This window comes from Tachysurus fulvidraco, chromosome 18, assembly GCF_022655615.1.
Source record: "Tachysurus fulvidraco isolate hzauxx_2018 chromosome 18, HZAU_PFXX_2.0, whole genome shotgun sequence".
NCBI lineage: Eukaryota > Metazoa > Chordata > Actinopteri > Siluriformes > Bagridae > Tachysurus > Tachysurus fulvidraco.
Genome location: NC_062535.1, coordinates 3,858,053 through 4,002,231, shown reverse-complemented (window position 1 = coordinate 4,002,231; position 144,179 = coordinate 3,858,053). Strand labels below are relative to the sequence as shown.

At 37.6% G+C, this 144,179-nt stretch overlaps 9 protein-coding genes and 1 long non-coding RNA gene across 22 annotated transcripts in view; 6 read left to right on the top strand and 4 right to left on the bottom strand.

Moving 5' to 3' along the window:
• The window catches only part of LOC113649064 (interferon-induced GTP-binding protein Mx1-like), a 6,295-nt gene extending 6,046 nt beyond the window's left edge, over positions 1 to 249 (top strand). The window contains exon 12 of the mRNA XM_047803672.1: positions 16 to 249. Coding sequence (XP_047659628.1) covers positions 16 to 249 — 234 coding nt within the window. The remainder of the gene's footprint in view (positions 1 to 15) is intronic.
• A 2,966-nt stretch (positions 250 to 3,215) lies between these two features.
• On the top strand, positions 3,216 to 10,403 carry LOC113649065 (interferon-induced GTP-binding protein Mx1-like). The gene is made up of 12 exons (XM_047802925.1): positions 3,216 to 3,514; positions 5,916 to 6,053; positions 6,214 to 6,365; positions 6,490 to 6,628; positions 6,751 to 6,949; positions 7,145 to 7,223; positions 7,380 to 7,502; positions 8,041 to 8,182; positions 8,447 to 8,605; positions 8,812 to 8,888; positions 9,045 to 9,302; positions 9,818 to 10,403. The coding sequence occupies exons 1-12, from the start codon at positions 3,325 to 3,327 to the stop codon at positions 10,061 to 10,063; spliced, it is 1,902 nt and encodes a 633-aa protein (XP_047658881.1). The 5' UTR covers positions 3,216 to 3,324; the 3' UTR covers positions 10,064 to 10,403.
• Positions 10,404 to 16,681: 6,278 nt separating this feature from the next.
• On the top strand, positions 16,682 to 22,880 carry LOC113648972 (interferon-induced GTP-binding protein Mx2-like). The gene is made up of 12 exons (XM_027156524.2): positions 16,682 to 16,975; positions 17,612 to 17,749; positions 18,003 to 18,157; positions 18,266 to 18,404; positions 18,512 to 18,710; positions 18,919 to 18,997; positions 19,087 to 19,209; positions 20,891 to 21,032; positions 21,434 to 21,592; positions 21,778 to 21,854; positions 22,006 to 22,263; positions 22,470 to 22,880. Exons 1-12 carry the CDS (start codon positions 16,786 to 16,788, stop codon positions 22,692 to 22,694), a joined length of 1,884 nt encoding a protein of 627 aa, XP_027012325.2. The 5' UTR covers positions 16,682 to 16,785; the 3' UTR covers positions 22,695 to 22,880.
• Positions 22,881 to 36,889: 14,009 nt separating this feature from the next.
• LOC113648971 (interferon-induced GTP-binding protein Mx1-like) lies at positions 36,890 to 42,014 on the top strand. The gene is made up of 12 exons (XM_027156522.2): positions 36,890 to 37,188; positions 38,328 to 38,480; positions 38,671 to 38,825; positions 39,077 to 39,215; positions 39,314 to 39,512; positions 39,772 to 39,850; positions 39,937 to 40,059; positions 40,319 to 40,460; positions 40,652 to 40,810; positions 40,962 to 41,038; positions 41,153 to 41,434; positions 41,660 to 42,014. The coding sequence occupies exons 1-12, from the start codon at positions 36,999 to 37,001 to the stop codon at positions 41,882 to 41,884; spliced, it is 1,923 nt and encodes a 640-aa protein (XP_027012323.2). The 5' UTR covers positions 36,890 to 36,998; the 3' UTR covers positions 41,885 to 42,014.
• A 10,289-nt stretch (positions 42,015 to 52,303) lies between these two features.
• On the top strand, positions 52,304 to 57,281 carry mxa (myxovirus (influenza) resistance A). Its single transcript, XM_027156197.2, has 12 exons — positions 52,304 to 52,653; positions 53,622 to 53,774; positions 53,965 to 54,119; positions 54,365 to 54,503; positions 54,602 to 54,800; positions 55,041 to 55,119; positions 55,207 to 55,329; positions 55,590 to 55,731; positions 55,930 to 56,088; positions 56,240 to 56,316; positions 56,431 to 56,712; positions 56,938 to 57,281. Exons 1-12 carry the CDS (start codon positions 52,464 to 52,466, stop codon positions 57,160 to 57,162), a joined length of 1,923 nt encoding a protein of 640 aa, XP_027011998.2. The 5' UTR covers positions 52,304 to 52,463; the 3' UTR covers positions 57,163 to 57,281.
• Positions 57,282 to 57,283: 2 nt separating this feature from the next.
• LOC113648813 (PEST proteolytic signal containing nuclear protein) lies at positions 57,284 to 61,302 on the bottom strand. Of its 3 annotated transcripts, none has more exons than XR_003442022.2 (5): positions 61,179 to 61,278; positions 60,121 to 60,394; positions 59,058 to 59,123; positions 58,913 to 58,968; positions 57,284 to 57,818 (listed from the first exon to the last, which is right to left on the bottom strand). XR_003442022.2 is itself a non-coding variant. In XM_027156199.2 (5 exons), the coding sequence occupies exons 1-5, from the start codon at positions 61,219 to 61,221 to the stop codon at positions 57,710 to 57,712; spliced, it is 477 nt and encodes a 158-aa protein (XP_027012000.1). In that variant the 5' UTR covers positions 61,222 to 61,302; the 3' UTR covers positions 57,284 to 57,709. The 3 variants fall into 3 exon arrangements, 2 of the variants coding, with proteins under 2 accessions (XP_027012000.1, XP_027011999.1); XM_027156199.2 differs by having other exon boundaries at positions 60,121 to 60,323; positions 61,179 to 61,302; XM_027156198.2 differs by having other exon boundaries at positions 60,121 to 60,326; positions 61,179 to 61,301.
• Positions 61,303 to 62,353: 1,051 nt separating this feature from the next.
• On the bottom strand, positions 62,354 to 66,170 carry mylz3 (myosin, light polypeptide 3, skeletal muscle). The gene is made up of 6 exons (XM_027156200.2): positions 66,041 to 66,170; positions 65,693 to 65,720; positions 64,057 to 64,200; positions 63,277 to 63,447; positions 62,958 to 63,035; positions 62,354 to 62,808 (listed from the first exon to the last, which is right to left on the bottom strand). Exons 1-6 carry the CDS (start codon positions 66,041 to 66,043, stop codon positions 62,780 to 62,782), a joined length of 453 nt encoding a protein of 150 aa, XP_027012001.1. The 5' UTR covers positions 66,044 to 66,170; the 3' UTR covers positions 62,354 to 62,779.
• Positions 66,171 to 69,634: 3,464 nt separating this feature from the next.
• On the bottom strand, positions 69,635 to 75,015 carry lancl1 (LanC antibiotic synthetase component C-like 1 (bacterial)). 4 transcript variants are annotated; one of them, XM_027156585.2, is made up of 11 exons: positions 74,888 to 75,015; positions 73,903 to 74,000; positions 73,704 to 73,821; positions 73,039 to 73,246; positions 72,806 to 72,953; positions 71,889 to 72,035; positions 71,582 to 71,764; positions 71,292 to 71,468; positions 70,989 to 71,061; positions 70,637 to 70,715; positions 69,635 to 70,282 (listed from the first exon to the last, which is right to left on the bottom strand). In XM_027156585.2, exons 2-10 carry the CDS (start codon positions 73,987 to 73,989, stop codon positions 70,639 to 70,641), a joined length of 1,218 nt encoding a protein of 405 aa, XP_027012386.1. In that variant the 5' UTR covers positions 73,990 to 74,000; positions 74,888 to 75,015; the 3' UTR covers positions 69,635 to 70,282; positions 70,637 to 70,638. The 4 variants fall into 4 exon arrangements, with proteins under 4 accessions (XP_027012386.1, XP_027012388.1, XP_047659401.1 ...); XM_027156587.2 differs by lacking the exon at positions 74,888 to 75,015 and adding an exon at positions 74,763 to 74,881; XM_047803445.1 differs by lacking the exon at positions 74,888 to 75,015 and adding an exon at positions 74,763 to 74,868 and having other exon boundaries at positions 73,903 to 73,995.
• Positions 75,016 to 76,342: 1,327 nt separating this feature from the next.
• Positions 76,343 to 97,001, top strand: LOC113649027 (gastrula zinc finger protein XlCGF26.1-like). Of its 8 annotated transcripts, none has more exons than XM_027156591.2 (11): positions 76,343 to 76,460; positions 76,939 to 77,234; positions 77,327 to 77,594; positions 77,709 to 78,672; positions 81,195 to 81,249; positions 81,553 to 81,673; positions 81,775 to 81,891; positions 82,995 to 83,266; positions 83,367 to 83,434; positions 83,613 to 83,803; positions 94,498 to 96,998. In XM_027156591.2, exons 2-11 carry the CDS (start codon positions 76,944 to 76,946, stop codon positions 96,039 to 96,041), a joined length of 3,891 nt encoding a protein of 1,296 aa, XP_027012392.2. In that variant the 5' UTR covers positions 76,343 to 76,460; positions 76,939 to 76,943; the 3' UTR covers positions 96,042 to 96,998. The 8 variants fall into 8 exon arrangements, with proteins under 8 accessions (XP_027012392.2, XP_027012391.2, XP_027012397.2 ...); XM_027156596.2 differs by lacking the exon at positions 76,343 to 76,460 and adding an exon at positions 89,520 to 90,865 and having other exon boundaries at positions 76,700 to 77,234; positions 94,746 to 96,995; XM_027156590.2 differs by lacking the exon at positions 76,343 to 76,460 and having other exon boundaries at positions 76,693 to 77,234.
• A 45,083-nt stretch (positions 97,002 to 142,084) lies between these two features.
• LOC113648673 overlaps positions 142,085 to 144,179 on the bottom strand; it is an 8,280-nt gene continuing 6,185 nt past the window's right edge. Inside the window, exon 3 of the long non-coding RNA XR_003441981.2 lies at positions 142,085 to 142,239. This is a non-coding gene — a long non-coding RNA (uncharacterized LOC113648673). The remainder of the gene's footprint in view (positions 142,240 to 144,179) is intronic.

Here is a 144,179-nt window from a genome sequence, read left to right as displayed (position 1 = left end):
TAAACATGTGTCTAGATTTCGACTAAGCGTCTGGCTGACCAGGTTCCGCTGGTGATCAGGTACATGATGGTTCAGGAGTCAGCAGTACAACTGGAGAGAGAAATGATACAGCTTATACAGGGCGAAGTCAACATTGATGAGCTACTGAAAGAAGATCATGACATTATCACCAAACGTAACAACCTGAAAAGCCGCCAGAAACAGCTGACAGATGCTCTCAGTTTCCTGACCACCTTTCAGAGTCAATAATAAATAAAATTATAGAGTCTGTTTTAGTAAATTATGATTTGCAGGTTTTAGGAATGACATTACTGTCAGTTATTTATTTAACTATGAAAATGATATAAAAATATGAGATTAGCTCATAAGGTTGTTACTAATTTTCTGTTAAAACAATTTCTTTCTGTACTGTGTTGAGTTTGTCACAAAATAATTTTGGATTTTATTTTAAGGCATTGTACTGTTTTCTACTCCTTATAGATGCTGGGAGAATTTTATTATTATTATTATTATTATTATTATTATTATTATTATTATTATTATTATTATTATTATTATTATTATTATTTTGTTCTGGATTAATAATGACTAACTAGAAAAAAAATCATAATTTCTGTGTTTATGTTCTGAAAAGCTGCGTTAAGACAATGTCAATTGTAAAAAGCACTACACAAATAAATTTTAAGTGAATTGAAATAAATTGAAATTTGTATGCTTTTTTTTTTTAGCTCTTAATAAAGTAAGCCCTACTTGTTCCTTACTCTTCATTACATATACAATATGCTTTATACAGGCGGGTGTTGTTCTTTTTTAGGGTGGCAGTGTGGGGAAATTTTTTAAATACTTTTCTGCCCAATACTTAAGTAATTTAATGAAATCACATCTATTAAACTCTATTTATGTGAGCCAAATATAAATCGCTGCTTTGTTTTTTCATCCCTGTGAACCTTAAAATACAATGAAAAGAAGAATAATTACATCTTTGCACTATCTAGAAACATTTTTTATCTTCTCATTATAGTGTATTGACCACCACTATATGCACATTCATTGTTTATTTATATAATTCTTAGTATATGCTTAATGAGTTTATAGAATATTATTTAATTTGAGATTTATCTCTAAATGTGAAACATTATTACATCCTCTCATGCAGAAATGACCAGACTATAAGGACAAGTACATTGCTGTGAGCAGCTAAACCGATAGAACAGGACTTAAGTAGTGTCACATGAGCGACACCAAACCAGTCTCGTGTATATGCGTGTGTGTGTGTGTGTGTGTGTGTGTGTGTGTGTGTGTGTGTGTGTGTGTGTGTGTGTGTGTGTGTGTGTGTGTGTGTGTGTGTGTGTGTGTGTGTGTGTGTGTGTGTGTGTGTGTGTGTGTGTGTGTATGTATGTATGTGTATGTATATGTACTGTATATGAATATATAATTTTGGAGTGCGCTGATAGATATTTGTGATCATCAGCCACAAGACTGTTACGAAAGGCAGGCACTGATGTAGGTGAGGTAGGGTGGAGTCAGCGTTCACATTCATCCCAAAGGTGTTCGGTAGGGATGAGATCAGAAAACAACCACATATAGCAGGAAAGGTCAGGTGACTCAATACTTTTTGAAATATAATGTATACCAAATGTATCCACCAAGGCCATATACCAAACTGTAGGGAGATTCCAGCTCTGTCCTTGAAAACAACTCAAAATTATTGTGATGTTTTACAAATGACAAAATTAATGTTAATTAAATTAAGCACTTCGTGTTTTTTGGGTTGACACCAGGGGCGGTTCTAGGATTTCATCTTTAGGGGGGCTTAGCCCTCAGTGAGAATTTAAAACAAGAAGAGTTCTATATTATATATTATATGACAACTTTGGTAATAAGAATAGTGACATTTCACTGCTTTTGGTTGCCGTCTTTGCGTCTTTCCGCCGATTAACGTTATAGATAAACGCCTCCAGCTCTGACTGCGCGTGCACGCTGCGCGTGCCTGTGCTTTTCCGTTCAAATAAAGCAGACAGCTGAAGACGCACTGTTGAAAGACTACAACACACGCGTGTAAAAGTATGGAATAAAAGCAAAGTAAAAAAATCGCTCTTGGATCAAACTGATAAATAATTTTCTTTCCCATCGACGACATGTCCTGCATTTTATCGTAATTTTTATTATTTATTTATGAAAGTAAAAATTATACTTATAGTTTTAGGGTGGCTGAGATTACAGACAGGGGGCTGAAGCCACCTTAAAAAAGTCTAGAACCGCCCCTGGGTGACACAATTCGCAACGCATTCGCCAGGAATCCTTTTCGACGCCGATTATTTCAAACATCTCCCTCATAATGGCCATGTGTGTTCAGGAATGTCCTCGTTGTTAGTTATTTTAACATCGGTGACTCCCTCTGTATTAACATTAGCCATTCCTTTTGTAGGCGTGCTGCTCATTGTTAGCTCCGCTGTCCTTAGTCTATGTCTGATAGCCAGTAAATAATACAGTACACCAGTCACAATGATAGGATGATAGGCTGGAAACAGCGCTCAACGAGAAGAAATAATACTAAAAGTAACGAGTCCGTTTTGAAAATGTAAGAAGTCAAAAGTACAGATATTTGTGTAAAAAAGTGATGAGTAAAAGTAAAAAGTTGTCCGAAAAATAAATAGTGGAGTAAAGTACTGATACCAGAAGAATTTACTTAAGTACAGTAACGAAGTATTTTTACTCCGTTACTTCCCACCTCTGATTTAAAATCAGTTATTTTCACTCTCAAGCACTAATTATTAGCTTCAGCATTCGAGTCGCTGAGTCGATTCTTCAGTTGAACTCCTTTAACTTTTATTTGAATAGTCAAAACGTCAGTCTAAAGTAAATATTACTTCGCCCTCTTTCCCACTGTGGAAGCGTTAAAAGTAAAATAAGATAGTTTACTTTGGGTTCATCTGTAGGATTCGATTCATTGAATCAATTCAGCAAATCCAGATAGAACCGAACGTTATTTGAATGATTATAGTTAATTTAGTTGACTAATTATAGTAAAAACACCTACAGAAACCAATATTGTATAGACCAAAACCATATATATGTTTCGCCTTTCACCCGATTGCTTGAGAATCGATTCATGTAAAAGAATCGTGAAAAAAAAAAAACGATTCGAAGGTACTTTGCATGACAGGTAAAGCATCCTGGAGCATCACTTTTCTACAAGTACCAGGTTGCACAGATAGGAAACAGCGCTGCGTAAAAGCACACACTACAAACAAAATAAGATTACTTGTTGATTACTCGTCTATTAATTATTTATCTATTTGCTGAGTTTATCCGCAATCAGAGATGAGCGCGATCCTGAATGAACCGTATGAATTAAAGGTGCGTCCGTGCATCGACCTGATCGACTCTCTGCGCGCGCTCGGTTTGGAGAAGGACCTCGAGCTGCCCGCCATCGTCGTGATCGGAGACCAGAGCTCGGGGAAGAGCTCGGTGCTGGAGGCGCTGTCCGGAGTCGCGCTGCCCCGCGGGAGTGGTGAGACATCATGGGGTCAAATTAATCATGTAACTTTAAAAAAAAATCTGATTATATTAATTACTTTTGTTTCTTAACTTAAATGTTTAAAATCTAAAAATTAACGAAGTTAACATTAATATAACTTTCACTGAAGACAATAATAAGTAAAAGCAGTTACAATCCACTTTTTGTCTTAGATTTGTTGTTTTTAAAATTAAAGTGTTATAATTAGGCCAAACTTTAATGACTTTAATTAAAATACAAAATATAACAACAACAACAACAACAACAACAACAATAATAATAATAATAATAATAATAATAATAATAATAATAATAATAATAATAATTATTATTATTATTATTATTATTATTATTATTATTATTATTGAAAATTGTCATTTGGTAACGAAAGTTGAATTTATAATAAACTTTTATTGTTTTTTAAAATTAGGTGAAGTATGTATGACATTTCAAAGTGAATGCAGGAAGTGAATGCAGCGATATCAATGTGTGTGTCAGACCTGAATGACTTCAGAATTTAAGATGAATGAAAAAAGTGATAGTTTGTTGGTGTGCAGTTCATTTAATTTCTTTATGTAATTGAAAATAATACAAAACATATACTGCAAGCATATATGCTGTTTATGCCCGGTGTTTAAGTGTCACATGTGCTGTAGAAGATCTCTGCTGATCTCTGTAGATTTGTACTTCAAACTGTGATAGGAAACTGCAGGTATGTGGGAATTAACAACCTAGATACTGTATCTGTGAATCAGGGTGTGAATGAGGAACTAAAGGTACATCAGACCACATGCACCAGAGGAACCAAATTAGCCAATCACTTGGATTTGTTGCTTTTCCACATCATACCTAATTTTCATAGAATTAACAAAAAACATCTTGCTGTAGAGCCCTGGTGTGTGTGCATGTAAAGAAATTAGGATTAAGTGGACAGGCTAACTTGCCTTAGACATTCAGGTTTCCTTTATTGTCCTGCCCACACTTTTTATAAAATCAGTTAAAATCATCAACAAAAATTCTGTTCAATACTTGGTGGCATTTACCTCCTTCTTGCTGAAATGAATACATGCTAATTTCAGATCTATCTGGTTTGGGTATTAGTGTGGTGTTGACTCTAGTTCTCTGTCTCTCTGGAACACTGACTTACTGCATGACAAACAAAACACATTATTTACTTCACAGTGATCCTCACAGGCGAGAATCATCATGCTTTACCTGTCGGGTTAGGTAACAAACAAAACTTTGGAAGAGAATTAAAGAGGTCCTCAGGAAAAAGGCTTTTACCTGTCTGTTTTTACCAGTCTGTTTATTAGACTGGATCTGGAGCTTTTTAGTGACAACCCAGTCTAGGGTTGGGCTGCACAGAGTTATAGCTCGAGATTCAGTGATTTGATACCTTTAAAAATTGCCAAACAAAAGGACACAATATATAATTTAAGTGTATTGGTATATTTTCATAGATAAATATATACAACAAACAGTACAATGGTGTCTCTTCAGAGTGTACCCAGGCCAAAATAATAAACAAAAAATTCTTAGGTAACGATTCTTACCTGAAATCAAAGAAATAAAAAATACAGTGGGACTTCCCTAACTCCCTACCAAAAACACACAGGGGAAAAAGGAACCCACTCTCAAAGAAAAAAGGGCAGCCACACCCCTACTGCCAGTGAAACAGTGTACAACTTTACAGTGATATATATGTATAAACACAAAATGTAAACCACAGCAATACATACAAGAGTAAACCAGGCTCAGAGTCAGAAACAGGCAGAAGTCAAAACCCGGAATAAGAACTATCGCAACACTACAATAATCAATTTCTCATAACACCACAATAATCAATCTCTCGCAACGGTGCATGCTTAGAAGGGTTTACTGATATGGGTGTTGTTTAATGATCACCCACATCAATGTCATGTTCAACAACTGTAGTATGGGATGGCATATCAGCAAACAATTCAGGCACCGATAATAGTGCCAGCACTAGGTCACCAACATAAAACGAGTGAGAAACAGCCTTACAGTCATACCGCTCTTTCATACTGTAGGTATGGAGGTATTCCTCAGGAAAAACGCTTTTACCTGGCGCACGTCTGTTTATTAGACTGGATCTGGAGCTCTCTTTTTTGGGAATCTAAGTCAGTTCCTTACAGTTCTTTAGTATTAGTAACTGGATTGTCTGGCATCATATCCTTCATTTAACTTTTTTTAATATTAATGTCTGAAAAATAAGTGTGCCTGGGCACCACACAGAACCAGCAAACCTACAGTACTGTGAATACCTTGTGATATCTCAGACAAAACTTGTTGGACATGTCATGGGTTACTGTTAAAAACAAGATGGATTTTTGTGATCTACAAAAAATGCTTAAGAAAACCCTTTATCATGCAGGCATGGTGACACGATGTCCACTTGAGCTCAAGATGACAAAGAACAGAAACAAAAACTGCTGGCATGGAAAGATCCGGTATCTGAATTATGTGGAAAACTTTAATAATCCAGCAGATGTTGAGAAGATTATTAAAGAAGGTAGTGACTCAATATCACAATCACAATCATTTTTTTAAGCATTAGCTATATAATTTGCTTACTGTTTTTGTCTAATGTTAGCTAGCTAGATTTGATTAGTTATATGAGTGTATATACCTAGCTATTTATTGTCTCAATTATTGTTTCATGACAATTTAAGCTCAGGAAAATATAGCTGGGCCTGTGGGCATCAGTGATGAGCTCATCAGCCTGGAAGTGATATCAGCTGATGTTCCTGACCTCACACTCATTGATCTGCCTGGAATTGTTCGAGTGCCAAAGGAAGATCAACCAAAGGACATCTGTGAACAGGTAAATTATTGTTAGACATTATTTAATGTTAAATATATGCTGATTAAATATGTTAAATCTGGATAAAATATACAAATAAACCACTATGAAATGTAACATCAACACATTACTGAAATTCTTTCAGAGTAAGAGGTTGACCCAAAAGTTCATAGAAAAGCAAGGTACCATCATCCTGGTGGTTGTGCAGAGTAATGTGGACATTGGTACTTCAGAAGCACTTAAAATGGCTAAGGAAGTTGATCCAAATGGCGAGAGAACCCTTGGTCTGTATTGTCTTTTCATCCCTGTATAATTTTAATACATTACAATGCAAACTTTTGATGCTTCTTCTTATTGTCTAAGTAGGTAGATGTCTTCCATGACTTTTTGTGTGTGATTATAACAGGGATTCTTACAAAGCCTGACCTGGTGGTTAAAGGCACAGAAGATGCAGTGGTGTCCATCATCAATAATGAGATCATTTACCTCACTAAAAGCTACATGATTGTCAAGTGCAGAGAACAGCAGGAGATCCAGGACCGTGTCATCCTGAATAAAGCTATTGAGACAGAGAAGATCTTCTTTGAAAATCACCCTCAATTCAGGTGTACATTTTTATCTCTAAGTAGATATGTCTTTAGGTAAATTATTTAGAAATGACCATGGAGTTTATTATTTTAGGAGTTTAAAGGTGCACAATATTATCTTGTACAAATGGTCATAATGCTCATAAATCCAGGAAAATGTATTCTCATACAAAAACTTAAAATTTGTGCAAAATGTAATTAATATTTTCATAGCACACTGTATGATGAAGGCAAAGCCACCATTCCCAACCTGGCTGAGAAACTCACGCTCCAACTTGTCTCTCAATTTGAGGTAAATACTTTCTAGAAGCGTGCCGGTTGTGTGGTACTCAAATGACCTTGCTGGTAATACAATTTATGTCAATCCTTGCCAAATGTGTGTGTGTGTGTGTGTGTGTGTGTGTGTGTGTGTGTGTGTGTGTGTGTGTGTGTGTGTGTGTGTGTTTAGCGTTATCTGCCACGTTTGGAGGAGCAAATTCAGAAGGATTTGCATGAAACTCTGACTGAACTACATGCCTATGGCCCAGGGCTTCCTACAGAACCAAACCAAAGAATTAACTTCCTGACTGATGTGAGTTGTACACAAAACCTAAATTAAATGCAGGTCTAACAGGTCTAATTTAAATAAATGGAGTTAACTAAAAGAAAGAAGAGCAAGAGTCAGGGAAAGACTGCAACATCAGCCTCATCACCAAACACAATGGTGGAGGCCACACAATCTCGTCATGGAGCAGACCTCAGATCTCAGTGTTACAGGTTGCCTTGATGGCCTCTGGAGGCAGATCTGCACTGGGTTCTGCTTGTCAGCATTTGAAAGTGCAAGTGTTAAAATAGGATTAATATTAATACTGACAATAATCATAATAATAAGCCTCATCATAGCACAAAATAACACCATAAAAGAGAAGGAAGTTTTAAATTGATATCCTTGACACTATAAAACACTAAATGTATTATAATTTTTGCCTTTTCATCTGAAATTTGGCAAAATATTCTATGGTACCATTTTAATACAGCTTTTTCTTTTTTTTGTTATGTAACTATAATGATACTAGAAAGCATGTGGTTGAGTTTCTAAATCTGACCACAGATTTTTGTTTGTTTATTAGAAAATCACAGCATTTACTAAGGATGTCATCAACCTATCAGTTGGAGAAGACCGGAGGAATATGCCACATGTTAACATCTTCTCAAGTCTGAGGAAACACTTTGATGACTGGATGAATTATCTAGACCAATCAGTTCAGAACTGTGAGTCTAAATCTATCTGTGTGGCTGTACATCAAGGGCATCGCAGATATGCATGTATACACATAAAATGTCATCAAATACACTAATTTCATTGGCGTAGGATGCTGATGATTTTGCCCGTTTGAAAACCATTTATTTCAGCATAATTTTTAATTAATTTAAATGGAAATTTATGGCAAGCAAAATGTGTGAAAGAAATTGTAAGCATGTCTTTGACCATACCAAAGTTAGTCATTTACCTTTAACATTGGAAAAAATTTCTAGTTAATAAGAGCATTGAGAAGGAACTGCAGGAGTATGAGAAGAAATACAGAGGAAGAGAACTTCCAAGCTTCATCAACTACAAAACCTTTGAGATAATATTGAAGGACCAGCTCGAAAAACTGGAGGAACCTGCCATCAGGAAACTGAATGAAATCTCAGGTACATGGCATTAACTAGTACATTCATGTGCATGGAGCATTTTGTCAGGTTTTATGTTTTTTTTATACAAGGTGTTTTGTGCATGTAAAAGGTAAAACATAAGTGGAATACACCATGGTTTGCTACTACATTATAATTACTGATTTAAAATGTCTGCTACCTTTTGTGTCCATGTAAACACTGTGTTGATAGAAATTTGTCTTTAGGTCTCACAAGGAAGGATTTTATCCAACTGGCTCAATTGAGCTTTCCAGCTTTTCCCAATCTCTTCAAAACGGCAAAGGTAAATCATCATATTTACACACACACACACAGACAAACTCTGCCTATATTTGTAGGGCTATGAACACTAAATGAAAATATACAACAAACATAAGGCACATGTTTAAGACACTAATATATAAGCATGTCATGGTGTGAATGTTTTTTGTTTATCCAGACCAAAATCGAGATCATAAAGCAGGCAAAGGAGTCAGAGGCTGAATCATTGCTGAGGACTCAGTTTAAGATGGAGCTCATGATCTGTACCCAAGACAGCATATATAAGGATACCCTGCGCATGCTGAAGTCCCAGGAGGAAGAAGAAGAGAGAATCACACATGGTGTGGCTCCACCTGCTACTCATAGTTTGTATAATCTCTCAAATAGTGAAGGCACTCGTGAAGAACTGATGCGCCACCTGAAAACCTACTACATGGTACGTGGTTATTATATAAGTAGCAGATGAAGTGGTTTATCTGCAATGTTAGAATGTATGAAAACAGCACAATCGGCAGAAATATTTGTCATTGAGGATAGTAATGTCTCAAAACATTTTCTGCATTAATTGAATTTTTTTACTGCCATTTGTATTTAGACTTTCTGGTCTTGGAAAATATAGAAATAATTTTCCTGTTATTGTTACTTTTCTAAAAAAAACTAAAAAAACATTCTAAAAAAACATTCTAAATGCAGAAATGAAGTGAGTTGACATAATGGCTTGATCTCTAAAAAGATATGATGGTGTTTAGTCTTGAACTTGAATGGTGTGGCTTTCCTGTGGAGTTGATCTTTATTTTTCCTCAACTCCCATGTGTCAGAATTGACATGATCTCAACTAGCCCTGGTCTTGGATATAACTCATTGACAGTCCTCACAGTTTTCTATTTCTTGCTGCCTATTTGATTACATTTGAGGTGAATGGTAATTTTTCTTAATTAAAAATGTGTCTAGATTTCGACTAAGCGTCTGGCTGACCAGGTTCTGCTGGTGATCAGGTACATGATGGTTCAGGAGTCAGCAGTACAACTGGAGAGAGAAATGATACAGCTTATACAGGGCAAAGTCAACATTGAGGAGCTGCTGAAAGAAGATCCTGACATTATCAGCAAACGGAACAACTTGAAAAGCCGCCAGAAACAACTGAGATATGCTCTCAATCTGTGTGCAATTATACAACGTTTGAATTATGATTTATGATTATTTTGCTCTGGATGAATAATGATTAACTACAAAAAATATCTTAAAATCCAATGCCTCTCAGTAAATTAAGCCCTGTTTGTTCTTCTCTTAATTAAATATACTGTATGTACTGTTTTATACAGGTGGGGGGAGTGTTAGTTTTTGTAGTGGTGGTGGTGTGGTGATGGTGATGTTGAGCTGTACTCCCAAAATTCCCCTTGGTTCTATAAAGACTTTTTCATACTCAATAATGTAACAAAATCACTTTTCTCAAAATCATTGTGAGCCTAATATGTTTTACTGCTTTACTTTATTCAGTTCAATGATTCTGAAAATATAATAAAATATTACCTTTTTTTTACTATCCATTCCCCACAGTACATTTTCTGTCTCTGTAAAACACACACACATTCAATTCAATTCAAATTTTATTTAAATGTATGTTTTAACAATGTATGTTTTAACAAAGCATATTTCAGGAATTCAGACAAAAATGATTTCATTTACCATTTATTCCTAAATGTCAAGCTTGAGATGACAAAAAAACAATCTTGTATTCTATGTTATTTTAGACATTTTCAGGGTAACTGTTACAAAAGTCACTTTTGGCAAACATGTAAAAAATTGTCATGGGTAGAATTCAACAGCAGGCCCTCACAAAAAACTGCTTTTACATAGTGAATAACTATCTTGCATATGTCTATTTATTGGACCAGATATGGCACTCCCTTTTTAGTCAGGTCAGTTTCCAAGTTTGGTACCAAAAACTGGGTCATCTTTTCCATAGTCTCCATAGTGTCTTGCATCACTCAATATATTCTATTAACAATGAAATAAAAAATATGGGTCAGATGCTATGTGTTATGGTAGACAGATGGTGATGACAATGGCATATAAAACAAGATGTATTATAACATAAAAGAATCAACTCCCAAATAGAACAAACGATAGCAGGGATGATCAGAGTGATGATGATGAGAAATGCAACTCCAAACACGAACACGACTGAAAGTCACAGTTAACAAAAGACACTTTCCTTAGCATCACAGACGACAGTGGACAATGACGACTATTATAAAGACAACTGGAGAGATGCATGTATTAACGAGACCGGACGGGGAATGAATGAAGGTGGCAGTCTTTTATACTGTGAGCATGTGACGGTGATTAGTAATCAGGCAAAGCGGAACGTTGCGGGAGAGTGAGTGCTGAGACTGGTGAATCCGTAACAGCTATGAGCTGTTTTTCTTTCAGCTATATTTCTTTATATTTTTTTTGTGCATACTTTAAAGTAATTTATAACCTGGAATAATTATAGGTACATATTTATGTAGTATATTGCACCTGAGTTAGACAGTTTGAATATTAAGTAGATTAAAAATAATACCAAAAACCTTTTTTTTAGATAAGTGGCAACAGTTTGAGAAAATAATAAAATGCCAATAATGCCTTCTAGTGTTTTAATAAACAACTAAAAGTATAATCTAAAGTAATTCTACTGACCTGTGTGTCCGCTAGTGACAAATGTTCCTGGCCTGCCTAAACAAAGCTTCGACAGACCCACTAAGGAGTGCATCCTATGTTTTGAACGAGTAAGCTGCTATCACAGCAGACAGTATAAATCAAGACTGGTCTTACCTTGGAGTGGGTTGTCCTTCAAAGCCTCAATGTCTTCTAACAAAGAATCCTCATCAAGTTCTACCTAGTCTATTGTTTGAACTTTGGATGAAGGAGTCAGACTTAGACCTTGTCTTTTCAGGGTCCTCACAATGGGATGTCTTGTTTTTATTTAAAGCAATGTAATACAAATAAGTGTATGTAATATATGTAAATAAAATAAAATAAAATTACAAATAAAATCTCCTTCAAATAATTCTAGCATAAGTAAAAGTAATAAAAATGGTAAAAAAAGAGATAATAACAAAAAAAACATAATAACAAACCAAGAAATACTCTCCAAGTATTAGCCTGCGTTTGTTTTTCTAATGCACAATACTTAAGCAATGCAAATGTAGTACAGTAACTAAGCATAAGCTGGCCTATAGTAGAATGCACACCTTTCCTACAATCAGGAAAGCTTATATACTCTTTTTCTAACAATTTCCAAGGTACACGTGATATTGTGGTTGACCTTTTTCCAACCTTTCAAGGCCTCTGTGATTTATGCCAGGAAATCATATCCTAATAGTTTCAAAACATTGTGCATCAAGGAGTGTTAAATGAGTCATTTCTAAATTGCCCTTTAAATATATAGGGTGACATAACCGGGGCTATGCCTGTCTGAGGATCGCTGATCTCCTGTGGGCCCACCACCTGCAGGAGGAACCGTACGGGGCTGATGCAATGTGGATTGGGTGGCTGTCGAAGGCGGGGGCCTCGGCGACCCAATCCCCGGACACGGAATCTGGCTCTAGGGACATGGAATGTCACCTCGCTGGGGGGGAAGGAGCCTGAGCTGGTGCGGGAGGGTGAGAGATACCGACTAGAGATAGTTGGTCTAGCCTCCACGCACAGCCTGGGCTCTGGAACCCAACTCCTTGAGAGAGGCTGGACTCTCTACTACTCTGGAGTTGCCCGTGGTGAGAGGCGGCAGGCTGGTGTGGGCTTGCTCATAGCCCCCCAGCTCAGCAACCATGTGTTGGAGTTCACTCCGGTGAACAAGAGGGTCGTTTCCCTGCGACTTCGGGTCGGGGATAGGTCTCTCACTATTTGTGCTTACGGGACAAATGGCAGTGTAGAGTACCTGACCTTCTTGGCATCTCTGGAAGGGGTGCTGGAAAGTGCTCCGACCGGGGACTCCGTCGTTCTAGTTGGGGAATTCAACATTCACGTGGGCAGCGACAGTGACACCTGGAGGGGCGTGATTGGGAGGAACAGCCCCCCCGACCTGAACCCAAGTGGTGTTCTGTTATTGGACTTCTGTGCTAGTCACAATTTGTCCATAACGAACACCATGTTCAAGCATAAGGGTGTCCATCAGTACACATGGCATCAGGACACCCTAGGTCGGAGGTCGATAATCGACTTTGTGGTTGTTTCATCTGACCTACGGCCGTATTTCTTGGACACTCGGGTAAAGAGAGGGGCGGAGCTGTCAACTGATCACCACCTGGTGGTGAATTGGATCCGATGGCGGGGGAGCTAGTTGAAGAGCTTCAGCCCGGGTGGTTGCGGAGTCAAAAACTCGGGTCTGGGAGGAGTTCGGTGAGGCCATGGAGAAGGACTATCAGTTGGCCTCGAAGAAATTCTGGCAAACCGTCCGGCGCCTCGGGAGGGGGAAGCAGTGCCCTGCCCACACTGTTTACAGTGGGAGTGGGAATCTGCTGACTTCGACTGGGTATTCCTCGGATGGTGGAAGGAGTACTTCAAGGTTCTCCTCAACCCCACCGACATGTCTTCCATTGAGGAAGCAGAGGCCGAGGGCTTAGTTGTGGACTCGTCGATCCCCTAAGCTGAGGTCACTGAGGTAGTTCCTCAGTGGCAAGGCACTGTGGTGGATGAGATCCACCCTGAGTACCTCAAGTCTCTGGACGTTGTGGGGCTGTCTTGGTTAACATGCCTCTGGAACATCGCGTGGAGTACAGTGCCTCTGGACTGGCAGACTGGAGTGGTGGTCCCTCTGTTTAAAAAGGAAGACCGGAGGGTGTGTTCAAACTACAGGGGGATCATACTCCTCAGCCTCCCCAGAAAAGTCTATGCCAGGGTAATAGAGAGGAGAATTCGGCCGATAGTCGAACCTCAGATTCAGGAGGAACAATGCGGTTTTCGTCCCGGTCGTGGAACACTGGACCATCTCTATACCCTCGCCAGGTTGCTGGAGGGTTCATGGGAGTTTGTCCAACCAGTTCACATGTGCTTTGTGGATCTGGAGAAGGCATTCGCCTGTGTCCCTCGTGGTGACCTGTGGGGGGTGCTCTGGGAGTATGGGGTCCGGGGCCCTCTGCTAAGGGCTATCCGGTTCCTATATGACCGGAGCAGGAGTTTGGTTCGCATTGCCGGCAGTAAGTCAGACTTGTTCCCGGTGCATGTTGGACTCCGGCAGGGATGCCCTTTGTCACCGGTCCTGTTCATTATTTATATGGACAGGATTTCTAGGCGCAGTCGGGGGCCGGAGGGAGTCCGGTTTGGGGAACACAGGATTGCGGCCGAAATGAGTTTCCACCGCAGGGTGGCTGGGCGCTCCCTTAGAGATAGGGTGAGGAGCTCGCCCACTTGGGAGGAGCTCAGAGTAGAGCCACTGCTTCTCCACATCGAGAGGAGTCAGCTGAGGTGGCTCAGGCATCTGTTCCGGATGCCTCCTGGACGCCTCCCTGGGGAGGTGTTCCGGGCATATCCAACTGGGAGGAGGCCCCGGGGAAGACCAAGGACACGCTGGAGGGACTATGTCTCTCGGCTTGCCTGGGAACACCTCGGTATTCCCCTGGAAGAGCTGGAGGAAGTGTCTGGGGAGAGGGAAGTCTGGGCGTCCCTGCTTAGACTGCTGCCCCCACGACCTGGCCCTGGATAAGCGGTAGAAGATGGATGGATGGATGGATGGATGGACATAACTATGTCAAAGATAATAACATTCTTACTTCTAAAAATACATTTCATTATAGTAAAAAGATACATATAAATCAAAATAAAGGCGATTAGAGTTCTCTTGAACATCTGGTAAATAAAACTTCTTAGTCAGTTGGAGTCTTCTTCCAGCTGTCTACAGCATCTGATCCTCTGCAGTAGCATTTTGCGTTTAGCTTCTCTACGCCTCTTTCTCTTTTCTTTACTTAACTGTTTTTGTTCACTTTGTTTTTTTCTCTTAGGAATTTCTCCTAGAGGATATATAGGCTGTATCTAAGTCGAGGCTGATCCATGAATCCTTCAATCACATATATGTTATCTAGTATTACACTAACAGAGATTAACCTTTCAAAAAAAATATCTTCAGAATTTTGTTTTAAATATTTTTACATTTTGCACATTACAGTCCACAGGGCAGGTTTAAAAGGAGGAGTATAATTTCCGCACTCTTACCATTACGCCAGTTGAAATTATACTCCTTTCCACAAACTAACTTGGTCACAGGCATATGATATTCTGCTCAAACTTCCTGTCATGGAGGATGTGCTTCAAAGCATTTCCCTGTAGCATTAATAGAGTAGGTTTAAATCAGTGTATAATTTCCACAGTCTTACCATTACGCCTGTTGAAATTATACTCCTCTCCACCAACACTAGTTAACATGATCACAGGCACACCATATTTATTCCGCGTAAACATCCACTTATGGAGGTTGTATGTTTCAAAACATTACCCTGTACAGAATCATCAGGATGAGTTCAAAAACATTCAAATAAAGAAATATGATTATCTATTTGTTCTCGTGTCACTTTTATTGATGGCATGACAATTGTAGCATGCCTAGATAGCAGAGTGAGCAATGGCTGATAAAAAGTACTGAATCTAATGTTTGAAAATGTTAGATCCTGTTGCTTTACAAGTGTAGGTGTAGAGGAGCATAATTTCAACATGCGTAATGGTAAGACTGGAAATTCTACTCCTCCGGGAAATCCGATCCTATGGGACCTAATGTGTTTGAAAAATAATAATAATTCACTATTTACAGGTTAGTCTTCACTAATGTGACTAATAATTCGATCTTTTGCTGTTTTTCAAGCTGTAACTTGCAGTATGGTGGCATATATACTCTCTCTCTCTCTCTCTCTCTCTCTCTCTCTCTCTCTCTCTCTCTCTCTCTCTCTCTCTCTCTCTCTCTCTCTCTCTCTCTCTCTCTGTCCATATTTGTGTGTGTGAGTGTGTGTGTGTGTGTGTGTGTGTGTGTGTGTGTGTGTGTGTGTGTGTGTGTGTGTGTGTGTGTGTGTGTGTGTGTACGTAAACCTGCACTAATAAGAATTCTCTACAGCACAAATGTCCTGCATGTTCATGATGCAGGAATTATTAATTTCAAATTAGCGTGGTTGCTTTGCCAAATTGGTAGCATTATTCCTAAAGCTGTTGAATCCCCAGGGGCTTCCAAGTTGAATGGATTTGCCGTGTGTTATCTAAATCCATTATCCAAACTACTAAAAGTTTCTGCTTATATATTTAAGTTTATATAACACCTCCATGTACGGATTTGGCATTAGCTGTCAGACACAAGTGGTAGTATTTAACAGCTGGCTATTTAAATACCCAACACATGAAATGCTATATCACACATTCAGCTAATGTAACGGATACACGGGGTTGATAATGAAACATTATCACCCTCTTATTGCTGAGCCAGAAAAACAAGGAACAAGGTGCGTAAATGTTACGCAAAGATCCTCTCAAGAGGCAACATGATCCCAGATTATCCTAATAATTATACAAATCCGAATGCAGACTTACAAAATATTTTTTAATTTTTTAAATCTTTTATAGATTTAGACGATTTAGGTTTTTAGACAATTATAGATTAAGAAATTTTTCATTATGTCTATGAGGTGGCAGATGTAGAAATTGTTCATGCAAACTAGTTCAAGTCATGAAGCTAAATACATGATTCGTGTGTATACACGCCGTATTAAATTTCAACATCTTAAGCCCTTCCTTCTTTCAGTAGAGTCGAGATGCGTTTCGCTTCTTCTAAACTCCTTTATGTTTTATTTTCTTTCGTGCCACAGAACGAACGGTGCTGCGTAAAAGCGCAATCTGGAAACGACGTAATATTATTTGTTAATAATTCTTTGTCTATTTGCCCAGTGTGTTAGCTGTGAGAGATGAGCGCGAGTCTAAGTGAACAGTATGAGAAGAAGGTGCGTCCGTGCATCGACCTGATCGACTCTCTGCGCGCGCTCGGTGTGGAGAAGGACCTCGCGCTGCCCGCCATCGCCGTGATCGGAGACCAGAGCTCGGGGAAGAGCTCGGTGCTGGAGGCGCTGTCCGGAGTCGCGCTGCCCCGCGGGAGTGGTGAGACACCATGGGGTCAACAAACTAAAAAATAGTTTAAAAATACATAATTAAATCAGAATTCAATGGTTAATTGCAATATCAAAATGAAGCTTTGTAGTTCGTGCATTCGTGTACATTCGTGTGATATATTTTTGCCTAAGTCTAAAATATATAATCTAAATTATTTATTTTTTTAAATTAAAAATGAAGCAATGAAGTAATGTAATGTAATGAAATGTATTGTATACAATATTTAATAATGATATTGAGTTAATAAGATGATACAGGTTAGATCGTGTACTAGGTATTATTTTTGTGACCAATCATATAAGAGATAACATAGCCTATATATAAAACCCTTTTAAACTTTTTCATTGTAACTTTGAATAATGTTTTCAACTCATGGTATCTTAAGTATGTAACCTACTGAACCAGCGTTAATGTATTCAAATGATAGAGATTTAAGCACTTATGTACGTCGCTCTGGATAATGGCGCCTGCCAAATGCTGTAAATGTAAATGTAAATTATATATATATATATATATATATATATATATATATATATATATATATATATATATATATATATATATATATATATATATATATATATATGTACTGCCACTTTGGCAATCCTGCCAATAAACACACAGGTATTGTGACAAGATGTCCGCTCGAGCTCAAGATGAAGAAGAGTAAGAAGGAAAACTTCTGGCATGGGAAGATCAAGTACATGGACAATGAGGAAGAGACTGAAGATCCAGCAAATGTAGATCAAATGATTAGAAAAGGTAGTGAACAGAGTCAAGCAAATCGAAATTTTACTTCTTGTCTAAATTCAAATATTATACTGCCCTTCTTCAATTTTCTCATATCTTCTTGATGTGTTAGAAGCTAAAAGTTAAACAGATAATAGCAAAATTATTAACTGTATAAAGTGTATTCATTAGCTATCTAAGTTGGTTGACAATTTTCTCAAATGGCTATTATCTTCATCTTTCTCAATAATTATTATTATCTTATGTATATATCTTTTTTTTTTAGCCCAGAATGAAATTGCTGGCAATGGCATGGGCATCAGTGACAAGCTCATAAGCCTGGAGGTGACATCGACCAATGTTCCTGATCTCACACTCATCGACCTGCCTGGTATTACCCGTATAGCAGTTAAAGACCAACCAGAGAACATTGCCGAACAAGTAAATTTGGATTCAATCTAAGTCATCAGAAAAAATATTTTAAAAAATCAAAACAAATAGAACATGTAAATGTAATATTAACGTACTGTATGTCTGACTTTCATTCAGATTAAGAAACTAATCAAAAAGTTCATCACAAAGCAAGAAACCATTATCCTTGTGGTGGTGCCATGTAACGTGGACATAGCTACTACTGAAGCATTGAAGATGGCTCAGGATGTTGATCCAAATGGCGTGAGAACACTTGGTCTGCATAGCCTTTTCATTAATACATGAATCATTGCAAAATATGTAATGCTTTTCATAACATAAAATATCTTTAGTGAGCTTCAGTATTTGTGCTGATTATATCAGGCATCCTAACAAAGCCTGACCTGGTGGATAAAGGCATGGAGGAGATGGTGGTGTCAATCATCAATAATGAGATCATATACCTTAATAAGGGCTACATGATCGTCAGGTGCCGAGGACAGCAGGAGATTAAGGACAGCTTCTCTCTGTCTGAAGCCATCAGGAAGGAAAAAGACTTCTTTGAAGATCACACACATTTCAGGTTCATAATTTATTCATATAATGAGGGAATTTAAGAATTTAAATTTTTTTATTTTGAATTAGATTTTTAGAGACCATTAAAGTTGCAGTATGTAGATTTATGTTTAAATTTTTTTTATTCAAGAATATTAACTAAATTAGCTAGTACAAGGGATCATAATGATCAACGTTTAAAAAAATTGTGTGAGACTCTATTTTTTTCCCCAAAGCACACTGTATAATGAAGGAAAAGCTACCATTCCCAACTTGGCTGAGAAACTCACACTTGAACTTGTACTTCACATTGAGGTAAAGATACTTTTTTGTTTCAGAAGCCTGCAGAATGTGTGGTAAAAAAATCCCTGCTTGTAGTTAACTATATCTGAATGTATATTAAGCAATATCTGCCAGAATTGGAGGATCAGATCCTGATGAAGTTGGCTCAAACTCAGGCTGAACTGGATTGTTTTGTCTTGGGGCCTCCTACAGAACAAGAACAACGAATCGGCTTTCTGACTGATGTAAGTGATACAATAAAGCTTTAGTGAGTTTAATGAAATTAAATATATGTCATTTAAATGGAAATCTCCCTTAATTTAGCATTTTTATTGATTACCACCTTGAAGGACATAGAACTAGATGTTTAAATCCATTTGTTAAGCTGTTTCCTTCTTCCTACCAGACCAAATACCAATAGGACTCCCAAATAACAATGGTGCTTCCATTCACAGGAGACATTATGTTGTTATACAGTTTGACTGTCAACAATTGCTGCCAGGCATCTCAGCACCTGATGTCTGTCCATATGTATATATTTGTAAACTGGGTGCAATTTATTTTGTAGGACGAGAGGATTCGTTAAAGGTTTGCTGATTTTCCACAGAGTGGACAACTTGGGTTTTCACCAAACAAATGAATAAATTTTTCAGAAGTTGTCCAATGTTTTGCACATTCTATAGAATGAACTGTAATCTTTATTTTGCCAAAATTTAGTAGATTCTAAACAGTTTACTCTTCTGATCCAAAACTATGTATTTAATTTTATTAATTTGTTATCCAATATAATGATTCCTGCATATTGCTCCAAATTAAGTTGTACAATATTATTCAACATTGCTAAAATATACTATACTTCTCAAATTGAGAAGTTTTAGTGAATTATTGGTGCATTTTTAATCACTTATGATTTTTTAAAATTGGTGGATCCTGTGCTCAAATAAGAACTAGAAACCAGTCTCAGAAGCAAACATTGACCAAAGAGCTGGCACTGGGGCTCCGCATTGCTACTGAAGATTGAAGATCACTGCCAACTGTAGGACTATTTCCTATGGTCAGGCATTAAAGCCAAGGTCTGGTGTTTCTGCCAACAGGTAACAATGTACAGTACCTGAGAAGCCTGCACCTCTTCCCACTCATTCCACTCCCCATCATTGGTGGACAATTTAAAAGCGTAGACAGGGACCTCGTTGAGTTGCCACCAAAGTCTAGTAATCATCACCCTTTGGAAAGCTACCTCTCATTACGTTGTAACTTATGTTTGCCTGGGATCCACAAGGACCCTTTTAGAGACTAATGTACGGCCTTCATATCCCGTTTAACATTTGATCTTGAAAGTCCCCTGAAAAGAAGAATGCCACAGTAAAGAGAGAGAGCTCTGCCTCTGATATTACCTGGCAGGCTGCCACTTCACACTCATCACTGACCATGCTCCCTTGCAGTATATGGCCAAAGTGAAAGATATCAATGGCAGGTGACTTGATGGTTCCACTTGTTACAGGACTTCTCTTGTCAGGTTCAGCACTTAGTGGAGGTCCAGCAATGCAGTGATGATGGCCTTTCCTGATGCTACTGCCTATGTAATTCACTGATATTAAAAATTTAGCAGTTATTTAGCATTATTTATGAAAAATTCAATTAAGAAAATGAAGGTAACAAATCAATTGGGCAAATTAGGTTTAGAATTAGTCTACAATATGTCTAAAATATCCGCACAATATGTTCAAATTAAGGTACTTGCCAAAGGTAACTTGCCTTGACTCCTGAATGCACTTGCCCATTTAGAATTTATTTTTAATCCAATATATACCCTAGTTTTCCCTAGAACTAAAACCTCTTCAAATTTTATTATGACAGTTTGTTTATCTTGTTTATTTTCTGACTTTTCCAAGTGTGGATATTAAAAATCTGAATATTTGTTATTAGAAAATCACAGCATTCACTCAGGATGCCATCAAGATGACAACTGGAGAGGAGATGAAAAGTTTGCCTCAAATAAACATCTTTACAGCTATGAGAAAGCAGTTTGCTCTCTGGAAGAATGATCTAGACAATTTTGGAGAGACCTGTGAGTAGCGGTGTGGCAATATATCAATGTAGCTATATAACAAGGGCACTGCAGATGTTTGGTAAAAATTTCTTGAAAAGAATTCATGCCAAACAAATGAAATAATCTTTTTGTATCTAAGCTAATAAGCTAGAGATTGTTTGAAGAAATGGTTCATGAAAAGTGTTATAATCATGAAAAATAACCAATCTGAATCAGATGAATCAGTGAGATCCTTTTAAAAACTGTTTTAAGATACACAAGTACAAGTGTCCAGTCCTTTTTTGAAAAACAAAAAACAAAAAACAAACAAAAAAAAAAACATAGACATTGTGGGAGTGTAGGATTGCCCACATTGAAGTTCGTGTCATTTACTTTTACCTTCATTTAATTTCACTTTTATACTTTGGTGAATCTACTAGTTATCAAAAAGATTGAGAAGGAACTGCAGGATTATGAGGAAATATACAGAGGCAGAGAGTTTTCAGGCTTCCTCAGCTCCAGGGCCTTTGAAATGTTAATGAAGGTCCAGATCAAGCAACTGGAGGAACCTGCTATCAGAAGACTTAAGGACATCTCAGGTATATGACATAAACATGTTTAAGTTACATTTATGGAGTATTTTCATTTCATTGGAATAACAAACAGTTATTGCTGTGTTTTATTCAAAGTGGTTTGTGCTTGTAAATGGTAATACATTTACTATTACTATGTTATAATCCCACACTCAATTATGTTGTTTGTAAATTTATATAAATCTGTCAAGATCTCATTAAGAAACAATTCATCCAACTGGCTCAATCAAGCTTTCCAGGTTTTCGTAATCTCCTCATAATGGCAAAGGTAGGTGATCATATTTACACTCACACTCAACTCTGCCTACACTTGCTGGGCCATTACACTATACAATAAACATGAAGCAAAGGCCAAAACCTTGTTCAGGAAAATAATTGTTTTGCATGTCATGGTAAAGGTTTTTATTTTATTTTTCCAGACCAAAATCGAGAACATAAAGCAGGTAAAGGAATCAGAGGCTGAATCAATGCTGAGGACCCAGTTTAAGATGGAGCTGATGATCTATACCCAAGACAGCATATATAAGGATACCCTGTACATGATGAAGGTCAGGGAGGAAGAAGAAGAGAGAAAAACACTTGGCGTGGCTCTACCTGCTTCTCATAGTTTGTACGATTACTCTGACAAAGAAGCCGTTCTTGAGGAACTGATGCGTCACTTGAAGTCCTACTACAGTGTAAGTGGTTATTAGTGACAGTTCATTTCTTCTTGATTCATCTGCAATGTTAGCATGTTTGACCACAGTCAATGAGCTCATACTACTTTGAAAGCTAAATGTAAAGGCTTTGTACATATTTCTATTAATTGTTTCTTACATTAACTGTATGGTTCTAGTGTAAAAATAAGTGGGATTTAATTGTTACTAATTGAACATGTGTTTAGATTGTGAGTAAGCGTCTGGCTGACCAGGTTCCGCTGGTGATAAGATACATGGTGGTTCAGGAGTCCGCAGAACAACTGCAGAGAGAAATGATACAGCTCATAAAGGATAAAGTCAATGTTGATGAGCTGCTGAAAGAAGATCATGACATCACAAGCAAAAGGAACAACTTGAAAAGCCGCCAGAAGCGGCTGAGAGATGCTCTCAATTACCTGGCTGACTTTTAAAGCCAATCATAAATGCAATTATACAATGTCTTTGTGAATTATGATTTACAGGTTTTATAAATTATTTAACTGTCAATCACTTATTCAGCTATAAAAAGTATATAAATATGAGATTAGTTCATATAGATACTTAAAATCTCTGCTTTTTTGTTACTAAATTTCCATGGATACACAAAGCAATTTCTTTCTATACTGTGTTGAGTCTGTCACAAAATGATCTTGGATTTTCTTTTAAGGTATTGTTCTGTTTTCTGCTGCTTATACAGTATTTGCTGGTGAATTCATTATTACTATTATTTTGTTCTGGATTAATAATGATTAACTAGAAAAAAAATCTTAAAATCCAATGTCTCTCAGTATTAAAATTAGTAAATTAAGCCCAGTTTGGTATTCTCTTATAATTAAATATACTTAAATATACTGTATGTACTGTTTTATGAAGGTGTGTGTGTGTGTGTGGGGGGGGGGGGGGGGTGTTAGTTTTTGTAGTGGTGGTGGTGTGGTGATGATGTTGTTGAGCTATGCTCCCAAAAATACCCCTTGGTCCTATAAAGACTTTTACCTACTTTTTTATACTCAATAATGTAACAAAATCACTTTTCTCAAAATCATCGTGAGCCTAATATGTTTTACTGCTTTACTTTATTCAGTTCAATGATTCTGAAAATATAATAAAACATTACTTTTTTCACTATCCTTTCCCCACAGAACATTGTCTGCCTCTGTAAAGCATGCAAACATTCAATTCAAATTTTATTTAAATTGTGTTTTAACAATGTATGTTTTAACAAAGCATAAATCAGAAATTGAGACAAAAATTATTTCATTTACCATTTATTCCTAAATGTCAAGCTAGAGATGACAATGGCAAGGAAAAATAAACATACTTGTATTCTATGTTATTTTAGTCATTTTCAGGGTAACTGCTACAAAAGTCACGTTTGGCAAACATATCAACATGTGAGGGTAGATGGGAGATGACCCAAAACTCCTTTATCTACAGGATGCATATAGCTCATATACAGCCCAGGGCACTCCTCCCTACCACTACCTGGGACAAAATGACTCTTAGCTTTCTATTCAACACATATATCAGTTTGTATAAGAAAAAAATTGTCATGGGTAAAATTCAACAGCAGGCGGTCACAAAAAATGCTTTTACATTTATTACATCTATTTTAGTGAATAGCTGTCATGAACGCAGGATAAAAACGGATCCAAACGCAGGATAGCAAAATAAACAGGGTTTAATAACAAATGAAACACTAAACATCACACGGACTAAAGACAGGACAAGACAACAGTAGATTCTGCGATGCACAAGGCAACGTGGCACAGTTAAATACACAGGGTAATCACAATAGGAAACAGGTGTATAGACAGGGAGGAGCAGATGAAGGCGGGGCAGACACGTGACGAGAAACGTAAACCGATGCACATGGCCAAAGTCCGGGCTAAGTCCTGACAATAGCTAGCTTGCATATGTCTACTTACTGGACCAGATAGAGCACTCACTATTGGTACCAAAAACTTGTCATCTTTCCAATAGTCCCCATAGTGTCTTGCATCACTCAATATACACTCCCTGACAAAAGTCTTGTTGCCTATCCAAGTTGTAGGAACAACAAATAATAACTTGACTTCTAGTTGATCATTTGGAATCAGAAGTGGCTTATATGAAAGGCAAAGGCCTCTAGATTACGCTTATTTTAGCAAAATTAAATCTTACCATGCCTTGATTTTTAATTATTTAATTAGGACAGAAAGGTCAGACTTTGCTTAGACAAATGTCTTGTCACATCTTTAAAGGATTTGTAGCGATTTTGGCTCGCAAAGCAAGGTAAATATTTATAAGTCACTATAACGTGTTATAGTGACTTCTAAATATTTTAACCTAAGTTGAAATTAACGGTACTGGAATTAAGGTTACGCTTATTTGGTCTGTTCGTCCGGCGAACAGGCCGTGTACCTTTATTAATTCTATGAAGGCGGTATCTTCCCGGCCAAGAAACATTCGCTTTCCTTTTACTGTATACCGTAATTTAAATTAAATTAACTCAATAGAGCATGTAGTTCAGTCCCGATGTTGCAGGTACCTTAATTTGTGAGCGAGACTCAGAGACAAATCACCTGTGGCTCAAAATTATGACATTTAATGAATGAGACAAACACAACATAAAACTAACTAGATAAACAAACAAAAGAAATAGGGAAAATGAAGATGAAAATAAAATAAAACAAAAGAAATTAAAATTGGGGAAAGGGAGGAAGAGACTGGAAAGAAAAACTAGAGAAAGGAAGGAAAGGAATGGCAAGCTTAGACTCAAAAATTAAGCACACCCTAACTGGGAAATCGTCACAGAAACTTAAATTCACCTAAAGATTCAATGAAAGATTCCTACTTAAAATTACGCATCTAAATTGGTAAAGGAAACGGTTACTTGCATTGGCTTACTGAACAAGAGTCCGGATGCAACAGAGAAATCTCTGAAAAGTCAGTTAGGGTGGGGTCAGACGTTCTTCCAAGTTCTCCTGAAGATCAGAGCAGTTGTCGTTCTTGGAAGTGAAGCTTGCTGGAACTTCTTTGAAGGAAGATGGAGTCATCTCCAAGCTCTTCCGAAAGTCTGACCACGGATTAGTGGTGTTTCTGACAATTTAAAGGTTGCGAACTCCACCCATCTTTGGGAGGATGACCAATACTTCGGTCAGGATTTTGAAGGGAAAAACTCCCTTTGTTTCAGGTGTCTGTGGGCGTGGTTTAGCTATCAAACTTTTAGATGACTTTAAAGTTTGATCCAGGGTGTATTAAGATGGTATGGCGCCTTTCGTGCTCAAATAAAATACACCAGTGCTTGAAAAATGAGTAACCGATAATTTTGTGGTCATTTGGATACTAAACATGAAGGGTAATGACGGTATGAAGGCAGCGGTACATTACATACATAGATCATTAATCAAGGCAAAGATAAAGGCAAAGAAACAAAAATGAAACATAGACAAGATGCACTTTCATTAGGGAAGTAAAAAGAAAACGATAGCTTCGTATAGATTCTGACATCAGACCTTAAAGGGGCATACGGCATTAGAACAGGTATACATTAACATGCCATGATCAGTAAGATATGATGATAGAGTATAACGGATTTTAAAATACAATGTTGTTTTCTGACACATGAATAAAATACACCCTTGTCAGGAAATTAAGGAGCAAATAATTTTAAGTCAGGCAAGCCTTAAAAGAAGAAACACATTACAAAAGTGTACCTTATCTTGGGTTTTATTAGTAAACGGAATGTCTCATTGTGTTTTGTGTGTGTGTGTGTGTGTGTGTGTGTGTGTGTGTGTGTGTGTGTGTGTGTGTGTGTGTGTGTGTGTGTGTGTGTGAGAGAGAGAGTTCTGTTTGCAGGCCCCAATGAGCCGCATGGGGTTATCTGGTCTTTGTGGAGACTCCAGACATTCGGGAGCCAGGTGTGGGTGTAAAACTGGGTTGCTCATCGGTTAATTGAGGAGTAGATGTTGAAATTTAGGGTGCCTGGGACATGAAATCAAAAATGACTGGTACAAGACGCTACAGATTCAACCAATTACAGATTAGAGAGTCACCTGTGAGAAATATTGTAATTAACACATTCCCAGGTGTGTAGAAGAAGAACCCCAGCACACCCAAACTTCATTTGAAATGCATCCTGACCTCTGACAGCATGCCAAAGATTCAACCACCAAGTTTCCTGCATGGATAGGCAAAAAGACTTTTGTCAGGGAGTGTATTCTATCAACAATGAATAAAAAATATGGGTCTGATGCTATGAAACTGTGCTGAATTTTCTGACTCATTTAGACTTACATTGTCAGAAGCAATATTCATGGTTTTGGTCTGGCACAAGTGGAGACTTGTGTACATCCTTATGCACACAACTCACCTTCACCAATCAAGCATTACCCAGTGCCCCACAATGAATCAGGCTTTTGAGAACTGTCTGGATAAAACCTTAATGCACCAAAGCTAATTGCACACACCCTTGTATGTTCATGGGTATGTCTGGTAGATTAGGGAGGATTGCAGCATGCCATGAATCCACTGATCTTGGAAATGCCTGGGCTCCTGCTCTGGCTTGTTTTCTTGTCTGGGTGGATGGATTCACCTGTATGAATAGGAAGACCTGAGGAAGGAAGCTAAAAATCAGGGGAGGAAAAAATGGGTCTGGGATGTTGATATTAGGGCCCTGGCACCTCAGTCCCAGAGAACTTGAACTATAAGAAAAGAGAGAGAGGGGGGAGAGAGAGAGAGAGAAGGAGAGAGAGAGAGAGAGAGAGAGAGAGAGAGAGAGAGAGAGAGAGAGAGAGAGAGAGAGAGAGAGAGAGAGAGAGAGAGAGAGAGAGAGCTATGCATCTTCATGAGCATGATGGTTGATTTGACTAGTGTTGTTTTGGACAACAACCCCAGGTCTTCCTATTCATGCACAGTGGTGAGATTAACGAAAAACAGATATCTGAAAACACTATCACAGTTTAGTAGTGAGGACTTCATGAGAATCTTTATTTATAAAACTAAAAGAACCTTTTACAGCAATTCATGATCAAGTCTCACCTAAAGCTCTACACTAACCACTACAGTGCTTAACAAGGACAGGAAAAGCTAGATAAACTTGTTACTAGAGCTAAATCAACATGTTTGTTAGATCCCTTTCCATCTAAATTACTGAAAGAAGTGTTACATACAGCTGATGAGCCTCTTCTTAATATTATTATTTAAGGTCTCTTATGTCAGATACTTTATATTAATAAAGATACAACAGTCCCAAAAGGACCAGTTTTATGACCTATACTCAATATACATGCTTCCCTTGGGAAACATTATTATAAGGCATAGGACTAGTTTCCATTGTTATACTGATGATACCCAGTTAAATACTTCATCAAAACAAGATGAAATATCTAAACTTTCTTTGTTAACCAAGTGTGTTAAAGATATAAAAGATTGCCATGTAATTTTCTATTGTTACATTCTGATAAGACAGAAATAATATTAATCGGTCCAAAAACCAGTACATAGAAGCTCTCTCAATTCAAATTACATTTAGAGGGATGTACTTTTACTACTAGCTCATCAGTGAAAGACCTGTTTTTTCATTAGACAGCAAATTGTCTTTTGAAACTCATATCGCCCATAATTACAAAAACAGCCTTCTTCCTCTTTAGAAATATTGTCAGGGTAAGAAACATCCTGTGTCTGTTGCTGAGAAGCTAGTTTATGCATTTATGACCTTTAACTGGACTAGTGCATTATTAGGTGGTTGTTCTGAATCTTCAGTAAATAGGCTACAGTTAATCCAAAATGCAGCTGCCAGAGTTCTTCCCAGGAAAGGAAAATATGATCAATTACTGGCTACCTGTAAAGTTAAGAATTGGTTACAAACAGCTGCTACTTAGGCACAAGACTCTAAATGGTTTAGCTCCCATGTATCTGACCAGTCTTCTAACACGTTACAATCTGTCATGGTCTATGAGATCACAAAAATCAAGACTTCTGGTAGATCCCAGAATATCAAAATCTACTAAAGGCAGAAGAGCGTGTTTGTTTACATGTAAATTAAAGTCACTTTAATCAGCCATACACATAATATTTCCCATAATACTGTTCTCTAATACATACACATTCAATTCAATTCAATTAAAGTTTATTTGTATAGCACTTTTTACAATTGGCATTGTGTCAAAGTAGCTTTACAGAACAAAAACATAGAACAAAAGGTACATTATAAAGAATAATATAAAAATTAATAGAAAACAAAATTCAAGTTTAATATTCGATATATTTAAAATTTGTTTGTATTTATCCCCAAAGAGCAAGTCTGAGGTGACTCAGGTGTCAGTGGCAAGGAAACTCCCTTGAATAGTAAAGGAAAAAACCTTAAGAGAAAACAGACTCAAAGGGGCACCCATTATCATATGGGTATACTGGAGGGTGAGATTATAAATATACCATCCGAAAAATGTTGTAATGATGAGGAGATTGTTGTCTTCAAAGACCACATTGAGTTATCTCTTCTTTAGTATAGCAAAGACTAACTGGAGGTGGTAAATCTCTAGATGCCTCAGGATCCTCACAGAGTCGGCCTCATCTCAGTGGAGGTCCAAAATATTCATGGCATGGAAGACAATCAGAGCTGGTACAATTTCTGGATACCTCAGGATGGGTAGAAAGAGAGAAGCAGTGGAGAGGGATTAACGTAGCTGCTGTTCATAATATTAGCAAGCCTTAGAGCATAATGTGCATTTGGTCATTAGAGACCAAGGTTATGGTATGTATTATGTGTACGCCTGACTAAAGAGATAAGTTTTTAATCTACATTTAAACAGGGAAAGTGTGTCTGAGCCCCGAACACTATCAGGAAGATTATTCCAAAGTTTGGGAGTTAAAAACCAAAATGCTCTTCTGCTTTTAATAGACTTAGATATTCTGGGAACCACCAGAAGTCCTGTGTTTTGTGATCTCAGAGAGCGTGAAGGACTGTAACGTGTTAGAAGACTAGTTAGATACATGGGTGCTAAACCATTAATAGCCTTGTACGTAAGTAGCAGCAGTTTGTAATCAATTCTAAACATAAAAGGTAGCCAGTGTAAAAATGATAGATTTGGGGTTATACGATGAAGTAATTTATACTGATGTATATGTCCCTTCGAAGTCCTTTGGTCTTCTAACAAATGATCCTCTTCAAGTACTTCTACCTAATCTATTGTTTGAATTTTTAAAAGAAGCAGCCCTACTTAGACCTTTTTGCCTTTTCAGGGTCCTCACAATGGGAGGCCTTGTTTTTTATTAAAAGCAATGTAATACAGATAAAATCTCCTTCAAATAATCAAACAGTATTAGAATAAGTAAAAGTAATTAAAATTAAAAGATTATAACAAACCATGAAACACTCTCCAAGTGTAAGCTTGTGTTTGTTCTCTGATGCACACACAGTACTGTATAGCATGCACTGAGCCTGCCTACACTAGGATGCACACACAATGTAATTCAAGACAAGCTTTTATACACTTTCAAGCCTTTCACCAATACGCCATTCTTATTGACTTTAAAACCAACATTCCTTTTCATTCCTCTCTCACAAAACTAAAATCCTCCACCATTTCTCTCAAAGCTCTCACCATTTTCTCTCTTAAGAGAGCCTTCATATAGCATACTTAGAGTTGGGATGGACATCTTGAATGAAGCTGTGCAAATGTCATAATGTTTAGCTTTTTAATATTCTTTAAGATATCAGTTAACCTTTATAAAACATGTTTCTATTTAGATATTTGCATGTGCAAATGTCATATCATAAACAGCAGAAAAACCAGCTGCTAGACTTAATGGTTGATGACTAACTCTGTGTTGTGTGTGATAGACAGTAGCCTAAAACATCGTCTAAATCTTAAGGTGCCCATTGATCATATATCATAAAATCTACTTGAGTGTGAGTGCATGAGTGAATGAGAGTGTGTGTGTGCCATGCGATGGGCTGGCACTCCATCCAGGGTGTATCCTGCCTTGGTGTCCTGATGACGCCTGAGATAGGCACAGGCTCCCGAGCAATTTCGGATAAGCGGTAGAAAATGAATGAATGAGAGAATCCACAGGTTGTAATGTTGATTGAAAAACAGCACCATCTAGAGGTTAATTTTTCTGACAATGACCTTGTGCTCGTTGTACTCCTTACAAAATTTTAAATTGTTTTTAATGCAGAATTATTCAAGAAACATTTTTAAAATTATGACATAAAAAAAATAAATGTGCTACAGAAACTACACAAGAAACTTTGAAAATTGATCATAATAAAAATGGTCACAGGTGCGGCCACTGTACTTTTTTTCTGCACCACATGATCTCATAAGCACTAAAAAGCAGTAAACTTGTTTACATTTTACATTGCAGGTTACAAGAAAATACGTGAAATTGGAAATGTGGAAATGTGAAGAGGGGGCAGCTTTTAAAGCATTACAGGTTTTAACATGGGAGTTGTACAAGAAGCCATCCTTTTCCATGTCTGCATCATTAGTGCCTGTGTACTTTTAAATACAGTTATCATGTTTGCATACAGTAACAGCAACAATCTGTGAGACAAGTTAAGTTTTGCTGCCAGCTTTGTGATATTTTTGAACCATGTCAGGATGCTGAATATTTTGGTCACCATCAGTGTAGACATCTCAAAGATCACCAAAGCGTTCAATGTCCATTTCAAGGCTGTAGCTTTGAAAGCAGTGTTTCAGTGTTTCAATACTTTTCAAATTCCCACAAATCTAAGCATCACAGAAATCACAATGAGACCATGTTTAAGCCAGAGTTTATAAAAAGAATAGGGAATAATGAATATGAAAATGATTACACCATTATTGACACTCAGGAGTGTCCTCAGCAGGAGAAGAATTAGACCAGGATGATTATAATGTCAGGACTCAACCCGGACTTTGGCCACGTGCTTTTGTTGATGTTCTCTGTTCATGTGTCTGCCCCGCCCTCGTCTCTTCCTCCCTGACTCTGCACACCTGTTCCTCATGTTAATTGTCTTGTCTATTTAGCCATGCCATGTTGCCTAGGGCAGCGTGGAATCCTTGTCATCCCTGGTTGCATCCTGTGTCATGTCTTGGTTCCTTTTTTTTTTTTAATAAATCCTGTTTTCTTTTACACTGTCCTGCATTTGGGTCTGTTTTATCCCCGCACCCCTGACATATAGTGCAGATAAGGGTCAAGATGTAGCAGAACCATTGGAGCATAATTTAGCAGCTCATTTTTTTTAAAATGCAAGCAATCTTTCATATGACAGTGAACTCTGTTCATGAGGTAATTCAACAATTCAACTTTGCCAAATAGTTCAGTCGTACAAGCCACTTTAACACAAGAATGTAAAGACTGTTCTTCAAAAACACATATAGGAAATACAAGTGAGTCTGTTGTGAAAAAGGGTTGTTGAGGCAGTGGCAGAAAACCAGCAACCTGCAAAAGGAGAGCATCATATTTTATGTGCAACTTCCCTTTTGTAATGCCCATAGAGTATGTAGTTAAGAAAAGAATGAAAACTGTAGCATATGTCCCTCTATCACAGATGCTACAAAAACTGTTCAAGAACAAATAAATTTTGGATAAGGCCAAATCACAGCAAGAACAAAATCCACACGAATATAGGACTTGTAGAGATGGCTCAAGCTTTAGAGAAAATGTTATTCTTAATTGTAATGAATTCAAAATTGCTTTGGGCCTATACATTGATGATATTGAAGTGGCTAACCCTCTAGGGACATCTTAAAAGAAACATAAGATGAGTGAAGTTTAGTGGGTTGTTTTAAACTTGTCTAGAAAGTACAGGTCAAGACTAAACACTATTCAGCTTGCTCTACTGTTAAAGAGTGTGGGTATGATAAAGTATTGTACCCACTTCTTTGGAAATTAGCCTCTCTTGAACAGCATGAGGTCAACACTAAGCGACATCGCTTCCCCAGGGTGTTTTGTCTTTGTCTCTGATTGTCTCTGCTTTGTGATTGGTCGCTGTTTACTATATATACACACTGTTTGTTCATTCCCCTTTTGTGAGTCGTTGTTGGTGTTTGCTCTTGTCTATTCCTGTTCCCTGTCCTGTTCAGTGTTATGACCTGTTTTGCCTGCCTGTTTCTGTTTTGTTTATTAAATTAGTAGAACTGCATTTGGATCCTTACTTGCCTTTGTTTCACCATGTCACATCATGACAGAACGACTCACAAAAGGGGAATGAACAAACAGTGTATATATATAGTAAACAGGGACCAATCACAAAGCAGAGACAATCAGAGACAAAGACAAAACACCTGGGGAAGAGATGGAATGCAATTAGTGTCCATGGTAAGGAATGAGTGGACGGAGCAAACAATTAACATCAGGGAAAGACGGCAGACAGAAACAAGGGGAAACACAGACAGACTCGTTACACTATCCCCCTGACATATTGCATTATGTTTTTGAGGTAATAGTCCCAGTAGAGTTGTCTGCATCAAAGACCTGGTGGCAATAAAATATACCACTTTAGATGTGTAAAGTCAAGCTATCAAATCATTTCCTTACACATTCTCTGATAAAACTGATAAGCCTCAGATGATTTCAAAGAGCTGCTTCTCCAAGGGCACACTTGGGGGAAATGGCCATGAGAAATGGTGTCTAATTAGGCTTCTGCCTCTGCTTATTGGCCATTACATTCCAAGTGGTGATGACATGGGAAATACTTATGCTCCTCGAGGATATTGTTGCTTTAGTTGTTTTAAATTTACTGCTGAGTAATTATACATTCTTGACTACAAGGTGGCAGAGCATAGGGAACTTTTGCAATCAGTATTTTAACTGCGACCAAAACACCACTACATTGAACACTACTCTGAGGTAATAAGGGTACATGGTCCACTTACTGAAGTCTGGACAATATGGTTTGAAGGAAATAGGTTAGAAATAGGTTTTTCAAGAAGGCTACATATGTGGTTCCCAAAAGTTGCTATGACACTTGTAATGAAACACCAGAAGGCTCTTCTTATGAACACAATCCGTCCTCTGCAAATGATCCAAAATGCAGCTGCATCAACCTTCCAAAGTTCTCGCATACCACTCCGCTGCTGCGATCCCTCCACTGGCTTCCGGTAGCTGCACACATCAGATTCAAAACACTGATGCTGGCCTACAAAGCCAAAAATGGACCAGCTCCCTTTTACCTCATCACTCCTCGCACTGCGCCCCGCACCCTCCGATCTACCAGCACTGCTCGACTGGTTCCACCATCTCTCAGGGTAAGAGGCAAGTATACTACAAGACTCTTCTCTGTTCTAGCACAAAGGTGGTGGAATGAACTTCCCCTAGAGGTCCGGACAGCTGAGTCACTGGATATTTTCTAGCGGCGGTTGAAGACCTACTTATTCAGGAAACACTTCAACTAGCACTTATTTCCTTATCTTTTGCATTTAAAAAAAAAAAAAACACAACCTTTGACACTTTCATTCTAACTTTTAACAAATTTTTTAAACTTTTTAAAAAAATTTTTTTTATCTTAAGTATGTAACCTAGTGAGCCAGCATTAATGTATTCAATGTTAGAGATTTAAGCACTTATGTACGTCGCTCTGGATAAGAGTGTCTGCCAAATGCTGTAAATGTAAATGTGAATGTAAATCTTAGCCATCAAGAGTGCAGTCCTTTTTTTACGCCATAGAAATGACTATTGTTGCTTCAGTGTTAGTTAGACTGGTCAAAAAATTCCTCAAACAAAAGCCCTGCTTGTTGCACCTTCTGTGCGTATTAATGGAATTGATAATAAGACAGATATGAAGCTCTCAGCTGGATCATGTTCGGGGCTGCCTGATTTTAAACAGAACACTCACATTGTTGCTGTAAACACAAAAGTACTATTTGTGTGCAAAGTCATGACATCCTGGTATTCTGAACACCTTCGGTCAGATGAGCTGTGCTACCCAGATACACCAGCTTTTTGTGTGCTTCAGCTTGAAGATCTGAATGATATCCTTCTACTATCAGCATATAGTGTACAAAGAAAATGGATGGTAACATTAAAACTTTGTATATTTTGCTAAATCTACTCTCTTGTTCTTTCCCCTCATATGGATTTTTATGATTTTCAGAGCTATACTTTTATATTTTATATAGTTTATATTTTTAGAAAGTCAGATACCAGGTGGGTGGGAAGAACCTTAAACAGGAGTTTTATGGCTCTCTTGATCGTCACAGCCCACAGTTGATTCAGAACTTCAGGTCAAAGAGAGGTCTCACAGGGCAGATTTTGAGTTATCTCAAGCTAATATCAGAATCATACTGAAGTTGCTTCAGGACAGTTAAGCAAAACAGAGAGAAATAATTGATAGAAACCTCCTTCTTTTGATGGCAACAACTGAAAAAGCATTGTCTCTGCAACCACTTCAGACCTCAGACGTTGCTCACATGAGATGTGCTGTTATAAGGGGGCTTCCAGTAATACTTGGTGATGACCCAACTGAGTTTTTTGAGGCACGATTGTTTCTGACAGGGCAGCTTTAAAACTTAAATGTACTATTGAATCATTTTATATCTGTGCATGTCATTCTGAATATTTTTTTAATAATAAAATGCAATAGGTGGCACGGTGGCTTAGTGGTTAACACGATCGCCTCACACCTCCAGGGTTGGGGGTTCGATTCCTGCCTCTGCCTTGTGTGTGTGGAGTTTGCATGTTCTCCCCGTGCCTCGGGGGTTTCCTCCGGGTACTCCGGTTACCTCCCCTGGTCCAAAGACATGCATGGTAGGTTGATTGGTATCTCTGTATGGGTATCTCTGCCCAATGATGCCTGAGATAGGCACAGGCTCCCCGTGACCCGAGAAGTTCGGATAAGCGGTAGAGAATGAATGAATGAATGAATGAATGAATGAATGAATGAATGAATGAATGAATGAATAAAATGCAATTATAAGATTAAAATTTCATTATATTAAAAAGATACATATACATCAAAATAAAAGTGATCAGAGTTCTCTTGGACATCTGATAAATAAAACTTCGCATAAATCTTCTTAGTCAGTTGGAGTCTTCTTCCAGCTGTCTGGGTTGCATTTATGGCAATTGCATTTATGACAATTAATTAATTAATTGCATTTATGGCAATTGAAATTATAATTGTATTTAATTCATATTCAATTGTTTTATTTCAGTAACCAAATTTCCTATTTTCAAAAGTTTATTGGCAAACAGAAGCTGCTTTGGTTCCTCTTTATTTTCATGTTTAGCTCCTCCTCACCTCACCCTCTTTTCCTTTCTTAACCGTGTATATAGACTGTATCTTAGTTTTAAGTCGAGGTCGAGGGGGATCCATGAATCCAACAACTCCATTTTCTCCTATCCTCATCCTATTACCTTTTAGGGATAATCTCACAACAACTTATGCCCTCCATCTTGGCTATCCCAAGTGCATGACAAAGACATTCCATTTTATTTAGCAGGTGATGTTATGTTTGGGTAAGAAGGAGCTGAAAGGCAAAGTTTTAGTCTCAATTTTATGTACACTGTACATGCTAAGAGTCTAACAAGTGTTTACATACAATACCAAAATACATATTATGCCTGTTCAGAGTTTTGGAAATGTTTATACATTCTATTAAAACAATATAAGACAACATATTGTGCCTGTTCAGAGTTAGGCAAATGTTTATGGAGTGTATAAGAATATATACTGGGACTTTTCAGAGTCTGTCAAGTATGTAATAATGCAATGTGGAAGAAAAGACTTCTAGTTTTGTTTTTGTTACTCTTGTTTGTGTAAATTCAAATAAATCATATAGTTGCATTTTTGTTGTTTATTGTATAGTCTAGAGTAAATCCTACAACAAATATCCAACTACTTTTGTCTACTAAAGCAAGTAAGTTACCTAAAATGATAAATTTGAATTTTTGTAACACTAAATTGATAAATTTGACTTTTTGTAACTTCCTAAATGTTAAGTACATTTAATGTACTTAATATTCAGGAATAATTGTATAGAAAAGTGTGAGTTATTTGCACTAACATAATGAATCATTTTCAGGGCAATGATTCCATATTTTTTTTAAGTTGAATCAAAATGTATGGGCTTAGAGTGTATGTGCATCTTTATTCACTAGCCTTTAATTAAAAATTGTCCTCTTCTTGATAGATCATAGCATCTGCTAAATGAATACATTTATTATATTAGCATTTTAGCAGATAGCCAATTAAACGTAAACATACAGTATATTACAGCCGTCAATTGGACTATTAACATATGACTGATACCATAAAAATCTACATTTTTATTTTATAATACTTCTTTTTCTTAGTATTTTCTGTATACTTTCTGTCAATGTGTACTTTGTAGCTGTAATTCTGTAGCCCTACACACTCAACACCTTCACAAAATATTACCCAAATATAATCTGTGATAAAAACAAACATTAAATCAGGATAAACAGGATAAACATAACTATGAAACATTATAGAAACTTAACAACAGACAAAAGCCGGCGCTTTCTTTCGTTTCAGAAAATGACTCGATCCACAAGAGAACATGCAAAGAGAACATGCAAAGAGAACATGCAAAGTAAGAATGCATTTTTGTCTTTGGCCAAACTTCGCCAGAGGAATCAATTTGAATGAACCGATTCGTGGTTTTGGCATCATTTATAAAGCATCCCGACGTACAAGTTTTCATTTTACAGGAAATAGTGGAAATAGAGCTGTGTATGGTGTAAACAAAGTAAGATTATTTGTTAATAATTCTTTGTCTATTTGCCCAGTGTGTTAGCTGTGAGAGATGAGCGCGAGTCTAAGTGAACAGTATGAGGAGAAGGTGCGTCCGTGCATCGACCTGATCGACTCTCTGCGCGCGCTCGGTGTGGAGAAGAACCTCGCGCTGCCCGCCATCGCCGTGATCGGAGACCAGAGCTCGGGGAAGAGCTCGGTGCTGGAGGCGCTGTCCGGAGTCGCGCTGCCCCGCGGGAGTGGTGAGACTATATGGATCTATACTAGATCTATACTATACTAGATCATTAAAAAATATATTTATGTATAATATATTCATTCATAACTTTATATGAACCTTATTAAAAACTTAAGGACAAATTAATTAATTCATTCATTCATTCATTCATTAATCCATCCATTGCTAACCAGAAGGGAAAAACAAAGCTTTTAGTTAAAGATTTTTTTTACATTCTTTGAATTGTGAACTCATTGGATATTTATGGAAAGATAGAGGGATGAAAGAAAGGATGGGAAAGTTAGACAGCTACTACTAGAAAATACAATTACATTTCATAATTAAAATAGCAAAATAAACAGATTGCACATGAATCCTGGCAGGATGAATGTGTCCATAAGTTTGGAATACGATTTATACGGTACATTAAAGGGCTTAAATATGTTTACTGTATGTATCTGTGTACCCAATATAGAATGTCTATAAGGTACCCCTTTAAAATTCATTCTAGTCGTTCACTGAAACTAAGGTGCCCAAACCTGTTACCACACAATAACACAACTGTAAACATATTCATAAACAAAAATTGAATGAATACTTCTTTCCTTATCTTTTGCATTTAAAAAATAAAAAAAATAAAATAAACCCACAACCTTTGACACTTTTACATAGTAACTTTGAACTAATGTTTTAAACTCATGGTATCTTAAGTATATGTGACCTAGTGAACCAGCATTAATGAAGTCAATGTTAGAGATTTAAGCACTCGTACATCGCTCTGAATAAGGGCGTCTGCCAAATGCTGTAAATGTAAATGTAAATGTAAATATAAACAGAATCCTGACGCCACCCACAGTGAACACTTACTTCCTGGGAATCCAAATGGAGGCACAACCATCCATCTTGTGATGTAGCATGACTAAGAGTTTGTAATGATGTTTTGGCTTCATGTATCTCAGAGAAAGCCTATTATATTCACCTGCATGAGATGAGAGAGTTGTTTGGGATTTCTAAAACACACTATGATTCCACCATTATATCACCAGTCTTCATATTTATAGCTACATTAACAAGCTAATTTAACAGTTGCCTAGCTACAAATTATCCACCAGGAACTGCCCACCTGAGTTTTGACAAATATTTTGATATGATCCATACATACAGGTATTGTGACAAGATGTCCACTCGAGCTGAAGATGAAGAGGAGCCAAGAGAAAGACTTCTGGCATGGAAAAATCAAGTACAAGAAAGATAATGATCGGGATTATGAGGAAGATATCGAAGATCCAGCAGATGTGGAGAAAAGGATTAGGGAAGGTAGGGCTACACTAGCTCACAAGCTCGATAACAATAGGGAATATTCCCTATTGTATTTTCTAACCTATTTACAGGTTTGATTGGTGTAAGCTGGTATTAGCAGTTTGAGGGTTATATAGATACTTTTGCTTAGTGGCAATGTATTTAATATATGGTTAATTATTTTTGGTTTATCTGCATGCCTTTTTAGCACAGGACCATATGGCTGGGGTCGGTGTGGGCATTAGTGATGATCTCATCAGCCTGGAAGTGACGTCAGCTAATGTTCCTGACCTTACACTCATTGATCTTCCTGGTATTGCCCGTGTAGCAGTTAAAGGCCAACCGGAGAACATTGGAGAACAGGTACAGCACATATTCCCATATATATTACTTGGTGATATGTTCATTGTGTTGATAAGCATACAACACTATATTAGTGTGATTTGATGTATTTCACTTAAGCTTATTTTTTAAAAGAAAATATTCAAAAAAAAAGTTCAAATATAAAAACATCTTAAGCATAAAAGTTTGAATCAAACCTACTAACAATACCACAACCAGTCATGGCACCTAGCAATGCTAATGCTAATACACACTAATGAACTGATGAATAGATTAAGAGGCTGATCCAAAAGTTCATCGTGAAACAAGAAACCATCAACCTGGTGGTGGTGCCGTGTAACGTGGACATTGCCACTACTGAAGCGCTGAAGATGGCACAGGAAGTTGATCCAAATGGCGAAAGAACCCTTGGTATGTGCAGCCTTTACATCAACACTGTATATTGTTTTTACTTCTTCTCTCACTTTACCACATTTGTCGTATTGACTTTGTGTGTGTGATTCTAACAGGCATCCTAACAAAGCCTGACCTGGTGGATAAAGGCACAGAGGATACGGTGGTGTCCATCATCAATAACGAAATCATTTACCTTACTAAAGGCTACATGATTGTCAGGTGTCGAGGGCAGAAAGAGATCATGGATCGCGTCTCTCTGCTTGAAGCCACTGAGAAGGAGAAGGACTTCTTTAAAGAGCACCCACATTTCAGGTGTAGTGTTTTACTTTAGAATTTTTTAAATTTGAATTATTTGAACTAGCATTATTTGGAATTGTTTACGAATACGTAGCTTAATGGTGCTCTTAATAAATCTTATCGTATATTTATTTATTATAGTATTTATCTGATTTTTGATTAATAATATTTATTTGGCATTAATATTGTTAATTATTCATATTTGATTAACAATGACATTCATTATATCAATGAAGAATATATAAAATGGATGACATGAGAATTTTCTTCACAGTGAGCTGTATGAAGAAGGCAAGGCCACCATTCCCAACCTGGCTGAAAAACTCACGCTTGAACTCGTCCATCACATTGAGGTAATGATAGCTTTGTTTCACTATCCCTCAGGTTATGCATTAAAAATCCACCCAGGAAGAAGTAAAACATGTAGGTTTGTGTTTAGCTATCTCTCCCACGACTGGAGGAGCAGATTGAGATCAAGGTGGCTGAAACCCAAGCTGAAATGGATCATTGTGGCTCAGGGCCTCCTATAGAACCAGAAGAGAGGATATTCTTTCTGATTGATGTGAGTGACACAGTCAACAGTGAGGTTTACGTACAATGAAATAATCTTCACAAATCAACTTACAAAGACCCGCTAGTGCAGCAGCTAAATTAGCAAGCTAGTCAAAAAAACACAAAAAGCTTAATTATATCAACAAATTGTTGCTCAAGAAAACTAACTATTTAGTATTGTATTTCTTTAAGACTCAACTAATTTTCTATCGCGTATTTACATTTAAATTAAAAATTTCACGTATACCTGTTTTTATGCTGCGTATTAGAAAGTCACAGCGTTCACTCAGGATGCTATTAACCTCACGACCGGAGAAGAACTGAAGAACGTCCAACATCTCAACATCTTCTCGAGCCTGCGGATGCAGTTTGCTCACTGGAAGGCTCATCTGGACAAATCAGGCGAGGCGTGTGAGTAACGGTGTGATGATACTATATTGAAAGTGTTAGCAACACAGTGCTTGGCCCCTGTTTTCACACAACTGCAATTCTGTTCCCCAGTTTTTTTGAGTGAAGCATGTATAACGTGAAATGGATACTTTTGTAAACTGTTTTGAAAAGGTTGTACAAGTTTGGGGACAATTCTTTGTGTAATTTGCTAGTTAACAGTAGGATTGAAACGGAAGTGAATGAATATGAAGAAAAATACAGAGGCAGAGAACTCCCAGGATTCATCAATTACAAGATGTTTGAGGTGATGGTGAAGGACCAGATCAAACAGCTGGAGGAACCTGCCATCAGGAGACTGAAAGAAATCTCAGGTATAATGATATGAACTTAAATGCTCCCACACATGAGTAGAAAAGACTCATATTTCCACAGATCTTAAACACATTCTGGTTTCCTTTGGTGGGCATATCAATGTTTATTACAGAAATATATATTTACAGAGATTTCCCTATATGTCTGTAGATCTTATTAGGAAAAACTTTATTCAACTGGCTCAACAGAGCTTCACGGGGTTCCCTAATCTCCTCAAAATGACAAAGGCAAGTCCTCATATTTAAGTTCGCAGCACCAAGAGCACCAGATGACTGTATATGATAAACATGAAGCTCTGAAAAAACATCATATTCAAGCATAGTGCTTTGTTGTTCCTCCAGGCTAAGATCGAGTCCATAAAGCAGGCAAAGGAGTCGGAGGCCGACTCAATGCTTAGGACTCAGTTTAAGATGGAGCTGATTGTCTACACTCAAGACAGCATGTACAGCAACACCCTGAGAATGCTGAAGCAAGAAGAAGAAGGAGAGAGAGAGAAGACTTACTCAGATGATGACATTATCTTAAATAACCCAGTTTCTAGTTACTCACGTAGTTCATTCAGTCATTTGGACAACAGAGCCACTCTTGATGAACTCACGTTTCACCTCAAGTCTTATTACAATGTAAGTGGTTGTTAGCTATAATTCACTTTTTCTTGTGATTATCAACTGCTGCACATTAACATTTTAGCTAGGATAAAATATTCAGGCAAATATATCCTAGCTCTGGTTTGGTATTAGTATTTATTCTAGCTTGAGGATAGCATTCCTTCAGCTGTGTTTGCTTCTTTGGTTTTTCACTGCAGCTACAAGATATATTAATTATTTCTGAATTGAATGTGTGCTTAGATCGCATGTAAGCGTCTGGCTGACCAGTTGCCGCTGGTGATCAGGTACCTGTTGCTGCAGGAGTTGGCAGCACAGCTGCAGAGGGAAATGCTACAGCTCCTGCAGGAAAAAAGCAACACAGATCAGCTGTTGAAAGAAGATCATGACATCGGTAGGAAACGCAACAACCTGCAGGGCCGCCTTAAGCGTCTGATGGAAGCCCGCGACTACCTGGTCAAGTTTTAAAGTTATATATAGTGTCTAGTTTGGAAATAGATAATAATGTTGATCATTTTAAGGCAAATGAAGAAAATATACATAAAATCTAGCTTAAGTGAATGCTGTAATGAACTAATAAAGTGACAAACAAAACATAGCCATGTCTCATCATATAGATTTAATCATCTTTCCATCACACAGCACAGAGAACACATTCTTACTCCGATACATTTTTATCAGCATCAGGAACTCTACAGCTTATCTAATATAATCTACTTCCTTATTGCTAATAATGTCTGTCTAAACAGTATTTGGTACTACAGCAGATCAAATAACTGTGGTACATTTGGAGGAAAATATGAATCACTGTCAACGCCATCCATAGAAATGAATGAAAGGCTATGATTTTGTGGCAAAAAAACAAAAACAACTATTACATCCAATAAAAAGTGGCGTTGGTGTGGTAGTTTCATCACGTATGTACACGTATATTTTACAAAAGTCTTTCAGGAAAAAACAAACAAATAATAATAATAATAAAAAAAAAGAAACAAGGGATTTAAGGGATTGAAGGCAGTTATAATGGCAGGAGTTATTGATCAATCTGAGATTTGAGCTTCCTCTCCCAAAGCTTCTGGTGGTCAGAGAAACCTTGCTTGCCTTTGTTGAACGAGTTTGGGCCTGCTGAAGTTGGGGTGTCCCTGTAATAACACAGCAAATAATTAGTTCTGAGTTAGTAATATAGAGATAGAAAAAAAATAACTAACAAATAATGAACAAATAAATAAGGTTACACAGTCAAAAAATAAAAATAAATAAATAAAAACCTGTAATGCACTTAGTTTAATGTTAGAATGACTCTTCAGAGTGAAGATTTCAGCATCACCTTTTGAGTTTATTAAATGCAACAATCTATTAACCAAGCAGTGAATAAGAGGGCCAAGCACTTTCTATCTGCAGCCTTAGCAACTGACGAAGACTAAAGCTGCACAAAGACTTCTCAAGCTGCAAATGAAGTTAAGTCTTGACACTTAACTTTGAGAGATATATTTAGCACATGCTAGGCAATCTTGATAATTATATGCAAAAAGTTGTTGTTGCTTTGCTGTCAAAATGCTTTACAGGTTATGGCAGAAAAGTCCAACATTTAAAAAAAAAACTGATGGACTGATATGATGCTGTGATCCAACTTTTGGGAAAAAAAAAATAAAAATAAAATATATATAAACCACCACAGAAAAAGCATCAACAACCTTGATCACAATCAAGAACCTTGAATTGATCATGAGTGCTTCAAAAGATATGAGCATGGGTATAAATCTGAACTATAGTGCCACGTAATGGTAAATTTAAACAAAACTTTTTGCACTCTCTTATGACGAGGTCCTTCAGTTATCTACTAATGTTTGTTCAGCATACACCACATCTGTTTGTATGTTATGGTCAAACTGTACCTTATATCAAACATTCAAGAAACTTTGATGATAGTGATGATTGGACATAATTTGTAGGAGCAGAAAATATGAAATTATGGTAATTCAATGCAAAATAGTATGACTATTGCACTGAAGAGTTATTATTGTAAAAGTATGTTCAGATTTGTCCTACTGGTGGCACCAGCCAGCTTAAGTAGCGTTACTCAAAATGGCTAATTAAGGAGCTGAGACCGTCCTCTACAAATCTTCAAAACTTCATATAAATATTATAAAGCATTCTACAAGTTGAGATAGACAAATTCTGTGAAGTAGAATAATAATAAACAGAGAAGACACCTATGGGATCAAAATTGTTTCGTTATTCTGAATAAATATACTCATCTCACTCACTCTCACTCATTTTCTACCGCTTTATCCGAACTACCTCGGGTCACCGGGAGCCTGTGCCTATCTCAGGCGTCATCGGGCATCGAGGCAGGATACACCCTGGACGGAGTGCCAACCCATCACAGGGCACACACACACACTCATTCACTCACGCAATCACACACTACGGACAATTTTCCAGAGATGCCAATCAACCTACCATGCATGTCTTTGGACCGGGGGAGGAAACCGGAGTACCCGGAGGAAACCCCCGAGGCACGGGGAGAACATACAAACTCCGCACACACAAGGCGGAGGCGGGAATCGAACCCCGACCCTGGAGGTGAATAAATATACTATGATCCACAAATAAATATAAAGAGTTTCACAAATATTTTTTAAAACAACAAATGCACAATAATCAAACCGTAAATATATGTTACAAATTTCACAAAAATAAATGAAATTCACAAATATATAAAATGGGATTTGCAAATAAAAAAAAAAAAAATATATATATATATATATATATATATATATATATATATATATATATATATATATATATATATATATATATTTAATTGTATTTATTTGTGAATGGCTTCCTGCTCATTTGTGAATCGCGTTCTGTGCAATTGAAACATTTCCAAAGTCAAGACGTGCACAAGAATCCACAAATAGGTGGACTCCGCCCACCGTCTACTCCAGCCAATCGGACAACGGTCTCGTGGCGCTTACCAATCGTGGCACGGTCTACCTCCAACCAATCACGTTCTGATTTACTTGCTCTTCACACTCCATCACAGTAGGTGGCTGTATGCACCTATCAAGTTGGATCGCACCTCAGAGGTGTTTGTACCAATTGTATATATGTACATAAATAGTACATTCATTCATTCATTCATTCATTCATTCATTCATTCATCTACCGCTTATCCGAACTTCTCGGGTCACGGGGAGCCTGTGCTTATCTCAGGCGTCATCGGGCATCGAGGCAGGATACACCCTGGACGGAGTGCCAACCCATCACAGGCATAAATAGTACAATTGTAGATTATTATTATTATTATTATTATTATTATTATTATTATTATTATTATTATTATTATTATTAAAGAGTACCACCACCCCAGTGACAGCTTTTGTAACATTTTTTTCTGACAGTGCTCCTAGCACAAATTATATAAGACACATTTACTCTGCCCGACCGTTGTCCGATTGGCTGGAGTAGACGGTGGGCGGAGTCCACCTATTTGTGGATTCTTGTGCACGTCTTGACGTTAGAAATGTTTCAAATCCACAAATGCACAGAACGCAATCCACAAATGCGTGCAGTGATTCACAATTGCACAGAACGCGATTCACAAATGAACAGGAAGCCATTCACAAATATTAAATATCTATTTATAAATATATATATTTTTGCAAATCCCATTTCTTTTTGTGAAATCTGTAACATATGTTTACGGTTTGCTTATTGTGCATTTGTTGATTTAAAAAATATTTGTGAACCTCTTTATTTGTGGATCATAGTATATTTATTCAGAATAATGAAACAATTCTGATCCCATAGACACCATTCCAACAGGGTGTTTCAGCACCTTCAGTGCTTGGTCCCCTAATAAACAAACAAAGCTAAATTAATAAAACAGACAAACCTCCCAATGTTCTTCATCCTCATCTTTCCTTCTGGAGGCATCTCCCCTGGTTCACTCTGTAAAGACAGACAGAGTAAAAGTTGAATCTAATCTAATCTAATCTAATCTAATGTGAAATACGTATTTTTATATCTTGTTAAAAAATATTTGTGAACACATCAGAATTTCCTGTTGTTAGCAAATGTTTTGGGGTACTGTCTTAGGTGTACCAAGAATTCAGCCATGTGGTTGGGAAAAACCTTAAACAGGAGTTTTATGGCTCTCTTGATCGTCACAGCCCACAGTTGATTTTGATCTTCAGGTCAAAGAGAGGTCTCACAGAGCAGATTTTGAGTTATCTTAAGTTAATATCAGAATTATATTGAAGATACTTCAGGACTGTTAAGCAAAACAGAGAGGAAAAATTGATAGAAATCTTCTTCCTTTGATGGTAACAACTGAAACAGCATTGTCTCTGCAACCACTTCAGACCTCAGACGTTGCTGAAATAAGATGTGCTGTTATAAGGGGGCTTCCAGTAATACTTGGTGATGACCCAACTGAGTTCTTTGAAGCACGATTGTTTCTGACAGGGCAGCTTTTAAAACTTAAATGTACTATTGAATCATTGTATATCTGTGCATGTCATTTTGAATATTTTTTAATAATAAAATGCAATTATGAGATTAAAAAACAGAAAAACATTAATTTAATATGTCATATACAGATTATTTGTGGACATAACTGACAAAACATCACAAATCATACATGCAAATAACTAAATGGAAACATGTTTTATTTTAACTGATATCTTGAAGAATATTAGAGAGCCAAAATGTTGTGTTTTAACAAACTCTATTTTCATGTCCAGGCTTCTGCTGATGAGGATTCATACCAACATGTTCCAGTTGTAATTCTAACCAAAGAAAGTGAAGATAAGGCACAGCATCCCCTGTCCTTTCACCTCCATCCATCCTCTGTAGGAATCATGTTGGAGGGAAATGTTGTGATGGACAATTTGGAAAACCTGCCTCAGTCCATGTGTCTGGTGCTTCGGTTGACTTTAAAGTAATTGCACTGACCTGAGTGTCCGCTAGTGACAAATGTTCCTGGCCTGCCTGAACAAAGCTTTGACATACCCACTTGGAGTGCGTCCTATCTTTTGCATGAGTAAGCTGCTATCACGTCAGACAGTATAAATCAAGACTGGTCTTACCTTGGAGTGGGTTGTCCTTCAAAGCCTCTGTGTCTTCTAACAAAGGATCCTCTTAAAGTTCTTCTACCTAGTCTGTTGTTTGAACTTTAGATGAAGGAGTCAGACTTAGACCTTCTTGTCTTTTCAGGGTCCTCACAATGGGAGGCCTTGTTTTTATTTAAAGCAATGTAATACAAATAAGTTTATGTAATATGTGTAAAGAAAAGAAAAGAAAATTACAAATAAAATCTCCTCCAAACAATTCTAATGTAAGTAAAAGTAATTAAAATGCAAAGAATAACAAACAAAGAAATACTCTCCAAGAATTTGTTTTCTGATTCACAATACTTAAGCAATGCAAATGTAGTACAGTAACTAAGCATAAGCTTGCCTATAGTAGAATGCACACCTTTTCTACAATCAGGAAAGCTTACTGTATATACTCTTCTTCCAACAATTTCCAAGGCACGGCACAATACACACAATATCGTGCTTGACCTTTTTCCAACCTTCAAGGCCACTGTGATTTGTGCTAGGAAGTCATATCCTAATAGTTTCAAAACATTGTGCATTAAAGAGCGTTAAAGGAGTCATTTCTAAATTGCCCTTTAAACATAACTATTTCAAAGATAATAAAATTCTTACTTCTAAAAATACATTTCATTATAGTAAAAAGATACATATACATCAAAATAAAAGCGATCAGCGTTCTCTTGGACATCTGATAAATAAAACTTATCTTCGCATAAATCTTCTTAGTCAGTTGGAGTCTTCTCCCAGCTGTCTAGGTTGCATTTATGGCAATTGCATTTATGGCAATTAATTAATTAATTGCATTCATGGCAATTGTAATTATAATTGTATTTATTTCATATTCAATTGTTTTATTTCTGTAACCAAATTTCCTATATTCAAAAGTTTATTGGCAAACAGAAGCTGCTTCGGTTCCTTTCTTTTCACGTTTAGCTCCTCCTCACCTCATCCTCTTTTCCTTTCTTAACCGTTTTTGTTCTCTTTGAATAGGAATTTCTCCTAGAGTGTATATAGGCTGTATCTTAGTTTTAAGTCGAGGTCGAGGGGGATCCATGAATCTAACAACTCCATTTTCTCCTATCCTCATCCTATTACCTTTTGGGGATAATCTCACAACAATTTATGCCCTGCATCTTGACTATCCCAAGTGCATGACAAAGACATTCCATTTTATTCAGCAGGTGATGTTACTGTATGTTTGAAGGAGTAAGAAGGAGCTGAAAGGCAAAGTTTTAGTCTCAATTTTATGTACACTGTACATGCTAAGAGTCTAACAAGTGTTTACATCTGTCATAGTAATACAATACCAAAATACATATTATGCCTGTTCAGAGTTTTGGAAATGTTTATGCATTCTATTAAAACAATATAAGACAACATATTGTGCCTGTTCAGAGTTAGGCAAATGTTTATGGAGTATACAGTATAAGAATATATACTGGGCCTTTTCAGAGTCTTGTCAAGTACGTAATAATGCAATGTGGAAGAAAAGACTTCTAGTTTTGTTTTTGTTACTCTTGTTTGTGTAAATTCAAATAAATCCCATAGTTGCATTTTTGTTGTTTATTGTATAGTCTAGAGTAAATTCTACAACAAATATCCAACTACTTTTGTCTACTAAAGCAAGTAAGTTACCTAAACTGATCAATTTGAATTTTTGTAACACTAAACTGATAAATTTGACTTTTTGTAACTTCCTAAATGTTAAGTACATTTAATGTACTTAACATTTAAGAATAATTGTATAGAAAAGTGCGAGTTATTTGCACTAACATAATGAATCATTTTCAGGGCAATGATTCCATATTTTTTTAAGTTGAATCAACCTGTATGGGTTTAGAGTGTATGTGCATCTTTATTCACTAGCCTTTAATTAAAAATTGTCCTCTTCTTCATAGATCATATTTCCCCATTTGTAAATAGCTTTGGATGGAAGCATCTGCTAAATGAATACATTTATTATATTATCATTTTAGCAGATAGCCAATTAAACCTAAACATACAGTATATTACAGCCGTCAATTGGACTATTAACATATGACTGATACCTTGCTCCTCTGTTTTTTCATGTTTGTTTTTGCTACTGTCTCGTCATTAACTGTGTATGATCGCACCATGCCGATGGAACTGCGTTGTACAACTAATCGACTCTTAAATACCCAGTCCTTTAAACCACCACCACCACCGCCACTGTTGACATTAATTCCTCCTTTCCTGAGACGCCCTGTCTGTCTGCTACCAGGCAGGAAGCGCCGCAGAAGACGCGGTCGGAGAGGTGGGTTACATGTCAGGCTGAGGACTCACCTGGATTCTTCGTCTTCGAGTGGTCAAGATCTTCCAGGATGTGACAATGCTAGAAGATCGCGGGAATGCTAGTAATGGCTTCGGCTGGTTGGCTCCGACACTGGCGTTCCGTTTCCGTGTCCCCGCCGCGCTGAAACATCCACCCGGGTTTGTGTCCAAGGAAACCTCTGTCCAATTCCTCATGTGACATCGTCCCCTGTCAAGTTGTCCACGTTCCGCATGGCATTTTGTAACACCAGATCGCTCAATAAAAAAAACATTTGTCCTCAATGATATCATCTCCTCTCACAATCTGGATCTGTTTTTCCTCACCGAAACTTGGATTCCCCCAGGTGACGTCAGCGCCTTTTCGGAAATCCTCCCCTCTGGTTACCTTTACCTGAACACGCCACGGCAAACGGGTAGGAGCGGGGGGTAGCCACCATACATAGACATTCCCTGAAGTGCCGCCAGTTGTCCACTAGAGGGTATTCTAGCTTTGAGTTACAAGTAATTGCAGTAATCTACCGGCCGCCCAAGTTAAATAAGGATTTTTTAATTGAGTTCTCAGAGTTTCTGACAGAGTTTCTAGCAAAGTTTGACAACATTCTAATCTGTGGTGACTTTAACATTCATGTTTGCTGCCCCTCTGATAATCCTGCTAATGAATTTAAGGCACTTTTAGACTCATTAGATCTGGCTCAGTCCATTTCCTGTCCCTCCCATAGGTTAGGTCACACTCTTGACCTTATTATCTCCCGTGGTGTCATTGTGTCAACCTGTGAGGTCATGGATTTTCCCATCTCTGACCATTCTCTCATACAGTTTGATATTTGTGCTGTTCCACCTGCACCAACGTGTACTGCCCCCATCACCGTCGCATTATTACCTCATCTACAGTTGATGATTTTGTTGCTGCCTTCTCTGTTTCTGATCTCGCCTCTACTGCTGAATTGGCATCGCCTATTTGCCCGGACCGTTTCCTCGCCTCCTTCCATACCATCTGCTCCCAGATTATGGACTCTGTTGCGCCCTACAATTTAAAGTCAACCAATGGTGCATCGGACCCCTTGCTTAATGATACAACTCGGGCCCTCAGGCGCCGGTGTAGACAGGCTGAGCGAAAATGGAAGAAGGATAGGCTGCAGGTGTCATTGGAGATGTTTAGAGACAGTCTTGCCACCTGTCAGAGTGAACTGAAGGAAGCTAAAGGACAGTACCTTTCTGCTCTCATCGATAGTAATAGCCACCACCCTGGAATTTTATTCAGCACTATCAATTCTTTTATAAATCCGGTGTCGGTCACCTTGAATGACGTATCTGTAGACGTATGCAACGCATTCAAGCAACATTTTTTGGACAAGGTTTTGTCAAGTCATTCAAGGTGACCGACACCTTGATAGTTAGGCAAACTATTACACAAGTCCCTGCTGTTGCCATGTCTACTCGTGCGGCGCAGTGTGTGCTGGAGAATTTTGATGTAGTTACTCTGGTGGACCTAAAAAAAGCTGTCCACGAGTTGAAGCTTTCCACCTGCCCCCTAGACGCTGTTCCTGTCAGGATTTTGAAGGAGGCTGTTGACATCATAGGTCCCATCCTTGTCCTCTTCATAAACAGCTGTTTTAGGGTGGGGACTGTTCCCGCTGCTCTCAAACACGCTATTGTTAGTCCACTGCTCAAGAAACCCAACCTTGATCCCTCCATACTCTCCAACTTTCGTCCAATATCTAACCTGTCATTTCTGTCTAAGTTGATGGAGAAGCTTGTTTTCGACCAGCTTCAGTCTCATCTTCAACTGCACGGCATTGGTGATACATTTCAGTCCAGTTTTAGGTCAAGACATAGCACTGAATCAGCGCTATTGAGGGTCCATAATGACATTCTTGGAGCCCTGGATGGTAAAAGCTCTGTGGTTTTGGTGTTACTGGACCTAACCGCTGCATTTGACACCGTGGATCATGCCATCCTCATCTCTCGTCTCCAACATGTTGTTGGTCTGCAGGGTGCGATGCTAAATTGGTTCTCATCATACCTCACTAACAGAACCTTTTCAGTAATGCTTAATGACTATTCTTCCTCAGTTGCTCCTCTGTCATCTGGTGTGCCTCAAGGATCTATTCTTGGTCCTACTCTGTTCTCACTCTATATGCTGCCACTTGGTCAACTCATCTCCAATCACAATGTTCAATTTCATTTCTATGCTGACGACCTCCAGATCTATCTTCCTGTGATTCTGAGTAATTGTTCTGCATTAGACCCGCTCCATAATTGCCTTCAGGATATCAAACAGTGGCTTTCCCAGAACTTCCTTCATCTGAATGAAGAAAAGACTGAGTACATCCTGTTTAGCCCAGATTCAGTTCTCTTAGTTTTGGTCCTCGAACACCTCAGTTTGCTCCTACCGTGTGTAACTTTGTGTTATCTTTGACAAGAGTATGCACTTCAATAAGCAGATCAGTGCAGTAGTGAAAGCAAGATTTTACCAGTTAAGACTACTCAGCAAGGTAAAATCATTTTTGTCCCAAACTGACCTTGAAAAAGTTATACATGCCTTCATCAGCTCAAGGATTGACTACTGTAATGCTCTCTACACTGGACTTAAACAATCACTTCTCAATCGGCTTCAAATGGTTCAAAATGTGGCAGCACGTCTTCTCTCCAACACCTCCAAACGCTCACACATCACCCCTGTCCTCCACTCGCTTCACTGGCTTCCGGTGTGGTTTGGGGTGGAGTATAAGATCCTTCTTTTTGTGTTTAAGGCCATCATTGGTCTGGCCCCAGCCTACCTCACAGAATTAATAATGGTCAACCAACCGGCCAGATCTCTTCGCTCCTCTGGACATACCTCTCTGGTCACACCCAAATACAAATATGAGAAGTTTGGAGGCCGGTCATTTGCCATCAAGGGACCAAAGCTGTGGAACGCACTTCCAGCATACTGTACTTACGATCCATCACTGTGCTGAATGTTTTTAAATCACAGTTGAAAACTCATTTATTCATACAAGCTTTTAACACATAGACCCTGTTTCAACTGCTATTTTATGTTCATTGTGTTCTTATTGATTTTATTTTTTATTGTTGTTTTACTGGAAAGCACCTTGTGATCTTTTTGGCTGTTGTAAGGTGCTCTATAAATAAAATTTGATTGATTGATAAAAATCTACATTTTTATTTTATAATACTTCTTATTCCTAGTATTTTCTGTATGCTTTCTGTCAATGTGTACTTTGAAGCTGTAATTCTGTAGCCCTACACACTCAACACCTTCACAAAATATTACCCAAATATAATCTGTGAAAAAAAAAAACATTAAATCAGGATAAACATAACTATGAAACATTATCGAAACCTAACAACAGACAAAAGCCGGGGCTTACTTTCGTTTCAGAAAATGACTCGATCCACAAGAATCGATTCTTTAAAGAACATGCAAAGTAAGAATGCATTTTTGTCTTTGGCCAAACTTCGCCAGAGGAATCAATTTGAATGAACCGATTCGTGGTTTTGGCATCATTTATAAAGCATCCCGACGTACAAGTTTCCATTTTACAGGAAATAGTGGAAATAGAGCTGTGTATGGTGTAAACAAAGTAAGATTATTTGTTAATAATTATTTGTCTATTTGCCGAGTGCATTAGCTGTGAGAGATGAGCGCGAGTCTAAGTGAACAGTATGAGGAGAAGGTGCGTCCGTGCATCGACCTGATCGACTCTCTGCGCGCGCTCGGTGTGGAGAAGGACCTCGCGCTGCCCGCCATCGCCGTGATCGGAGACCAGAGCTCGGGGAAGAGCTCGGTGCTGGAGGCGCTGTCCGGAGTCGCGCTGCCCCGCGGGAGTGGTGAGACTATATGGATCTAATATCATTAAAAAATATATTTATGTATAATACAGTCATTCATAACTTTATATGAACCTTATTAAAAACTTATTTAATTAATTAATCCATCCATTGCTAACCAGCAAATGTTTTTCCAGGGGAAAAACAAAGCTTTCAGTTAAAGAATTTTTTACAGACATTCTTTGAATTGTGAACTCATTGGATATTTATGGAAAGATAGAGGGATGAAAGAAAGGATGGGAAAGTTAGACAGCTACTAATAGAAAATACAATTACATTTTATAATTAAAATGGCAAAATAAACAGATTGCACTAGAATCCTGGCAGGATGAATGTGTCCATAAGGGTAGAGGTTTGGAATACGTTTTATACATTTAAAGGGCTTAAATATGTAAAAAAAAAAATTTTAAATTTTTTAAATTTAAAAAAAAAAAAAAAAAAACTACAACATTTGACACTTTTTCATTGTAACTTTGAACAAATGTTTTAAATCTTAAGTATGTAACCTAGTGAACATTAATGAAGTCAATGTTAGAGATTTAAGCACTTATGTATGTCGCTCTGGATAAGGGCATTTGCCAAATGCTGTAAATGTAAATGTAAATGTAAACAGAATCTTGACGCCACCCACGGTGAACACTTTTGCTAACAGGAAAAAGTGATCAACTTACTTCCTGGGAATCCAAATGGAGGCATAACCATCCATCTTGTGATGTAGCACGACTAAGAGTTTGTAATGATGTTTTGGCTTCATGTATCTCAGAGAAAGCCTATTATATTCACCTGCATGAGATGAGAGAGTTGTTTGGGATTTCTAAAACACACTATGATTCCACCATTATATCACCAGTTTTCATATTTATAGCTACATTAACAAGCTAATTTAACAGTTGCCTAGTTACAAATTATCCACCAGGAACTGCCCACCTGAGTTTTGACAAATATTTTGATATGATCCATACATACAGGTATTGTGACAAGATGTCCACTCGAGCTGAAGATGAAGAGGAGCCAAGAGAAAGACTTCTGGCATGGAAAGATCAAGTACAAGAAAGATAATGATCAGGATTATGAGGAAGATATTGAAGATCCAGCAGATGTGGAGAAAAGGATTAGGGAAGGTAGGGCTACACTAGCTCACAAGCTGGAAAACAATAGGGAATATTCCCTATTGTATTTTCTAACCTATTTACTAGTTTGATTGGTGTAAGCTGGTATTAGCAGTTTGAGGGTTATATAGATACTTTTGCTTAGTGGCAATGTATTTAATATATGGTTAATTATTATTGGTTTATCTGCATGCCTTTTTAGCACAGGACCATATGGCTGGGGTTGGTGTGGGCATTAGTGATGATCTCATCAGCCTGGAAGTGACGTCAGCTGATGTTCCTGACCTTACACTCATTGATCTGCCTGGTATTGCCCGTGTAGCAGTTAAAGGCCAACCGGAGAACATTGGAGAACAGGTACAGCACATATTCCCATATATATTACTTGGTGATATGTTCATTGTGTTGATAAGCATACAACACTATATTAGTGTGATTTTATGTATTTCACTTAAGCTTATTTTTTAAAAGAAAATATTCAAATAAAAAGTTCAAATATAAAAACATCTTTAGCATAAAAGTTTGAATCAAACCTACTAACAAGTACCACAACCAGTCATGGCACCTAGCAATGCTAATACACACTAATGAACTGATAATAGATTAAGAGGCTGATCCGAAAGTTCATCGTGAAACAAGAAACCATCAACCTGGTGGTGGTGCCGTGTAACGTGGACATTGCCACTACTGAAGCGCTGAAGATGGCACAGGAAGTTGATCCAAATGGCGAAAGAACCCTTGGTGTGTGAAGCCTTTACATCAATACTGTATATTGTTTTTACTTCTTCTCGCACTTTACCACATTTGTCGTATTGACTTTGTGTGTGTGGTTCTAACAGGCATCCTAACAAAGCCTGACCTGGTGGATAAAGGCACAGAGGATACGGTGGTGTCCATCATCAATAACGAAATCATTTACCTTACTAAGGGCTACATGATTGTCAGGTGTCGAGGGCAGAAAGAGATCATGGATCGCGTCTCTCTGCTTGAAGCCACTGAGAAGGAGAAGGACTTCTTTAAAGAGCACCCACATTTCAGGTGTAGTGTTTTTCTTTAGGATATTTGAAATTTGAATTATTTGAACTAGCACTATTTGGAATTGTTTACGAATACGTAGCTTAATGGTGCTCTTAATAAATCTTATCATATATTTACTTATTTTTGATTAATAATATTTATTTGGCATTAATATTGTTAATTATTCATATCTAATTAACAATGACACATTATTTCAATGAAGAATATATAAAATGGATGACATGAGAATTTTCTTCACAGTGAGCTGTATGAAGAAGGCAAGGCCACCATTCCCAACCTTGCTGAAAAACTCACGCTTGAACTCGTCCATCACATTGAGGTAATGATAGCTTTGTTTCACTATCCCTCAGGTTATGCAGTAATAAATCCACCCAGGAAGAAGTAAAACATGTAGGTTTGTGTTTAGCTATCTCTCCCACGACTGGAGGAGCAGATTGAGATCAAGCTGGCTGAAACTCAGGTTGAAATGGATCGTTATGGCTCAGGGCCTCCTATAGAACCAGAAGAGAGGATCTTCTTTCTGATTGATGTGAGTGACACAGTTAACAGTGAGGTTTACGTACAATGAAATAACCTTCAAAAATCAACATACAAAGACCCGCTAGTGCAGCAACTAAATTAGCAAGCTAGTCAAAAAAAACACAAAAAGCTTAATTATATCAACAAATTGTTGCTCAAGAAAACTAACTATGTAGTATTGTATATCTTTAAGACTTAACTAATTTTCTATCGAGTATTTACATTTAAATTAAAAATTTCACGTGTTCCTGTTTTTATGCTGCGTATTAGAAAGTCACAGCGTTTACTCAGGATGCTATTAACCTCACGACCGGAGAAGAACTGAAGAACGTCCAACATCTCAACATCTTCTCGAGCCTGCGGATGCAGTTTGCTCACTGGAAGGCTCATCTGGACAAATCAGGCGGGGCGTGTGAGTAACGGTGTGATGATACTATATTGAAAGTGTTAGCAACACAGTGCTTGGCCCTTGTTTTCACACAACTGCAATTCTGTTCCCCAGTTTTTTTGAGTGAAGCATATATAACATGAAATCAATACTGGCATACTTTTGTAAACTGTTTTGAAAAGGTGTAAAAGTTTGGGATTAATTCTTTGTGTAATTTGCTAGTTAACAGGAGGATTGAAAAGGAAGTGAATGAATATGAAGAAAAATACAGAGGCAGAGAACTCCCAGGATTCATCAATTACAAGACGTTTGAGGTGATGGTGAAGGACCAGATCAAACAGCTGGAGGAACCTGCCATCAGGACTCTGAAAGAAATCTCAGGTATAATGATATGAACTTAAATGCTCCCACACATGAGTAGAAAAGACTCATATTTCCACACATCTTAAACAAATTCTGGTTTCCCTTGGTGGGCATATCAATGTTTATTACAGAAATATATATTTACAGAGATTTCCCTATATGTCTGTAGATCTTATTAGGAAAAACTTTATTCAACTGGCTCAACAGAGCTTCACGGGCTTCCCTAATCTTCTCAAAATGACAAAGGCAAGTCCTCATATTTAAGTTCGCAGCACCAAGAGCACCAGATGACTGTATATGATAAACATGAAGCTCTGAAAGAACATCATATTCAAGCATAGTGCTTTGTTGTTCCTCCAGGCTAAGATCGAGTCCATAAAGCAGGCAAAGGAGTCGGAGGCCGACTCAATGCTTAGGACTCAGTTTAAGATGGAGCTGATTGTCTACACTCAAGACAGCATGTACAGCAACACCCTGAGAATGCTGAAGCAAGAAGAAGAAAGAGAGAGAGAGAAGACTTGCTCAGATGATGGCATTATCTTAAGTAGCCCAGGTCCTAGTTACTTACGTAGTTCATTCAGTCATTTGGACAACAGAGCCACTCTTGAGGAACTCACGTTTCACCTCAAGTCTTATTACAGTGTAAGTGGTTGTTAGCTATAATTCACTTCTTCTTGTGATTATTAACTGCTGCACATTAGCACTTTAGCTAGGATAAAATATTCAGGCAAATAGTTCCAAGCTCTGGTTTGGTATTAGTATTTATTCTAGCTTGAGGATAGCATTCCTTCAGCTGTGTTTGCTTCTTTGGTTTCTCACTGCAGCTACAAGATATATTAATTATTTCTGAATTGAATGTGTGCTTAGATCGCATGTAAGCGTCTGGCTGACCAGTTGCCGCTGGTGATCAGGTACCTGTTGCTGCAGGAGTTGGCAGCACAGCTGCAGAGGGAAATGCTACAGCTCCTGCAGGAAAAAAGCAACACGGATCAGCTGTTGAAAGAAGATCATGACATCGGTAGCAAACGCAACAACCTGCAGGGCCGCCTTAAGCGTCTAATGGAAGCCCGCGACTACCTGGTCAAGTTTTAAAGTTATATATAGTGTCTAGTTTGGAAATAGATAATAATGTTGATCATTTTAAGGCAAATGAAGAAAATATACATAAAATCTAGCTTGTAATGAACTAATAAAGTGACAAACAAAACATAGCCATGTCTCATCATATAGATTTAATCATCTTTCCATCACACAGCACAGAGAACACATTCTTACCCCGATACATTTTATCAGCATCAGGAACTCTACAGCTTATCTAATATAATCTACTTCCTTATTGCTAATAATGTCTGTCTATACAGTATTTGGTACTACAACAGATCAAATAACTGTGATACGCTTGGAGGAAAATATGAATTACTGTCAACGCCATCCACAGAAATGAATGAAAGGCTATAATTTTGTGGCAAAAAAAACAAAAACAACTATCACATCTAATAAAAAGTGGCGTTGGTGTGGTAGTTTCATCACGTATGTACATGTATATTTTACAAAAGTCTTTCAGGAAAAAACAAACAAACAAAAAAAAAAACAAGAAACAAGGGATTTAAGGGATTGAAGGCAGTTATAATGGCAGGAGTTATTGATCAATCTGAGATTTGAGCTTCCTCTCCCAAAGCTTCTGGTGGTCAGAGAAACCTTGCTTGCCTTTGTTGAACGAGTTTGGGCCTGCTGAAGTTGGGGTGTCCCTGTAATAACACAGCAAATAATTAGTTCTGAGTTAGTAATATAGAGAGAAAAAAATGACTAATAAATAATGAACAAATAAATAAGGTTACACATAGTCAAAAAATAAAAATAAATAAATAAAAACCTGTAATGCACTTAGATTAATGTTAGAATGACTCTTCAGAGTGAAGATTTCAGCATCACCAAGCACTTTCTATCTGCAGCCTTAGCAACTGACGAAGACTAAAGCTGCATGATGACTTCTCAAGCTGCAAATTAAGTTAAGTCTTGACTCTTAACTTTGAGAGATATATTTAGCACATGCTAGGCAATCTTGATAAATATATGCAAAAAAGTTGTTGCTTTCCTGTCAAAATGCTTTACAGTTTATAGCAGAAAAATCCAACATTTAAAAAATTAAAAAAAAAAACTGATGGACTGATATGATGCTGTGATCCAACTTTTGCAAAGAAATAGAATAAAATATATAAAAACCACCACAGAAAAAGCATCAACAACCTTGATCACAATCAAGAACCTTGAATTGATAATGAGTGCTTCAAAAGATATGAGCATGGGTATAAATCTGAACTATAGTGCCACCTAATGGTAAATTTAGACAAAACTTCTTGTACTCCCTTATGACGAGATCCTTCAGTTACCTACTAATGTTTGGTCAGCATACAAAACATTTGTTTGTGTTATAGACAAACTGTTCCTTATATCAAACATTCAAGAAACTTTGATGATGGTGATGATTGGCTATAAGTTGTAGGAGCAGAAAATATGAAATTATGGTAATTCACAGCCACAAAGTATGACTATTGCACTGAAGAGTATTTGTCCTACTGGTGGCATATTTGTCCTACTGGTGGCACCAGACAGCTTAAGTAGCGTTACTCAAAATGGCTAATTAAGGAGCTGAGACCGTCCTCTACAAATCTTCAAAACTTCATATAAATATTATAAAGCATTCTACAAGTTGAGATAGACAACTTCTGTGAAGTAGAATAATAATAAACAGAGAAGACACCATTCCAACAGGGTGTTTCAGCACCTTCAGTGCTTAGTCGCCTAATAAACAAGCAAAGCAAAATTAATAAAACAGACAAACCTCCCAATGTTCTTCATCCTCATCTTCGCTTCTGGAGGCATCTCCTCTGGTTCACTCTGTAAAGACAGACAGAGGTATTTTAAATTTACTGCTAAATCTAGTATCAAAAATATCTTCCTGATGACATGAGAGAGTAATCACTCACGTCATCGTCATCAAAAACAGATGCAGGTTTTTTGGAGGTTAGAACAGGCGCTGCTTCTTTCGGTTTCTGGAAAACATTTACACGCTTCAGATAGAGACATCCGGGTCACATTTTTCCACAATTAACATGAATGAAAAGAATGCAGTGGTCAAGCAGTAAGACAGCAAAGGTGTTAGTCATTAGCTAATTTCAGCTAACTAGCAGTTGACTAATATTACACCAATTGGCTAGCTAGCTTACAGCTGACTTAGCAAAATACTCCAAAAATCAAGCTAGTTTAAATAATCATTATATTGTTCTGATTACTAAAACAAATCTTGAAGTAAAGGTTGAGAGAATTGCATGTATTTAACATGTATATAAATATGCCAATTAAAAACCTTGGCAATTTAACCAACTGTACAAGCCACTCGTTCAGTGAGTCGGTTCATTTGGCTCAGTTCACCAATAAGAGTTGTCTTAATGCTTAAAACTTAAGTTTATTCTAATATTTATGAAGTGATTTCAGTGATAAGAACAACAATCAAAGCACAGAATGTACAGAAGACTTTTCGGTCTGAATTAAAAACATATGTATGGCAATAAAACCTCTGGGAGCAGGCTAAAGAGACGACTCACTGATGAGTCGAACCAAATGATCTGACTCACTCAACAGGGTCAGGATTTCCGTTATTTTATTATTATTATTTTATTTATTTATTTATTTTTTTACATTTTTCTGAATATGGGCCTGTTGAACTGTTAATAAAGACATTAAAATTTGGATTTTTGCAAATTATAGGCAAATTAGCTATGATGGCTCGATTAATGATTTGAATGACCAAACCTATGGTGCAAGTGTTCTTGGTTAATTTGTTTTTAATATCAGAAGAGATTATATATATATATATATATATATATATATATATATATATATATATATATATATATATATATATACACACACACATACATACACACGGCCACGTCTACGAAAAATGAACTACAAGAAACATGACTAACATGATTCTTGCTAATATTAATACAGGGGTAGCTAGTTAGCATCATTCTTAGCACTACTCACGCTAGCTCCTAGCTTAATGGAAATAGGAGCAGACTTCTTAGCGATACTGATGCTGGGTTTGGAGATTTTGGGAGGCGCTGGCTGGTTATGGAGCTCGTCCTTGCTTCCTGGTCGCTTCCCAAGTCCACCACCACCACATCCTCCTCCTCCAGGGCTGTTGGAGACAGTGTTACATTTCCCATCGTTTGCCTTCTCCTCCGCTCCTGCTGGAGGCGAAACAACTTACCAAGGTGAGCGACTGTAGCCGTTGTGGCCAAAGGAGAGCTACAGTTACCTGGAAGATGAGGGACGTCAGGAGGAACCTGCTCAGAAGTGCTGCTGGAGAGCAGAGAAGCTCAACTTCTACTCGTCTATCCACCTCCATAAGCTTACTGAGCTAAGCTAAAATGCTAAAGCTTTGTTTTCATGTGAATTTTCGTGCTTTATTCGTTTTTTTTATTTTACTTTACACCACAGTCGTTTTTTTCTTTTTAAAACAGCAGCTCAAAATCAAAATGCACATGTTTATGATTTGTTAACATTAAATGTGAATGTAAACAGATCCGGATGGACGTGCCATAATAAATACGACATGCAGCTGTTGGCAAATCTCTGTGGCATAAGGATAAACAAAAACACGTCAGTATGTCACAGTAACTAGGGGTTAGTACACCACCCTCTGTGATACCTTCCCTTCAGCAGCACACTCCAAAAGTTTATTCCTGACACTATTTATAACCAGACATTCAGTTCCCCTGATGCTAAACTGGTGGCCAAAATCATCATTCATACTAAATAAAAAGCAGGTTGTTATAATTATTCGCTATAATTATAAACATTGCTAACCTAGATAAGTTATTCTGCTGTGTAAAGAACAAACAAAACCAGGTCGTTTTTAACCTGTAAATAAAAACACGGCGAACTAACGTTAGCTTAGCTCGCGAAGGTAACATCTGAGTACGTTCATATTCTATTACTGTGTGCATGATTTATGTTTTATCATAAATTGATAGCCAAATGAAATTAAACAACTACAGCAAAACTTGTACTACAATGAGAATTAGCGTTGATAATTTCACCTCCAGCCCGAGGCCCTTCGCCGCGGTGCTGCGCAGTCGCCATTGTTGTGAAAACTTTCCGGAAATAGAACCTTGAACGGGCGTCGAAAAGGGACAAACTGAATGCGTTACGAAACGCGTTACGTTTTCTTAACATCATCCTTATTAAAACGGTAAAAAAAAGAATGTAGAATCCAAGAGACGCAGACCACAAGTACAAAAAAGATTTTGAAATACTACTACTACTACTACTACTACTACTACTACTACTACTACTAATAATAATAATAATGATAATGATAATGATAATTATTATAATAATTATCATTATCATTATCATTATTATTATTATTGATGTTGTTGTTGTTAGATAATGAACTCATATTTTATACATTTATTTAACCATACAAATGAATTTTTGTTCAGGGTAATGTTATACCACAAGGTTCAGGGATTGGTCCCCTGGTTCCAGTAAGGTGTGGATATTTCTGTAAATGCACACCGTGTATTCATTTGGCTGTCTCTTCCACAAAATCTCTGCTTAATTAGACTTGGTCATTGATTGTCTTACCCATTAGTACCTTACTATAGTTGCTTAATGTAATTTTTTTCATACAGCTTTCCTTACTGTATAATTATTTAGTCAAAGTGACAAAAGACCAAACAAGTTAGGACTTCCTGCTAAAGCAATCATGTCTGTCCTGGGATGGTCCATGTAGAATTGAATTGCAAACATGATTTAGGATTCACATAAAAGGGATCAGGAAAAATAAATGATTAACTTGAGATAACAATTTAGTATATTTTATTCACCACAGTCGCTCAGTGTTTAGTTAGCATTACACACATCATCTTATAGTAAATAATGTAAATAAATTCATAGAAAAAATAAAATCTTCCCCTTAGTTTCTTAGTTATGTACACAAAAGTTGGCTGATATAAAATAATATAAAGTTTAAAAAGTTTTTATACAATTTGCATTCATGTATTTATACTAATTTATTTGTACATTTGTAATATGAGGGACATGACAATGATGATACTCATTTATTTGTTTGTTTGTTTTCATCATCATTAAAGTGCTAGCCAGTTTGTGATGTAATATTTATTACTGTATATGTAATCTGTATTAATATGTCATATATGGGAAATGGCAGCAATCTACTTTAATAAAAGCAAAAACAAAGACCAAAAGGAACTTTTGGAAAAAGAGTTTATTGTGAAACTTGGGTGTGTGAGGTCTGGGCAATGGGGACGGCGGCCACGTGTCGTGCCTTTAGCACGGCTGGAGTGTCACGGGAGGCCGAGGAGAATAGAAAACGCACCCTCACTTGATGAGTGGACGGTGACTAATCCCTCAATTTCCACCCAACTGTGGAACGCTGTCCCCGGGCCGAACAGAAAGGAAAGAGGTAAGGTCCAAAAGACTGCATCGGGGGATGACTTCCAGAGAGAGAAAATGTGTCAAAAGGCAAAAAAAGAGATAATGTGTTTATAAATTATATCTCATAGTCCTTTTTTGTTGTTCGGTTGGTCTTCGAAATCATAGTTGATGTCCTGACACCATGGGGTCTGTAGACACACCACCTTTCTCTCACCACTCCCTTGGAGAGGGGGGCTTCTTACACAGACAGGATATTCTTGACAAAGGCTAAGAAACAAAAAAAAAGGACAAACACTAGAGATGAGCTGATTTCTAAAGACAACAAAGGGCACAGCAAAGCAGGATGCTCTATCATGTACCAAGTGAGCTATAATTTTTGGGGTGGAATGTCAGCCTAGTTTGTTTGGATGCCTTACATTCATAGTTGACAGAGCCGTTCTCATCCTCCTGTCCTTGCATCAAAGAGTCAACCTCAGGCTCGGACATTCTCTCTCCTGTAGGAGGTAGCAGGAAGTTCAAGGTTACAACTTTATTCCATCATTTCTTAATCAAGTTCTTGGCCGTCCTACCAGAAATTACAACGTCCAAACAACATATTTGGAACCATCATTTCGCATGATAATCATTGAGGTTCCCCAGTTGACCAAGCTTTGTAAGACAAGAGTAAGACAATGACAGTCAAAATTATTATAGGCCCTACAGCCATGTCCCACAATCCTTTACTAATTCACTTACCCAATGTGGACAGTACAATGCGCAGCTCAGTGCCCATCACTTTGCCGTTGCCTTCCTTGTCGAAGACGCGCAGACCCTCAACGTAGTCATCATAGGTTCCCTTCTGGAGGGCATCCACAGTCTTCATCATGGGCATGAAAGTATCAAAATCGATTCTCTTGTTGGCCATGTCTGAAAACAAATATCACCAATCATTAACACCAATTGTGTAACACAGCACCCAAAATCACCAAATTTTTGGGTCTGTGCTAACAAAACAGCCATTGTTCAGAGCTTCCTGTGTAGTAATCATCAAGTTAAACATCATTGTGTCAAATGTAGCTAGCCTGCTACTGAAATAATCTCAATTAATTTCTAAAGCTAATTGTATAAACAGGCAATGGTAATTTAAAGATGTCTCTAATATGCCTTTTTTTTAATCATTTGTGTTAATTGTGTTAGTGTTCTGAGTTCAAATAGGTCACCTGCCATTAAACAAAGAACAAAAATAACGAAAAACCTGATTGTTTTTATGTAATGGATAGAGTTAAGTATAAGATAGCAATGAAAAATTGAATCTAAAAGTCCATCGCTTGAAAAGGCTACGGTTTATGTTCAAGTTTTTAATGAGTATTCCTTTTGCGTCAATCCGAAGTTTATCAAGGAGACATATCCTTTAACATGCCTAAGGTTTTTGCTCAAAAAATTGTTTTAAGAATGAATTGATGTTTTTGGTTCAATTTGCTCTCCTAGCATTAATCAAAATCTGTGAGGAAAGAATTTGTGAGGTTGTGATCTTACCATCAGCGGATGGGTTACCCAGGATAGTCTTGACATCCTTGTTGGTTGGGTTTTGTCCCAGAGCGCGCATGATGTCAGCAATTTGGTTGTAGGCAACCTTGCCGTCACCAACTCTGTCAAAGAGACCGAAAGCCTCTTTGAAGTCTGCAGAAAGGAGATTAAGATATTTTCAGCCCTAAAGTTGGCCATTATATGGGATTTATTAAGCTAGCAGCATAATAAATCTGTAATGTAAATCTTGTAAATCCTAACAAATCTGTAATTTTTCTATTTTAATTGCAATTCTTTATAATTTCCATATCATTGATCTTCTGTTTAATGTTTTTCTCAAGGTCAAACAAAAAAGTGAAGTTGGTTCCCCCTTGCCCTCAACATCCTGTGGCCAACTGTGTGTTCAAGATGAAAAGGAGTGACCCTCAGTTGGCTTTGCTATTTCTAGGATTCAAAATGGAAAGTGATCCAATGACAGATTGATGGCCTTGTGCAGACCAGCTGTCCCTCTTTTGGGCGCCATTTGGTGGTGTGTTAGCCGATACGTCTTAAGAAAGCAGCTTTTGCCAAACATGGCCAAGTGTAACAGAGGAATGCTGACTGAGGTGTAATACGCAACCGTGATTTAACAAGATGTCTTTTTCAAGGACTGCAACTATACACATTCCTGCGAACCTCTCAAAACACGACAGCATGCGAATTATGAATCTAAAAAGAGCATAGAAATATGTTGAAGATTATGGGTTCAGCATGTTCATTATAGACAAGGGGCTAAAAAAGTGAGATCATTGGATCTTATCCCAGCAGTTTAGTTTGGAATCAGCTCTAATTCGGCATCACCTTAAATATCCAGCATAATCCAGATGCACTAAAACCTTGGATCAGTTCACTTAAAGCTGGTATATACATGCATTTTTAACAAGAATATAAAACAAAATAAATGTTTACCATATACATAATTGATATATGCTAATGTTTTTAAAATATACAATTTACTATGTATCTCTGTACACTACATCAAACCCTCCACTAGGAGATATATTTATCTTCACTTTTCCTGAGGTGTCCTTGGGATTGATTGGTATTTCACAAAAAAGTGGCTCAGCACATAACGTGCAACATGCTATCGGCAAAGGTCAAAATGTATCTACGCTAATTTGACACACATTCATTCCATGCTAACACTAAAACTTTAAACATCATTGTACAACAAGCTGCCTGACAGTGTAAACGTTCGACCTACTGACGCACTAGATTAGAGATTAAAAAATGTCTCTGTTTTTTTTTTTTTTGGAGCAGAGTTATGGTGCTAAAGCAAAACTTACTGAGATTTATCTTGAGGTTTAAGGTGGCAATGAAGAGGTTTTGGCTTTATTGTGGACAGAATTCTATAAAATAAGGCTCGGAAAGGTTGTCTATCATGTGACCATATTGGATTAACTGTCATTTGTTTGGAAGAATGGGAATTTTGGTGATATGGGTCAGAAAAAGCACCACAACAAGACCTATTTTCAAATATAGACCTATTTATATATATTTTTTATTTATAATGTAGTACAATTAGGATTGTTTTGCTGACTTAGGCTAATATAAGAAAACATAAATAACTTTTTAAAGCAATTATGCAGAACATTTTTATACTTACCCTCAATTTGGTCAGCAGAGAAATCAGTCTATCAAAGACACAAACACAAAATCTCTTCATTACATGACCCCAAATGGTTAATAAATGCAGTAACATTACTAAATACCTCTAAGATTTTGTTTGTGAATAAATTATGGAATTTATTAAAGATACATTGATTTAGCAATATCTCTCAGATGCATCTTTCTACACTAAATAATCACAGCTTTGTCTCAAATAGCATCGGGGGATCACCAGCATCCATTGTCAAAAGTAATCCCAAAATTTTGCGCAGAGATCGCAAGGATAGATTTCCAGACCAAAGAGAGAGAGAGAGGGAGAAAGAAAGAAATATTCCCAAGTACACACCATGATGCAGTTTAGATGGAGGGGAGATGGGGCACAAGTGAAGAAGCCGTAGTCCCAGGAGAGTGGTCCTGATCTATCGGTTCGAGGCCTTCTTATTTAAGCCAGGCCAGTGATGTCACAGGCAGGATCAGTTAACACTTCATGACTTTCTTTAACTTTCTTAGGGCAAGCTGATTGCCTGAGATGCACCCTCCTCTAGGGTACTTGGTATTTTTAGACTCACTCTCTTGACCATTTTTTTGAGACCCTCTCAGCTTTTGGTCAGCATTATATTGCTTGGTAGTACATCGTTACATCATGTTCAAATTGTAATAACTGACTGCAAGAATGATTTAGGTTCAAAATATGGTAAATTGATGTGTTGTGTACAAAATTTTGTTTTTTAATGGAAAGAAAATTAAGAGTTTTCGTGTCTGAGGCAGTGATATTTTTAACCTGTGATGCTCAGCAACATATGGTTATATAAGGAGCTTGTTAAAAGTCTGTATTTTCTTGGGTCATAATAATGTAATAATGACATTTTTTTTTGGCCTACACACTTTTTTTAATAAATAATCCAAATATCCAATACAGAATATTTTCATTTAGGGTATGACATATTTTACAGTCTGATATGATGTTATCCTAGCCCAGCATCACCGTTATCATAATATTATATCCTTATATCTTCAAACTGTTAAGACCTGTTTATGGTTAATAAAATTCTAATAATAGTTCTAGAATCTTTTAAGAGAAATTTGCATGATGCTTTAGCAATGTTAGCCAGGCTAATCACAGCACTTGCACTAAAATTAGCCGTCTAAGCTGTCAGTTTAGCTAACAACACTGCTCTAGCAGCTAACCAAGTTCAAGAAGAAGTTATAAAAAGAAAACCTAACAAGCTAGCAAACATTAAAACCAGTAGCAAGTTTGTTACCAAGTTTACAACACAAATACATAATTTCTGAGATGAAGACAGTGGACTTATTAAGATCACTAATGAGATTAAATTAAAAGCACATCATGCGCCATGCAAAGAAGATTGTAGTCTAGAACGATTATTTGGCCTTGTCTACCAAAGAATTACATGTCCTTTCAGCAACATGTGTTCTGAGATTCTACGAACCACATAAACCTCTCGTGTATAATCAGTCACATTATAAGCTGAACATTCATGTCTGAATCCCTCTGACTGTTGTTGTGAGTTATTGCTTGCTCATCACCTTTATTAGCATGAGCCTTCATCACCTTCCATTTCTGTGCTTGTACTGAGTCTTTAACATGATTCCTAATTCCTGTCTGTCTTCTCCATCATTTCTCAACCTATCGTGGTGAGTTTTTAAACAGCAATACAAATATGGATTTTATTGGAAGCTTTTCTAAGTCCTGTAAATGTAAGTCCTCTTAAAAGAAAGCAAAATTCGGTTGTAGACTCTGTGGCTGTCAGTCCCAGGGATGAAGGCATGGCCTCTATGCCTGTCAGTCCCTGTGGAGGAAGGTGTGGTCTCTAAGTTAGTCCAAGTAAAGTAGGTGTGGCCTCCATGCCTGTCAGTTCCAGTAGAGGAGGTGTGGCCTCTAAACAAGTCAGTCCCAGTAGAGAGGGTGTGGCATTCATGCCTGTCAGTCCCAGTGGAGAAGGTGTAGCCTCTATGCCTCTCAGTCCCAGTGGAGATGGTATGGTATCTAATCCACTCAGTTCCAGTATAGCAGGTGTGCCCTACATGCCTGTCAGTCTCAGGGGAATAGGTGTGGCCTCTAAGACAGTTAGTCTTAGTAGAGAAGGTATGGCCTGAATCCCTGTCAGTTCCAGTAGAAGAGATATGACCACTATGCCTGTCAGTCCCACTATGAGAGGTGTGGCATTTAACTTCTCAGGAGGTGGTGAGACTTCTATGCGTGTCGGTCCCAATAGAAAAGGTGTGGCCCTTTATGCCTATAAGTCCCAGTTAAGAAAGTGTGGCTTCTCTGCCTGTCAGTCTTAGTGAAAGAGGTGTAGCCTTCAACTTCTCAGAGCTAACCACTGGTTCTCGTTCTACAAACAACAGAACTAATCATTCCCTAAATAAGAGTTTTCAGAAATTTTACCAAACTTGAAACATGCCTTATGTTAATGTTAGACGTTAAGGAATAATTGAGCCAAATAAAGAAAAGGAACAAAATTTTGCACAATGTAAGAACTGGTAATGATACAGTTGTCTCAGAGCTTCTTTGTAAAATTAACAAAGCAAACTGTTGGACATTTCTCCATATCCTAATGTAAAAGTCTGATTGGGCAGTGCATTTGGAAAGAATCCAATATTCAAGATACAGTCGTACATCTTGTTTGTAAGGTTGAGAAGAGATGTTATATACAGTAGAAAATACCTTTCTGAAATAGTTTTTTGAAGAACTAAATAATACAACTCCAGATTCATGATGTGGAACCATGGTGCTGCAGGAGCTGTAACTATTATTACAAATAACAAAAGTGCTGAAAACTGCATGATGGATTTGCTAAGTGCAGCAAGTCCAGCAAATCTGAAACACTCTAACAGTAGCTAAAGTAGTTAAAACTTGTTCCTAAAGATGTATTTGGGTTCTAAGCTTTCTTTTCCTGCATGGGTTTGTGCATTCTTTAAGATGTTTCTCTTTACAGGACTATGAATTAAACAAAGCTGCAGGATGCTTGACTTGATCCACTCCACATTTGTGTATTAAAAATAGCTATTGAGGTTACTAAGGCTCCAGAAGGATCTTATAGATTTTGTGTTGATAAAAAGCAGCCCTTCTTTTTTTTATGTCTTCCCCCCTCCCCTGTGAGATCTATCTTTAGTTCCTCTCTGATGAGAGGTGTCAATTTCTTTCATTCCGAGACTTCCCAAGGGTCCCACATGCTTTACACCCATCCCCATGTTCGTGTAGAAGCAGCTACGTATGTGTCGTAAAGATGTTTTACAGTAGATTAAGTTACTTCTTGTGCTTAAAACTGATCCAGGAACAGCTTCACCAGGTGGCTAATGGGGTTTTACACTTTTATAGCTGTACAGTAAGGCTGATCTGAGATTGTGGTTTAAAAAAAGCTGTCGTGAGAGGGCTGTATTGTACATAGTAGAGGAGGTAGCAGCCTTATTTGGATTTGCAGCCTTGAGGGAGTTTTTACTCCTGAACACCACCTTATCTTGTCACGCCTGTGTGTTTGTGAAAAGCATGTGATTGTGGAATTTTATTTTTTCTTAAGATGATGAAAGTATTTAATATTTTTTGCATGGGTTACAGCTTAGACAAATAATCCATCGTTGTAAATATAGTTAAATTAAAATAAGTAACCATTTCAATATTATTTGTTTACAGATTAAATACTTAATGAAACCTGGGTTTACACAATAATTACATTGTCGTTATATTAAAATTAAACCACTTAAATCACAATATAATAGAAAAAAAATTAATAATGACAAATTCTCATTTCAATGCAAGTTCAGTTGAAGTATTACGGAATTTTAATACACCTTTTCTCTTCTTTTTTCATGGGGGTGTGTGTGGAGGATTCATTTCAATACCATCTCACTACCAACATACGTATATCCTTTAAACTTATTTATTAAGAAAATAATAACGAATCAAAACGCATCATGATTATTTCCCTTTAGCATTTATTACTGAGCAGATGCAAATGCATGCACAACAAAACAAAAACAAACAAAAAAAAAACACAGTACTGTAAGGTCCTAAAAAAAAAAGAAAAAGAAAAGAAATCCTTAAAATAATCAGGTACTATTAAGACTTGCAGAGTAAATTTAGAAATACCACAAACAATTGCAAATTTAAATTAAAGTGCTAATTAAGCAAGCAGCTTCTAGTGCTTTACACTAATTGTTTAACAGCTCATTGTTATATGAAAAGCAAATGGAGAGACAATGTACAAATACAAAAATATCACCTTTCGCGATCCTTATCTTACGACTGAAAACGACTCTAATGCAGAGATTTTCAAATGCAGTGCACAGATTTAGCTCGCTACTTCCTGTTTTTAGTTTACAATGTTAAACTGAAGGCAAAAAGATGGAGAATGAAGAGGATGACTGCACAAGTGGCATGCACACATTCTCTACAGCATGGGGAGCAACAAGAACCAATAACACAGCTGTGTGTGTGTGTATTTGTATATGTGTGTATGTGTATGTGTGTGTGTGTGTGTCTCCAATCCTGGAAGAAGCTAAAAGTCCAGGATGAGGTTTTGCACTTCAAGCGCTGATTAGCTTGCGACGTTGTATAGCAGTGAACCTGTGATGCAACACAACAGCACAAAATATGTTCATTTTCCTCATGTGCAGTTATAAACTATATACAGTTTCACTGAATTACGGTTATAAAAATGACCGGATTTTCAGACAGACTGCATCGAAAACATGTCGTATTTAATATTAATCATAAAGAAATTTGTTTATTTATGTGTTTCTGTCCGTTTGGCTCTTTGTACATTGTTCAAAATGCATGTCATGCCAATTATCCCTTAAAATCCTGTTTAGTGTCAATTTGTGTGTCATCAGAACATTTAGCTGACATTTCTACGCTCAATCGGAGTGTTTCTAGGTGACATGCATTAACGGAATATTTGTTTTAGACGTTTTTATCCACCTTTACACCTCGAACGCTGGGAACTTGGCGGTCGACGGCTGCAGGAGGTCGGCGAGGAAGTAAATCGTTCCAGCCATTCCTGCAACAAAGAGTTATTTAATCTGTCTGATGTTATGGAAATATTAAAAAAATAAATAAATAAAAACACCACAGTTTTGCATTAGAAGATAAAACACAATGTTAATATGTGACATACAAATGTATGCTAGAAAAAAAAAAAAAAAAAGACCTGACTTGGCTTTAATCGTAAATGTAATCTTTCTCAAATTACAGTAAAATCTTTGCAGTTCTAAAAAATAAAATGTATGTATATTATTAAAGTAATTATCATTATCTTTTTATTAATCAATACCTTCAAAGAGAGAGAAAGGAGTGTCTGGAGTGTGGCAGCCATGTTTCCCATAGTTCATGCACCAGTCTGCAAACTAATGACAGAAATCATCACAATCAGATATCGGATAATATATTATATAAGCATTTATTATATATATATATATACACACACACACAATTAATATACGATTGACTTTATGATCAAAAATATATTCTTATATTTATTCTGTTATCTAGCTGCCTTTTTCATTTATTTACACATTTTCCTGAGTGATATGTTTAAAAAAAAAAAGAAAAGTTTATATCCAGAAAAGTGTGTTACTATGCAGGCCCTGTAGAGGTATCTGGGCTCCTGGGTGAGTTTGTAGAGAGCCAGAAAAGCGTAAGCATTTCCTGCTGCTCCATGACACAATCCGTAACCCTTCTTTAAGAGACCTCTGTGCCAAATCACCTCGCCGCACTGCATGGCATCATGCAAGTACTGCTGTTCACCAAACACCTTGGAAAGGAAGAAATAAAAATAGTGTTTATGGCATGAACTAGAAATAAACGTCTACAAGGTGTATAATAAAGCGGAAACGTTTTCTATGGATTTGATTCTTTTGGTTGTACCTTGTAAGCTTGCAGAAGCATGTAGATGACCCCGGGAGAGCCGTGGCACCAGTGCACTAGGAGATCACGGTTGTCACCGAGACATGGAGGGTAATTACCTGAAGGGAATTTTAGCTGGCACATATAATCCACGCTAGGTTTCACGAGGGCTGGCACAATGCTGTGGTTAGAGATGAAACCAGGCTGCAGGGATACAAAGACGACTGCTTATATTCCATTATATACATCAATGTACATGTACAATGTACATAATTAGACAAAACAAATACCACTTTTGTCTGATGATATGCATAACTGTAGATTCTACCTGCATGAGATAGTAGTAGATGCCTGAAAGGCCATGGGCAGCACCCACATACTGCTCCTGGTACCACTCGTACATGAGGGGAGACTGCTGCTCCACCCTCATCCTCTGAGCCAGATTCTGACCCGATATCACCACAGCATCACAGATCTACACACAGACAGAACAACTATAGAAAGAATGATTTTTGTTCCAACATTCAATAAAAGCTTTCCACAAGCTGGAATACCCCTTAAAGCTGAGATGTGACAAAGCAGGTCACTGCTGTTAAAAATAACCACCAGTGACAAAGTAACAAAAAAAAAAAAAAAAAAAAGTTCTCAATTATATTTTAATGTATTGCTTGAGTGACAAAGGAGTTGTATAAGGATGACTGGTCCTTTATTTAACAGAGAAAGCCCTGCCAGTTTAGTATACCATCCGAGATCTGGATCTCAGACAACCAGGTCTACCTGGTATACTTACCTCTAGAGAGGTCAAGATGATGGATCCCAGATGCCAGATTCCGTTACTGATCGAAGGACAACTATGATTGTCAGGTTAAATGTACATGGAGGTAAGAAACCAGGACCCAGGAATTAATGCCTGTGATGGTGGGAAATAAAATCTAAATGACCAGTTCCTACATTTCTACAATGCATATTCCTGGGCTTTGTCTGTTGTGGCCAACTGCACTGTTGTCTGAAGAAAATTGATAATAGGCAACTGACCAAGAGATGAGAAAGATCTAGACAGTGGCTTAAAAAGATTTAAATTCTTTATACTGGGAGACAAGTAGCCTTTCACAAGTAAACTTGGCATGAGGTGGGAATAGACCCTCCAAGAAATATAAATCCTATGATTTATTTAGTACTATATGATGCACAAAAAGGGTCAGAGTTTTAATGTTTGTATGGCTGATGGTTTCTATGCCTACTGACCTGCTGAATGTACTGTGTAGGTATCTTCTCCTGCTGGAACTGCTGATTGATGAAGATGAGGGAGAAGAGGAAGCCCACACGGCCATACAGCAGCTCATTTGGGAGGCTGCCTGAACCTTTTACTACTGATTTGTGCAACTGCATCAGCCTGGGAATGAACAACACAACAGCACAAAAATAAAGCCAAATGACTGGAACTTTTAAGACTAAATGTAAGCGATTGTGATCGTAACCTGTTGATGCACTCCTCTGATTCCTGGGGTCTCTGCAATCGGTGATAAATAACAGCGGCCACTGCAAGCGGCCCGGCGTCTCCACACAGGAAAGTGACCCACCGTTGGGTTAAACTTGTCAGACTGCGGTTCACGTACTCCAGCGCCCTCTGAAGGAACGCAGGGTCTCCGTAGACCGAGTGAAGGTGCAGATAGAGCATGGCGATGCCTAAACGCAGTTAACAAAATAAGTGACGACGGCAGACTGTTCAACGGCTTCAGGTGGTATGAATTTACAGAGGAGTCTAGAAGTATTGGCATCCTCAAAAAAGAAATATGAAAAAATGTCTTGGTTGATGATTAACAAATTTTTTTTTCTTTGTAGCCAATTTATTCTAATAAAAATAACTGAATTCTAGTTGCTCCTCATTATAACAATATTTTGTTTAATCTTTTAATATAAAGAAAATATTATTTATTTAAGTAAATAATACAGTTTAATAATAAAAAATGAACTAATTTAAATTTATTCTTATAAATAAATGATACTAAATAAACTTATTTTCATGATGCTGTATAAATTCATGAATACAATTTTATAATTAAGTGGTTACAGTTAATGGTTAATGATTTTTCATAATATTGTCTAGCTGTAGTGAATCAAGACAGACAGATGTTTCTCGAACCTGCCCAGCCTGTGTATCCGGTGCAGTCGCTTGGGTCGGCGGTCTTCAGCCCGTTCTCCATCACAGCCAGCAGCTCCTTAATCTTACTGCAAATACGACCTGCAAAAGCAGGCATGAGCTGGGAATAGAAAAGATTTACAATTTAGACATAGGATAGGCGTTATCATGTTATTTATTATAGAGGCACGGCGTCTCTCACTTTGCCTTGAGAGTCGAACAGGTCCTGTGAGCTCTCGGGTCCATTATAGTCCAGATAAGGGTTCTTTAGAGCTCGTTGGTCCGGCATTTTCCACTTTGCTAAACAAGATTGTAGCACAATATATGATTGTATTTAACTGAACCACAGTAAACACGTTATTAATTTAGACATACATCCAAATGAACTGCTAAAATCCATCACTGTAAGTGGTGTTGATACAGAAGATCCATCAACATCAAATGTATTAAAGAACATCACACTTTATTCTAACATTTTATCCAGTTACAGAGAAACTAAGAGGTTTGTACAGAAGATCATAAAGTGTTAGGGCTTTTTTTTTTAGCTGACTGTAACTGGAGGCTCCTTCCATGAATGTGAGAGAAAGTTTCACTACATTAAACATGAACATGAACATCATCAATTATTCAGGCTTCAAAATCGGTGTCAGTGCAGCATCCAAGCTACAAGGCCCAGTGAATGCACCGTGACTATTAATGTGAATAAATGAATCAACACCAATGACAGATTTTGACTTCCACAGCGACTCTGATGTAATGGGACACATTTTAGAGTTGTTATTGGATCAAATGTTTACAAAACGAATCCATGGAGAAATTTCACTCCTGTGACGTATCACAAAAATAGCTTTGGCCTAAAATATGGTGTGTTTCCAGCAAACTAATTAATACTTACACCCAATTAGGAATAAAGTAGATCAGGAGGGAAAAAATCACAAGATAATATATCATTGCTGCGTGGATTAATAACAGCAGGTTAAAAGCTTATTTATTTTATATTCGTATAACATCTTTAGCACACAGAACAAACACGGCATAACGTCTACACAGGCCATAGCTTACTTAATAAGGTATAATATGCTCGTACAAACTAATAATCACCAGATATTTAGATATAAATGCAAAATGACATTTTAAATTTAAAAGGTGGATGATTTAAACCAAGCTACGCTGCAGCGAAAACATACCGTACAAGCTTGGACTGAATCCCAAATGACGATACTCTTATTATTTAAGTGCACTAGCTAGGGTATGACTTAACGGATCTCACTGACTACATAGTGCACTTCTATTTACATGAATTGTTTGTTTAGAACACCGCCCAGTGTATTGTGTCTTCTTCGTGTTAGTTATACTTCAAGCGATTTAGGACAGTGTTTGTATTAGTGCCGCCTGGTGGACATGTAGCGCAACAACACACCTTCACGGCAACGATTAGTATGATGTTGGAGCTGCAACAGAAAACGTATAATAATAATAATAGTAATAATAATAATAATAATAATAATAATAATAATAATAATAATAATAATAATAATAATAATGCAAGCTTGGACTGAATCCCAAATGACGATACTCTTATTATTTGAGTGCACTAGCTAGGGTATGACATAACGGATCTCACTGACTACATAGTGCACTTCTATTTACAGGAATTGTTTGTTTAGAACACCGCCGTGTTAGTATACTTCAAGCGCTTTAGAGCAGTGTTTTTATTAGTGCCGCCTGGTGGACATGTAGCGCAACAACACACCTTCACGGCAACGATTAGTATGATGTTGGAGCTGCAACAGAAAACGTATAATATAATAATAATAATAATAATAATAATAATAATAATAATAATAATAATAATAATAATAATAATAATAATAATAATAATAATAATAATAATGCAAGCTTGGACTGAATCCCAAATGACGATACTCTTATTATTAAAGTGCACTAGCTAGGGTATGACTTAACGGATCTCACTGACTACATAGTGCACTTCTATTTACATGAATTGTTTGTTTAGAAAACCGCCCAGTGCATTGTGTCTTCATGTTAGTATACTTCAAGCGTTTTAGGGCAATGTTTTTATTAGTGCCACCTGGTGGATAATGTGCGCAACAACACACCTTCACGGCAACGATTAGTATAATTACTGCAACAAAAAACGTATAATAATAATAATAATAATAATAATAATAATAATAATAATAATAATAATAATAATAATAATAATAATAATAATATACAAGCTTGGACTGAATCCCAAATGACGATACTCTTATTATTTGAGTGCACTAGCTAGGGTATGACTTAACAGATCTCACTGACTACATAGTGCACTTCTATTTAAAGGAATTGTTTGTTTAGAACACTGCCCAGTGTATTGTGTCTTCTTCGTGTTAGTATACTTCAAGCTCTTTAGAGCAGTGTTTTTATTAGTGCCGCCTGGTGGACATGTAGCGCAACAACACACCTTCACGGCAACGATTAGTATAATGTTGGAACTGCAACAGAAAATGTATAATAATAATAATAATAATAATAATAATAATAATAATAATAATAATAATAATAATAATAATAATAATAAGAGACCAGGGACAGTTGTAACAGAGGACGGTTGTAACACCTTGAATTCCTCCAATCAGAAACAACCTAGGAGTGATGACACTCACTGTGCACATGCTCAGTTAGTTTCCCTCCATTTCTGCCATAAAGGGAGCCACATTTGAATCTTTGTGTTATCTACAAGAGATTGTTTTTGAGGTAAAAAAAATATATTTCTTTCTGATGTACTTTTTTGGATGCTGTTACAGGATCAAATGTCTATGAATTCAAACAAGTATTATTAGAATCACTATTTTGTAAGCTCAAAATATAAATGGCTAACAACTGTTAACCTAGCAGTCAAGCTAGCTCACATGAGATGAAAACATGGTTGGTGGTACTGGGACGGTTGTAACGCCCCGTTACAATCGTCCCAGTATCACCAATCACCAACCAAGTTTCATTTATATTAATTTATATGAAACTTGGTTTGTGGTACTGGGACGGTTGTAACGCCCCATTATAACTGTCCCAGTATCACCAACCAAGTTTCATTTATATTTTAAAAACTAATCAAGCTAAAAAAAACCTGCAGTTTCCCTTTAACTGTGCAAATTAAATGTAAAATCGAATCACATTTTAAGGTAATTATCTTTTTTTTATATATATATATATATAAAGACAGTCTGTGTTATAGACAGCATGCCAAATATCAGAAAGAGGAAGACAGACAGGGGAGTCCCATTTCCAGTGCTGGAAAGGGCTTCCGATGAAATCAGACAGGGAAAGTCAGTCAGGGGAGTGGCCAAATCATATGGCATTTGCCATGTGACCCTGCACCGATTCCACAAGAAGAGGAGCCAGGAATCAAAGACACTTTCCAGAGTTGGATACTGGACTCCAAAAAGGGTTTTCACACTAGAGCAGGAGCTCCTCTTAAGTGACTACCTGATGCAGGCAGCTGATTTGTATTATGGCTTGAGCCCAAAGGAGGTAGGCTGGATATGTATTAAGCTATAGTAGGCTATGCTATGTAGGCCTACATTTGTTGTGTATTAAACTAATTAACAATTTATATCATTTAGGTCCGGAAGTTTGCCTATGATTTGGCAAAGACCTACACTTGCAGGTACCCTGAAACCTGGGCAGAGAACGGGATGGCTGGAGCCGACTGGTTCACAATGTTTTTGAAGAGGCACCCCACTCTCTCCATAAGAAGCCCTCAGGCTACAAGCCTCTCACGGGCTACGAGTTTCAATGAGACAAACGTCAATAAGTTTTTTGACAACTTGTTTTCTGTCCTGGACAAACACAGATTTGCTGCACAGGATATCTGGAACATGGATGAAACAGGTGTGGTGGACATTATCTATATCTCCCTCAGAACAACTTCCAGATTCTTACAGCCTTACAAAATAAAAGCATTACAGAATAAAGTACTAAATAACATATAATTTTTCTATACAGGAATCACCACGGTGCAAAATCCTGAAAAAATTGTGGCTAGAAAAGGAGTCAAGCAAGTATGCGCAGTCTCCTCTGTAGAAGGGGGGACACTAATTACACTTGCCTGTGCAGTGAGTGCCTTGGGGAATTCCATCCCACCAATGTTCATCTTCCCCCAGAAAAAAATCCATCCTTCCTTTACCAGCAATGGCCCTCCTGGCTGTATCAGTACAGCAAATGGGTCTGGGTGGATGCAAAGGGAGGACTTTTTGGTCTTCCTCAAGCACTTCCAGACTTACACCAATTCCTCATTGGAGGCAAAAGTGCTGCTAATTCTGGACAACCATACCTCCCACCTTTCTGTGGAGGGGATTGATTTTTGCAAGAGCCATGGCATCGTCCTCCTCTCATTCCCCCCACACTGTTCCCATAAGCTGCAGCCTTTGGATCGCAGTGTATATGGGCCACTGAAGAGGCTGGTATACAACTGCTGTGACGGTTGGATGAAAGCTCATCCAGGAGCAACAATGTCCATTTATGATCTGCCAGGCATTGTGAAGAGTGCCCTTCCCTATGCTGCATCACCAGCAAATATTCAGGCAGGGTTTGCATGCACCGGAATTTGGCCTTTTAATAGGAATATTTTCACTGACAGTGACTTTGCACCATCCCTAGTCACAGACCACCCAATGCCAGCAGTGACACCAGAGGTTCCATCTTCCTCTACAACTCCATCACCCAATGTGGCAATGGTGGCATCCTTCATGCCACTTAGAGCATCATCCCCTGTCACACCATGTGTGGTGTCCAAGCCTGAGCCTGAGCCATCATCCTCTGCTATGGACACAACTTTTTCACCTGTGTCCATCCGTCCACACCCAAAAGCTGGCCCAAGAAAGCAGACGACAAAGGGCAGGAAAAGAAGGGAAACCACTGTCCTTACAGATACTCGCGTGAAAAAATACCTGGAGGCCGAGAAAAGCAGGTCTGCAGCTAAAAGAAAAATGAATTTCAGCAACAACAAAAAATCCAAACATCATAATAATAATAATAATAATAATAATAATAATATTTATAATAATAACAATAACAACAATCATCATAATAATAATAGCAATAATATTATTATTAATAATAATAACAACAATAATAATAACAATAATAATAATAATAATAATTATTATTTATTATTATTATTATTATTATTATTATACTACAAATACTACTACTACTAATAATAATAACACTGCATAATTGTTTATTTATAACAGTGTCTTATTTCAATCAACAGGACATCGTGAGACGACGATCTTAAATTAGAGGCATGGTTTCTCTAAAAAGTCTGGGGCCTGTTTCAGAAAGGAGGTTAAGTGAAAACTATGTTAACCCTGAAATGAGGGAAAACCCGAGAAAGCAGGTATGTTAAACCCGAGAAAGCAGGTTAAGTTAAGCCCGTTTCTGAAAGAGAGGTAACTTGTACTCAGAGTCAGTTACCATAGTTACTTACTTTGTGAGCCTAACCTGGTTGGGAGCAGGTTTTCTTCGGTAAACCCAGAGTTTCTTTTGATCTCCTCCCCTTTTTTAAAGAGGAAGCAATGTTTAAACACCTCATTCATTGCACACATTTCAGTTACACAGAGAGCATAAAAGGGAATGAAATGTCCTTTTATGGACGATCCTGTTGATGAAGAGACTGTATTAATTCGTAGGGAGTTACATTTACCATCGGGAGAGGATTTTGAGGGCCAAAGTGGATGTTTTGTTTGAGCGGTACAGTTTTTCTTTACAATCAATAAGATACATCCATAATCTCATCCATCCTTACATCAACCATTGCATCCGAGCAGACATTTCTTTGCAAATGGTATAACATCTGTATAACATCGGGGATGCAGAACATATTAGTAAGGCTACTGTTTGCAGAGCGGTCAGGAAAGTGTGCCTCGCTCTTAAGCGCTTTCTGACAATTTTTATGTTGTTTCCTAATAAAATAAAAAACTGTTCTTCCGGTTTCACTATTCTAAAATAGTGCTTAATTATTAACTACAAATTACATCTCCAACCAGTCTAATTAGATTAATGTACTAATTACTATCTGTAGAAAGTATTGGTCTACTTACTAATTTGGTCTATTTACTTATGAATTACTTTCTAAATCCAAAATCAACCTCAACCACTTGAACAATAAGGAGAGACAAGAAACTGCACTTATAAACAATATACAATTGCATGAATTATCCTTGAATTGAACAAAGTGTAACTAGAGGGAGAAGTTTACATTAAAAATATACCTTTTAAGGGTATATAGGGTTTTATTTTTTATATCTGCGCTCCATTGATGGCTTTTTATAATTCTGGCGCACGTGCTTAACTCAGTCAGTCAATTTAGAGTTGATAAAACTATTTTCAGCTGTTCTGTAAATGGAAACTCAGAGTTTCCCATCTCAGGGTTTGTCAACTCAGAGTTCAAGTTTAAACTCAGAGTTGCTTGAACCTCCTTTCTGAAACAGGCCCCTGGTTTATTTATAAAAACAACAACAGGCCGCTAGGCGGCGACAACTCGTTGCCCGTTTCTTTAATTACTTAACGGAATAAAGTCAGCGAAGAAGAGATTTTTTTCCACTGGCGACGGCGACGCTGTGCATTTTTTCGCCTCGGGAAAGCTGAGCTCTCTCGCTCTCTTTCTCTCCACGCGAATCTTTAAACAATTTCGTTTAAATATCACTGTGTTAATTTGATGTCGTTAAAAAAATAAAAAGCTCGTTATCGTGTTTGAGATCATTTAAACCGACCCCCGCTTGGCTGAGCTACTCGGCTAACGGTGAGTGGCTGCGTCCCAAACCGACTTCATGTCTGTGCTCGTGCACTACTTAGGGCTGTGACCGTAACGGCGCATGCGCCCTTTATAGTGCACTCGATATTCCGTGGGAAGCTGTTTTGGGATTCAGCCATAGTGAATCGCTGCAGTGCCGCTTCAGCTAGTTTCATTGTTCACTCGAATTGAGGCCCTTATTCATGTCATATATTTAAATGACGATAATTAACGTTATTGTTGTTATATTTCTTTATGAATAAACAATGTATTGAGCTTATGAGCTACTGATTATATTTAGGCTGCATTTTCAAACATAACTACACATTTTACAATAATCATATATTTATATATAATCATTTAGCACCAGGCAACAAGTTAAACAAACAAATCCCCAGTCAGATGTCACACGTGAGGTGTTTTAGTGAGTTTGAGTCCCCATCTGTAACACTGCAGCCTTCTGTTTGCAATCACCGCAAAGCTGTTAGCCTTTAGCTAACTATTAGCATGTTAGCATTAGCTTTGGCTAATGCTAACACTAGTCTTTGCTGAATAAACACTAACTTCAATCAGAAGAATAAAATCAGTGTATAGTTTCATCATTGATGGAGATTTGGTTTTCTTCTTGAAGCTTTTTTTGTTAATTTTCTATGTAATACTTTAAATAAAATGAGGTGTTTGTATTGTTTCTCCAGACGGTGGTCTCTTGCAATGCCTCGGACTCAGACTGCTGATCCTGATCTCTCACAGGTACATCAAAGCCATGTGAAGCGTTTTTAGTCTAAATTAGTTTTACTTTTAAATGCCATGTTAACAAACCAAGTGTGCTTTGAAATCCATTTAAAAAAACAAAACACTACTTTTATTACACTGTGCCCACTGAGTTCAGAAGAAACACACCAGGGTTCGATACAACTGGATTAAACACTGATTATGTAAAAGCACCCCGAGACCCCGCGTGTTCACGCAACGTCACAAAGCAGACAAACACTCAAGAATCTCAATTAATTGACGTGTACTTGGAGATTTGAGAATTTTTATTTTATTTATCAGGGTGAAGATGTGCAGCCACAGACTTGTTCAAGCGGAGAAACGTCAAACTCTGAAGCGCAAGGAAACCCCTCAGTCGAACAGGACGAGCTTCTTGACGAGGAGTTTGGATCCGAGGAGTCCGGTTGGTGCACAGAAACGTGGCCTCTGTAAACTTTGTTGTTCTCTCTCATGTTTTCTCATGTCTGACTGAGTGTGTGGGTTTTGCATCTGTGTGCATGTTAGGATACTGCTTCAAGGAGGAGAATCAAGAGCTGAACAGCGATGATCAGGGTAACGACTTCGACAGACTGAATATCATCTGCATCAAAGAGGAAGATCCTGAAGATGACGACTACCTCTGTAAGGCAGCAGGGCACATCGGCAGCCTCTCGGTCACACCCCTTGTCGCACCCCTGTATGCTCCTCATATGCTAAAAATAAACTGTTTAATGCAAGACACTGCAAGTCACATTGTCAAACACTGGGCTAGGATTTTATTAAAAAATCATCTATGCAAACAACATTTGGATCAAAATGAAACAGAAAATAAAACTAAAAACCTAATCATATTTTTTAGAACGTTATCTCTTTATTGATGAACAAAATTCCATGTATTGTTTACAGAAATGTTATTTTTTTTAAATTCATTTATTTTGTATAATTTTTCAGCTGAAATGAAATGTCAAGTACAACTCCAAGCCACATCTTGATAATGTTCTCTGTAATGTCCTGAATTCTTGTCTTCTAACAAATGATTTTGTTTTTGGTTCTGAATATGGGGGGGTAAGCGGAAATGTGTTTTTAAAAATACAGTTTAGAAATTTTATGCCCTGTAGGTGAGCTGACATAATTGAAAAAAGTTGTTCAGTCAAATATGATTACATTGAGATGTAATGGATGCCATTGATTTACAAATTTGTAAAGAATGGTGGGGCACAAATAGGGATTATTTTCTATCTGTAGTGTCTTGCTTTAAACGTATGGGTATGTGATAATCTACCTTTACATGCACAAATCTCTTAAAGCCTGGTAACATGTATATTTAAACACTGATAAAGTAACTGATTACAAAGTACTTGAACACAGATAAATGATTTTTAAACTACTACAACCCTGATAAACCAGTGACAGTGAAAAATGATTACTACATGAACACAAACTACTTAAACTTGGACATGCGAATGAGTTGCTGACTTAACACTAATGAACTGTACGGAAACAGATAACACAACCAGCTCAACAAAGAAGCTAATACTTATTTAAATGCACATAAACTACTCTAAGGAGGAAGAGCTATGTACTGATGAATGTTCTGGTTAGACAAGTAATCTACCTTAATAATAATACATGAATAATAAGTGAATAAATTTAAAATAATTTGAATGCACAAATAACATTTGTAGCTAAAGTACACAATCATGCTTGACTTTTTCCTCCCTTTTTGTTGCATTCTCTTCTCCCAGACTGCGAGGATTGCAAATGCTTTTTCGTGAACAAGTGCGAGGTTCACGGTCCTGCTCTTTTCATTCCTGACATTCCTGTTCCAATTGGGGTCGCTGACCGTGCCAGACGAACCCTTCCTCTTGGTTTAGAGATTCGGAAGTCTGACGTTCCCGATGCAGGTCTGGGAGTGTTTAATAAGGGAGAGACTCTTCCAGTCGGAGCACACTTCGGTCCCTACCAGGGAGATCCAGTAGACCGAGAGGAAGCAATGAACAGCGGTTATTCTTGGGTGGTGAGTAATATAATCACAAATCTGATTAAAAAATAATTACATTTAAACCAAACACGTATAAATCACAAGGACATCTTCATAATCTATTTACAAAATACAGATATACAAGGACAGGCAGCGTGAGGAATACGTTGACGCTACGAATGAGATACATGCTAATTGGATGAGGTGAGGAATATGCTGCTGATTTCTTTGGAAGCATTTGGAGTCACTGATTTATGTAATTTATTCACCTGCTGCTAATTTAACCGTCACATTTGTCTAACTTCTTTCTTTCTTTCTTTCTTTCTTTCTTTCTTTCTTTCTTTCTTCCATCTTTGCTTTGTCTGTATTTATCATTTCTCAGGTATGTGAATTGTGCATGTACTGAGGAAGATCAGAATCTTATGGCATTTCAGTATCAAGGAGGGATTTTCTATCGTTGTTGTCAACCCATCAAACCAGGACAGGAGCTACTAGTGGGCTACCAAGAGGAATACATCAAAGATCTCAGTCCTGCATTCGAATATCTCTGGAACAAAAAGTGTTCCGCAAATGGTTATGTACCAATATTTTTATATTATTATGCTAATTTAGACAAAGATTTAGACGTGGACACATGCTCCATGCCCTTTATGCTTCTGCAGACAGTTTAAGGTAGTAAGACCTGACCTAGTAATAGGACCTGGGTAGTGATGTGAATGCCTTTAATACATAGAAAGCACAGGTATACAGATTATACAGGAAAACATATTGGCAATCTTCACAGGCTGTATCCATTCTGGGGCAACTTTATAATTGATTAATAATATCAAGGTGCTCTGCTGTACACTACCCAAGTAGAACTATGTCATTGGTTAATCCAGGGTGTTCCCTCGTTAGTGAGACCACAGGTTAATCATTATTTGTTCAGAACTTGTGGTGCTTGATATGTATTGACTGGACTGATTATGGCTGCTGATTTTCAGGGCTGAAACTGAAATTGTTTGTTTTCCCTCGGATGGAAGTAATTGCTCATTCATGTTGTTCAGCTAGAGCTGATTTCCCCCTTGGCCTTTGTTACCAACCGATTCAAGCTCCCTCTGAGGGCTTGATCAGGGGCTATGAGCGCATTGGAAGATGAGGGCACATACATATAGGTTGTTGACACTGGAGGAAATGTTAGGAACTAAAGTTAAATAGTTTTTAAATAATACTGGCCTTAATCAGTCATTTACAATTTCTCTCAAAACTATTAAATATCTGAATACGCTGCACAGATAAGTGTATCAGAAACAATTCTGTTTTACCCCACCTAACTTCAAGGGGTGGTATTTGACACTTGGATACCTTGTTGTGCACATAGGTGGAGATCGTCAACATAAAGGTACTTGGTTACGATTTCTACAAAATTAAATGGCATAAATGAAGTCTAGTATATTTTTATTTTAGTACACACCAGGCATTTTGGAGCTGTGTGTGTCTACAGTCAGAGGTTTAGGTTATCCTGCCCTCTAAAACTGGTGTTTCATTGGTCTTCAGTTGACTACATGTTAATAAGCAAATCTACGCTACACTTATTTTGCAGTTGTGGTTAGAGGATTGTGTCCTTTTTTTATTGCGCCTTAAGGTACTATGGCATATAAAAAGGCCAGAATGTGGTGGAGTGGGTTTGTCTTTGTAATTGCATAATAACAATCAGTTCAACTTGATTTGGGTGAGTTTGCTCTTCACTGACCTGCATTTATGGGTGGTAGTTCCCTGTCTTCCTTCATCCACAATAAGCAAGGTTAGCCTTGATATCTCGCAGCAAAGCCTTTTGGGCAGATTCTAAATATATTTAATTGTCTGTTTGAAAATGGTGTTGTCTCCAGCTTGACTGACAATTATTAATGGTGATGTATTCTATAACATATGTCCTTTTTGCCTATTTTGTAGTCATATACAAACCTTGACAGTGTCCACTTTGACCTTGGAGCAGAACAACGAAAACATCTTTCTTTGATGCATCTTAGCTTACATGATCGACATCCAATGGACAAAGCCGCAATTTCCTTTGCTCTCAATTGTGAATGAAGAATTAAATAAATAAGACGAAGCAAGTGTTAATTAGGGCTGCTTGGCTATATGAGATTGCCAGTATCTCTGCTGCTGTTCACCACAGACCGCATGCACACAGTTGTTATAATTTCATTTGAATTATTATTATTATAATAAGTTTAGTTACAGCTAAATGCTTACTACATTTGTTGACAGTAGCAACTTCAGTTTTGCAAGCAATTCTGAACTTGTTAAAGGTTACTTAAGCACCCCAATTTTTTTTTTTTAAATGCTCAGGCTATATAACATTTTTTCAACCAAAAAATGTACCTTACTTAATTTTGTCCTGCCCTGTCCCCTTCTTTTACCCATCCAGGCATATAGTGTTCAAGGGCTTACTATAGGATGATAGCATATAACGCATAGCCTCAAAAGCCTAATTCTTACAATGTGCATTAATGCCAGAAGATAACTCCACATGTCTTCTAAGGCAGATGGGTGGCTTAACATCAGATATGGGTTATCTGAAACCTGTTATTTCGAAGTCAGCGCTTCACAGAAAGAGCTCACAAACAATGTCATAATTTGTCCAACAGGGTACTGAAGCTGCTCCTGTATCAAAACGTAAAGATTATATATCTGTGACTGCATCAGAAAGGCTCTGTATTGCCTGCACTATTGACTTAAAATTAACTGTATTTCCTGCACCCTTTGGAGCCATTCATAAAAGACAATGGTTACTGATGGGAAGTTTATAGACAAAGCATTGAAGACATGCTTAAAGGTCCTGTGGTATAAATGCCAGAACCGTCCATTTTTGTCACAAAAGCACAATGGTCTACTTGCACAAATGCATATGACTTTATTTACCACGGTTTTGGTGTTTCCCATTCATTAACTACATTTTAGTTGTAGCTCAGCTAGACTGTCATATCAGTGGCTCTGTGCAACATGTGTGCAACTTTTGACATTTAACATCAATTTCTAACATCAATTTCTCTATAGCAATGAGCGTAGGCAAACTGCCTTATCACCTATGGGAACTTGCGTCTGGTAGCCAGATGTATAAGGGTACTACCATATTCATAAAATGGGTTCAGATGGGCCTTCATCTATGATCAAGCTGTCTAGAATGTGTCGGCCATCCCCATGCACACATCAAGGATGCTTTTCAAGGTGATAGTTTCATGGTAAACAGGGAAGATAACTAATATTGGAGTTGGCCATGCAGTACATCATGGTGAATTAAGTTTGCCCCACTGTGTGGCAGACATTATAGCGGTTTACTATCTTGGGTATGCTGTTATGGGTGGTTCCTTGTTTTGAACCCCTGCTTGGACTGTGAACCTCACTTACAGCAGAAGGCCCTGCAAAGGTGGCTGGAAACAATGCAGCCTTGGCAGTCAGTAGATCCTGCAGATAACCCAAGATACCAAAGATAAATAATCAAACCAAAGGTCATCTGCTTCAACATTCTGGAAGAAGGGTTTACTTTCAGAAAGGAGAGGTCCTCAAGACTTTCTTAACCATATTTGTTTTTTTAACTTTCTTTTAATTATTCTTTCACCAACATTCTTGCAGAAACATTCACTAGACAGTTAATTTAACTGTGGTTGATAGGCGAGTCTGCACCCCCCATGAATACGGCACATCCAGTTTTGGTCTCTAGATTCCTGGCCATAGATGGCTGTGGAATAGGTGGCATTCAGACTTTGTAATCACTGTTTAGCCTCTGGAGAGTGATTTACCCAACAGGTAAGGACAATAGGCAGCTTCTGTGACCATGGAGGAGTCAGGTATGGGATGTGTTGGTATCTTAATCCCACACCATTCAGACAGAATGTTGCTATCTGGCTATAAAAATACTCATATAAATTGAGTATTATTATAGTCAGCATTTCTTGGCTTACAGCCCCCTTGACAGAGGGCTGGGAGGACTGCTTACCTTGGCCATAAAGACTGCTCTGCATGCTCTGACAACCAGACAACTTTGTGACCAAACTCACTATTCCAATTTTGGGCCACGGTTATTTGGAAACTGACTTTGTAGTATGCAACAACAGTCAATCTGTAGATTATTCCCAACCCTACAGCCTAAGAGCAGAGTACCATTGTGATTGGAAACTCCACAAGGTGAGTTTCATCTTTATGGACTCTAAGAAGCATGTTTTTCCAGGAGGTTTGTGCTTCAGCTACTTTTGCATTGGCATACACCTCTACAGACGTCCTAAGAGGTACCCAAATGGGGTGAGTGCAGTGAATGTCTCTCCAGTCAGATGGTGAGTCAATTCCTTGTAATATGTTGCCATAGGGTATCCTGCTGATAAAACACCACTCAGCATTGTTAAGAGGGGTGATGTGGACTCTTGAACTCCAGATAACCACAAATGTTCCCAGTCTTTTAGAACCTAAGCCAAACTCAAGGAGAAGGTTCCATTGGGAATGCCAGTTATTGGAGGTTATCCAGAGTGCATAGTCAGTGAATACATATGTACCTGAATTGATTCACAGTCTTTGAAAGGTAGCAGGTGTACTGTTAAGGCCAAATACCACAACTTGATATACCTTAAGTGTGAATCTAGAGTGAAACATGCAGTCTCTAGGAAATAGAATTTGTTAATAAGTTTAAAAAAATTCATGCATAGTCATGTAATGAGATGATCCAATAAACATAAATGCAGTCATCAATCTGCTGTAATGGGATTTAGTCCAAAAATGGAATATTTTTTTTAATGAATATCTCACTGAAGGTTCAAAAATCGGTCCAGCCAGACAGAGCCCAGGAGCCAGACAGATCTAGAATCTATAGCAAAGACCACTGTGGCATGAACAAAACTGGCCTATGCTGTAAACTATGTGCATACAGATGGGTGATAAAGGCAAAAAGCATAATTTATATAGTAAAGTTGTGGCACCCATGAGCCATAACACCTTCAGTTTTTTTTGAAGTCTGTAATGTTACTGAACAGAGGGAACACTCTTGTTCTTAAAGAAATTCTCTCAGTTGGTGTTTTGATGGTGATCGGGAGAACTGTCTAACAATCATACACAAGTATTCAACTGGTTTGAGATCTAAGAATGTTTTGATAACCACCTTGCCACTCAGTGAGCCCTAGTTGCCTGTGGATGGGGCAGGGACATCCTGGAAGAAACCACTCCCATCGGAATAGCATCTTCATCAGTCAGATGAACTTTGTATTGAATTGAGAACAAGTGGACCCTAAATCAAACCAGCAAAATGTCTCCATGGGGAAAAAACAAACAAAAAAACATCTAGTTCATTTTTTGTCACTTGTGTTGGTACTGACCTGTTTCAGATGTTACTGCTCTACTTACTTTTATTGAGGGCCAAGTAGTCAGGTAAAGTGTTGGTGGACAGCTAATCTGTTTAAAGCATTGACAATATTGTTCCTGGGACCTTTACCATTCCTACCATGGCCTTCGGGGTTATACTCTCTTTGGTTGACCCTTTGAGCAAGCAATATGTGGGCCTCTACTTAAGGCTGTCTTTCTACTGATGATTCCTTTAACCGACTTTGTGGTTAGAATTCATGCACTGCTGATAACCTACAGTGCTTGTTGTAGAATGTGGCTGGTTCTGGGGTTGTGCTTCCCAAATTGGCATTACATCCCAAGATCTTATTGTGCACACAATATGCACATTGTTACCTTTCTTTTATAGTCAAAATGGCACTCAGTGCACTGGATTTGAGGTTTGGTGATTCATAGATTTAGGAATGTACCTGAATGAAAGGCCGCCACAGATAAAATAGCATTTTGCTCTGTGCAGTGGGAGTATTTACTCATTCGTATCCAATGATAACAGGTACCAGTGTCTTGTTACTTTAGCTGGGACATTTCTGTGTACTGAGAATTCCATGGGGGATGCTCAGGTTTAGATCTGGTCTAAATTGGTGAAGCTGCTACCAGAGGCTGCGGCCTTAACTTCCTGTAAGTTTAGCCCCATTTCTATTATTGTACTCTTATTTGTTAATCATGGGCCATATTGCTTCTAGTGGTATGTCAAGATTAATATGTTATGAAGTTGTGCCTTGGATGTGATGGTTTTTTGTTATTGGTTGTGTTAGATTACATGGCTTGGTTGGCTTCCACTACTGATAGTAGTAATAAATCAACGTTATTGTTGTTTTTGAAGCAGTTTATAAAAAAGTATATATTTCCTAAAAAAAATTTACAAAGTAAAATTTTAAAAACATTGCATTTGAAGTTCTCTGTTTTTTTTGTCCTGCTCCAGAAATGAATGGCATCCTGTTACAAGCCTTCTCCTGCTCCTTGTGTGCACTTTCCTATACATCTTTATTTCACTTCCACAAACATGTCAAGAGATGCCACTATGAGGAGTATTTGAGACTGATGAATTCAGGAGAGATTACCTATGAAAAATTTAATCTGATGACTACCAACAGCTCCAGTAGTCAACAAACTGGAACTGACTCCTCCAGTTCTTTGTGCGTTACAGCCTCTAACAGTGAAATTCAAATAAAAACTCACCACTGCTCAGACTGTGGTGAGAGTTTTATTCAAAAGAGTGATCTTGAACTACACAAGCACAATCACACGGGAAAGAAGATAAAGTCATATCAGTGCTCACATTGTGGGAGGAGTTTTACACAAGTGAGTCATCTCCGAGCACACAAGCGCATTCACACAGGAGAGAGGCCATATCGCTGCTCAGAGTGTGGAAAGAGTTTTATTCAAAGGAGTAATCTCCGAACACACCTGCGCATTCACACAGGAGAGAAGCCATATCGCTGCTCAGAGTGTGGGAGGGGTTTTACTCACCAGAGTAATCTTAACACACACCAGCGTATTCACACAGGAGAGAGACCGTTTCACTGTTTGTTGTGTGGAAAAACCTTTGCACAGCAGAGTGCTCTCCGGCTACACCAGCGTGTTCACACAGGAGAGAAGCCGTATCGCTGCTCAGAGTGTGGAAAGAGGTTTGTTCAACTGGCAGGTTTGCAGAAACACCAATCTATTCACAAAAGAGAGAGGCCATATCACTGCTTACAGTGTGGGATTAGTTTTACTCATCGCACTCATCTCCAAGAACACGAGCGCATTCACATAGGCGAGAGGCCGTATCACTGCGCACAATGTGGGAAGAGTTTTTCCCATCAGCGTAATTTGCATCAGCACGAGCTCATTCACACGAAAGAGAAGCTGTATCACTGCACGCAGTGTGGGAAGAGCTTTTCTTTCCAGCATAGATTGCAACGACACCTTCGTATTCACACAGGAGAGAGGCCGTATCAGTGCTTACAGTGTGGTAAGAGTTTTTCTTCCCAGCATAAATTGCAAGTACACCAGCGTGTTCACACCGGAGAGAAGCCATATTCCTGTTCACAGTGTGGGAAGAATTTTACTAGTGCCAGTAGTCTCAAAATACACCAGCGCATTCACACAGGAGAGAAGCCGTATCATTGCTCACAGTGCGGGAAGAGTTTTACTTGCCGGACTAATCTCCGGCAACACCAGCGCATTCACACCGGGGAGAAACCCTATGACTGCTCAAAATGCGGGAAGAGTTTTACTTGCAAGTCTAATCTCCGACAACACCAGCGTGTTCACACAAAAGAGAGAAGCCGTACATTGAAGACACAAGAGCAGGAAACCTGATTATCATGACTACTAATCTCAGGTTAACTTGTTTCCTAGTTGGGCAGCGTGGCGACATAGCAGGTACTGTTGGTTCCTGCACCAGGGTCCAGTAGTGTAGAGTTTGACATGTTCTCTCTGTTTTTGCAAGGACTTCCCCCCACCTTTCAGACATACCAGTAGATGGATACTCTAAAATGCCCTATGTGTGAATAAATGCATGAGTGTGTGATTTCTTCTGTTGTTTGATTTCCTGTTTAGGGTATATTCCCATTGTTCCTTGGATAGGCTCGGGATACAACCTGATGAGGAAATAGCTGTTATATAGTACTGAGATGAAAATGAAAATGTTCTGCAATTTATGTAGCTAATGGTCTTGTATACTTGTTGAGAGCATGTGCTGAATGTTATATTGCATTCTTACAGTATGTTTTCTTTGTCTTAGATAGTAGCGTAAATAGAGTGCTAAATTATATAAAGGACATTTTCATTGTAAATTATGTTCCATGAAATGGTTTTCAAACATTTTTTCTTTAACATTCTGTATCGTATCCGCTTATTTTAATACTAACATGAATAGCATTATATATGTTTATTTTATAATTTAATCAAACATTGAAATCAAGCTCTAGCGTAAAAAGCATTCTTACCGAGGACAGATGTAGTACCAAACAGCAGTATTTCTTTTCATACATATAGGTTATGGACAATTCTGTTCATGTGATGTTAGATACATCTTCATTAGCTGTGTTTGCAGATTACAAGAAGACAGAAATGTAGCAGGCCTAACCTTGTGGGAAACCATAGGTTTTAGGCACTGGATAATTCCAAATGATTAAAACAATGGTAACAGTCTGTTTAAACGAGCATGTTTTCAAGCCTGTCTATTAAAATATCATGATTAAAATGGTGTCAAATGCTGTACTCAAGTCCAATAGTACCATCACATATACTCACATGCCAAGACATGCAGTTGGTAATTTGCGACATTATCTAGTACTGATTCTGTATTAAGATACCAGAACCACATCTCCAGGATTTCTGTGTAGAAAAGATATGTTGGAGATTTAATGGCAACAATCCAAAGAGATCCAGAATCTCTTGCAGCAGCTAGCATGGGGACCTGACATGAGCTAAATTAATTATTGACCCAAGTAACATGTACACACGGTTGGTCTACAGGAGGATAGCATCAAGCTCTAGAGTTTATTCTACACAATGTCATTGTCGGGCATTATGTAGTGAAGTAGATAGTGTAGGTTGTCTCTAATGAGCTGTGTCAGGCTAAATCAGATCCAATAATAATATATCCATAGGTTAAAATAAGTACTAAAGAACCCATGGGTCATAAAATCCAGAGCAGTCTTACATACACAAAAATAGTTTAAGAACAAATGGAAGATCAATATAAATGGTAATCTAAACAAACCTACAAAGATTGAAGCATTTGAATTAACACTAATCTTAAGCTGACTAATTAATCTAGGCTATGACATTTTTATTTTTCTGTATCCCTCAACTTGCTGACGAGGGGCAATAATAATTAAAAGGGCTTCATTTTGCACGATGGAGCTTGGAGTTATGCTGGCAAGTCTTAGTTGCATTTAAAAAAATGTATAATTGGAATATCTACAAGCTGTTTCAAGTCCTGCTGATTCAGCACCCTGGCAGTATTCCACCCATCCTAACTACAAAAGGTGGTGACATGCACCCAGAGACCTTCTTGTGTGCCAGTGATGTATGACACAGCATATGCAATAATATGGCTGTCATGCAGTCATCTTTCATCCCCTTCTTGCCTTGTATACATCAGGCTAAATGTACACAATATGGAGCTGTCTGCTTAGCAGCTTGGGACCATGGATGGAGCCACTTATCGTCTCCTATCTTCTCTTCTGTCGCAGTGAGTGTATATTTCATATATTTCTAGATTCTTTCTATTTTTGAATTTATTGTCATTGCTAGCCTTATTGGCATCACTCACTGCACAGTTCACAAGTCAGTTTTGCAAACTGTTTTGTGCCATTGATAAGTAATGGCACGTTTTCCTCTTGCCAGGTTCTCACCTTGGCACCATCTCCTCTGAGCATTTTACATACTCTCTCATTTGGCTAGGGTAGTTGAGTACCCCTGTCAACCCCTCACACATTTGTCCTGAGCCTACTAGTTGGAGAAAACTGGGTGAAGTCAGGTTAACTTTATTCTCCTCTCATCTCTCCGGTTTCTCCTTCAGTGTTATCTGCTCAGAGTTTTTTTTCCACACCCTACTCTGCACTGTCTAACTGACTGATGAGCTTGGATAATCAACACTGACATGTTTGATAGGGAATGCTAATACTACATGTTGTTCATTGCTGAGTCTGCTATGCTATCCCCTAACACATACCTCAGGGGTTACCTATGTTTAAACCTCATTTTGCCCTATGGGTCACTCTGTTTTGCAGTGCAGAGTTCTATTATCCCTGTGGTAGCTGACCTGTTTGCCAGGTTTGCTCTTTTGACCTGCTGTTAAAGAAGCCCTGGAAAGGAGAGCACAGCCTTCAGAATCATGAAAGCATCAAATAGACTGGCCACAGGGTACTTTTAGGCTTTGCAATGCTGTTCCAGGCCTGCACCCTCAACCACCCTGGCAAGGAATGGCAGTTGCTTATTGTGCAGTGACAATGTCAGCTCAGTTTGTCCAGATGTGTTGCAGTACAATTCTGGAGTTTGTACAGTTTCAAATAAATCTTTCTACACAATATAGTTTCTTGTTCATAAGAAACAAAACAGTATGAGAATGTCAGGATCAATGAAGTACAATGGGTTATTATGTGATTCCTTTAACAGAAAAGAGATTTTGTCTCTGTGAAGGTATAGCAGAGCAGTGTACCACTGATTTTCTGTCCAATTCTTTAAAGGTTTCACTAAAATCTTAAAATAAAGTACTGTGTTAAAGTCTACCAGGTTTGCTGGCTGCCCAATGAATGGATGCTGGGAGAGGAATGAAGCTGTCAGGTTATATAAACTAAAATCAATTGTTTGGTAACATTGTACCAGGATTTCATTGGTATGGCACTTTTCAGATGATTGAGTATACCTACATCTTGGTTGGACTGGACCTTTAGCAACCTGTTGGGTGACCTGTCCACAGTAGAGGCCTAAAGACTAATAATCTTACTCTAGACGGGACTGATGTACATTGATTGTTAGCCTGATATGAGCGATTTTCTTATTACTCTAAATGCTGGCAAGAATAGGATGGAGACTTGATTTGGAGTTGTTGATTTGTCAAGAAATATCTATGGGCAAATTGCTCAAGTGATGAGTATGTCTAGCATACTTTGGACGTAGCACCTTTGTAATCATGTCTTTTCTATAAAATGCAGTGAGTTATACAAGTTGCTTCTAGCAGCCATGTGAAAATTAGGATAACTGTTCATATGACTGCAGTGTAGTGTATAAGTGATAAAGGCTTGAAAACTGTATACTTTATATAAAGCCTGGCTGGTTTACTATAGCAGTGAGAATAAAGTCTTTTAAAATTGTTGTGTTAGAAGTCCATAATAAATATTGTTAACTAATTTTTTTTTGCTTTCCATTTCAAGTTGTGCTTTTTTTTTGTCTTGCTCCAGAAGTGAATGGCATCCTGTCACACCCCTTCTCCTGCTCCTTGTGTGCACTTTCCTATACAGCTTTATTTCACTTCCACAAACACATCAAGAGATGCCACTATGATGAATATGGGAGACTGATGAATTCAGAGGCATTTGCATATGGGATATTAAATCTGATGCCTACCAACAGTTCCAGTAGTCATCAAATTGGAGAGGACTCCTCTAGTACATTGTGCGTTACAGCCTCTAACAGTAAAATGCAGATTAAAACTTACAACTGCTCAGAATGTGGAGAGACTTTTATTCATCAAAGTGATCTTAAACTACACCAGCACATTCACACAGGAAAGAAGATAAAGTTGTATCAGTGCTCATACTGTGGGAAGAGTTTTACTCAAGCAAGTTATCTGAGACGACACCAGCGTATGCACACAGGAGAGAGGCCGTATCATTGCTCACACTGTGGAAAGAGTTTTGCTCAACAGGGTAATTTCCGAACCCACCTACGCATTCACACAGGAGAGAAGCCATATCAGTGCTCACAGTGTGGTAGGGGATTTACCCGACAAAATGCTCTCCAGCTCCACCAGCGCATTCACACTGGAGAGAGACCGTATCAGTGCACAGAGTGTGGAAAAACTTTCATTCAAAAGATTAATCTCCAAATACACCAGCGCATCCATACTGGAGAGAAGCCATATCACTGCTCAGAGTGCGGAAGGGGTTTCACTCACCCAACATCTCTCCAGGACCACCAGCGCATTCACACAGGGGAAAAGCCATACCAGTGTTCACAGTGCGGGAAGAGGTTTTCACAACAGAGTACTCTCCACATACACCAGCACGTTCACACACGAGATAAGCCGTATAAATGCACACAATGTAAGAAGAGTTTCACTCACCAGAGTCTTCTCCAACAGCATCTGAGCTTTCACACAGGGGAGAAGCTCTATCATTGCTCCCAATGTGGCAAGAGTTTTGCTTACCAGCGTACTTTCCGACGACACCAGCGCGTTCACACCGGGCAGAAGCCGTATTGCTGCTCACAGTGTGGGAAGAGCTTTACTGAAATGGGAAATTTCCAAAAACACCAGCGCATTCACACCGGAGAAAAGCCGTACCAATGCTCAGAGTGTGGAAAGAGGTTTGCTCAACTGGGTGGTTTCCAAAGACATCAACGCATTCACACAGGAGAGAAGCCATATCGGTGCTCAGAATGTGGAATGAGTTTTGCTTATCAAAGTACCTTGCAACGACACCAGAGCGTTCACACCGGAGAGAAGCTGTATTCCTGTTCGCAGTGTGGGAAGAGTTTTAATTATCTAGAAGGTTTCCAAATTCATCAGCGCATTCACACAGGAGAGAAGCCTTACCAGTGCACACAGTGTGGGAAGAGTTTTACGTGCAAGTCTAATCTCCGTCAACACCAGCGGATTCATACAGGAGAGAAACCCTATCAATGTTCACAGTGTGGGAAGAGTTTTACTTGCAGGTCTAACCTCCGGCAACACCAGCGCATTCACACAAAAGAGGAAAGCGTAACACAAAATGCAAGAACTTAGTACAGAGAAAGAGAATCCTTTCAGATTACCTTGCTTCATCATCAGGTAGCATGGTGCCATACCATGTAGTGTTGGTACCTCAGCTCCAGGGTCAGAGAAATGAAGAGTTTGATGTGTTCTCTCTGTCCTCCAACCTAGACATGCCAGTAGATACTCTAAATTGCCATAGATGTGAATATGTAAGATCGTGTGATGCCTTGTGTTGGATTGGTGTCACATTTATGGTGTATTTCTCATCTTGGTCCATGTGTTATTGGAATAGGCCACTGTTCTGGGTAAAGCTGTTAATGAAGAATGAGACGAAATGAAAATGGTTTGCATGTTACAGTATGTAGCAAATGTTATTGTATTCTTGTTGAACGCATGAATTGAATAGTATATTGCATTCATGTTTTATTTGTTTTGAAACTAAAATAATGGCTTAAATTGTGTGCTGTAAAAAAATCTATACAGAACATTTTAACAGCAAATCATGTTTAATGAAATGGTAGTTTTACTTTTAAATCGTCCTGTTTTTTTTGTCCCTTTATTTTAATACTAACATGAACAGCATTATATATAATGTATATTATTTAAATAAAAAAAGGCACCAGAATCTAGAGTCAACCTTAACTTGGATCTTAATACACAACAGTATTTCTTTTTTTATTCACTAAAATTGTATTTGTACAGTGCTGTCAGAATTAGACACTGGCCTTGGAAATAGAAGCCCTGGGATGCAACGGTTTTTAGTAGGTAAGTTTCCATGAGGTCCAGGTACAATTTTCCACAGCCACAGGAGGTTAGCCATAAGTATTTCAACCAAGAAACTACAACCAAGATACTGAGCATCTGGATTAGTGGGAAAGTCTAGAGGGTGAGAAGAGTCACTGCAAGGATATTCAATTCAATTCAAGTTTATTTATTTAGTGCTTTTTACAATTGACATTGTCTCAAAGCGGCTTTAAAGATCATAAACATGGAACAAAAGGTTAATATAAAGAATAATATAAAAATTAATAGAATACAAAATTCATGATTAATATTAGATAGATTTAGTTCACAATGTGTATATATTTATCCCCATGAGCAAGTCTGAGGTGACTCAGGCAGCAGTGGCAAGCAAAAACTCCCTTAGATGGTAAAGGAAGAAACATTGAGATGTATTGATGCAAAAGATCACATGGAGTTCAGATCTCCTCTTTAGTATCGCAGAGTCTAACTGGAGCTGGTAGGTCTCTAGATGCCTCAGGATTCTTAGAGTCGGCCTCATCTCAATGGAGGTCCAAAATCTTCATTGCACGGAAGACGTCAGAGCTTGTACAATATCTGGATGCCTCAGGATGGGTAGAAAGAGAGAAGCAGTAGAGAGGGATTAACATATCTGCTGTTCATAATATTTGCAAGTCTGATGTAATAGTACACAGTATTATGGGATGTATTATGTGTACGCCTGACTAAAGAGATACGTTTTAAATCTACATTTAAACTGGGAAAGTGTGTCTGAGCCCCGAACACTATCAGGAAGACTATTCCAAAGTTTGGAAGCTAGATATGAAAACGCTCTACCACCTTTAGTAGACTTAGATATTCTGGGAACTACCCGAAGTCCTGAGGTTTGAGATCTCAGAGAGCGTGAAGGATTGTAGCGTGTTAGAAGACTAGTTAGATACATGGGAGCTAAACCATTAAGAGCCTTGTATGTAAGTAGCAGCAGTTTGTAATCAAGTCTAAACTTAACAGGTAGCCATTGTAGAGATGATAAAATTGGGGATGATCATGGCTATGGGATATGGCTTTACATTGGGCAGCCACATTGAAAACAAAACTAAGCATGAGGGGCTGACATGTCATGAAACCACATATGTCGCTCATCGTATACAAAAATACAAAATTTTTGAAAGAAAATATTTTGTCTAAATTACCTATGCTTTAAACCTTCTTTATATTGCCTTAAATGCCCTCTTAATGGTCCCAGCCCTTGAGGCCCTAAAAGACAAAACCATAGTGTGGTTTCTTAAGGCTCCACAGGAGTTGTCTTTTGGCCACATTTTCTTAATGATTAGCATTGTTTCCAGACTTGGAATCACATCTGGAATATACCTGGCTACAGCACTTACTATTGCTGAGACTGTCAGCAATGTGCGACAAGCATTTGTAGATGGCATGTGACACAGAGTCAAGCCATGACTGAACTAGGACCTGCCTGAATTTCAAATGAAAGCTGTCAAGTACTTACATCATGGCAAAGCACACTGTGCTGTCACATGGAAACATTGATGCTTTCAGAGATAGTTTAGAGCTTGACATTGGTGCATGTGAGCTGGAGCAGAAGGGGCAGAACTAGACCCATCCTTAGACACTGCTGAGACTAAGTTAAAGGCCATTATCAGCCTGCAAGACCTCCGTTATCAGCAGAAAATGTCTGTACACATCATCTGAATGAAAGTGCAGCTCGTGATTTCCTGATGAAATCCTAATAAATGTCAGAAACCTGTAGAAGGTCAATTGTTACGAGAGCTCTCAGGCTTAAATTCTATGCTGGAAGTTTCTTGAATTCCAAATATCAAGCATCAGAACACCAGTCCCAGTATTTGTGTGATTAGTGAGGGTGCACTTTGGACAGGCAGAGCGCCAAGCAGTTAAGTGCCATACCCGAGTTTTAATTTTATACACGGGTGTTAAATCCAGGCCCTCACAATCTCTGGGTCTGTGTGGATAAAATACATCTGCTTTTAGGCTTTGCAATTTTTTGTCAGTGTTACAACCTGTCTATGATTACATGGTTTTGTGAAGTCGTTGTGTCATCCTGCTGGGGTGGCTCAAGGACCTTCACAGTGCACTAAGAATTTAAATGTAACCCTTTTCCAGAAGTAAGTCATAATTGTCCTTTATTCTGGTGTTTATCATGCAAATAAACTGCCAGATTAAGTTATTAAAAATGTGATCCCTTTAACGTCTCAACAATAAGCCTTGCAGTCCACAAGAGAATTAAAGCAGGGCTGAAATGCTGGCTGAATAATAATGTCCTGTAAGACTTCATTCTGGGGTCAAAATCCCTCTGTGGATAAAGTTTAGCTGTGTGTGTCCTATGACCTACAATGAACAGTTTTATGCTTTGTGTGATCGAGACCTTTAGCTGAGAATGGAATAAAGGACTAAAGCTGTTTCTTGTCCACAATTCAAAATGTACAGTTTTTAAAGAAATAAACCAAGACACTTACTGTACTTCTACAATGATTAGTATAGTGCCATATAGCTCTTCTATCCAGCATCATCATTTGGATAATGGTTGTGAATCAAATAAATATTAAGTATAGCTTTTCTTTGAGTTATTTAAGTTTAAGTTTTTTTTAATAATCTTTAGTCTTTAAAACTTTTTCGTTAGTAAAAATGAAAACACAATAATGAATAATAAGAGTTCCAATTCATTCATTCATTCATTCATTCATTCATTCATTCATTCATTCATTTTCTACCGCTTATCCGAATATCAGGCGTCATTGGGCATCAAGGCAGGATACACCCTGGACGCTACACACACTCTCATTCACTGATGCAATCACACACTACGGACAATTTTCCTGAGATGCCAATCAACCTACCATGCATGTCTTTGGACCAGGGGAGGAAACCCCCGAGGCACGGGGAGAACATGCAAACTCCACACACACAAGGCGGAGGCGAGAATCAAACCCCCAACCCAGGAGGTGTGAGGCAAACATGCTAACCACTAAGCCATTGTGCCCCCCTAGAGTTCCAATTCATAGATCAATTATACATAAGCTTGGTTAATATTGCTAATTGTTCCCAAATAATACAATGCACATGTGGTACCAAAGAAATCGGCCCAAACAGTGAGTCAATGATGCTTCTCCTTGATGCTTTTCTTTTAAACAAAATGGACTAACGGGGAAAATTTCAATTTTTTTCATACCTCCTTCAGTCACATCCAGCACAGAATTTTCCTAAAAAAATGCATTTAGATATACAGATATAGTTACTGTTTTAATGTTAAGTGTTACCTATAGGCCATGGTTTACTGCTTGTACAAAGCATATGAATAAATTAATCTAGTCTACTCAACAGCTAATACGTTCAATTATATTCAAGAGCCCCAGCGAGGTGTATAGTCCTGTCACTCCACCAGTTCTTCAACAGCTGTTGCATTAATCTGGATGAGGTACAAGAATACTTATGAAAATAAATGACTACTGTTTGTATTAGAATGTCAGAACTGAATAGGTTTTCATTTTGAGTGTAGCAAAGGCAATTTGTTCTCGCAAATGAAAACAGCTAACATGCCCTTAATAAGAAAACAAATGCAAGTAAATAAGTAAGTAAATCTAAGTAAATAAAAAAAGTAAATAACCTAAAGGGATTTAACCTCAATCCAGGAACCCTGATGAATATGTCTTTAAATAATAATCAGATAATCTGCTCACTAAATCATTGTGTTTTTATAGTAATTTTTTTTTCAAGGTCATTTTACAAATCACACAACTACAGAAAAGTGTTCATTATAAGTGTTATTTCATGCTCAATCCTCTGGGTGGCAGTGTTGTCTCAAAGCAGAGCCTGAAAGGCCAGATTCAGTCTGACTCAACACGGTTAATCTCATTGTGTCCTAAAAGAAGTGTCTTCAGGCTTGGATCAGAGCTGTTGGGTGCCCTATAAACCTCAAAGATGCTCAAATAATGCCTTATTTTTCTACCATAATTACACTGTTATTTTACAAAGAACATTTTTATAAAAGTGGTGTATAAATGACGTCTTTGTAATTGTATTTGTACCTAAAAGAGCTGTAATTGCAAAAAATTGGAACCAAAGTAATTGGAATCACTTCTTACAATCTCACAGCACCTTCTTATAGTGACACCACGTATGTACCAAAAAAGAAAGTAGTTTGTTCTCAAAGATGGAGCTAAGACTATTATATTAAAGCTCTGTCCATGTATGTGTCAGAAATGCACACAAAAACATTGAGACGTCATCAGGTGAATGAGGCATGCTACAATGAGTGTGATGGTTTGATTGGATAAGGGCGTCTGCCAAATGGTGTAAATGTAAATGTAAATGATTTAGGTATGCAGTTTGCAATTTTCCAACATAGGTAAGTCTCATTATTTACTAAATAAACAGTTGTAATATTTTGATGCAGTGCAAGAGGAATAAAATACTTTGATGTGTGCTGGTAATCTTCAGATAGTATTATGACCTTACTGGGAAATACATATATATATTTAATAAGTGTAACCAAGTAAGATTCTTTTTCTTAGAGCTCTACAAGCAAGAATCTTTCTTAATCAGAACAATTTCTAACAAAAATTCCCTGAATGGACTTAATGGACAACCTCTTTTTTTTTTTTTTTTTTTTTTTAAATGAGATCTCGGTGCAATTGAATCGAGGCTGAAACTCTCATAGGAGCTTCCTAAATGCACCACAGCCTTTGTTCTGTATAATAACACTTGAATCTGAACATGCTTAGAAATGGTAGATGGGAAACAGGCAAAGGCAGAAAGCAAAGCACAAAAAAGTACAAGCATTTTGCAGTCTTATTTGTGAACATTTATATTAATTGGATCTTGACATGAACATGCACCACTCTTTCCCATCACTGCCCAACATCAGGACTGGGATTAAAATCTTTAAGAAGCTTTGATGGAGGCGAATTTCGGTTATTTCTCATCACGGCACAGCAGTTTAACATGTCTAAGCGCTCAGCATCAAGTTTCACCTCAGTTCAAGCATGGATGGCAGCAATAAATTCTAGCATAATTGTGAACGCTAAGAACTACCTTATCTGATGAACCTGACAATTCTGCCATGTTTTATACTCTTCTTTGGTGCAGAATTGCCATAAATGTCAAGAGAGCCAAGCAGTAACCTTGCCATACTGTTAGCTATCTTAGTAAAAGTGAGGAAGAGCAAAAATTTAACCAATAATTTGCTAACAAGGCAAACACTAGGTAATATGATTTTATCAGAATTATATGTGGGTCATTATTATTAGCAGTGCAAGGGTCAGATTATGGATTAAACTTTTTTTGTTAATATCACACTTGTTATTTTCAGTTCTCAAATGATATCTCAGTTATAATGCAATAAAAGTCTATTTTGTAATAACTCGGCCCTATAGTTATTACATACTAAGCTACAGAAGCATTCGATCGGTCAGAAGGTGTCCACTGATCAAATCACAGGTTTATATTTATGCTTTGATTCTAATATGTTCCTGTTTCTATGGTAACAACTTACACTGGGGCCTGAATGGTGAATGTGCCACGTAAACAGATGTGTAATCTTTATGGATTTGTTATGAACCCAAGTTAGTCCTAGGGGAGTCTCAGGGTCAGTAATGGGTGATTACCAAGCTTTAGTACAGGGGTTGCCACCAGCCCCTTACCTATGGTGTCTAGACAGACAGAGATACTACTTATTGCAAAATGTATGAGAGCACAATTTTTTACCTGCTCCACCCCCGTAAGCAGAACAAGACTGCACACAAATAGCCGTAACATGAAAACCTTGAGCCGACATCACAGAAATACAAAAATTAAACGGCTCCATAAGGCAACATCTAGCACGTCACAGAATTGTTTGCCAAACTTCTTCTGGATGCTCTTCTGGGGTGGTACACGCATGATGTGGCTCCTCACCCTCAGTGACTGGGACTGGGCAAGTGGCCAACTTCATCACCCCCCGCAGCCAACCATGCATTGGTAAGGGAATCGCAGAAAAAAGAAAAAAACAAAATACAACCAAAATACATGCCATGGCATGTTTACAGTGTTTACATGCCAAAGTGCCTTCAGTTGGCACATGAGTATCAGAACTGGATCATGAAGCAATGGAAGTAAATGACCTGCTCTGATGAATACATCACATGGATGGCCAGGTGACTGTGCATCTCTTATCTGTAGAAGGACTGTGGCAACACTATATTCATGTAGTTTCTTTGACATGTACCACCTACCTAAACATTTTTGCAGACCCTTTCAAGGCCAGTGTTAATTAATATTTTCAGTGGTTTCTTTCAGGATGATAATTCATCCTGCCAGACTGCAAAAAAATGTTCAGGAATGGTTTGAGGAACATGATGAACAGTTAAAGGTGTTGACTTGACCTCCAAATTCCCCAGATCTCAATCCCATGGGGTATCTGTTGGATTTGCTGGACAAACAAGCCTGATCCATGGAGTCCCCAACTCAAAACTTACAGGAATTAAAGGATATTCAGCTACAGTCTTGGTGCCACATACCACAGTTTAGATTGAGGGAAGGTTTTAGTGTTCATAGTCTTCCTTTTTTTTTGTTTTACCTTATGATGAATTCAGGTTGTAAATATTGTAATTTATTGCCTTGTTTTCCTCCCAAGATTCTCTCTACACAAGAAGCTTTTGTCCTCTTGACAAATACATCTCAAATTCAATTTACTGCTACCATGCATCTCCATATTTCTGGTACATTTATCATAAATCCAGCTCTACTCAAATACCGCACATCTTTGCAAGTGAGAGATGCTTACATCGTTTGTTTTTGCCTGAGGTACTTTGCACTGTGTTAAGCTCCAATATGTAAGCGCTGTGTGCTTTCAAGCTCAGCACTAGACCAATGACTCCAGGTCTAACAAGTGATGTTAAATACAATTCCATACCTCTCTCAGTGAACACTATTAACCTGTAAATCACTAGTTGCGTGTACCATCCTCATCATCTTGTAATGTGAGATTTCATCTTCATCTTAATAATGAAATCACGGTTTTTAGTTACACATAAAACGAATGTACCAAGCACTTTGTGATGGACCCTCTTAATATGCAGTGTTCAAAGTGTACTGAAATGCTGTAAAGATTCTCATCAGGGGGCAGTGTCGGATCACAAATAGCTCTAGTCTTAAAAATATGAGTCGGATCTTTAAGTACCTGTTGTATTCTATTTATGAATTCACTGCTAAGCTAGTTAATCATAATAAAATTCAGTTACACGTTTTATTAGGTGTCATAATATTTGAAGCTATGAGCTATGTGATTAAAAAAATTAGATAAATAGAGGTGTGCATTGTGACTGGGATCCCACAGGACCCAACAAAAAAAGGCACTAGAGCAGTAGTCTGATATGCAACCCGAGCCATGTTGATTAACACTGAGGCATATTGGTTGGAGCATGGAGGATCGACATGTTTGCCAAGTTATTTGTTCATGTTTAATAAATTCTATACAGAATATCTAAACCGTTACAATTGCTTATTAAATATGGACACAACACATGTCCTCTGTAGTTATAAAGCCCAGTCCAGATTGTGACATTCTTATTAAAAAACAGTTATGGTGTTAATATTTGGATCTCTAAGCTAGCTTATTTTTTAACACAATAAACACAATTCTGCCACCTCTGAAGACCCTCATTCATAATTTTCACCCTGAAAATAAGTTTTTGTAAAAGTAATTATTGTAATATGTAACTGTCACTGTTTCTAGACAAACATTATAATAATAAAATGAATGAACTCTAACTGAAAAAGGGATATGAATATAAAATAGCAGATATTTATATACAAGGCCAGATCTTTATTTTATTTCTGAAGTAATTCTGGTTGTAGCTTCTAAAATTTGTTGATGTTAGTCGTATTATTCATCTCAGTACCTGGGAACCCCACCAAGCGTGGCATACTTTTACATTTGTCCTTCCTTTTCTCTATCTGATTCAGGGAAATACTGAGCTGGATCAAGAACATTCAGTTTAGTAGATGCATAAAAATGCGCCATGCACCGAGGCTGATTTGGAACCAGCTATTGTACTGCTACTATAAACATGCACTTACCCTGTATTCCATAGTATGGCTCAAAGACAGAATACAAACCATAAGTAGGCGGAGAAAAGACAAAACAAGATGCAGTATGGATCCTTCTAATGCCACAGGAGTTTTCTAGCTTTACAGCTTTACAATGGCAAACACACATTGTTCTGGAGTCTGCGTATACTCTCGTTCACTACAAATCCAGCCTGAAGCCTGTGACCAACTTTTCTTTCTCCTTGAAGGTCAGGAAGTCGTGTAAAAGCAAGACACACTTTCTGTAACCTCAAGCAGGATAATAAATGAACATGGAGGTCACATGTAGAGTAAAATACTATGGGTTTTCTACCCACTCCTACATTGAAAAGGATTGATATTTCTTTCGTAATTATTCCCTCAGAACCAATTCGCCACCCACACATACCTGTATTTTTCTCCATTAGGGATGTTTTTATCATAGTTTAAGCATCTGTTTTTTGTTCCATGTGTTACAGCCACTACAAGTTAGTTACTGTGATCACTTACATCACAGCAGCTTCACTCGGTTTATTATACACTTTGGTATTCCACATGAAAATTAGACCCTTATTGGATTTCTTTTTTTTAAGATCAAATTGAAGAATAAGGTGGGACACGGTGGCTTAGTGGTTAGCATGCATCCAAAGACATGCATGGTAGGTTGATTGGCATCTCTAAATTGTCCGAAGTGTGTGAGTGAATGAGAGTGTGTGTGCCCTGCGATGGGTTGGCACTCCGTCCAGAGTGTATCCTGCCTTGATGGCAATGACGCCGGGCACAGGCTCCCCATGACCCGAGAAGTTCGGGTAAGCGGTAGAAAATGAATGAATGAATGAATGAAATTGAAGAATTAGAGCAAATGGTAAATTTGCCAGATGATGCACTGTTCATGCACCATTAAGTTGCTTTTAATATCATGTTATATGTCTTTGGATGTAACAATCAAAATATATTTATTTATTGGAGACACTGTGACTAGATGGCAGCTGATAAAAAAAGAAAAGGACATACGGTATGGACACCTGGAGGAGGATACAGGGAAAGGAGTTAGGAGTGCAACATGCAATAAGGCATTATGCAACAGATCGACCTGTCCAAAGACTATGAATAAGATAGCATTTCACACTAAAATTCCAGTCTTGCCCTTAGTTTCACAACTGCCCGTGAGCATTGTGCAGTTTGGAACTCTGGTTTGAATCTGTGTACCAAACACTGAATCATAAACCATTATATTCTTGCCTTTTAAAGAATAATGTAAAACTTTGTGAGACCTAATCGGGAAGTGCTGTGTCAGACAAGGGACCTTTTCTCATCTCCTCTGTGCCTCTCTGTCATGCTTCTTCCTGCCCACCCTCTGTGTTTTAATTTCAGGCAGGCCCCATCCTTAGCATTTCAGTTGCTATGCTGCTATGATTTATAGCTTTATGTTAATAGTGGATTAAAATGCAATTATGGTGACCTCTGAGGGGAGAAGGTCTTTAAGGTATGGGGCAGACAGTTTGTGGGATTTGTCATTAGTCTTGCAGAAAGAGATTCATGACTTATTCACAGTGACCTTAGGTAACTCATGGGCAATAGGTATGTGTGTGCGTTAGCATTTATTATTTATTTAATCTATTTCAATAACAAAGTCAGCTGATATAAAACTGTGGAAAAAGAAACAATAAATTAGACACCTGACCAGAATTACACAGAATGGAGAACTTTGTTTATTTATAATTAGAATTTCTGTTCTATAAAAGTCTCTTCAAATCTTTTAAAATATTTTCTCCTAGACCTGGCGAAAACAAATGAGAAATATCATGAGAAATAAGATGGACAAAAAGTGCGTCATGCACAGTGGGCTTAAGAATACTCCATCCAAATCTCTGCATCAAGCAATACCACAGACAATTGGCATAAATCGATCAATAAGACAGCTGTTTGCTAGGAACAACCAAGTATCCACCATCCATCTGCTTTCACAGGTACATTACACTGACACACACACATATACACCCAATCAGACTGAGAAAAACAGCACTGCTCCGCACTCACTGTTTCCCATGTTCAAGTCAAGTCAAGTAAAGAAGCTTGTACTGCCATTTCAACCATATATAGCTGATGCAGTACACAGTTTCTCCAGGACCATAATGCTACATAAAACAACACAGAGCTAAAGACGTAGCCACATAAAGTGTATAGTGCAACCTAGTGCAACAGTGTGAGACAAAACGCAGTGCAAACAGACAATATAAAACACTACGAGACAATACACAAAATACTGCTGACCGGTGTGCATACTATATATAATATCTGTATGTTGTGCAAAACTAGAAATGAGAAATTGTAAATAGAGTGGGTTTAATTAAACAGATACATACTTATGTAATAGCAGCAGTTTAATGATGTATTGAAATGTGGTGTGCAAAAACAGTGATAGATTCACAGGGTGAAGAGTGTGTGAGGGGTCTATTAGGTCATCCACAATGCTGTTGGCTTTGTGGATGCAGCGTATGTTATGAATGTCTATGATGGAGGGAAGCGTGATTCTGATGATCATCTCAGCTGTCCTCACTATTCGCTGCAGGGTCTTGCGATTCAAGACGGTTCAGTTTCTGAAACCAGACAGTGATTCAGCTGTTCACGGTGCTCTTGCTGGTCCCTTTATAAAACGTGGTCAAAATGGCTGGTGGGAGGTGGTGTGCTTTCCTCAGCCTCCATAGGAAGTAGACATGCTACTGGGATTTCTTACTGATGGAGCTGGTGTTGAGTAACCAAGTGAATTCTCCTCTGGATGAACACCAAGGAATTTAGTGCGCATGATGATCTCTATGGAGGATCCGTTGATGTTCAGCAGAGTGGTCGCTCTGTGCATTCCTGAAGTCAACAGCCATCTCTTTAGTTTTGTCAATGTTCAGATACAGGTTGTTGGCTCTACACTAGGCAGTTAGCTGTTTCACTTCTTTGTTTGCCGACTCGTTCTTGCTAATGAGACCCACCACGGTTGTGTCATCAATGAACTTCATGATGTGGTTCAAGCTCTGCATTGCTATTCATAAGTCAGCAGAGTGACTGGTATTGGACTAAGCACACAGCCCTGAGGGTCCCTAGTGCTCAATATAGTGGTACTAGAGATGCTGATCTCGATCCAGACTTACTGATGTCTCCCAGACATGAATACCTTATTATTTCAGCAGAATAGGATTTAAAAAGCTGAGGTTAATTATACAGATTAGTCACATTTTCTATCAATAAGTTGCTACTATTTTAGGTGCAATAGTAAATTGCTAGAATTGTTGTACCATTTGTGTTACTGTAAATGATTAGCTGGACTTTTTTCTCCCATTTTTTTTTATTTCCACTCACTTGTTGTGTGATAAGGCTTCCCCTTATCATACAACAGCTACAACTAGGGAAGCTGAGGGTTAACGCAAACTTGTTCTGAAACATGTGATGCCAGCCACCATGCCTTCTCTAACTGCTCATGATAAGTCTCAGGGCAGCATGACCTGCTAGAAGAAAAGCACTTGTCCTTGGCAACACACATCATTGGCTATCACTGGTGTTGATTTGATTGACAAGGGAGAATATGCCATCCCAAATTTGTTCCCTTGGCTCCCAGCGAGGGATGGCTGTGGCTTAGTGCAAGCAGTTTTCTGGTGAGAGAGCGATTAGCAGGATTATTTTCCAAACTGTCAAATCTAATATTTATCAAATATCAAATTTTATCTAATAATAAATAAATTCACTAGTCTACTCTTACGAATATAGGAAAATGGCAGCTTTCTAACTAGCAGTGATTAAGTATTGCTATGTAAGATTATTTTATGTAACACTAGCACATCAACTAGCTACTGGTACAGTTTTTGTCTGAACATGAGATCTGTGAGAAGGTTCAAAGAAACAAACCACTGAATCACTTTGGTAAATACACACTTTTTAGCTCGCTGTAGTGAGAAAGAAAAATCTCTCTGTTTATCTTTGGTCAATTAAATTCCCAGCAACCCCAGAGACAATCAGTGGAACATACACAAGAAACAGACCTACTTGTATTATTTTTTTTAAAGAATATTCTGATATTTATTTATTAATAATGAGAAACATTGGGTAGCTTATTATTTCTTATAGGTATCTTAAATAGCTAAGATATACTGTAATTACTTGCAGTGATATTGCATCATCTGGTCTCTGCTGACTGAAAAGGACATTTCTTTTTTTTTTGTCCTCTGGATGCCTGTAAGTACATGCTGGTGTTGTACTGGCACAGCCATGTGCAACCAGTCTAAGGTGCTAACTGGAATTCCATTTCTGATATAGGGCAGACTTATTCTTGGCAGACTTTCAGATATTGTGCAGTTTCCACCTGTAGCTGACCCAGTGTGTAATCTGAACTAAGATTGTAGTTGCATATAATGGTCCAGGTTTTCCAGGACACAGATTTACTGAATTTTACTGAGTTGACGTATCATCAAAGAACTGTGTCGAATTAGAGTATACTCATGACTACAGTTAATTATCAGAACACTTCAAAATAAAAAATAATAAACAGGCCAATCAGTACTTCTTAGGAAGGAGTCTCTCTAGATATAATTCATGAAAGCATTAATGCTGGACTTGTCAGCAAAACAAGACATGATTCTATGGATACTCAATGAGTGAGGCATGTTTAATAAAAGACACAGAGTAAAATCCACCTGAAGAATAGGTCTGCCTGAGCTAAGACTTGGTATACTTTTTTGTGTGCTGTGTTATAGCTGGACTGTTATATCAAAACCAGGATTTTATGGAAATTGGCCACCTTGGTTCTCATGACAGCAGGCTAATTCTGTTTGCCATTTTAGCTGTAACACCACCCAAATTCAGTGATATTTACCATGCAAATGTTCACAGCTGGATTTGAAATGAACACAGGTACATCATATGATTAACATATTTAGTGTGAATGCACAAGAAAATGATTTACTAGTCTTAATTTAAACTGTTACACATCAATACTTTCATATATGTATTGATTCATATACAATGAGAAAACAAAAAACATATTCATTGTAATCATTCCTGCAAATACAAAAGGTAGAATTTGAGTGCAAGTAGTTAGAGTTTTGCTTTCTATGGAATCTTAACTAAATCACTTGAATCTAAATGTCTCTGAAGATAGCAGGGTGTTTTTTCAGGACCTTGTACTACCCAGACGTATATTTGGGTAGACTGTGAGACTGAATAAATCTCAAGGATGACTTTGAGCAGTAGACAGTTAAGAGTCTTGTTGAAGGCTAAAAAAATATGGCACTTTAAATGCCCTCTGATGTAAAACCTGGCCACAAGGACAGAATGGCTACCACTCACACAAGCACCTTCCTTTAACAACTCAGGGACCATGTTGCTACTAGTTCCCTGTTTCAATAAATGTATTTTTTCTCAAAAACCGTTTCTATTTGATTATTATTGATTTTATTTTTATTATTATTCCTCAAATCAATTATTCATTCAATCAATCAATTACTACTGACATAAAGGTAGCTGTTTCTTAGCTTTGATCTCCAGATGCTTACAGCTTCAGCCTTTATAATTGGTGAGTAAAAGGCATTTGAAATATAAAAAGTTAAAAGAAAGTTAGTTTAAGTGTAATTTAAAATGTCATGTATACAATTTAGTTTTATATTATCAATTTGTGCGTCAAGATCCAAAATTGGATCTCAAAAAGCCCTAAATTTTTCAACATGGTTTCTAAAAATGACCAGAAAATTAAATCAGACCTTATAAAAGCACAGCCAAAAAAGCATTTTACAACACAAGAATTTATGGCATGTTTCCAAGAGCAGTACACTAACAGGCCTTAACCCTGCAATTTTTCATTGCCTAATAAAACATGGTGGTGAATCTGCAATGATTCAGGCTTTTCTCAGTCATTAGATTAATTGATTGCTCTCCTTTGTTACATTTTATGGCCAAGATACACTATGAGGCTGTTTACAGATTTCACAGATTTTGATCCTGGACTTCTAATAGAAAGTCCTTGTGAGTATGTCAGCATTTACGTTACTAAAACACTTTGGTACGTAATAGGATCGGTAAATAATCAACTTTCATATAATGGCAAACACTGAAGAATGTTATTTCTTTTGTGTAACAACAATTTTTAATGACATGTCACACATTATAACCACTGATAGAATCTTGTGTTATACAAAAGCAGTTATAAAAGTAGTTAATTAAGTTATTTAGACAAACTTTTTTACTGAGAAACCAGCATGCACACAGTCTTCTCCTCCTTTTCTGTGTTAGAAAACTTGTCAAAACTGCAAAACTCTGCTATTATAAATAATACTTCACACAGGCCCTTGAATGATAAACGGCTCCTTCAGGGGTCCTAGTGTGTGCTGACAGTCCCTGCCTGCTCTCTTCTGAATGACTGAGTAGACGTTGGTGCGGCGGACAGTGCTGAATGTTAATCCACCTCTCTTGGCTCCTCAGAGAATATGAATCCAAATGAGGGTGGAGGGAAATCCAACAGCACTGTGGGAATATTAAATGAGCTGAACTCTATTTCCAGTTAAGATTGTTAATCTGACTCGTTTCAGATTTATTTTTTAAAGATCATGTAATAAATAATAATTTGAAATGATCAAGAAATTGATGACTTTAATTTATAGGCAGCTTGGTGTCAGTGAATGCTGTATGCAAATTTCCATAACACTTAAAATTAGATTAAAGACATAATCATTTCTGGACTGTAAAAGACAAACATATATATATGTAATCAAAAATCAAACAATTACAACTAATTTTTATTTTAACTATAGAGTGCATAAGTATTCACCCCCTGAAATGTTTCCATGTTTTATAGTGTTACCATAACACTTGGGTGAAATATTGGATTATAATTAAAATTGGGACAAATCTATACAAACAAGCCCTTAAATAAAAAAAAAATAAAAATAAAAATTAGGGATGCAAAATCAATCTAAGAACTATACTTTACAAATAAAAGAATGTGGTGATTGCATAAGTATTGCCCTGAATCCACTACATTATTCATAAAAGTATCTATACAATGAAATTGTGACAATATACGGTATAATTACATTTGTTTGAGAATGAACAATTTTATGAAGCTAGCAAAACAAAGTTCAGGAACATTTTCTTTCAATTCAGATATTGAAGAAGAGGAATAATTTGTAAAATTAGTCCAGATTTTCCAGATTTTCTTTCTAATTTGTGTGAAACTGTGATCGGCAACAAGGAGGGTTGCCAGATCTGCAAGACATGAACATTTGTATTAGAGCATATGCTTTGTAACAACACTTTCCTTTAGATGCAGGACCATTTCTGTCCATGCTACATTACCTACAGAGCTAATTTTAAGACTTTTGGGAAGGTGACAACTGGCCTGGGAGCTCCATTAAACCCAGCATCTGTTCGACACAAATTACACCGGTGCTTCAGCAGCAGGTTAAATCACACAACGTCCAAACAGCCTTCCAAATCCTTTAGAGAAAGGGTGGAAAAAATAAGATCTTAGTCAACACATATGGCTTATGTAAGGTGTATGAATGAGCATCCAGTGACTGTGCTTTGTAACAGAGGTAAAGTTAGTTACAACTTTGCAGCTTTTTTGGCAGCTTTGTCAGGATTGACAGGTCATACATTTTTAACGTTGATTAATTTTATATATTACGGCACATAGGACAGTAACACATTTTCAAATTAACTTCTATGGCTTATGTAAGGTGTATGAATGAGCATCCAGTGTCTGTGCTTTGTAACAGAGGTAAAGTTAGGGAACCTTTTTCAGCTATGTTTCTCTGGCATCTTTATGACAGAGGATATACTAATTTCCGATTTCTTAGTAACATGACAAGATATTTCAAGACTTTTTATGACTGTTTATAGGTGCTTTCATATTTGTTTAATACATGAAAAATGAAATTGTTTGCAAATTACTGTTGTATAAGCGGAATAAAATAATTCAAGTTATAGAAATAAATCATAAGGTTATAGGAAAATGAATCAACATGGGGCTGTGTATCCAGAAAATACAGACAATTATATTGGGTCCTAATTTCTTAAGCAAAAGACTACTACTACTACTACTACTACTACTACTACTACTACTAATAATAATAATAATAATAATAATAAGTAATTTTGAGTCCTTTCCACTGTTGGATTAGCATTGCACAATCTGTAGTTTTGTAATTATTTGGTTATGTATATACATTGCATATGTTGCCTTGTACTTGTACATGTGTAATGACAATAATGTTGAATCTAATCTAATCTAATATACATACATTATATAGCCTTTAGTGACCTTTTCCTTTTGCTCATGTTACATTCTCATGTTGTTTTATGCAAACAATATTTGCAGCCACGGCAGTAAACAGCCATCTCATTTCCATAATTGTGTCACACTGTACGCTATAAGAGCATTATACCTGATACATCTGTGTGTGGCTCTGAATAAAAAATGTATAAAATCAGGCCTGCCAAAGCAGCAGCTCCAGCACACAGAGAACTTAATTATGGTGTTAATTCAGCACCAGAAGTGTGTGTGTGTGTGTGTGTGTGTGTGTGTGTGTGTGTGTGTGTGTGTGTGTGTGTGTGTGTGTGTGTGTGTGTGTGTGTGTGTGTGTGTGTGACAGAGAGACAGAGAGACAGAGAGAGAGAGAGAGAGAGAGAGAGAGAGAGATTAGATGAAGTATGTGAAAGAACATGAGAGGTGTACTATACTTTTGTTTAAATAATCGACAAGAAGGCATAAGAAATGTTCTGCTTTATTTAATTCTTAAGCTTAATAATTTCCACAAGATGGCTGCTCAGGTGCATCATACTAGACATTGTGAGTTGAAATCATCCTTTGGTTTCCTCCAGAAACCAGACAATCCCACAGAGATATAGGAGATGTGGTGAAAGTTGACTCATCGGGTCATATTGGTTTCTTTCCTAATTCTCAGGTGAAGTGTGTGTGTGAACACTTTTTTTTTTTGAGTGTGACTGTCTGTTCCTGTCAGTTTTTGACTTTTCTGTTTTATGGAATTTTGTTTTCATTTCAGCAGATGAAGAAAAAGAAGAACTCTTTACTTTTGCAACATTTATATTGAAGCACAGTGGAATTCATTTCTTTACATATCCCTGCTTGGAAGCTGGAGTCAGAGCACAGGGGAAGCTATGATACAGTGTGGAGAACAGAGGGTTAAGGGCCTTTCTCAAGGGCCCAACAGTGGTAGCTTAGCAGTGAGCCAGAACCCAGAGCCACCATTGCCAATTTTTTGTGTTTGATGTTGCTATGACTTTTAAAATGATTTTTCTTATTTTTTCCTCACATGTATCTGTTCGCAATATCCTTTATTCTTCCTGAAATAATAAAGCCTATTTGAGCTTCCGCTTCCTCTCATGACACAAACACACAAGATAGCGAAGTAATGAACTGTGTGAAAAATGCCTTAGGTAAATTCCAGTCATTTCTAAATCTAAACTCGACAGCCAAAAGCAACCAACCAACCAACCAACCTAAAAACAAGCATAAATCATGCAACCACATGCTTCACACACTAAGACTAAACACACTACCAAACACACTTGATGTGCTATAATCACTTGTACAGCTGTTTATAGGTTTGACGACACACACATTTCTCTCTGCCTGAGGCTTGAACATCAGATAAAGAAGCTCCTGGTGGACTGCAACAGCAAACAGCATATTACAGCATCCATCCTCTGCTCTGTTCAGTGGATCAGCTGAATCTCATCCTCAAACCGCACTGACGGCTTTTCCTCCTCATTACTTGACGTGTTCCATGTATTGTCCTTAGAATAATAGTCTTTTTTTTTTCTAGTCTAATACTATCTTTGTCTGGTTGTGATTTCAGCAGCTTGCATTCAGACCTGCATCTGCATGTACTGCGGAGAAAAAAGCTTCTTTCGGAGCTCAAGACATCTTGGGAGGTTGAGCAGTCAGCTATGTTTTAGACCAGAGGTTAATAATGTTAATAACAGAGGATTGTCGTCCCTATGCAGATTTCAATACCAATCAATGTAGCCTCAAAATATGCATTTGGGTTTTATTTATTTATTTAATTTATTTATTCACTCCTCAAGTCCAAAAACAATTGTTTCACAAAAATTGTGTTTTATGAACAGGCAGTGTTTAGTTTAATACAGAAGACCAGATATAAAGCTTGTGGGACAAAGAAAGACTGTATTCATTAAAGTACAAATGTGTTGGTTACTTGCATGGATAAGCTTGTCTCATTTCATCAATTCATTCATTCATTCATTCATTAATTCATTCATTCATTCATTCATTCATTCATTCATTCATTCATTCATTCACTTGAGTAGGATGAAATAAACTCAAGTCCCTTTTGCATAAAGCTCAAGTGTTAAACAAAATTCAGTCGCTTCAGATCTTATGTATAGCCGTGAACTGATTCTGATTCCGGGCTAAAAAGGTTACAGCATTAAAAGGCTGACACCACTGGGGGCATTGGGGTTTACTAGTTAGCACAATTGCCTCAGTTGAGGTTTAGTTTCTCAGTCTCAGTCTTTCTGCATGGAGTCTGCATGTTCTCTCTGTGTTCTGAGGTTTCCTGCAGGTACTGCAGTCCAGCATTGATTGGCATCTGTAAGTTGTGGGTGATGTATAAATGGGTGTTTGGTCGTGTGTGTATGTGTATGTGATCCTGTGTCCTGCGAGGGGCTGGAACCTCATCCAGGGTGTCCCATGCTTTGTGCCCTGAATTCCCTGGGACATGCTCCAGGCTTCCCAGAACCCTGTATAGGATAAGCAGTGCAGAAAATGGATGAAAGGATGGATGGATGGATGGATGCTTGTGACATAGCAAGGATTTTGATGTTCCCAGTTTACCCAGATTCCTTCTAAAACAATGTTGATAAGTACAGCATCCTTCATTCTCTTGTTTGCTGGAAACTGATGAAGGACAGATACTATGAACCCACGAATCTTCATAGGGTCAGGACTGATTTAATACAGCATCATTTTACTTTTGTAGCAGGGGTCAGTGCTTCATTGCACAGTTACACAAGATCAGTAATATAATGTTGAAATGGGCTTCTGAACAGGTCTAAAAAAGAAATGAAAGCAGCAAACAGGTTTAGTTTATTTAATGTATTATTTCAGATGTCATATTAACAAGATATAGGATATTCTTTCATTTGTAAAAATGTAATCATTTGCCAGTTGCTGTGATATATACAATTACACAATTGTGTTGTTGATTACTTTCCTTTAACAACCAGCAGTTTACTAAAAGCAACTCTCTACGTAGACTTTGTCAGCTTCCTTATTCATAAAACAACAGCAAGATTTAATTGGGCAGGGGCTGAAACTCTCATAGGGCGCTTACTAGTCGATCTGGTGTCACTTGTGTGAACCGTAACACCCAAACACCAACCTGGCAAAAATAAAACTGAGAAAGAGATAAGTAGAAAATTAAGGGAGAAAGAGAAAGGGATAGAGGTTTTTTTGCCTCCCAAGAAAGACTCTTTCTTATGAAAATGCAGATGCACTCTGCCACCTGCGCGGACGAGAATGCAAATGAATCAGGGGTTAATTAAAAAAGAGGCTTCGTTTCCTCAGACTTCTCAGTCATGAAATTCCATGGGGACTTTGCAAGGCTGCGGCAGACCTTTTACAAAATCTGTAGGTAAACATGAGATGATATTTAAAACTCCTCGAAAGTAATGAAAGCTCGTATTAATCTATTCGCTCTATTCACTGCAGACTCAGGTGCAAAATCTATTAATAAACTCACAGGCAGCCATTTTGACTTGGATAGCTTGGATAAGAATGAATCTGAGGTAGACCTCACAACATGCGCTCCTTTTCCCCATTCCTGGCCGATCTCAGTGCCGGGGTTTAAATCTTTTGAAGCGGTGATGGAAGTAGACGGCGGTTATTTCTCATCTCACCACAGCAGTTTCATGTGTCACAAGCCTCAGTGAAGCTTTAATAGAAGCATAGAGGGCTGTTATGAATGCTAGCATGCTGTGAAAGCTAAGCGCTACCACTACTATCTGTCTGAGAACCTGCTGATTCTGCCATGATTTATACTCTTCCTCGTTGGCAGTGAAAAAAAAAGAATGTGAAGAGACTCAAGACTCAAGGATATGCAGTGAACTGAGAAAAGGACATTTAAAAGGCCAATAAAATACGTTACAATGATAACTGGACTCTCGCTATGCATATATCACTTCATATACACTTCATTCCTGTTGTTTTAAATATTCCTATCATAAATTTTGCATGTTTAGGACCAGTTTTGTAAGTCAGTTTCAGACCAGTTTGCACAAGTTAAGTTAAGATTACCTTAAGGGGGGCAAACAGAGGTCATAGCTTTCTTATAATAACAGGAAGTAATATATTGTCATTTTTAGTCAGCATTATTTTTCCTTTCATGATTCTCTGCCATTAATCAGGCTTCTCTGTACCTCTAGTTCAGTGGTCTCCAACCACCCGATTCTCTTTAATAACAAACCGTGTCAGTCATATGCTACCAAACATTAAACCCACAAACTAGCTAAAATTAGTAAAAAAAAACAAACATCTTTGGAGAAATACTTTGCAAAGGGGAAAATGCCCATTGATGAGACAGAAGAAGAGCTACATATATATTTTAATAGAAAATATGCAAGTGATTGTGATGCACCAAGCCCTCTCTGCATAATATGTAGTGGTTGAGGCAAATGACGCCTTCAAAACTTGGAAACCAAGCATCCTGCGTTAAAAGATGAGCCTATCGAGGTTTCTGAAAGAAAAAAAAACTAGAAGCAAACTAGAAGTACAGAAGCAATTATTTAAGGTCACTACATCAACAAACGTGAGTGCGCTAAGACTGTCTCATTGCAGAGAAACAAGCTCAGGGATCCCGCTGGTTCTCCATTATTGGTGAGTGGTACTTCTATGCACTTTATTATGTTTGTGTCATTATGCTTCTTGTATAATTTTATTTTTAACTGCTCAGCCCCCCAAACCCCCGCTGGTCTGTCTTACATGAAACCGGTCCATGGTGCACAAAAGGTTTGGGAATGCTGTTCTTAACCTAACTAAATTCCTCTCAGACAGATCTGTACTGTACATCCTTTTTGTTTTCATAACTGTATTACGAAGGCAATAAAGGACTCAGTGTGATGCAGTTATAGGAAAATAATCACTGATCAGATGGTCTGATGTAGCAGAGTTACTGTTTGGATGCCAACATTAATTCTTTTCCTGTCATATATTATTAGAGGAAAATGTTTTATTCCTTTTCCACCATCCTGATTTGCCAATGATTCCATTTGTGAAACTACTGTCAGTGTTGCTGTTAAAAAGAAAATTATTCTGCACATTCTGACCAACAAAATCAAGTATTTAACTGCAATGTGGAGGTTTTAAGCACCGACCTCTGCTGTTGTAGTTTACGAGCCCGATCGGCTGTAACCAGCGGCAGATTAAATAGAATCTCACACCTCCTTCAGAGTTCAGTATTGATCGGTAAGACATGGCGTAAATCACATGCTGTTTCTCATGTTCACTCAGGATGATTTGCAACGTAAAATTTTATCAATGTCTTGCTGGCTGGTTGTATAAAACAGAAAATGCTTTGACGTCTCGGGCTGTAGCAGTTTGTTATTTATGTATTGTTGCGAGTGTAGAAGAGTTCCAATAACTCGCTTTTTATATTCATTTTGGAAAGTCAATTCAGAAAAAAGTGTATCTTGTACAAAATTGAGTATTAGCATTTAGTTGTTATCAACATATTCCTTTACATCCACAGAACATGACATAATATCATAGTGTCTACATAAGCAACATTTATTTGACATTTAAAGCAAGCTACAATAAAATCATAGCTAAAAAAAACATTAGGCTACATCTCGATGTATGATGTATGCATTATGAAATCAATATCATTAGAAAATGGTAGCTAAATTTAAGCGAAATATAGGAATTCAGCATTATCAATTTTCAAACATTCTACAGTATATCATTAAAATTTGCTGATCTCTTGATTAGGGCAGTTCGATTTTGTGTTAACTAGCTAAACTTTGCTAAACTTGCTTACACTAATTGACAATCCACAAAGATGGACAAGGATGCAATGTTCTTTCAAATCGTAGTTGATTCTGATTAGTATGACATTGATAATCACTGAGAAATGTTGATAAAATGTTACTGAAGTGGCCATGCTTCAAGTTATGGTAAAACTAGTCAACTTTGGCTACCCTTTAGCTCTGCCCATGGTTATATCTATCTGCTTTACAAATAGAAAAATGACACACACAAAAATTGAAGCAATTTAAGTAGACTTTTCGGTCTACTTTTTTAAAACAATTTGGCATTTTGTTCTACATTGAAATTCCCTCAATGTTCCTCGATTCCCCCAATGTGTTTTTTCCCAGCACAAATAAATTTGTTGTTTTTACTTTCTACATCATGCACCTTAGAGCTTGCTACGTGCAAATTAACACACCGGGGATTACTGAGGCCTTCATGAGCTAAATCCCGTGTGTTAGACCAGAAAAAACAAAAGGATACAATGAACCCCATTAACAAGCCATGAGAAAATCCAACACGCTCCAGTGTTAATCCTTCTAAAGCCAGTTTCAGTGCATGTACACACACACACACACACACACACACACACACACACACACACACACACACACACACACACACACACACACACACACACACACGTAAGCTTAATGTAAACACTACAAATGTAAAAACTACAAATACTGTATATCACAATTTAATTTATATGACTTTGATGTATATTTCTTTCTGAGATTTTTTTTCTTACACTTTATTACACACACACAGACACACACACACACACACACACACACACACACACACACACACACACACACACACACACACACACACACACACACACACTTACAGAGGAAACCTGTTCATTCACTACCCATGGGGAAACAGTAAAAATCCACTGAAGCTGCATTTTTTAAGGCCGAGTGATTTCATGTACGGTTCTGGGCCGTTATTAAAAAACGACACGCACATATTTTAATTTTTTCCCAGCTGGAGCACCACATTATCATAATCACGACGAGCACCTCGTGTTGACTCCAGGCTCAAAGCTCAATGCACACAATCACACACGTTATAACTTTTTAAAAGCAGGTTGCATGGACTTTGGTAATTTAAACTTAATAAGCACACTTTGTTTTTTTATATTCTGACTGGGCTTGGATTTCAAAACATACTAAAAATTTTAAAGAAAAAAGATCCTTGATGTTCCGATTAACTATAAAAATGTAATTCTTCTTTAATGTAAGAATTTCATTACTTACATTAACATTTATTTAGATCCTGAACATTTTATAGTTCGTTATTGCAGTTTAAATGAATTTATACTGGAAATCTAGATCACAACTGGTTGTATTAGGGAACAAAAATAAGGAATAGTGTCCAAATAAATAAACAAATACTAATCTTAAATAATAAGAATAATTTCACTTATTAAATAAGAAATAATACACAGGAATAATCTTTGTAGAATAATTTCTCTGTTAACTATCCACTTCAATAATCATTTTATATTAATATCATTCTTGACGCTATAAAACGTAAAATCTATAAATGATTTGAAACAACACACTAAAATCATATTACAATCAGTTTGTAGATGCATCCAAAAAAATGTAGTTCATTTCAGTTATTTTATTCATTGTTTTATTTATTTTTTTAATAGTGTAAAGGTTAGGCAATTATTGTTTTGCTCTCCTGTTCGCAGTCAATGGTGTTGCACAACAAGAATTCAATAAAGAAAAGTGGGTTCTTTTACAAGACCACAATGACAGAATCAATAAAAAACATATATGAGGCTGTTTATTACTGCTGCTGGTCGAGCACTGTGTGTGGGTGAAGTGTTTAGAGCTTTCATTTGTCAGCACATTTTGCTTGAAAGTTTGCTGAGTCGCTGTCAGCCAAACTGCTGGCAAATGGCACCTTTTAACTTCTTGCCTTTCTGTTTCAAAAAAAAAAAAAAAAAAGTACAGAAAATCCTGCATTTAAAAACCTCCATTTTACTGTGATGATCTGAAGGATGATTATAAAACTGTTTTAGATTTATAGGTTGATGAATGTGAGTCAATCTTACAAATTATAAGACATTTTGGATTAGTTAGGCTACTAGGAATCGTTATGAAGCATTATACTGAGAGATAAATCTAAATTTTTATTTTAAAATGTAATAAAATAAATTATTTAATTATTTAATTTTAATTTAATTAATAATAAAATTATTTAAAATAATTTTACGTCTGAATTTTGATATGTCTGTAAAACTGCATTGAGACAATGTCTGTTGTTAAAAACCCTATACAAATAAAATTGAATCGAATGTAATCGAATTGTAATCTGTATTCAGAGTCAACACTGGGAAAGTTCAGAATTTTCTGACTTGTCTTAAACACGTACCTTGGCATTACATTAGCATTTTTATTTGCTGTCAAATATAATACATATATTTCTGGAAAGGCTGCTCTGCTTATCTCAAGTGCCCTTGTTTTTGTTCAATTCATCCCCTGTTACTGTAATGGCAATGGTTTGTTACCTGAATCTGTTCATCTTACTTGATTGTTGAATCATTGTTTGTCTTTCCATGTTTCTGATTATGGATTTTCCCTAATAAAAGTCCTCTCACGGCACCTTATGGTGGCACTTCAGTCCACAGTTTTATCTCCGTTACAGATACCGTACATATATACACACATACACAAATATAATAATAGAAATACAAGCACGGGCACACACAAGGTGGCACACGTACACCATACACAAGTAATGTAATTGCCAGCATCTATTTTAGGTGATTGCTGGAATAGCGAATTTAATCAATTTGACAGAACAGCCTGAGCACTAACCTTCTCACTGCGCTCTGTTACACTGCACACACTCCGGGGAACACTGCGCCACAGACACACATCAAAACATCAACCTTGATTTCGCCTCATCACTCCCATATGGTGCAATCAGGGGAGGTTTCAGGTTGTTACACAAACCTGCAGGATGTACTTCAACTTCAGCACAGCAGACTATTCTTCAAATCCAAAAAGCTTTGTAGAGAATTATAGTGTATAAAGTTCACTTGCTTTCGCGTTTATCCAAAGTGAGGAACAATTGAAAAGCAGTTAAAGGTGTTTTACCTTTGGACATAACGTATGTTTATTTGACAAACTGCTCCATTAAATGAAGAATTTTCTTCTATGTGCAATAAAGTGTTATCAACTGTGACAGACAGCGCACAACAATTACATGGATGATGAAGTTCTGTTATGATTTATGCAGTTAAATAGTTATACATATTCAAAGTAGGGTAATGAAACTAATTCCTTAGTCTACGAGTGTAGCTGATGCCTTGTGTTTTCCCAGAGTAAAAGTGCACATGATGGTGTTTTAGACCGCAGACTTTAAGCACAATATCTGAGGGCTGGTTAGTAATATATTAGATTAAATACTCCAATAATGTGAATTTTATTTTAATGGAATAACTTTGGTAGGGTACAACCTGACAGGTGTAATTGTAACACGCAAGATTATATTCGCAAATATAAATATGTGCTTTTTTATTTTTTTTATTTTCAGTGGTTAGAATCAACGGCACTTATTAGCTCTTGTAATTTTCTGCGCCCCGTTTGCTCTGCTAAAAAGTTGCTTCCAGCTGCTCCACTTTCTCTGCTCTCTCATCCTCGGAATATTTTCATTCATGATATTAAATTTCTTAATTACTGCAAGTCTCTTGACATGTGAGGCACAGGCATTTTCACAGTTTGACATGTTTTTTCTAGACTTATTCATATCTAACTCACCTGTTCAGCCCTAGGACCAGACTTTAGATGCATTAGATGCATATTGTACAACTCTATAAACAGTCCAAATATAACAGCTACAACTGCACAGGTAGCATAATGTGTCTAGTGGATGGAGAAATTAAATCCCTGATGCTTTTTCTCCTCACACATTTGTATTCTTCTCTCTTTTCTTAGTCCCACCAGGTGCAACAGGCTGCTTGTTTTGCCAGTATTTTGTAGGAAAAGCCTTAGAGAAAAAGAGGAAAAGAAACGTGTTTATGTACAAATCGTGTTACTGCAGCTAAAGTCTTTTGAGGCAAATGTGTGATAATTTTAGACAAGTAACTTGGACAAGCTTCCCTCACATTAGTCACGTTATACTTGTTTCTTCATCCCAAAACTAAACATTAAAGCTTCAGAAAACAAACATGACTGTTTTAGCTGATTAGGCACATTTGGCACCAAAAGTTTTAATTTTGTACTGTTTTCTCTGCTTCTGATGAAGTCAAGGTTTAAAAAGACATCTAACTGAACAACTGTTAACTTCTACATTTCTACAACTTCGAAGTGCTTAAGATGAGGTTGAGGCAGATTTTTTTCCCCTGAACATTTGACATATTTTTTGGAGCATAAATAAAAGATGACGTTGCAAATGCATTCGATCTCTTGGTCCATATTCATGGTAATCCCTCATCTTACCAAACATTCATTCATTCATTCATTCATTCATTCATTCATTTTCTACCTCTTATCCGAACTTCACGGGGAGCCTGCGCCTATCTCAGGTGTCATCGGGCATCAAGGCAGGATACACCCTGGACGGAGTGCCAACAAATTGCAGGGCATCTTACCAAACATTGTTATATATAAAAAACAAATCACATGTGACAAATAAAAACACATACTACATGTGAGATATGACTGAAACATAATTTGAAGTGTCTAGAAACCATGTGTGACGTTCGTGATCTTTTCTTTAAGTAGAAATTTTCATTAGTCATAATGTAAATGAATAAAACAAGGCCTTCAAAGACAACTGTAGCAGTGAATTAGTGTCATCTACAGTAGTAACGTCACCCAGGAATTGCAGCGAAGGTCATGCTGAGCATCTGCTTTGATAAAGGAACAGAAGCGATCAATTTTTGATGGACATTATACAGGATTTCGTTTTTCAAAGCCATTTCCTGTTAAATCTTGAGACAGACTAAGGGTTGATTTGATAAGGGAGATGTTTGATATTCTAATTTTCCATCTGACACGCTGGACGCCCGTCTTCTATAATGAATTAAGACATTTCAATTAGCCTGTCTAGTTAAACAGTCTCCTAGCACCTTTGTAAGCAGACAGTGAGAAACATTTGTCATTGACAATACAGTGTGAACTATTCTGCAGCTTTTAAAGCCACATTATTCTCATGAACTGTATGATCCATACCAGTGTACCAGCTACTTTGTTAAGCATTCGCGAAGACTGCAAATTTTCCGTTTAAATACATCAGATATCAGCTTCTTCAGCTCTTTACAATTCAAACTGTTAAAATGAACACTTAATTATTTTATATACTGCATCTATAAACATTAAATGATATCTGAGTCGTTTAAATTGAACCTGAGCTATAGAGAATTACACATTTGAAGCATGTTGTAGCTTTAAGAAACCTGAAGCCTGATCCTGTCCCGGCTTTATGGATGAGATGATGCAAGAACGAGGCTGATGTTTAGATGTGTATCCGTGTCTGTAAGGTTCCCTCCATCCCTGCACTTCTTCACCTCCTCACTATTATCCATGACAGCCCTGAGAGTCCGGAAAGCAGGGACCATTCATTAGTATGGACCCTGTTTGAATTTTAAACAGTTGGTGATACCACACCGGCATACACAGTGCGTTGTAACAGATAGAGCCTTGATTCCTAAACACACACACAGACTTTCACGAACACACACAGCTTCATCAGCTAATCTCTGGAAGTGAATCTCACCGGGACTGTCAGTGAAGGCTGGAGGGCAGGATGTGATGAGATGCTCCCAGAGTGTGTGTGTGTATGTGTGTGTGTGTGTGTGTGTGTGTGTGTGTGTGTGTGTGTGTGTGTGTGTGTGTGTGTGTGTGTGTGTGTGTGTGTGTGTGTGAGAGAGAGAGAGAGAGAGAGAGAGAGAGAGAGAGAGAGAGAGAGAGAGAGAGAAAAATAGCAGGTAAACATGAGAGAGGATGGCATGTTATGGTCTCTCTCAGGGATACAGAGGGACTAGGTGTGAGACTGTGTGTGTGTGTGTGTGTCTCACACTGAGATGATGAAGTAGATAAAGGACTTATGAACTCCTGATAACACAAATTCACATCTTTAGAGAATAAATATTCTCTCTCTCTCTCTCTCTCTCTCTCTCTCTCTCTCTCTCTCTCTCTCTCTCTCTCTCTCTCTCTCTCTCCCGGATAGAACGATTTAATGTAACACGATGTAAATGAGTTGTGATATAATGTGGTTCAGTAATGTTCTTTTAGAATGTGACAATCACTGACTGACACAGAAGAGACACCTACTTGAAAGAGACTTTCAGACACATCGGCCACGGCTCTTTCACTGAGGCAGAGGACTTCTTCAACATGACTGGGAGGCAGAGAGACCACACGTCTTTTACAGTGATATATTGTACAATGTGTTAGTCGTTCAGTTAATAAAAATGTTCTTAAAAACTAAACGAACTCTCTCAGACACCTAAACATTATTATTTCTGTCACAACTATGACATTCAGATTGATCAGTAGCTGAATCTTGTAGGTTCCTATAATTAAGACATGCCCAGGTGTAATGCGTGAAAGCTCCTCAGTATCTTTTGTCTGCATTTAAAAAAAAAAGATTGCAGCATTCAAAGCACAGCTTTGTTTCTCAGTTCTGTGATTATAAAAAGCACAGAAAATTCTATTATGGCATCACAGCACTGAGTGATCTCACAGCAATCTGTTTTAGATAGTTTGGAAGTTATCGAGGACCTACTATGGAACCCGAATCGATGTTGCTGTCCTCAAAGTTTGGGGATTAAACCTCATCAAACCTCTTTTTCACTTCAAGTAGTCGTTTTTTAGGCTTAAGATAAACACGTGAAAGGCGAATAAATGCATCGCTGCATAAACAACGTGAGAAAGACGCACCAAACAGTTGGCTGATTAGTATTAATAGCAGTAACTTCACAGAGATTGCATTCAAGCTTCGAAGAGTTTTGTATTATTTATGACTGAAGTGAAAGTCTAAGAGCTCGGAGAAACGTGTTCAAGGGAATTGCAAATTATTTAGTATGAGTTAATCAGGACAACCTCTGAGCTGGAGTGAAAATATATCAAAATGTCAACAACATTTCTGGATCATTATTACTTTACAGTTTTCCCACACAGTTTTCTTGTATATAGTTGTACCGGATTTTTAGTTGCTTTTTTTCTTGCACCCAGCTAACAATCTCAGCGGGAAAGGGCTAACTTGGTAGTTTATGTACTTTGGTGCATTTTGGAAGAAAATCACAAGTTAATCCTTCATTTAAATGACCTAAATGTCAAAATAAACGAAGTTCTCATGCCCATAAGAGTTGCTGTGGTAACCTTGGTTGTCCAGTGTATCTTTGTTTTTGTTCTGTGTGATAAAAGAATTCTCCTCACTAGGGTTCGGTTGCTCTAGAGAAGCAGATTATTAACATAGACAAGCAACAAAAATATTAAGATGCCAGAGTTCCTCATGAATATTTACTTTGTAGTGCATTTTTGATGGTATAGTGGCATCAGTTTCTCTGAACAATATACTCTGAGGTTTCAGGCTGAAGACTGAAAGAGACATCCTTATTCCCTGTCAAGTATGAGAGTGGAGAACCTCACAATTTATGGATCAATCTACCTACTCCAGTCAACAGAAGATTGTTCTTGACACACTGGACATTTTTTAGAGGTTACTTGAGGAGCTCTTGTCCTGCCTGGCAGCCAGACATCCATCCTCATCAGTGCTTCTCCACTGTTTTCAGTCCTTAATGAAAGCACTAGGATCTATGTCGTAGCACAGGCAGCTGATGTTCTCTAGCTATTTTTTTTCCTTCTAGTCACTCTGTAGAGCTCCATTACTCTGTATATTGTTATTCTGAAAAGCACTTCATACTACAGTCCCAGTGAATTCTGGATTCTGATTGGATAGAAGGTGTAGATCACCGGTGTAAATGCCTATATATTCATGCACTTATTTATTTAAAGATTCAATGAAAGTATTTCCTGTAGAACTATACAACGCATCCAGACAGTGAGCAGGTTTAGTTAATGATCCTAAACATTTTGGATCAGTAAAATTGTGTGGCATAAAAGGTTGATTTTTCATATCAATCCAAGTAACCTGGAAAATCCATACAACATGATAGCCTGGTGTCCAGGATGCTTGTTTGTGTTTAAGCACGTCTCTGATCAGTCATTTTATTTAGCTCATAAAAAAAAAATTAATGACCAGAAACACAGGAAATCCAGAATAAACGCTAGCAGTGCTTTTCAGAGATGGAGTAATTTATTACTGGTGACAGAAATGCAACACACACACACACACACACACAACATACACACACAACATCTACCGCAATTAATACGATTGCTCTTATCACAACTTCTATCAATTTACATAAAAAATATGTAGATAGGTATGCAAAGTGTTCATTAATGATAAAAGCTATTAGTATAAAAATTATAAGATTTTTACTACAAGATAAACTCTGAAGTGTAAAAATTATGCCAGAAGGTCAAAGCAGCTTTACTAGTATTAACAACTGCCCACAGCTCTGCCAACCCAGCTTTAGCCTTAAGCCATCATTACACAGTCTGTTGGAGAAGTGCATGAGGAAACGACCATCTCAATAACAATATGGTAAAGCGAATTAGCATAGCCACCTCTTTTGCATGCAGGACCATGTTTATAATGGTGGAGCATCTGCTGCAGGCAAGATTCCAGTGTGGGCATTAACTGAGGTTAAATTTTCACTGGTGTCAATAAAGAGACATTTCCTGCATGCACTGATTTCATAATATCGTTTTTCTGGCTGGGTAAAAAGAAAAGTTTGTGCTTACACGATACAGAGGGGCTCATTAGACTGAAAATAAAAAGAACATGTGGAGGGCGTGCAGAGAGACTGAGAGAAGGGGCAATGAGAAGAAAAGAAGAAAGATAACTGACCTCTAGCCACCTTTGTTTTTAATATGTTAGAAATTTTCGGCAGCACAGATGACCTGATAACCTTGTGTCCTTTAAATTTTAATGTGCTCCTCCGATTATGTAAGGAATAAAACTCTCTGTGTTGTGCTGTTAAAGTAAAATCAGTAATTGGGTGGTATGATGAAACAAAACTTACTATTGCCACCATAGAGTTGATTATTCTAATGTTTAAACCCTGAGGTGTTTTGTTTCTTTTTTTTACCACAGCAATTTACATTCAATTACCATTACACTTAATTAGCCACAATTCCCAACATCGGGGCTCAATTTTCCACTAACTGAGCCACCGTTCCACCAATTTGTCCCCTATTTCTCCCAATTCTACCACCAAACAACCTGTTTTTTTATCCACTAAATCATTATAAATCAAAAACAAAGAATAAAACAAAATGTAAGCCACTCTTTATTTCTTTTTCACAAACACACACAGTATATCACAAGTTAAAGAATTTGCTTAAACTCTCTCATGTCATGATTAAGCAAATTCTTTAACTTGTGATATACTGACAGGAAAGTAATATGATATACAATCTGCATCTGCATCTGCATCTGAATAAAGGCATATTTTCTCAACCTACTCAGGGAGGATGCACGGTTTGGCAGCGTGATTGGGATGCCAGTGTTTCCTCGACAGCTTTATTGAGTGCTTTAATTTACGTACCAGGCACACAGACACTGGACAGCATCCAGGAAGCATGCACCTTTCTCTACGGCATTTTGCTGTTTGATGCCAAGTTGGCTTCAGAAAATACTAATGAGATCTGTTATAGCCAATCTGTTCACCAAAATGTACTTCCACAGCTAATTAGTTCATCAATAATCCATTCTGCAATTATTTGGCAACGGAGTGAAAGGGAATGAACATCCAATGTTCCATTACCTGACCTTGCTGGTTAATATGAGAGTCTGCTTCAGTACAACAGAAACCTCAGTGCTAATCTACTTTACATTCATCATACTGCCATTACCATAAAGTCATTCATTATTATTCCTCCCTGTGTCAGACATCATCTCTAACTGAGGATCTGCTGCCAACCAGACTGCCAGTGTGACCGGGACAACCTCCAACAGCAGGAACGTGTCGCAGGTGTGTGCAGGATTGATGTGTCCGTACCTCTTCATGATGAAGAGTCAGTGTCTGTCTCGGGATACACAAGCCATCAATACACAGTGGACAGGTTACTTGACAGTGTCACATAGCTAAGTAAAGTCATGCCCCGTGAACACTGGAACATGACAGGAAGACAGCAGATGACATTTTACAACATAAGCTTATGTAGAGCTTTACTCTGTAATACGCTCTCTTATCAACAGATCCGTGCCAGCAACACATGGCTGGAAGGCTGAAATAATTCAGATCGCGAAGTGGCTCTGAAATATCACTATGAAATATAAGCAAAAATATGTCATCTGACAAATGCTAAAGCAACTTAATGTTCATTCATTTATTCATATAGTCATTGACTCCTTATCAGGATCACGGTGGATCTGGAGCCTATATTTTTGACATCTTGTTTCATCCAACTGATTAACCCAAAGAGCTTACAGATTATATACTGGACATTTCTGTCAAAAAAGGTATAGATCCCAAAAGGGGTGAAAAAGGGATGTACGATGGAACACAGTCCTGAAGGGCGGACATGGCTCCTGCTGGCCAGGTTATCACCAGCTTAAGAACCAGTTTAAAGCATCTGACAAGCAGTCTGTATGCTGGAATTAGCATAATAGAGATGTGGTCTGAGTAGCTGAGATGGAGGACAGACTCCACGTGATACACGTCAGGGATGTTTATGTAAACAAGATTCAGCATGTTTGCCCCTCTCATAGTAAAGTCCACATGAAGATGAAATATATAGAGCACCAATCTGAGATTTGCATGATTGAAATCTCTGGAGATAATAAACAGACCATCAGGGTGAGCATTCTGCAGGTCACTAATAACCCTGGCACAGTGTTCAGAAAATTTGCAAAATTCTCAGACAATGTGCAGAACAGTTTGCAGATGTCTTCACTGACATCTTCAACATTTCCCTGTGCCATTGTTCCTACATGCCTTAAGTCCACCAACATTGTCCCTGTGACGAAGAATTCTACAGTGTCCTGTCTCAAGGAGTATCGTTCCTTTGCACTCACACCCAAAGGAACGATCACTGGATCCCTTGCAGTTTGTGTATCATCAAAATAGCACCACAGATGATGCCATTGCCATGACCTTCCATCTGGACAGTAAGGACGCATATGTACAGTACAAATGCTGTTTATAGACTCATAGTTCAACATTCAACACAATCATCCCTCAGCACCTGAGTGAGAAGCTCAATCTGCTGAGCCTGAACTTCCTGAACAGCATCTCCAGCACCACACTGACCACTGGGGGCCCCTCAAGACTGTGTGTGCAGCCCACTGCTGTTCGGACCACATTAGCAAGTTTGCTGATGCTATGACCGTTGTGGGTTTCATCAGCAAGAATGACAAGACAGCATACAGAGAGGAGGTGAAACAGGTATCTGCCTGGTGTACGGCCAACAACCTGTTTCTAAACGTTGAGTAAACAAAAGAAATGGTTGTTGATTTTAGGAGAGCGATCCTCCTTGGAGATTGTAAAGAGTAGCAAATTTCTTCGTGTTCATCTGGCGGAGAACCTCACCTGGTCAATCAACACCTGCTCCATCACCAAGAAAGCCCAGCAGTGTCTCTTCTTCTTACTGTACAAAGTCTGAGGAAAGCTCATCTCCCTTCCCCCATCCTGACGATGTTTTACAGAGAGACCATCAGTACTGTATATCTGTCTGGTTTGGGAATTGCACCATCTCAGACACTGAGACATTGTGGACGACCCCACACACCCCTCAAACACACTGTTCACCCTCCTGCCATCTGGAAAAAGTGTTGTCTCCTCAACACACAGAACTGAACTATACTGAACTGACACACACACACACACACACACACACAGACACACACACACACACACACACACACACACACACACACACACACACACACACACACACACACACACACACACACACACACACACACACACACACACAAACATTCAATATACATCTATATGCAAATACACTGTTTATATAAAGTTTTTGCCAATTCACTTTAATTTAATTTTATTTATTTGTACAGCACTTTTAACGATAGACATTGGCTCAAATCTTTACAAAAGTGTAGAAACAGAAAATGAAGTTACTATTTATATTTAACATAAAACCCTAATGATGCTGTTTAATTAAATGCTATTTTGCACACATCTACACTATTATATAAGTGTACATGTGTTTACAAGACCCTCTTATTGTTTACGATCCTCTTATTTTTTTACAAATGCTCAATTGCACCATGGTCCTGGAGAAATGTTGTTTCACTCCATTATGTACAGCGACAGCTATATGATATATCGAAATGACAATATCTGCTTGATATTGATAGGAAATGCTGCACAATAACCCTGGCTTTCAAGAAATTAAATAAATAAATAAATAAATAAATAAATAAAGAAAGAAAGAAAGAAAGAAAGAAAGAAAGAAAGAAAGAAAAAAAGAAAAAAAAGAAAGAAAGACAGAAAGAAAGAAGACTCTTTTAGCACTCTAAGCAAAAGAGAAAGGGCATGAATATCCATCCTCTCAAATCCCAGAGTAAAACCCTGCAGAATGAAAAGAAAGAGACAGAAAAAAAATAATGAGAGAGTGTGTTTAGTGTTCCTTCGCCTCTCAGAAGAGGTGACCCCAATTAGTGAGAGCGACCCTCTGCTTCTACTCATCTATGTATGTGTATGCAGGAGTGGAGAGGCGTGTTATAGAGAAGATGTACTGATGCACTTATCTACAGTACAGCCATCTGGATATGCTTCATATCTGTACTGTATAATGGAAAACATTGTTAGCGATGAAAGTTTAGTCACTGTTACTGCTTCATACACGGACAGATATTAAATCTATAAATCTCAATGTGTCTAAGTATAAAAAATCAAGTGTTGTTAGTATACTGTACATCTATTCCAGATCAGTTATTATATAGAACACAAAACACAATTATAATGAATGTTCATTAAGTTACTCAATTTGTAAAAGCTAATCCTTTTGTATTACAGTGTGTTTGTACATCATATAAACAGGCTGGACATTTACGGCCCTATATAATTTAAAATATATCTTGTTATACAAGGCAGAGGGCATTTGCCCAGAATGCACTTGTAGCAGGGAGTTAAATCTCTCAGCTGGACTCCTTACAGTAACATTGAGCTCTAATGGCCAATTTACTCCCTAAGACATTTTAATTAAAGTCTTTTCTATTAAAGTTCCTGTTAATTGTCTACGTGATGCAGAGCGCTTTAGAGGTTCTCTGCTGGGCTTCAGGAATAATAATCTAAAAGCCGTACTCTTAGTAAATTAAAGTGTAATTGAATGGTTCCGTGCCTTGTATAAATATTCACCCTTTGTGAATACAGTTCCATTTTTTGTTTTTTTGCACATTTTACAGTGATGAGTCGTGTTGGCAGCAGCAGTGCTTGATTTTTTTGGACCAGGGCAACATTAATAACAACATAGTCTTAACAATGAGGCTATCGCACTTGACTATATGCAACCAACTACTGTTTAGAGTCATCATGCCTCACCTGCCCCTATGGTTGAGCCAAGTGCTGTTCAGTGCACTCCATTAGTCCACTTTTGGTCTCGTCTGAAAAGAGAACATTTTTCAACATGTTTAAGACTCCAGCATGTTTTTTGGCTAACTCCTAAAGGGATTTTATACGGCTCACCACTGCTGTGGATGTCCTGTGAGCAGTTTCATCAAACTTTGCTCTTGGTTACTTCTCTGAGAAAGCAAATACTGGTGTTGATATTAGTCTTAACTTAAGAGAAGTGAAAAGACATTACTGAGGGGAAAAAACAACCAACTCTATTAATAATAATAATAATAATAATAATAATAATAATAATAATAATAATAATATAAGAAGAAGAAGAAGAAGAAGAAGAAGAAGAAGAAGAAGAAGAAGAAGAAGAAACGGACATGAAATCGATTCTGCGCTTCTATTTTTCTGAACCAAATTTTACACTAACGGATGCTGACATTTAACAATAAAATTTAATTTTCCTTCCTTAAAGAAGGAAATCGCAATTTCTTTCCTTCTACCAGACACTTCTATGTAGTGTTCTCTGTAGCAACACAAAAATACAAGCTGATAAGGGAACAGAATGAGCAACACATCAATAAATAAAAGCCAAAATACAATACAGGGTTTTATGTTTCAATAGAAGATGTGTAGAAGGTGCTTTATTCACTGGTTTAATTCATGAGTGTTTAATGTGAGAGGCGCCAATACATGTACTTTATCTTTTTGCTGCAGTGTTTCTTATGTGGAAATTTCACCCCATCAGTTACACAACACAGATAGAGACTTTGGATTTTTTTTTTTAAATAATAATAATATGCATTATAAAGTTTGGGAGGCCAGAATAAGATGGCTTGGACATGTTCAGAGGAGGGAGAGTGAGTATATTGGTAGGAGAATGTTGGACATGGAGCTGTCAGGCAGGAGGCAAAGAGGAAGGCCAAAGAGGAGGTATATGGATGTAATTAATAAGGATATGAAGCTAGTGGGTGCAAGTGTTGAGGATGCAGAAGATAGGGATAGGTGGAGAGAGATGATTCGCTGTGGCGACCCCTGAAGGGAAAAGCCGAAAGAAGAAGAAGAAGAAGAAGAAGAAGAAGAAGAAGAAGAAGAAGAAGAAGAAGAAGAAGAAGAAGAAGAAGATAACAATGAATTCTGCTTTGTATAAATGCTTAAAAGGTTTAACACTAAATTATACAAATTTCAATTTCCCCAAGTGCACATTGTTTTGCTCCTCACCTATGATTTCTTAACTGTGGGAAACACTCTGAGTCTCGAAGTCTAAAGCTGTGATACCGTGGTACATGTCTCTTTTAGGGAGCGAAGAAAATCATCAGAGGCGGGAAGTAAATAGTCGAGCACTTCAGAGTGAGGGTTAAAATGGAGCCGGAGAGCAGAAAGTGAGCTGCTGAGACTTTGAAGGTAAAAAAGCTCATGGAGTGAAGGATGGACTAATGACATCTCAGGGCAACAAGGCAGGTTGAAGAAAACACTAAATGAGTTCTGACAATCTTACTGAATGAAGGCCTCCAAGAAACTGTCAAATAAGCCAACAAAGCCTGAAGGGTTGACTAAAATAACCACATGGCCCTGAGAATCAATGCGGAAATTCAGTTTTAAAACTTGAACACACTTTGGGGAAATCAAGCTCAGGATAGATTACTTTAAAAAGTAGACTTTAAAAAAGTGCGCAGTCAGTAAAGTTTCCGAGAAAAATACATATTTCTAAACTCTAAATTGTAATTATAAATGGGCAAATTATAACATGATGCCCTTTGATAAGTAATTAAATACATTTCTGTAGTATAAGGGGAATAAAACCCCATCACCATGTGCTGTCATAGGAAAAGAATGAAGTTCAGGGGGTAACTGCAACTTAAAAAACAACAACATTGAACCAAATGTGCAGAGGTCAAAGGTCAACAGTGTAAATGATACCAAAACATCCAATCAAGATTATGATTAATAATATCATCCAGAAAGCATAAGATCCTGACATTTAGATCTACCTCATTCTCAACAAGTATCAATTTCCCATTTTTTTTGTCGTCTAGCCAGATAAAGAAAGAAAAAAGCAGCGAGTGCACAGACTTCAAATTCCATAAATCACTGTCATTTCAATGAGATCGGTGAGCACTTTAAACAAAATAGAAAATGAAAGATGGGCTTGTCCTTGGAGAAAAATGAACACGCCTGTAGAAGGGTGAAAGAAAAGTAAAAGTGCTGGACTGTAAAAGTCATTTGAAGGATAAAGACTCGTAACGCAGAGGGCCGGCGGAGAAAATAGAGCTGGGTCACATAAACGCTCCAAACAATAAACACCAGACTTCACCTGTAAACACAATTTAATCAACACCAGGGAGGAAAAAACTCACGAGACACAGTGGTAAATAACAGTAAGGTCAAACTAGAAGCTTAATGTTTAGCAGTTTAAAAAACAGGAGCAAATTTCAGTATAACAAGCAAAATAATTAAAAAAATGAGTAAATAGAACTAAACAGTATTAAGTAAAAACTGAATCACATACTTAGGCCATGTCCACACTAATATGTTTTTTTTTAAAAATATTTTTCTCTCCGTTTTGGCCTTTCGTCCACACTGAGACAGTGTTTTAAGTCAACGATAACGTAGCTGTTGGAAGACGCTATCCAAAGCGGATAAATTTGAAAATGCCGTCTTCGCATCTTAGCGTGGACTGTGAAGACGGAGGCTTTTGAATACTACAGTATGACGCATTTTTAGTCATGTGATGCAGTCGAAAGTAAATAAACGCCTAGCGGAAATGACGCAGGTCGAAGCTTTACTCATGCACAGTAGGGAGATGTAAGCATTTTCATACATTTCAGTGTGGATGAGCAACTTTTGGAAAGCGTTTGAAAATGATAATATGGACGCGGAGCGTTTTTAGACGTACTGTAAACTCCGTTTTCAGATATATCCGGATTATTGTGGACATGGCCTTAAGTAGATCATTATGTACTTTATAAACAGACAACCAACTAATAAAGAAAAAAAAATGTTAAGGAGTTAGACAATGAAAACAATGAACTGGTTATTAATCAGTTTTAGTCTAAAATGTTGTATTATCATGAAACCCTGTTGAGTGCAACAGCTTGTACAGCTTTAGGAAGGAAATGTTGTGCCTATACAGTATGTGGCTTGCTTGTAGGTTTCTCCATGACGTTGAATGATTGTTTAGAATGACGAATGTTTGAGTTAATGGAACTGGAGTGTGTGTGGAGAAGCCACTCTTCTGTCCTACAGCCACCAGAACCGTAATTGTGTTTCAGACCTTCGATCGCATTTTGGCTGCCACAAATCCTATTTCACAGTGAGACGGAATACAGAATGCCACACGTTAACAGATGATGGGATTATCACTGGGATAATCTTTTAGTAAATGTAACAGCATGTCACGATATCATGGTTTATTTGTTTGTGAGTAGTTCTTCTTCTTGCTGACTCATTTCCTATATAAAATATACCGTTTTTGAACAATTTGTAGAATTAATGATAATTCTACAAATGACTCGAGGGAATATCACACAAGAAATTATTTTCCAAGGACAGACTGATGAATAACCAAGAGACCAGAGCGTTAATCACTAAGTCTGTAGTTATATCTAAAGTCTGCGTAAATATAGTATTAAATCCCTTCTACACATGAATAAGGCCCTATGAGAATCATTTAAATAGCAAACTGCTTATGGGCATGAAAAAAAAACATTATTTAATAAAAACAAAGCTTCTCCAGCCTACTGTGTACTACTAAGCTGCTTTGAGACATTTAGAAGAAGGAGGGGGAAAAAAACGTAATCAAGATTCTATTACAGAGTGTTACCTGGGGTTTTCTGAGTGTTTGACCTCTAATGGAGACAAATCTCAGTGTCCTTTGTGGTGCTTAGCTCCAGGACTAAGAGATTTGCTGCATAAACAAAGCTCACTGGAGAAAATGCATTTCAAGGCAAAGTTGAATAAATAAAAATATTAAACTGTCATTTTTTTGTGTGGTTTTATTTTGTTTTTAGTCATTTTTGGAAAGGAAAACTAACATTTAGAAATGCATTGGGAAAGTAAACTTCATTCTGAAGAATTGTGATGAATAGTGATGATTTAAATTATATTAACAGCAAAAAGGCTGAATATTAAAATCTACACACAGGATGAAAATGAAAAAAAGTTTTTGCATAATAATTTATCTTGGTATGTTTGACGTGTACAGCATCCTACTGCAATTTTCCCATATAATAAATGAACGCCTTTTAAACATAGACAGTGATATGTAGATATGTCTGATGCTGAATATAAGCATACTTAACAAAGAGTTTCTGTCACATATCACCACATATCGGGTTCAGATATTGTGTCACACAGACATTACCTATTCTTAGAAGATGTTCATTATACAGTATAATCAAGGAATGAGGAAAGTGGGTTATCAAACAGACACTGAATTTGGACACAATTTTAATGGGTTTTAAAGTGGGACAAATAATGAAATCATACAGTGCTCAAAATCACAAAATCTAAACCTGACATAAGGTGCGTGAAAATAATTGAACGAAATCCAGGGCAATTAACAGTTAATGAATTTAAGGGAATACATACGGAATTTTGGATGTCACTTCGTTGGAACCCTGTATAATACGTAAATAGATTTTTAGCATGTGAATGGAAGCACCACTAAATGAAAAATAATCTACGAACACCATTATTACTTACCATTTTAACATTAAAATACAAGGAACATTATAGCCCTTCTAAAATATTCCTAATCATCTTCAATGTACCGTATATCCTAAATAAATGCAAGACAGGTTATACAAAGTACTTTCTACTACATCCAACACACATCACATACTCTGTAATAAGAAGAATATGAGATTTCAACCAGAAACAATTTATAAGTTTTAGTAGCGGTTGAATGTTTCCACCTTTGTCACTGTAGCATAATATTAAATAATAACTTTATCAGTCACACTGCTGGAATCCAAAAGCCTTTTATATGTAGTTATTAAATAATAATAGCTTTAGGTGGCTTTCTGAAGTTCTACACAGCTACTGCACAGCTCTCAGAGGAGCTAAGGAAATATTTCCTATTACAAATCGACTTTTTACAGCATAGACTTTCTTCTGGATTTTAAAAGTGATGGATGTTTTGAGATGCGGCAGGATGCGGTATGTTCTGCATCACGATCACAGTGTTTCCTGGTTCTGTAGACCACTGATGGACGAATCGAAATTGCGCCTATGATGGTATGCGTGAGGAACTGGTGTGTCCCATCCATGGTGTGTGACCTACCTCAGCCTTCCCGTGACAGGTTCGGGATTCATGGCAACTAATGAATGTTTTTTAGTAACTCAAGTGTAGTTCTGTCAAATAATCAAAGTGAAACAAACAAACAAACAAACAAACAAACAAAAACAACCCAGAAATAACACACTTGAAACTGTTAGATGTTGGCATCATGATAGTGTTTTATTCTTTACACAAGTCATGTGTAAGTCGACATATAAAATAAAAAACAACACATAAAAGATTAGCTGTGTATGGATTCCATCAAGAATTCATTTTATATCTAGATCTAAATCATGTTCATTAATAAATATGACTAAGCACCTTAAAGAAATAATAAAAATAATCCATTTAACTTTGCATTCCCCATTTCCTTTAATCAACAGTGTGGCTTAATCATAAAAGCTGTTAATGAGAATATTACTGAGAAGAATATTAGTAGTATGAGTATAAGAGTGAAGGCTGAAATGAGAACTTAATTGGAAGTGAAATATGACCCCATGTTGGAGCCAGAAACATTGAAAATGTACTTCAGAGGGTTGTGAATGTTGCTTTTATTCATTGTAGGAAACTAATGAGTCTAGCTTATTAGAACATGGCTGATTGAGTTGTGTAGCAATAACAAAAATGTCAGAGGGTTTATTTCAGAGTGGAAGGAAAAGTGTACAGTGTACAGAGAGAGAGAGAGAGAGAGAGAGAGAGAGAGAGAGAGAGAGAGAGAGAGAGAGAGAGAGAGAGAGAGAGAGAGAGAGATGGTGAGGAGTATTTAAGTATTTAGGTGGTGCAGGCTGCCGCAGTCACATTACTTGTAGTTTAAGAAGAGTGTAGCGCTAGGACATAACCCTGACCGGAATGCAAGCAAGGAACATCCGCAGTTTGTCTGGGTGAAATATTATCCATTTATCCAAACACATTATTTGAACGAATATCATTTGGAGAAACTGTCTTCATTGCTCCAGTAAATTTCCAGAGATCTGTAGAATCAATGGTAAGGAGCATTGAAGCTGTTCTGGTCTCTCTGTGCACACACACACACACACACACACACACACACACACACACACACACACACACACACACACACACACACACACACACACACACACACACACACACACACACTCACTCACACAGTGTTCATTATGTTCAATAAGGTAGATGACACTGAACATGCAGTAGAGGTGAAACCTGTCATGTGGAATTGATTTGTAAACTGCCATTGCCTGCCTGCTAGTCAGCCTGCCAGTGATTTGTTTCCATTTCACTCTCAGTATCCTTATCTCTTAGCGCTGCTCTTCTGATAACCGCCAAAAAAAAATTTCTGTTTGGAAACCGTTTGCCGGTGTCTTCAATCATGTTTAAGGGTTTTCACATACTAAGTTTTCATTTGGTGTGATTTCCCACAGTCGAAAGCAACACATTTGTGTGACTAAAGAGTTTCTAAATTATTCCAATTATGATAAACATGATCTACACAAGGGCTCCTGAAGGAACAAAAAAGGAACAATGAATGACAAGTATTTTCAGTTTTCCATGCATCAAAAACCATCTTCTATGAAACAAAGTTCTATTCTGAGATTCACAATGGGATTCTTCAAACTGTCAAGGTAAAGGATAAAATAACGAAAGACAGACAGACAGACAGATTTCACTCGTCTTGTTAAATTTGTTCAGTCCTCAATGATTAGGGTTATATCTGGGAGTATTAGGCAATGCAAATGATCCTGAATGTTCTAATGAAGTTCTGATTAAGACTGATTAAAGCACACGAGAGGTTATTTAATCAGACTTACACCGGGCTTCAGTGCAGAATACAGATTCATCATAAGCTCTACAAGATGTCTACAAAAGTTCTAGAAATGTTCTAACATGTCTCTGAATTCTTAGATGCTAAGATACAGGACTTGGTGAAACACTGAGGAAACCAGCACTAATAAAAATAAAAGGAATTAAAAAGACAGAAAGATCTTATGGGACAGAAACCGCAAAAAAAAAAAAAAAAAAAAAAAAAAAACGCCAAAAAATATGTTTTATTTTTCCTGCCATGCATACATGTGGAAACACTTTAAAACAAAAAATCCTTTCAGATATAGCAGTAATAAACAGCGAGTCAGACGTCTGAAGTGGCGTCTGGTGTACAGTAGAAGTAATCAAAATCATTTCATTAGCATCTCCTTCTCCACCACATGTTTTCCATTGGCTCACAAAAAAGAGGCTTGTGTGCTCAAAAGTATGCGACATTTAAACTTTTTAAAATCTAATTTCAAGCTTAATAATAGCCGTTTTCTTTTCAAATATATATTTTTCTCCTTAAAAAAAGTATGAGAAAATGTAATGCTTGAAATAATAAAAAAAACAGGTTGAATAATGTAACATTTATTTAAGGTTTCTTATTATCAGATTATTATTCCAAAATATCCAAGTATTAAACTTATTGGTAAACATTTCAACTAATTTTAATCCACCGATATAAACAAAGTAATAAAGTAATAAAACAACTCAATTTCCACCTTTCAGTAAAAATATCTGCAAATATGCTTCAAAATCTTTTATTTGTTTATAACAACAACAACAAAAAAGTCCAATAAAGAAATGTAGTAAATGAATTTGACGATAATCAAAATATTTTTCTGTGCTAGGATTTTTTTCTGGTTTAACAATGTTCCATGGGCTCGACCATCACTTAACATTCAGCACCATGGAGCTTCAGTCATCCACTGGAGAGAGGAAGCAAGGGCTGTCAGCACACATTTATCCCATTTATCAAGCTTCTCTTCTAGCTTTAATAGCTCTACTCTTGAGGTCTGACTGCCACGGAACAAGATTTAGTGCAACACCAGATTAGACACTGAAGTTCTTTAGCTGTCTGCTGAATTCTGATGGTATTTAAAACCCAGGGGCTAAACAGGAAAGCACTGTAGATGATCAGATGACCCTTTGTCCTGTTCTCAGTGTGCATTTATCAATGACATTTAAAGCTTACATGAAAGTGATTATAAAATAAAAAGCCTTGACTATTTGGAACTAAAACCTTAACAATGCTGAAGTAAAATTCACATTATTTGTGGAGCTGAACTGTTCTTTAAACTCGGTGCAGTGAAAAGTTCTGCATGAACCTAAAATTGATTCTTTTCCTATTACTGTGTGTCCAGATGTGTTAAATTCATCATACACACAAGCTATTTGTAAAAGATTTGTCTGTTCACAGATTCATTTATTGTTGCCGGACATCCATGAAACCAGTTCCTGTTCCTGTTATTTATTTTTTATTGTTATTTTTTTTACAGCAACTATAAACCGTTATTCCTGTAAACTTGTCCTGAAGATGAATTTAACTTAAAGTCACATTTTAACTTACCTCTTTATGTTACCTAACTATTCCAAAGCACTTGACTCCGGAGACTCCTTCCATACATGTTCAGAAAATATCTACACACAGACAATATCATATCTTTGCCTTATGCTCATCAATCTGAGGTCTGAGGTTTCTTCTGAGGTTTCTTCTCCAGTAAATTGAGTCTTTGCTCATGTGTGCATGTACAGTTCATGTTTTATGAAGGTGACAGCAGTGCATTAATGAACTTACACCAGCTCACATATAAATCCATCACACACACACACACACACACACACACACACACACACACACACACACACACACCAGCAAGTGAATGATGACAATTTTTCATGACTGACAAAACATCAGATGAAAGAACAAAGTCTTCTAGAACCTTGTTAAATAATTTCACAGTCCTCAAGTGATCTTAATATGACCTTAATTATAATCTGATTATAATTAAAGAGATTATTAAAACTATGCATTATTTTGGGATTTAGACATGCATGCAGTGTAATGGGTTTAAAAGTGATTATTTCTGATTATTATTATTTTTTCTTTTTACCAGAACATCATGTTGATGAATAAGCTTTTGACAGTGTAATTATAGTGCTGTAACAGTGTATTCATTCGAGTGATGGGTGGCAGTGTGACACACACACACACACACACACACACACACACACACACACACACACACACACACACACACACACACACACACACACACACACACACACAACAAAAACAAAAAAACAATAGCACTATTTTTCAGGACTTTTAGCAGTTAGATAGGTGTGTGGTGAGGAAACTAATGAAGAAATGAAGTTTCAGAGGATACTCACATTAAATACCTGCAAATACACTAATTTTCATTGTACAGGCGTTTATTATTCATAACCATACTTCCTTTTAATGTGCTGTCAATGTCAGGGGCAGAAGAAGACGGAGGCAGATATAAAGTAAAATCACAGAGGTTATTGAAAAGCAGAAGTGAATGAAGTGAGTGAGGGTGGATGAGGCCAAGTGAAGCTCCAACACACACATGCCAGGTCATAGGATGCAAACCGACGATACCTAGATCCTTCGGTGGACGACGAACTCGGGAAACTACTGGTAGAAAAGAGAGAGTCATGTTAGTAGATCCAGCATGTAGTCGTAGCCAGCATTTACGAGACCGGACAGTGTGTGTGTGTGTTAGTGAGCGTCTTTTATGTGGTGAGGTAATGAGGGATGCCAGGTGACGGTGATTAGAACTCAGGTGATGAGGATCTAGTTTGCTGTGTGAGGGGAGAACCTGACAAATCCGTGACAGTTAAGCTGGATGATTAGGATTCTTCGAGCAGTATTGTAAAGAACGATATGTATAACATTTTTTTTTTTTACTATTTTAATTCTTTGTATTTCTCCTTATGTTTAACTTCTATTCTATGTTTTTGTTCTGTAAAGCTGCTTTGAGACAAAGCCCATTGTAAAAAGCGCTATACAAATAAACTTGAACTGAATTGAAAGTATATGTATGTGTATCACAGTGCTGATGAAGCCTCTAATATGACTGATCAGAAGCTGTAACTGAACTGAACCTTTTTTAGGCATGCACAGAGACTACAAGTCTTTTGTTCACTGTCTGTAAGGGAATGATTATTAAATATTCATCAAAGGTTTCTCCAGTGTCAAGTTTTCTTTCTTTTTTTTTTAGGGTGATATGAATTTTTGGCACAAATATGAAAAACTGTGAAGGCTGCTGATTCATGGCTTGACTGGCATGTGCACTCAGTGTGCAGGTAAACCTCTGCGTGTTTGTCTTTATCATAGGAAGATTAACAGGCGAACATTTTCTACCAGCATGTGTGTATTTGGGTTTGGAACTAACAAAGACTTCCTGCTGTTGGTCAAAGCTTCTGCTATTCTGCCTAACAACCCCAGTTGTTAGGCAGCAGTCCCTACATGTGCTTTTGTAATAGTTAAAATAATAATAATAATTTAAAAATAAAACCAAATTAAATCTGCAATCTGTTAACATGTCAAGACAATTTCAAGCTTTTAATTAGTTTTAGTGTTATATTTTAATACACAGCCGTTACTTTTATCACTGGGCCTGCAGGTACTACATCGTATGAAATAATTCTTGTTTTCCTACCAGCAGCCCACAAATCCTAAACACTGTGTGTGTGTGTGTGTGTGTGTGTGTGTGTGTGTGTGTGTGTGTGTGTGAAATCTATAAACAGTTCATGACTCGTTATGATGTCCTCCAGCACTGAGATATTGTTAATGACTCTACAAAGAAGCTCTATAGTTGTAGCAGTATTGAAAAAGCTGCATTGTGATTATACACATATATCTTACCCTTCTAGACATAATCCTCTAAACACTGACTCATACCCGTCAGTAAAAGCACAGTTTCTTTGAACCATGAGGTGTATGCAGTTCTAATTAACCACAGCATTATGAAAAGGTCCTTTTGTTCATGTTTTTTCCTAGGTTCATGGATTGTGTACCACAGCTGGGCTTTTTCCCCGTACAGTTTCCTGGAATATCAGCAAGCGAGAGAAAACAAGAACATGGTTCTGTTAGTTTTACGTTAATCATCAAAGGATCTCAATCATACAGGGAACAATTAGTATGTTTGCTTTGTTTTTCTCTAAATTTGAGCCTTCGAAGTCCTGAGCGAGCGCTGACTGATCAGAGTAATTGAGTTGACCGTCTGTTACTCTGAATTCACGTGGCAAAAACAACAGAGGACGGATAAATGATAAACTAACAGCATGTTGCATTTGAGGAGTGAGCTTTTCTGTTTAAACTTGTTTTGTACATGAATTTTGCATAGATACAGTAGATAGAAAGTTTTATGTACACTGTTAAGGATCATAAAACTTAACATTACAGCGGGCTTTTACAAAGCACAGACACTGGACACTCCGTTCATAAATGTTAAGCATAGATGGGGGACTCGAGTCATATGACTTGACTCAATTCAGACTTAAGTCGCAAATTTGAGACTTGAGACTTGCTTGACAAATATTAAAAAAGACTCGACTTGACTTTGACTTGAC

Excerpts from the sequence above, each read along its gene's own strand:
- LOC113649027 (XM_027156596.2), top strand. The coding sequence starts at position 76,944 with ATGCCAAATATCAGAAAGAGGAAGACAGACAGGGGAGTCCCATTTCCA. Across the intron at positions 81,674-81,774 it reads GTTTGGATCCGAGGAGTCCG|GATACTGCTTCAAGGAGGAG; the intron begins GTTGGTGCACAG and ends TGTGCATGTTAG. Across the intron at positions 81,892-82,994 it reads TGAAGATGACGACTACCTCT|ACTGCGAGGATTGCAAATGC; the intron begins GTAAGGCAGCAG and ends CTCTTCTCCCAG.
- LOC113649065 (XM_047802925.1), top strand. The coding sequence starts at position 3,325 with ATGAGCGCGATCCTGAATGAACCGTATGAATTAAAGGTGCGTCCGTGC. Across the intron at positions 6,366-6,489 it reads CAAAGGACATCTGTGAACAG|AGTAAGAGGTTGACCCAAAA; the intron begins GTAAATTATTGT and ends AAATTCTTTCAG. Across the intron at positions 8,183-8,446 it reads AGACCAATCAGTTCAGAACT|TTAATAAGAGCATTGAGAAG; the intron begins GTGAGTCTAAAT and ends AAAAATTTCTAG.
- lancl1 (XM_027156585.2), bottom strand. The coding sequence starts at position 73,989 with ATGCCGGACCAACGAGCTCTAAAGAACCCTTATCTGGACTATAATGGA. Across the intron at positions 72,954-73,038 it reads TCAGAGGAGTGCATCAACAG|GCTGATGCAGTTGCACAAAT; the intron begins GTTACGATCACA and ends GTTCATTCCCAG. Across the intron at positions 72,036-72,805 it reads CTACACAGTACATTCAGCAG|ATCTGTGATGCTGTGGTGAT; the intron begins GTCAGTAGGCAT and ends GTCTGTGTGTAG.
- LOC113648813 (XM_027156198.2), bottom strand. The coding sequence starts at position 61,221 with ATGGCGACTGCGCAGCACCGCGGCGAAGGGCCTCGGGCTGGAG. Across the intron at positions 60,327-61,178 it reads CGAAGGGCCTCGGGCTGGAG|CAGGAGCGGAGGAGAAGGCA; the intron begins GTGAAATTATCA and ends TTTCGCCTCCAG. Across the intron at positions 59,124-60,120 it reads CCATTAAGCTAGGAGCTAGC|AAACCGAAAGAAGCAGCGCC; the intron begins GTGAGTAGTGCT and ends AATGTTTTCCAG.
- LOC113648971 (XM_027156522.2), top strand. The coding sequence starts at position 36,999 with ATGAGCGCGAGTCTAAGTGAACAGTATGAGGAGAAGGTGCGTCCGTGC. Across the intron at positions 38,826-39,076 it reads CGGAGAACATTGGAGAACAG|ATTAAGAGGCTGATCCAAAA; the intron begins GTACAGCACATA and ends ACTGATGAATAG. Across the intron at positions 41,435-41,659 it reads ACCTCAAGTCTTATTACAAT|ATCGCATGTAAGCGTCTGGC; the intron begins GTAAGTGGTTGT and ends ATGTGTGCTTAG.
- mxa (XM_027156197.2), top strand. The coding sequence starts at position 52,464 with ATGAGCGCGAGTCTAAGTGAACAGTATGAGGAGAAGGTGCGTCCGTGC. Across the intron at positions 55,330-55,589 it reads GGATCTTCTTTCTGATTGAT|AAAGTCACAGCGTTTACTCA; the intron begins GTGAGTGACACA and ends GCTGCGTATTAG. Across the intron at positions 55,732-55,929 it reads GGACAAATCAGGCGGGGCGT|TTAACAGGAGGATTGAAAAG; the intron begins GTGAGTAACGGT and ends GTAATTTGCTAG.
- mylz3 (XM_027156200.2), bottom strand. Across the intron at positions 63,448-64,056 it reads GGGTAACCCATCCGCTGATG|ACATGGCCAACAAGAGAATC; the intron begins GTAAGATCACAA and ends ATTTGTTTTCAG. Across the intron at positions 63,036-63,276 it reads CATTGTACTGTCCACATTGG|GAGAGAGAATGTCCGAGCCT; the intron begins GTAAGTGAATTA and ends TACCTCCTACAG.
- LOC113648972 (XM_027156524.2), top strand. The coding sequence starts at position 16,786 with ATGAGCGCGAGTCTAAGTGAACAGTATGAGAAGAAGGTGCGTCCGTGC. Across the intron at positions 17,750-18,002 it reads AGATCAAATGATTAGAAAAG|CCCAGAATGAAATTGCTGGC; the intron begins GTAGTGAACAGA and ends TTTTTTTTTTAG. Across the intron at positions 18,711-18,918 it reads GAAGATCACACACATTTCAG|CACACTGTATAATGAAGGAA; the intron begins GTTCATAATTTA and ends TTTTCCCCAAAG.